This window comes from Muscardinus avellanarius (assembly GCF_963383645.1).
Source record: "Muscardinus avellanarius genome assembly, chromosome: 3".
NCBI classification, from domain to species: Eukaryota; Metazoa; Chordata; class Mammalia; order Rodentia; family Gliridae; genus Muscardinus; species Muscardinus avellanarius.
In genome coordinates this window covers 101,308,699-101,452,877 of record NC_137788.1, presented here as the reverse complement: position 1 = coordinate 101,452,877, position 144,179 = coordinate 101,308,699, and the positions used below count along the sequence as shown (strand labels likewise).

At 44.7% G+C, this 144,179-nt stretch overlaps 2 protein-coding genes across 2 annotated transcripts in view; both read right to left on the bottom strand.

Annotated features, from left to right (window-relative positions):
* Positions 1–9,444, bottom strand: part of WNT2B (Wnt family member 2B) — a gene marked incomplete at both ends in the record, with an annotated part of 17,917 nt that extends 8,473 nt beyond the window's left edge. The window contains 3 exons of the mRNA XM_080692578.1: positions 115–392; positions 1,387–1,607; positions 9,275–9,444. Of these exons, the coding sequence (XP_080548704.1) occupies positions 115–392; positions 1,387–1,607; positions 9,275–9,444 (669 nt within the window). The remainder of the gene's footprint in view (positions 1–114; positions 393–1,386; positions 1,608–9,274) is intronic.
* A 45,142-nt stretch (positions 9,445–54,586) lies between these two features.
* CTTNBP2NL (CTTNBP2 N-terminal like) lies at positions 54,587–121,251 on the bottom strand (the record flags this gene model as incomplete). The annotated part of the gene is made up of 5 exons (XM_080692364.1): positions 121,196–121,251; positions 101,564–101,671; positions 63,950–64,180; positions 58,844–58,951; positions 54,587–56,068 (listed from the first exon to the last, which is right to left on the bottom strand). The coding sequence occupies exons 1-5, from the start codon at positions 121,247–121,249 to the stop codon at positions 54,587–54,589; spliced, it is 1,983 nt and encodes a 660-aa protein (XP_080548490.1). The 5' UTR covers positions 121,250–121,251.
* Positions 121,252–144,179: the final 22,928 nt, after the last annotated feature.

The window sequence follows — 144,179 nt, the reverse complement described above, 5'->3', positions numbered from 1 at the left end:
CCAGGATGTTGGGGATTTGGGAAATGATCCAGAAACCTTCACATCTGGTTGATGGTCACACAAACTGCTCACACCCAGCAAATATAAATGTGCACAAGAGATATAAGTACTGACCGTGCGGCCACAGCGGTTGTTATGTAAGTTCATGAGGGCCCGGGCATCCTTAAGCCTCTTCTCCTTGGCATCCACAAAGGCCTTGGCAAAGCGGACACCATAGTGGATGTTGTCACTGCAGCCACCCCAGTCAAAGTCCCCACGCTGGTCATGGTGTCGACCACGGGTATATGGGTCACAGCTGCATACACTCAGCTCACCCTGGCTACAGGCACGGGTGATAGCGTGGACCACCCCTGCTGATGAGATGGCATATACAAATGCTGCCTCCCGGCTACCTAGAGAAACAGAGAGGTGTATTTCAGGGAAGAGGTCCATGTCTGTCCCCTTCCTCAGCCCACACAGCCTCAGAAACTTCTCTTCTTTCCCAGAGCCATGCCGTATATGGTTCCTTCTTTCCAAGAGCATTCCCCCAGAATATCCAACCTCTTCCCTCAGCCCTCACTAGTCTCCATCCACTTCACTGTGCAACTAACCTCTTGGGCTGGCCTATGTTCTTGTTTCCTCCCAACTTTCCTGGGTCCTTCCACTGGAAAGTTTCATGGTGAATCATCCCCTCTCACTGAGTGCAGCACTAGTGTAGCTAAGCCTGCCTAAGTCCACACGCCAGGCTCTTCAGGCCCACTGTGCTGGACAGTTCCCCTACAATGCAGACCCCAGCCCAGGTGCAGCCTACTTAAGGAGACTTGCTACATTCCCCTCTGTCCTCCTCCCTTCCCTAATCTCAAGGGCAGATGACTCATCACTCCCTGACACCTCCAATTCCCATCTCAGTCCCTTTCTCCTACTCCACTCTCTAGCTCTGCTTAGCTTTTTGGCTGTGCTTGGGCCAATCCACTGGCTCTCCAAATATTTACATATCACCTTTCTGTTTATCTTTTGTTCCCATTACTGTAGTGTTGGGAGTGTCAGGGTATGGTAATGATGGTGGTAATGGCAAGAACCAGAGGTGCTATTGCTAGTCCTCAGCCTTACAGTGCATGGGAGCCCACATGGGCTGGGGAACCAGAGGACAGAGAAAATGGGGGGAGGTGCTAGGGAATGCTCTTTGTCCCATCATCCCAAAGCACAGGGATTTAGAGGAGCCCCGCCTACAAATCCAAGTACTAAGGATCTGTTTCCAGCTATATCCTGAGCTCTTGCCACAGTCGTCTCTCTGATCATGAAGTCCTGTGTGGGAGAAAGGTGAGGGCATCCTGCCTACCCTTCCCACTTGCCCCTCCCCAAGCAAAGAAAGGGGAGGAGCTGGAGCAGGACAGAAGAGGCCCCTACTTCTGAGCATGACACGGCCAAAGACCGTGTGGTCCCGGTCCAACGTGGTGCAGTTCCAGCGGTGATGGCGGAACTGGTGCTGACACTCTCGGATCCATTCTCGAGCCCCCTCGCCCACCGAGCGCATGATGTCTGGGTAACGCTGGCACAGCTGCCGCTGCCGGCTCACCAAACCAGGGATATTGTCACAGATCACTCGGGCCCCCAGTGCCCCGATGTACCTGTAAGGTGGAGATGGCCCAGTCAAAGCATCCAGCTCTTTTCTACATCAGAAGGGGGAAACGAGGAAGGATGTTTGATATCTAGACCTTAGTCAGATTCCTTGCCCTTCCCCTCCCCCAAAGCCAAATTCTCTAAGGCTGATGGGTAGAACCATTCCCCACAAGCTCTGGAGAAATAGTTATACAGTTGCAGAAAGAGTAATTAAGTGGTCTCCCACCATTACTAGTTGCCCAGCCAAAGGCCAAAGTGACACACACTCCCAGAACATAGGCCAGGCATGTGTCATATACACAGAAGCTGTGGGTATGTCACACAAACCCACTGCCTGTTTATTTAATAAACATTAAAATCCTCACAGGAAAATAAACTAACAAAATGAGGGTCTGAGACAACACTCTTACACCCACATGTAAGAGGCCCATCCTGAGTGGTTGGTCCATGAAGGCAGGATTGGTGGCAGGGAGATGGAGACAGGGAGGGGCGGGCAGGAGGAGACATAGGGGACAAGTCTGAGTAATGTTTATGGCTCTAGTTAGACTCAAGCAGCTGAAAATAAATCCTCATTCCCAGTCCAAAGGGGGAGATCTCCTTTTTTTTTTTTTTTTTTTTTTTTGGTCCTGGGGGTTGACCCAGGGATATTCTACCTTTGAGCTGCTGTCCCTAGCCCTTTTTAATTTTTTATTTGGAAACAGGGTCTCACTAAATTGCCGAGGCTGGCCTTGAATCTGAGATCCTCCTTTCTAAACCTTCCAGAAGTACTGACTGACCACCAAGCCTGACCCCAGGGCCTCTTTTCTTTCTCTCTCTCTCTTTTTTTTTTTTTTTTTGTTTTGGTTTGGAGGGGGGGTACTTGGGATTTAACCCAGTAGCATTCCATCTCCAAGCTACACCCTGAGCCTTTTTGTTCTGCTTTGTTTTGTTTTGAAACAGGATCTCACTAGGCTGCTGCGGGTCTTCCTCAGTTGCTGAGGCTCTCCTTGAACCTGCGATCTTCCTGTCTCAGCCTCCCAAGTACTGGGATTGCAGGCGTGTGCCACCATATCCAACTCAAGGCAATATCTTCTCTTCTTTCAAACACTATTAGCCTTGGGCTTCACCACAAGGCTCAGGAAGAGTATGTTAGGGAGAAATAGGAGCATATTACCCTCTTTCCCTAAGAGGCTGCCAAAAGCCTACTTCCTCCAGCTCAGCAGCCCAGCTCTGCTTCTCACTCCTTTCTTTCTCCTACCCCATAACACCTTCCTTGATTTGCTGGGCATCTCTCTCCTTTTCTGAACCACTAGGAGCCATCGAAAGCAGTTGCTGCTGCAGACAGAAAAGCTTTGGTCTGAGCTGTGAATGAGCCAGTGGTTTGGGAACAGCCCCAAAATGGGCCTAGAAGTGGGTGAGAAGGGACGGCAGCAGGTGGGGGAAGGGCAAAGCTAGCCGGTCTGGGGCCTGTGTCCCCTCCCCCACGCATTCCCACAGCCAGCCCTCACCCACAGGCTGGATCACCAGTGGTGACACCCACTCACACAAACACTAGGAGGGCTGATGCTTGCCTCTTCGGGAACTCAGCAGGGCTGATGGGCCCCATCTGTCCCAAGGGAGGGGTGAGAGGGCTGGCCCTCGCTAACAAATCCCATGGAATCAGTGTCCCCGGCACTGTCCATCAGGGCAGCAGCTTCCAGGAACAAACAAAATAAACACCCAGGCTGGGCCAGGCCGGAAAGGGCTGCCTGACGCATAGCCTGGAGTTACACCCACTCGCCCTGGTGCTTTGTTTGGAGAATCAAGACTTTGGAGTTGGAGCTTGTCCCTGTCTCACCACCATTCTTCAATCCCAGAGTGTTGCTCTAGACAATGGGTGCGTGTGCGTGTGTGTGTGTGTGTGTGTGTGTGTGTGTGTGTGTGTGCGCGCATGCGTGTCCCAAAGCTTGGAGGAGGGGGGCTGGATGGGAATGGGAGACCAGTAATCTAGCCCTCATGAGACAGCCTGGAGCGGGGCAGGCCAAACTGGCAAAAAAGCCTTCCTGTGGTCTGACTTAAATCCATTTTGCTGCAGCCCACGTAGGTTCTTCTTATTACATCCTCCATGGGCGTGGGAACATCTGTTCAGTATCTAAGATTGAGAAGATAATTTTTTCTACCACCATGCTTATGGTAAATGCTTCCACACTGCGGAGCATGGAGTGTGCCTGCTCTCCAGTAGTTGGCCCTTACAGTCAGTGAGGGGGCCTCCGAGTGCTGAGCCTGAGCCCATCTCCCTCTCAATTCACCAAATGCTTGCAAAATACCTACCATGTGCCAAGCACTGAGTTCAGCTCTTAAGGGCACAAAGATGTTTGAAGCACCCCCCAGCTCATGGTCTGGAAGAAGGTGCCAGATGCCAGTGACTGCAGTTTAGTGCCCCCTTTCAGAAGTTACTTTACTTCCTTCCCAGCTTCCTGTACCAGATCGCTGTGTCTTCACCTGCTTTTGACCAATTCACATTCCTTCCTTTGACAAAGTGACTCATCCCTCCACTAGACCCCAGAACAGCAGTAGCCAATGCGCAGCTCTAGGTGCATCTGTTAGAAATGCAGAACCTCAACCTCAAGGCCAAGCCAGCTTAATCAGAATCTGCACATCACTAGGGTCCTAAGCGGACTCTGATACACTGTACCATGAAGGCAGGGATTTCTGTCTCCTGCTTTTGTCTTTTTTTCCCCCCTTTGGGAGAGGGAAGGGGGTAGTAGGAATAGAACCCAGAGCCTAGACAAGTACTCTCCCACCGAGCCCTGCCCCTAGCCCTATGTTTCTTTTCCTCACATCTGTATCCCCAGTACTGAAAACAGTGTCTGGCACATAGTACATACTCAATAGCTATTTGATGAATAAACACATAATTGCTCTGATTTATCCCCAGCTTCCATCTCCCCCTAACCAGCCATAAATTGTTTTGCAGTACTGGGGGTGGAACCCAGGGGTTTTCTACTTCTGAGCTATATCCCCGGCCCTATTTTTTATTCTTTATTTTGAAACAAGGTCTCATTAAGTTTCAAGGACCTCACTAAGTAGCTGAGGCTGTCTACATTCCTGATCCTCCTGTTTCAGCCTCCCAAGTACTAGGATTACAATCAAGAGTGCTACCAAGCCATAAACTTTTTAGTTATAGTTTTACTCCTTATCAACATTACCAGTGTATCTGCAGCTATTTTATCTTCTTTCGGTCCTTCCTTCATTTTTGGTACTGGGGATTGAACCCAGGAACAGTCTACCTCGGAGATACACTCCCAGCCCTATTTTATTTTTATTTGTAAACAGGGTCTCACTAACTTCCTGAGGGTTTCCCTAAGCTGCTGAGGCTGGCCTTGAATTTGCAATTCTCTTGTCTCAGCCTTCCAAGTAACGGGATCAGAGGTATGCGGCACTGCACCAGCTGTCTTTGTTATTTTAACGAGGCCAGGATCCTCTTTTCTTCCCCCCACCTTTGTGTACATCTCCTAGTATATATACATGGTTCATCACAGCACATACAGGACTTTTGGACATGGAAATGAAACTATTCACCTTTCTGAATTTATTCTTTCTTTTTTTCTTCATTCCTTTTATGTATTTATTTTTGTTGTTGGTGGTGGTTGTGGTGCTGGGGATTGAACCCAAGACTTCACACATGCAGAGGAATTGCTCTACCTCTAAGCCACATCTCCAGCCCCCAAATCTATTCCTACTACCAAAACATTCATAACATTCACAAAACATTTTTCTGCACATACACGCACACACACAGCAAGAGAAGGGGGGGGGGAGGAGGAAAGACAAGAGATTGAACCCAGGGGCATTCTATTTTGGTCTTTATTTTTGAAACAGGGTCTCACTGAATTGCAAAGGGCCTTGCTAAGTAGCTGAGGCTGTCGGGAACCGCGAGGTTCAGGAACTTTACGTGAGATTATAACACTATGTCCATCAAGGCAAGTCAGAGGAAAACTAGGATGAATAAAGTCACCTGACTCCAAAACCCAAGGTCATTCTTATTCCAAGGGTGAGAGGCATGCAGTGTTTTCTTAGTAGACTAATCTGGCTCCAAATCTTGTAAACTTGAGCAAGTTTTGTTGTTTCTTTTTCCTTTTTGGAGGTGCTGGGATTGAACCCAGAGCCTTACATGCTCCCCAAAAATGCACTACCAGTGAGGCACACCCCAGCTCTTTTTACTTAGAGTCATGGTCTTGCTAAGCTACCTAGGCTGACCTCAAACCTGTGAACCTACTGCAGCCTTGTATACCATCATGCCTGGTTTGAGCAAGTTTCTTAGCACTCTTCTCTTCTCCTTCACTTTCTTGTTTTTTTTGTTTTTTTTTGGTTTTTTTTGGTGGTACTGGGGGTGGAACCCAGGGGCCTTCTTCTACATCCAGGCTACACTCCCAGACCTATTTTATATTTTATTTGGAAACAGGGTCTCTTAAGCCAACTGAGGCTGGCTTTGAACCTGCACAATCCTCCTGTGTCAGCCTCCCAAGCGCGGGGATTACAAGTGTGTGCCACCATGCCCAGCCACTTTCTTCATTTTTAAAATAGGGATGATAGTACCTACATCACTAGGTTATTCTAGTAATTAAAGAATGTGCTCATGAGGTACTTGGCCATAGTGCCTAGAGCCTAGTAAGGGCTCATTAAATGTCAACTGCTAGCTGGTAGAGTGGTGCACACCTGTAATCCCACTACTTGGAAGGCTGAGACAGGAGAATTGCAGGCTCAAGGCCAGCCTTGGCAATTTAGGAAGGCCCTGAGCAACTTAGTGAGAACCCATTTCATAATTTAAAAAAAATAAATAAATAAATAGGACTGAGGTATAGCTCAGAGGTAGAATTCCCCTGGGTTCAATTCCTAGTACTGAGAGGGAGAGACAGACATTAAGAATGTCACCTGTCATTGGTGACAGTAGTCTAATAAGATACCATTCTCTCTCCCTGTGATCCCATAAAGAGTTTTGCTCCTGTGATTCCCCACATCCATCACCTGCAAAGTAGGACAGGAAAGCACAAAACAAATGTCCCCTATAGAAACAGGGTGTTTGTCATAGACTATGAAGAAACCTTCCTTTCCTCTGCGAGTTAAGGGGATAGAAAGAGGAAAGGAGTGGTTGGAGAGGAAGGTCAATGTCGGCTATGAGAAAGATCCCACTGTGAGCTGGTGATAGTACTGGCCTTCTACTCCCGGGTAGAACATGGGCACACACTAAGTCAGCAGCAGCTGTCTCCTTCAGGGGCTGAACAGTTGTCAATCTTGCTAGGGTTTTCCTTGAGGGCGACATAATCACACTGGGGGCCTGAGCTACCTTCAGGAATCAGCTTTCCATGTACCCTAGAAGCCTCGGGACAGTGAAAAGACCTCGGCCTCCACTGCCCACCTTGGCCTTGGTGCTGCCTTCATCCACTTCACAGGGAATGAGTGCTAAGCCCCTCTGTGCCACCTACCTCCCTTGCCAACTCTTACATCTAGAGAGTTTTTCCAAAACGTGTGTGTGTGTGTCTGTGTGTGTGACAGGAGACTGAACCTGGGGCATTCTACCTCCAAGCTACATCCCCAGCCCTATGTTTTTTTCTTTATTTTGAAATAGGGTCTCACTAAGTAGCCGAGGGGCCATGAACCTGCAATCCTCCTGACTTAGCCTCCCAAGTACTGGGATTACAAACATGCGCCACCACACCCGGCTCTTCCAAAATCTTTAATATGAACCACGTGGGGTGGGGAGGGTAATGTAAAAAGGAAATGAGGGAGGAGAGTAGCCAAGGGTAAGAAATGGGGGCTTATAAAGAACCTCACTTGGGTACTAGAACCTAAAGGAACTACTACAAAGATGCGGAAGTTACCAGGATGACAATTCCTCATCTAAACACCAACTGGTCGCTAAGACCCATCCCATACTGGTAAGAAGCAACCAAGAGAGCCTAAAAGCAAATTGCCATCTGGTCTAGTTAGAGGCAGGCAGCAGTCACTTATGGGGTTCTCTCATGCTCTCTCAGCAGAGACCCTGAAGAGGTAAGTCCCCAGACAAACGGAGCCATGAAGGTAAAGGGTGACTTTGATCTCACTCTGAATGTTGAAAGGCTTTTTTCCTGTCTCCCTTCTTCCCCTCTCCCTTCCTAAAGGAATGTTTCAAGCCAGATGTAAGATATAGGCCGCCTGCTCCCCCATCCAGAACCCCCCTCCTTGCTTTCCCCAACACTTCAGAGATAAAAAAGATCCAAAAGAGAGATTTTTCTTCAACAGGAAAACAGGGGTAGGGGGTGGGGATGGAGAGAGACGCATCTTGAAATGATAGGAATCTGCAGCCCAAGCTGGCTGGCCCCTCAGCCAGCTACCCCTCACCCTTCCAGCCAAGATTCCAAGTCAAGAGGAAAGCCACAGGGTGCAAGAGGAGAAAAGACCACACTTTGCGGGGGGTGGGGATGGGTGTTGATTGCAAGGGAGGAGTGACCAAGTAAGGAAAGGAAGGGGCACTGCATGGTAGAAAGGGCACTAACCCAGTCCAGGAGGTCAGTTTGATGGGGGGCAGATATAGAGAAGATGAAAATCTTAGTCCAACTCTTCCCCCTGCCCTGCCCCTCCCCAAGGTAGAGGAGGATGAAGGAGAGCAGCTTTTTCCTGGGATAAGAAGGGATGATGCCATCCAGGGCTGGGGAGCAATATGGGTGGCGGGGGTGGGGGGGATTTTGAAAGGAACACACAGCATACATCACTGGATCCAACACACACACACACACACACACACACACACACACACACACGGGATATGACACAGGGCCTTGCCTATTCTCCACTGAACTACACCTCCAGCCCTTTTTATTTCATATTGAGACAGGGTCTCCATAAACAGGAATTTGGGATCCTCCTGCCTCTGCTTCCCCAGTAACCAGGATTAAAGGTGTGCACCACTGTTTCCAGCCATAAAGTGGGTCTTAATGCCTCATCTGCCCTCTTGTGAGGTGTCTGTTGTCTGGCCTGGGAGAGATCTGAGGAGAGGGTCTCTTAGTGCTTAGGGACTCCAGAAGCCTCTGGCTCTTGGAGGGGAGAGACAGGATCTGGGGTCATCTAGAGGGGAAAAAAAAAGGGAGGGAGACATCAAAGTTCCAAGCGACCTCCACAGGGCTCTAGTCTGAAAACAGATGCCCAGACAGTGCACACCCAAGTTAAAACAAGTGTTTTGTTTTAATTGCGGGGGTTTAAATGGGGGTAGTCTTTGCCTCAGTTTCACTTGTAAAGCTCGAGCTGGGTGCTGCTGCCTCACCAAAGCCTTCCCGCAGTTTCGTAAGGGGCAGCCTAGCAGAGGCATGCAAGTTCTTGCCAGCAGCCCCTTCTCCACCTCCCCAAGGGGGGGGGGGTGGATGAAGACGCGCTCAACGGCCACCACAGACCCAGGAAGGGCGACTGGTTCCTTGAACTACCCTAAGGTAACTTCTGCCCTACGTGCGGGGCTTGAGGGGGAGTAAAGGGCACAGCATGTGGGCCTAGAGAGCCTCAACCACCGGGCGTCCTTACACTTGGCGACATCAGTGGGAGCCCTACCCCATCCCCTCTAACCCATCCAAGCAACAGCCTGGGCCCTGAGCAGCCCCGGCCGGGGCTGGAGGTTCCTTCCCCTCCCGGCGCCTCCAGCCTCTCGGACCCCGCGCCTCGCCCGCCCAACCCCGAGAGCCACACTCACCACCAGGACGTGTCTACGCGGGCCGGCAGAGTCAGCAGTAGCAGCAGCAAAAGGCAGGCAAGACCGAAGCGGGCCGAAGCCGGGGAGACGTCGGGGGGCGCGGGGGCCGGGGCGCGGGCGCGCCGATGGGCGAGCAGCGGGGCTTCCTCCGCACCCCCCGGCCTCAGCATAGCTCCCGGAGGGGCGTGGACGGGGCGCCGTCTGGGCTCACTCCGGCCGCTCCGGCCTCACCTCTGGGTGGCCATGGGGCTCGCGGGCGGCAGGGGACCCGGGGTCACGTGGAGTCCGGAGCCGGGCGCAGCGTCCCGAGGGCGCGGGTCGCGCGTGGGGAAACCCGGGCCGGGAGCCGAGGCGCCGCGTCGGGGTCCGGGGCGCGGAGTGGCGCCGCGGGCCGGGCGTGCGGACACCCCTCCAGCCGCCGGCGCTCATTGGACGGCGCGGGGCGGGGCCGGGGCCGGGACACGCGCGGCCTCCCGCGGCCCCGCCCGAGCCCGGCGGAGCGCCCGAGGTGTGGCCGGCGCCCCCGCCCCACCTGCCCCGCCGGCCGCCCGCGCCCCTCAGCCCCGGGGCGCCCCGTCCCTACCGACGCCGCCCGGGTCCTAGCGCCCTTCACTGGGCGCCCCCTGGAAGATGGCGAGGCGCACGGAGCAGAGGGGCTGCGGACACCGCCGGCGCCTCCCCGCCTGCAGAGGCGCCGGGGCCGAGCACGGGAGACGCCGGTTCCCTTGGGTCCTGTCCATTCCTGCGCTTCTGTGAAATGGGTCGAAAGGCCGCCTCCGGGAGCTGGGGGTCGGCACTCCCTTTTCAGCACCGCCTGCTGGGGAGCCGCGGGAAGCTGGCTTCAGAAGGGGGGCTTCCCTGACGGAGGGCGCAGCGCCCAGCTTCCCCCCGCCCGCTGCGCCGACCCTCACCCCCCACCGTGCTTAGACACAGCTCCCACCCCGGCCCGCGCGGCGCCGCCCAGCCCAGCGACCTGCAGTCGGCGGCCGCCGAGGAAGCACACCTGCGGCCCGGGCGGCTCGGCCGCCGGAGCCGAGTCTCCCGGCGCCCCCCCGAGTCTCGGCCCCCACCCCTCGGGCGGGGCTGCGAGCCCGGAAGAATCAGAAACAGCTGGGCGGTTTTCCCGCACCAGAGGCCAGGGTGGGGGTCCTGCTGAGAGAGTGGAGGCTCCAGAGCCCGTTCTCCCCTCCGCCTTAACGCCCGGCCTCCTGCCCGGCACCGCGCACCGCCCGGGGCGTGGGGAGCAGCCTCTGCCGCCAGCGACTCCCCAGGCCGCCGCCTGCATCCCGGCCCCCACCTACCAGCTCTCACTTACCAGGCTGCCAGGTAGAGCCCTGGGAGCAAAATACCCCTTACTGCAACATAAAGCCTTTCTTTTCTTCTTCTTTTTTAATTGGGGGAGTGGACCCAAGAGCGGTCTATCTCTGATCTACACCCCCAGCCCTTTTTGTTTGTTGTTTGTTTTGAAACAAGTGTTTCCAGGTTGCTGAGTCTCACTAAATTGATGAGGCTGGGAACCTGCGATCCTGTCTCAGCCGCCCAAGTACCGGGGTTACAGGTGTGCACCACTACTGTAAAAATCTTTTTAAAATACTTGTTTTTAGCCAAGAGTGGTGGCTCACGCTTGTAATCCCAGCATTTGGGAGGCTGAGCCCGGAGGATCGCAGTTCACGGCCAGTCTCAGCTACTTAGTGAGGCTCTCAGCAACTTAGTGAGACACTGTTTCCAAATAAAGTATAAAATTGGTCTGGGAGTATAGCCTGGAGGTAGAAAACCTCTGGGTTCCATCTCCAGAACCACAAAAAAAAAATTATTTTGCCATACTGGAGTCCAAACACCATGCATGCCCAAAGAGCTCTGCCACTGTGTCCCCCTTCCCTTGCTGCTTGCTGTTTTCTTTGAGACAGGAGCTCATTAAATTACTGCACAGGCTGGCCTCGGAACCTGGCCTTAGTCTCTTGTTCACCACCCCGCTTGGTGTAAAAAAAAAAGTTGTTTTTTGGATTTTTTTTTTTTTTAAGCCCTGGGCCTTTCGATTTCAAGACATCATCTGGAAACTAGCCCTGGCCTTAACCCCACCATCCACCCATCCTTTTTTTCTTTTGGTGGTATTAGGAATTGAACCCAGGGGCATTCTACCCCTGAGCTACACGTACCCTAGCCCCTACCACCATTTTTTTTAAACAGGGTCTCACTGAATTGCTGAGGGACTCACTAAATTGCTGGGGCTGGCCTTGAACCTGTGATCCTCCTGTCTCAGCTTCCCAAATCCTGGGATTATAGGCATGTTGCCACTACGCCTCTTGGTTTATTTAAACTATAAACTTCTGGTGTAAACAATGTGCTGGTAACTGTCAGTTGTCCTCTGAACTCCAGACTCACTCTCTCTCTTCTTTTGGGGGTGGGAGAGTGTGAGTGGACAGGGCACAGCTGGTTACAGTGAGGCTGCAAACATCTCTGAAGCAGTGATGGGGGAGGGGCCAAGGAGACCTTCCCCTCCCCTTACTTCCCTTTACCCCCTCTTTTGTGGTAAGGGGAGGAGTCCATTCACCTATTCAACAAATATGTATTTATTCTCAATCATGCATCAGGACTGTGCCAAATGCATAGTGTGTATCAGTGAGTAATGCAAAACAAAACAGTTCCTGCCCTCATGGAGTTTACATTCTACCAGGCAAAGATAGACAATAAGCATCAGAAGTGAAACATAGTATGGCGGGAGGTGGTTAAGTGCCTAGGGGAAAAAAAATGGAGCAAGGTAAGGGAGACAGTGGTTACCAGGTTGATCAGAGCAGGTCTCATTACTGTGACAGCCAAGCAAAAGCCTGAGGAGGAGAGGAAGCCAGCCTGGCAGAGTCTGCGAAGAGCATTCCATGCCAGGGAAGACATCCCTTAGGCAGAGTGGGCCAGGAAGGAGAGTTCAGCCCCGGGATGGAGTGGTCCGTGTCTGGGAGGGGAGAAGGTGCTCACCCCAATTGCGGAACGTGGATGGGAATGAGAGAGGGCTGAGTACAGAGATCATGCTGGATCCACATGCTGCCCAGAAACTAGGACCATAGCTCTTCCTGCCAGCCAGGACCCCCTCACCCCCTTCCCTTTATTTCAGTCTGGCCGGCTGTGGTTGGCCTGCTATGTCCTCCAAGAGGAGTTTCCCTGAGAGCCGAGAGCCGCCGGTGGGAGAGGAGTGAGCCCAGGCTCATTCCTGGCTGGGCCCCTTCCCCTTCCTTTGGACCAACTCTCACCTCCTCCAGGCCCAGCCCCACCCCTCTGCAGGGCAGCAGTTCCAGCTCCAGCAGCCTCTCCCAGGCTCCCCTGTGTGTTTAGACCTGGGTGTGACTCTGGCCCTGTGTTTATTTCTACATATGGGCCTGGGGTTGTGGGGTGGGAGCTGGAGATGATCACATCTAACCTTGGGTGGACTCACCCTTATGGGCCCCAAACTCACTTCTGAGACTTTCCTTTGGCTTCAGCTGTCTTCATAGTCAGTGGACGGTGTCTTGGCACAACATAGATGCTCAACTATTAAAGTATGTTTCTGAGCTGAAGGGGCCCAGAAGCATCAGCAGGTCTAGGTCTGAGAGGAAGAGAAGTGGACAAGCAGACAGGTCACCTCTGCCCTAGAGTGGGCAACCCAGGATGGGGCTCTGCTTCTCCTCCCCCCCTCCCATAGCCAGCCTCTCGGAGGAGCCCCATGCTGCAGGAGCCAGCTGACTGCAAGAGCTGCACTCAACCACTTAGCTGGAGAATAACTACGGAGCCAGAGAAGAGGTTTTCTGGGATTGGCCACTTTGGAGCCTCAAATCTCAAGATAAACTTCCAGTCTCAAGGTCCTGGATACTATTAGAAAGCTCAGCTCCTCACGCAAGGGCCTCTTGTGGGGCTTCCAGGCAGAGGGTCAAGGCCAGAGGCTCAAGCTAGCTCCTGACCTCCTTGGGCTTATCCTCCCTGCCCCGTCCTGATTACAGAAGCCAGAGGAGGGGTTATGGATTTGAGCATCAAGTATCGGTCTGGAGGGCCTGTGCGGAGTCAAGTCAGCACTGACTGAGCATCTACTGTGTGCCCACCACTAGCCAGGGCATTCTAAATGACCAGAAAGGGGGAAAAGCCTTAACTCCCAAGGCTTTTTCCTTCAAATACAACAAAACTGTCTGGAGAGTGAAACACTAGGCTGTGCTGGGTTCAAGGCTGAATGCCGCAAATACAACCTGCAGCAGTGTCAGCAAAGACTTGGGCAAGAATCCCAGGCCACCCCTACGGCCTCCAGCAGCCGGCTTCCACGGAGCCAGCAGAGCCAGGTCCTCACTCTTCCTCGTGGTGGCATTGCAGCCTCCTGCCCTTTCAAAAGTGAGTGGCCAAAAGAGATGGGTCCCCTCTTGCCCTCTGTACCTCACCTCGCGCTTCTGCTCCCCACTGAGACCACTTAGAGTTAAGACTCCTCTTCCAGCTCTGGGTAGCTGAAGGACTGAATTTTTACTGGCCCTTGGATGGGAGTGAAGATGAGCTGGGGGAGCTGGGCGTGGGTAAGCAGCCCTTACTCTGCCCTGGTCTATGCTCCAGAAGGCCCCCCTTCCCTGGGCCCCTTTGGCGATGACCTTCTCTTTCCCGGTGGGTGGGAGGTGGTGTGGATGGTAATGAGCAGAGAGAAAGGCCAAGAAGAGGCTTGGAGGGGGGGGGGGGGTTGGATGGAAGTCAAGGAATTCCTGAGCCTGCTACTTGCTCAAGGGGCCCTGAAACGCCTTTCCTGAAATTTCTTTGCAAAAAGAGGCAGGTCTCACTTGAGTTGGGGCCAGGTTCACACAGGCCCCAGCACCCCACCTCCTGCCCAGCTGCACCCTGCAGGGAAAGGGGTACTGGGAAGAGCCCAGGGGCTTTTAAGGTGGATGGTGTGAGGATCCATGCTTCGGACACAGCCTGGCCGGCCTCTCCTCCTCTCCTTGGTATTTATGAGCTCCCAGGCGAGACGTGGAACGTGTCTCAAAGAGGCCAGGCTGGCCGGGCTGTGGACAGGAGCACCCAGCCTCAAATCGGGGAAGGGGTTTGATGGGCAGCACCCCCTTCTTCCAGCTGGTGGCTAAACAAGGAGGGCAAACCGCTCTCCAGGGGCCCAGGAAGAAAGGGATTTAAGGGAGAAGGGGAAGGAGGAGGGGAGACTTGGGGAGGCGGGTCACCAGGGCCAGGCACGATGGGGGGGGGGCGCTGGAGCCTTTTAGCACTTTGGCTGTAATCAGACTGGAGCCAGGCGGTGGGCGGGCTGACAGCCAGCCTGAGCGGGTGGCCCGGTTCTGTGTGAGGCCGGTGGGTGTGCTGTTGGGATCCTGGGTGGTCACTGACCAGTCTCTTCCCAAGGGAGGATTCCCGTTTTGCCCCAGATCCCTTTCCCAATCTGCCTGTATAAAATAGGCTCTCCCTGCCACCTGTTGTGGGCCTCAGAACGATCTGGAAGTGAGATGTGCTTCCAGGGGATGAAAATCTGCAGAGCCCACAATTGGCCCCCCTTCCACACTCAGCCCTCCCGCTCCCTCCATCTCTCCTGTGTCCCTGTCCTGTGTCTTTCCCTGGCTCTCGGTGTCTGTCTGTCTGCCTGCCCCTCTCTTTCTGAACCCTGTCTCTCATGTCTCTGGTCTGTCTCTTCCTGTGTCTTTCTCTTTGTGTGACTGTACATCGGGTTGTTTTGTTCTTCTTTGACTCTCTCTATCCTTTTATCTCTCTTTTTTTAGTACTGGGTATTGAGCCCAAGTGCACTCTACCACTCAGCTACAGCCCGGCCACTTTCATTTGTTAGTTCTGAAAGAGGGTCTCACTAAGTTACCACATGCTGGCCTCCAACCTTGATCCTCCTGTCTTGGCCTCCCAAGTACAGGTGTGTGACTTTGTCTCTCTTTCTCTCTTTTCTTGGTCCCTATCTTCTGCCTTCCCCTTGTAGCTCCTGCAACACAGTGTAAAGTGCAGTGGACCAGAAAAAAAAAATCAGAAAGCCTTTCCTCCTTCAACTCAACTGTGCATTACTTGCCGTTAATTCATTTCCCATTTTAGGCCTCTGTTTCCCCACTAGTCAAACAAGTAGGAGATCTAGTTCTCCCTGTAGGAGCCTCTTCCTGTCTTTTTCTCTCCTTTCTTATAGCACAACCCACCCTATTCTCCCCTAAGGTCCCTGTTTCTCTGCTCCCTAAATTTGACCCTGAGGCCATACTCTAAATGTCTTAGGGACTCCTACTGAGGGGTCTCTGATCTGTCAAGTAGCAGACTCCCAAGAACGATCTGCGCTCCCTCACCCCCTCAAATTTCAGGGTAGACAAGGTCCCTTTCTGGGGCCATGTCTGGGATACAAACCAGATTAGCTCATCTCTCTAATCCTCTTTGTGCTGGGGCCTCTGCCAGGCAGGGACACCCACGGCGCGGGGAGAGAGCACAGAGAGAGCGGGAGCAGGAGTGAGCCGACACAGAGAGAAAACAGACTCTTGGAGAAAGCAGGACAGTCAAGGTCCTCCTCCCCTGCTACCCTTTCCTGCCTGAGAAGCACAAATCAGCAGCCTCACTAAGTGAGAGGCATCATCAGGCTTGAGGCAAGTCGGGTTTTACCTAATCCATCGTCCCCCGCCTGCGCTCGTCTCCACGGCCTCCCTAGCACTGGACTGCTCCTTCCCGCCATCCCCCTGTTCCCGAACAGCCCAGAGCCACCCCTCCTCCACACACAGCCCACGGCCAGTGTGCATTCTTCTCCAGTCGTCCCGCTGAAGGCCTTCCATCCCTTCCTGAGAAGCCGACGGCCGGCGGGACGCGGGAGGTGTGGGTGCCGCGGGCGGTCCCCGGTCCCTGGCTTCGCACTCCAAACTGGAAGCCTCCAGCCCTTCTCTGAAGTTTCATTTGGAGAGATCTCTGTTGGCTGATAAGATCAAAGCATTCCCTCTGCCAAATCATTACCTTATTTTCAAGGCAATTACAGAACTTATTGTATCAATTAGCCAGGTCTCCAGCTGCAGCCGATTACCTATCGCCGGCTGCCCCGCTCTGGCGGAGGGAAGGCGCTGCGGGCCCGGAGGGTGGGGAGGGCTCGGTCCAGGCTGCGCCCGGCCGGGAGCTGTCCGGCCGCGTTCAGCAGGAATGACCCCCGAGGGCAGCCTCGGCGCAGAGGACCCTGGGCTCCCGGAGCCTCGGGATCGCTCTGCACCGGGGCGCCACACCTCCGCGCCCGCCTGGCGTGGCCCACGAAAGCGAGCCAGTGGGACCTGGAGAGGTCGGCGCCGCCCCTGCCAGGCCCGGCCCGACTCAGCGGGGAGGATGCTGAGCGAGCCGAGGTGCCGCCGCCTCCGCAGCTAGCCAGGGCGCGACCGCGCTGCGGGCCCGGCGCCCCTCCGTGCCGCGTGCGGGAGAGGCCGACCGGGCCGGTGAGCTCGGCTTCCTCCTGGGGACCCCGGTATTTGAAACAGGGAGGAAACTTTAGAAATGGTCGTGGTGTTGTGGATTGAACCCAGGGCTTCGCACATGCTAACCAAGCGTGCTGCCGCTGAGCTGCGCTCCCAGCCCCAGCAGACAGCTATGCTACCAGGTGTCCCAAGAGTGCCCAAGAGCAGAGAGTGGCTTCTGCTGCCGAGACCACAGTCGCTCCCTCACAGGTTTTTGTTTTTGTTTTTGTTTTTCCCCCGGAGCTAGGGGTTGAACCCTGGGGCAGTCTACCTCCAAACTACACCCCCAGTCTTACTTTTTTTATTCTTAATTTTGAAACAGTCTCACTAAATTGCAGAGGGCTTTGCTAAGTAGCTGTAGCTGGCGCGAACCTGCAATCCTCCTGTCTCAGCCTCCCAAGTACTGGGATTATAAACCAAATGTACAGCCGGCTGGTACTGGGGTTTGAACCTGATAAGTAAAATAAAAAATTAAATGCGAGTAAAATAAAAATAAGTGAGTACGGCGGAGTGTGAAAAACACGAGAGAGGTCCGGTACACATGGCATGTAAAGTTTTAATGGCACGGCTCTCCCGGGGATCAGGGCGAGGCACCGTGGGGCCCGCGCGCCTGTCCGAAGCTTGAGGACGCGGGCTCTCCTTTTAAAGGCATGCATCTCGCGAGATGAGGGTTTACTCGCGGGAATGCCCAATTCTCGCGGGGGTTTCAGCCCCTCCCTTGCCCTGCAGAGGTCATGTGACACAAAGTCACATGAGTGCAGGACCCAACTTAACATTCCGGCCTTTTGATGGTAGGGATAATGGATGACGATTGGACCCTCTAGCTTCTTCCTGCTGTCAAGGGGCGTCGTCAGGGGCCCCAGGCCGGGAGGAGTCGGGAGTTCAGTCCCCCAGAAGGGGGTGCAGGTGGGTGCATAGCTGCAGTGCGAATTGGAGGTTACCCTGGACAGCTTAGTGATGTGCGCTTGAGGAGGCTTGAACAGGCAAGGGCTATTAAAGAAAAAAACAAATCATGAGATTGAGCAGGCGACCAAAAAGGAGACTGGCTTACTCAGTACCTGGAGAGCTACCCTGAGCTGGCAAAGAAGATGGAGGTTGAGGGATCCAGGAGCCATCAGTCTTCAGCCAGGCTGAGTAGGGCCAGCGGCGGGGCCTGGTCTGGAAAGGTGCTCCCCCTGTGTTGAGGCACCTGGGGCTCACCCTTTTCCAAGGGCACTGCTCCAGTGGCCCTCCTGGCCACACGCCGAGCAGTCTGATTGGTAGGCGTGGCTTTGCCCCACTTGAGGCAGGCTCCTGGAGGTAGTTGTTGCTGCAGTCCTCCACACGTAGGTGGCGCTCCAGGGGGCTGAGCCGCCACCGCCAGCCAAAGGGCAGCTACCAGGGATCTGCTTTTTGGCAAAGTCGGAGTGTATGCTCCATTTCCGCCTGTTTCTCTCTGGAATTAAAACTTAGATGCTATGTTAAGGTTCTGTCAGCTGTGACGGACCTATACTCACAAAGAGCGCGTCCCAGGGCTGGTGTCTGGCAAGAATGGCAACGCAGACTCTCCACGGGCAGAGGGTGTCGCCCCAGCCCCGGCGTTTCCCACAGCACCTAGGGCGCGCCCACGCGGGCCGCCCAGCAAAATTGCAGTCTGGCGCGGGCCAAGATGGCGACTGTGACATCACCAGGCAGTGACTACGCGCCATCACAAAATGGCAGCTGGCGGGAAAATAAATGGAAGCTGATGGGGGAGAGCATTTGGAGGGATACCAGACCGCTTATAAAAGTTCCTAACTATTCCTGGGCCACCGCAACCTATTTCCCAACTCGTATCAAGGCAGACAGGCTCTCAGGGCATCTGCTAGTATAAAGGTTCGACTCCCCATAATTGGTTCGCGGGTGGAAACGAAGAACAGGAAATGGGCGTCCCCGATTTCCCTGCTCAATCGTTCGGAAACAGAGGTTAAGAGATAGGGAAGAACGTCTTCATTCCTTCTCAAAACCGGAGGATGACCTGGTCATCCGCAGGGTGGTCCCAGTGGACCGGGGGACAATGGGTCACCAAGCGCTTGGATTTTAAGGTCCCAGTGGACCGGAAGACCCAAGTCCAGAACCCGCTAACCAAGGGAAGGAGGCAGTTTACCGGAGTGAAGTGTTGCCAGCCAGCGCTGGCTGCGACAGAAGCGCTGAGAAGCTGCTGGGGGCGTGGTGGAGCCAGGGCGCGCGGATGCCGGTGGCTGGTGTGGACGGCACTGGTGGCTGGCGGGATCAGTGGGGGCGCGCAGGCGGCGTGGCGACAAAATGGCTTCCAGGCACGCGCCAGACGCTGAGGCTGGGCCCCGAGGAGCACTGCCATTGAGCCTGGCTCGGGGCGGGTGGGGCAAACCGGCCAGAGGTCCCGGCGGTGACCGGAGAACCAAGCTGGAACGGTGCTTTAGGAGGTCCAAGCGGCAGGCAGAGGTCCTGGCCCGCGCAGGCGGTTGGCAGGCAGAGCAAGTGCCAAGCTGCCTGGCTCGGGCCGGAAAGATGGCCGCCGACTCCTAGGATTGGTTAGGAGTGGAAAGTGGGAGGGATTAAAGATTGTGAGGCCTCCAGTGAGGCCATGAGGTGGGAGGGGTTAAAGATGACGAGGCCTCCAGTGAGGCCATGAGGTGGGAGGGGTTAAAGATGGTGAGGCCTCCAGTGAGGCCATGAGGTGGGAGGGGTTAAGGATGGCAAGGCCTCCAGTGAGGCCATGAGGTGGGAGGGGTTAAAGATGGCGAGGCCTCCAGTGAGGCCATGAGGTGGGAGGGGTTAAGGATGGCGAGGCCTCCAGTGAGGCCATGAGGTGGGAGGGGTTAAAGATGGCGAGGCCTCCAGTGAGGCCATGAGGTGGGAGGGGTTAAAGATGGCGAGGCCTCCAGTGAGGCCATGAGATGGGAGGGGTTAAGGATGGCGAGGCCTCCAGTGAGGCCATGAGGTGGGAGGGGTTAAAGATGGTGGGGCCAAGATGGCGGCCCCCCAGTGATTCCACGTGTCCAAGATGGCGGGCCAAAGCTGGCGACCCCATCCCCCAGTAATTCCATGTGGCTGCTTACCGGAATGGCCAGGCCCAGGCAGCGGGGGTGGGTGGGCAAAGGGTGAAGGGCGCCAGGGCGCGAGTCCGAGTGGAGGAACCAGCTGGAGCGCAGGCTGGGGGCTGTTTAGCAGAGTGGCGGCCACCTAGATGGAGGAGGCAGGCGGCCCCGGCAGGCGGGTCTAAGCAACGCCAGGCGCGGAGAAGACATAGGCGCACGGCGTGGCGCAGTCCGCGGGCGGTGCGGTCCCATTCCAGCGGCGGGCGGCGTGGGCAGGCGGGAACGGTGGTTTTAGGAGGTCCAAGCGGCAGGCAGAGGTCCTGGCCCGTGCAGGAGGTAGTCCACGCAGGCATGGGGCGTAAGCGGCGGCAGTGGTGGGAGCAACGCCTGCAAGCGGAGCGCTGGTGTGGGACCTCACAGGCGAGCTGCTGGCGGGTCGGAGAGTCCGGGGCTCAAAAAGAGAGTAAAAATAAAAAGAGAAAACAGAAAAAAAAAAAAAAAGGAAAAAAAATGCGGAGGGACCCAAGAGTTCTCCCGGTTCGGCACCAAATGATAAGTAAAATAAAAAATTAAATGCGAGTAAAATAAAAATAATGTGCATATGGCGGAGTGTGAAAAACACGAGAGAGGTCCGGTACACGTGGCATGTAAAGTTTTAATGGCACGGCTCTCCCGGGGATCAGGGCGAGGCACCGTGGGGCCCGCGCGCCTGTCCGAAGCTTGAGGACGCGGGCTCTCCTTTTAAAGGCATGCATCTCGCGAGATGAGGGTTTACTCGCGGGAATGCCCAATTCTCGCGGGGGTTTCAGCCCCTCCCTTGCCCTGCAGAGGTCATGTGACACAAAGTCACATGAGTGCAGGACCCAACTTAACAGAACCCAGGGATAGTCTACCTCTGATCTACACCCCCAGCCCTTTTTAATTTCAAAACAGGGTCTTGCTAAATTTTTGAGGCTGGCCACCTTGTCTCAGCCTCCAGAGTACTGGGATTACAGATGGGCAACCCCTTGCCTTTCTTGAGGGAAAACCACACACACCTGGGGTTGGGGGCTGGTCAGGCATGGGGAAGGGGTTTGAGCAGCGATTCTCAAACCTTCTGGTCTCAGAAGCCTCTTAACACTCTTAAATATTATTGAGGTCTGCAAAAGAGATTTTGTTTATGTGGGTTACACCTATCTATGCATATTAAAATTAACAGGAACACAAGTTCCCAATAGCCAAAGCTAGACTATCTGAACAACAAAATAAAATAGTTTGGGATTATAATCCAAAGTATTCATGAATTCATATAGATAAATAAACAGTTGAGTAAATTATTTATGGGGAAGAGATCTCTTATAAAGAAGACTCCCAAGTAATTTATGTAGATTCTCTGCCCTGAAAGAGTTTAGCTGGGTGTGGTCCCGCCCCCCTGTAATCCCAGTAAATAATTTGGAGGTAGACTGCCCCAGGGTTCAATCCCTAGCTCCGGGGGGGGGGGGGGGGGGGGGGGGGACTGAGGAGCGACTGTGGTCTCGGCAGCAGAAGCCACTCTCCGCTCTTGGGCACTCTTGGGACACCTGGTAGCATAGCCGTCTGCTGGGGCTGGGAGCGCAGCTCAGCGGCAGCACGCTTGGTTAGCATGTGTGAGGCCCTGGGTTCAATCCACAACACCACGACCATTTCTAAAGTTTCCTCCCTGTTTCAAATACCGGGGTCCCCAGGAGGAAGCCGAGCTCACCGGCCCGGTGAGCAGGGGGTATGGCTCGGAGGTCAAATGCCCCTGGGTTCCATCCCCAAACCCACACACACACAAAAAAAAAAAAAATAAATAAATAAAATAAAAATAGGGCTGGGGGTGTAACTCCGAAATAGCATGGCCCTGGATTCAATCCCTAACACTAAAACAAACAACAGCAAAACAATTTAACTCCCTACTCCTTAAGAGTGGGCTATGCCTGTGACTTCCTTCTAAAGAGTACAGTACAGAAAGGGAGTGTGGAGAGAAAGAGCAGCTTTAAGTGGAGAAACCTCACAGCGGCCCCAGGCAGGGGATCAAGGTCAACATCACCAGTGTCCAGTGACAGTGTGTGCCCTTGGTATGAGGTGATGACAGTGACACTGTTCTCCTGTTGCTAAGGAGCAAGAGGAACTCCCATTCACTGTGAGAATGCAAGAGGCCACAGCCACTCTAGAAGACACTTTGGAAGTTTCTTAAAGTACACATACCTTTACCATGTGATCCAGTAACTATACTTCTTGGTGTTTGCCCAAAAGACTTGAAATTTTATGTCCACACAAAAAAAAACTGCATGCAAATGTTTATAGCTGTTCTAGTCATAATTGCTGAAATTTGGAAGCAACTAATTCTTCAGTAATGTGAATGGCAAAATAAACTCTGTTGCGTCCAGAGAATGTAGTATTATTCATTGCTGAGCAATCAAGCCATGGAAAGACCTGGAGGAACCGGGAGTGGGGGTGCCCGCCTATGATTCCAGTAGGCTGAGACAGGAGGATCACATGTTCGAAGCTAGCCTCAGCAACTTAGACCCTGTTTCCAAAAAATTAAAATAGGCTGGGAGTGTATTTCAGAGGTAGAATGCTCTAGTGTGCACACGCACATGCATGCACACACATACAACATGGAGATGACTTTGATTGCATAAGGCTAAGTGAGAAAAATATCAATCTGAAAAGTCTGTGATTTCCAATTATATGACATTCTAGAAAAGGCAAAACTATGCAAACACTTAAAAGGGTCAGTAATTGCCAGGGTTCCTTCCTCTGTGGTTTTCCTCCCTCTAAGCCCCGTGTAATCATGCGGAAAAACATCAGGCAAATTCCATCAGAGGGACTTTTTTTTTTTTCTTGTGGTTCTGGGGATTGAACCCATGGCCTTGCACATGCTAAGCAAGCATTCTACCACTGAATTACATCCCCAGCCTCTTCAGATAGAGAGCCATTCTACAAAATGCCTTCCCAGTACTCCTCAAAACTGTCAAGGTCATCAAAAACAAGGAAATTCTGAGAAACTCTCACAGCCAAGAAGCATCTGAAGAGATATGACAGCTAAATGTGCTGTTGCATCCTGGGTGAGATCCTGGAAAAGAAAAATGACAGGAGGGGAAACTCAGGGAATTTGATCAGGTACAGAATTGACTTTATGACCACGATGTCTCTTAGCTCGTAGCTTGTTTTGTTGTTTTTAATAACACAATATTACAGATGGAATAAATTGTAAAGAGCAGAGGCTGACTTGGCTCAGTTCCGAGGTCGAAGGGCCACACCTGGTGATGCCTTCTTGCTGGCAGTCCCATGCTCCATAGGGCTCTGTGCTGAGGACTGAACCCAGGAGCATTCTGCCTCCAAGCCACATTCCCAGCTCCTTAAAAAAATTTTGAGCTGGGTGAGATCATGTCTGCTTGTAACCCCTGTATTTGGGGAGGCTGAGAGAGGAGGATAGCAAGTTTGAGACCAGCCTCAGAAGCCTAGCAAGACCCTGTTCCCCACAAAAATAAAATAAAATAAAAAGGACTGGGGATATAGCTTAGAGATAGAATGCCTCTTGGCTCAGTCCCCAGCACCAAAACAAAACAAACAAACAAAACAAGATTTTTTTCATTTCTTTTCTTTTTACTTAATTTTGAAACAGTCTCACCAAGTTGCTGAAGGTTTCACTTGGTTCCTGAGGCTGGCCTAAAACCTGTCATCTTCCTGTTTCAACCTCCTAAATACTGGGATTATAGGCATGCATCACCATACCTGGATACCATACACTTTTTTTAATGTAAGTAACATGTTAATAATAGAAACTATTCTAAAAAGTAAAATCATTTTAAATTATTAAAATGAAGAAATTTAACCAGGCATGGTGGCGCACACCTGTAATCCCAGCATTTTGGAGGCTAAGACAGGAAGATCGCAGTTTACGGACAGCCTCAACTACTTAGTGAGGCCCTTTGCAACTCAGTGAGACCCTGTTTCAAAATAAAGAATAAAAGATAGAGCTGGGGGTGTAGCTTGGAGGTAGAATGTCCCTGGGTTCCATCCCAGAAGAAATTTTTTTTTTCCTGTACCAGGAATGGAAACCAGGGGCATTCTACCTCTGAGGTATACCCTCAGCCCTATTTTTTTATTCTTTATTTTGAAACAAGGTTTCGAAATAAATTCCTCACTAAATTATGGAGGACCTCACTAAGTACCCAAGGCTGGCAATGAACCTGCTGCAATCCTCCTGTTTCAACCTCCCAAGTACTGGGATTACAAGTGTATGCCACCACTCCTGGCTTCAAAATATTTAAATTCAGTGCCGGGTGTGGTGGCACACGCTTGTAATCCCCGTGCTTGTTCAAAGCCAGCCTTGCTGGCTGAAGAGACCCTGTTTCCAAATAAAAATATATATAAAAAATAAGTCTGGGAGTATAGCCCAGAGGTAGAAGGGTTTCCAAGAACCCCAGTACCACCAAAATAAATAAGTAAATATAAATAAATTTTAATTTGTTCAAAATCTTCAATAATAAACTTAAACTTGTTAATCTTAGTGCTTTATTTTTATGAACGATAACAAAGTTCCAAAACAAAAATAGAAGAGTGGTATTATTAATATTTTGTAAATATCTCTAGAGTCACAATTTTTTTTTTTTGTATTGGAATAGAACCCAAGGGTGCTTTTTTTTTTTTTTTTTTGAGACAGGATCTCACTAAACTGCCCAATTTAAGCTTGAATTTGTGATTCTTCTACCTCAGTCTCTTGAGAAACTGGAATGACAGGCTTGTACCACCATGCCTGGTTTAGTTGCAGAATTCTTATCCATACATCTATAGATCCAGTGGGTTGTGGTATTACTCCTCATGTAGCTTCTGAGAGAATGCAGGTAGGAAGGGCAAATAGCATCTTAATATTACTATGAACCTCTTTGAGAACCATTGCCTTAGCTACCTCATCTGTTACTATAATTCTAGATCCCCAGTTCCATGTTTGTTGTTGTTGTTGTTGTGTGTGTGTGTGTGTGTGTGTGTGTGTGTGTGTGTGTGTGTGTGTGGTACTGGGGTTCCTGGAAACCCTTCTACCTCTGGGCTACACTCCCAGACCTTTTTTTTTTTTTTTGTATTTTTAAATTTGGAAACAGGGTCTCCTAAGCCGGCGAGGCCAGCTTTAAACCTGCGTGATCCTCCTGTCTCTGCCTCCCAAGCGCAGGGATTACAAGCGGGCACCACCACACCCTGCCCAAGTTTTTTTTTTTTTTAATAAACTTTTATTGGTGCATTGTCGTCATGCATCTTAATGGGATTAAAAAAAAAAACTCGTGGAGATATACATGCACATATCACCCAATCAGCCCCTACCTAAGCCCTAACCCTTCCCTCCCCCTCCCTCCTTCCCATGCTCGGCTTTCTGATGGACTTTAATATGTTTAAGTACATCATGTGCTTTAAAGGGTTTCCCTCTTCCCCCTCCCATCCCCTCGGATAGGTCACCATAATTGCTCCTCTATACAATCCCTTCTTCATCTAGAGTTCCTCCTGTTACCCATTTCTCCCTAGTTTTTGCACATTAGGAAAAGCATCTGATTTCTTATTTTTTGTGACATTTCACTGTAAATGTCATAATTTTGTTCTCCCTTATGGCTGGGCAAAATACCATTGTGTACACATCCCATAGTTGTGTAATCCACTCATCCGTTGAAGGACATCTTGGCTGGTTCCACAGTTTGGCAATGATGAACTGTGCAGCTGTGAACATGGTTGCTCATGCATTAGTTTGGTATTTGGTTTTCATTTTTTCTGGTAGATACCCAGAGGTGGTATTGCTGGACCATATGGTAAGTTCAAGTTCTTACCCAACGTCTTTCCTGAGGTCTCTGCTTATGTCTTTCACATTTCCGCGTTTCCCCCAGTCACTGCCCTTTCAAGACTTAAGACTTCCCGCTCCTGTCAAAGGGACCATCATGCCTCCATTCATAGCAGCCTTACAGAATGAATGACCATAGAATAAAATAATTTAGGAATGGGAAGTTGCTCCTCTCTTTTTTCCTAAATATACAGAGAAGTGTCATAACCCCTAGACTAGTGAATGTGTGATAAGTGCTTGTTCGATGACTAGAGATAATTCCCAAGTCAGAACTCTTTTTCTTTCTGATGAAATCTTCTTGCCCTTCCATGGCAGCCTGAGATTCCACCATGCAATGATAATGTTCTGAGATTTAGTATGTTTCACATTTGCTTTGCTTTAACACATTATTTTATCTCATGGCCATTAGTTTATCTCATGGTCATAGCCAGGTAAACCCAGTTTAACCGAGGGATGTACCTTTAGGGAAGCCTCCTGATTCCTTCAGAAACGGTGTGTAGGGCCGAGTGTGGTGGTGCACGCTTGTAATCCCAGCATTCGGGAGGCTGAGACGGGAGGATCGCGGTTCGCGGACGGCCTCAGCTACTTAGTGAGGTCCACAACTCAGTGAGACTCTGTTTCAAAATAAAGAAAAAAAAAATTGGGCAGGGGGTGTAGCTTGGAGGTTGAATGCCCCTGGGTTCCATCCCCAGACCCGCAAAAAATAATAATAGAAAGAAAGAAAGAAAGAAAGAAAGAGAAGAATAGGGCTGGCAGTGTAGCTCAGAGGTAGAATACCCCTAGGTTCCATCCCCAGTACCGCAAAAAAAAAAAAAAAAAGAAAAAAGAAAGAAAGAAAAAAGAAATGGGATGTGGGGGCTTTCAGTTTCAACAGAAAATTCCCCATCCACAGAATGCTATTCACAAACCATAGCTGTTCTGTCAATAAAAGAACCAATGTTGGCCAGCCTGGGCTGGCACCTCTCCGAGCAGCAGTCTCCTGAAGGACCCAGCTGACGCTGCTACTTCTGCGTCGTCCTGGGTGCCTCCTCTCTTATGCTCACGTCCTGTCATTTCTTTCGCAGTTTCTCTCCTGTCTGCTTTTCCATTTCCAAGGTCCCCGCCCTCACCCAGTCCTTAAACTTGTACCAGGTGTCCGCCGTTATCACAGTTTCCCCTTAGACACCTTCAGTGGTTCCCAGCTGCCTGTATGTTGAAGTGGAAACTACTCAGCCATCTCTCAAGACCTCAGAGAATCAGGGCCTGCCCGGCCCAGTGTTCCCCTGTGGCATCACCCGCTCTGCAGGCCTCGGCTTCACCCAGAGGCTTCATCGATCCTCTGAATGCACTCTAGGCTTTCTCAACTCTTACAAGATTGTATCTTTTTTTTTTCTTTTGGTACTAGAGGTTGAACCCCAGAGGCATTCTACCTCTGAGCTACACCCTAGACCTATTTTATTTTTTATTTTGAAACCATGTCTCACTAAGTTGCTGAGGCTGGCCTTGAACTTATGATCCTCCTGTCTCAGCACCCCCCCTCTAAGTACTGAGATTATGGGCATATACCACCATGCCTGGCTAGAAGATTTTTTTCCTTAATCATTTTATCATTTTATTACTTTTTTTCTTTTTTTTTCTTTTCCTTTCTTTCTTTCTTTTTTTTTTTTTTTTTACTAATAGAAGTATAACTGTGCATGTGTGGTACTGGGGATTGAACCCAGGAACATTCTACTTCTGAGCTATACTCCCAGCCCTGTGTATATATGTATGTATGTATTTATTATGTGCATTATATTATGGGCATTATACCTCTGAGCTATATTCCCAGCCATATATAAATAAATATATTTATATACATATTTTGTTTATACATTTATATATACATATTTTTATTTTATTTTATTTTATTGTGGTACTGGGGGTGGAACCCAGGGGCTTTTCTACCTCCGGGCTATACTCCCAGACCTATTTTATACTTTATTTGGAAGCAGGGTCTCACTAAGTAGCTGAGGCTGGCTTTGATACTCCCAGACCTATTTTATACTTTATTTGGAAGCAGGGTCTCACTAAGTAGCTGAGGCTGGCTTTGAACCTGCACGATCCTCCTGTCTCAGCCTCGCAAGCGCTGGGATTACAAGCATGCGCCACCACACCTGGCTTATTTTTTATTTTTAAACAGGGTCTCATTAGGTCACTGAGAGTATCACCACATTGCTGAGGCTGGCAGTGAACCTGTGATCCTCCTATCTCAGTCTCCTAAATACTGAGATTACAGGCATGCACCACCATGCCTGGCTTGGAATTATGTTTTAAATTTCATATTCCAGTTGTTCATTGCTAGTGTATAAGAAGGCACAGGGCACTGGGTATGATGGCGCACACCTGTAATCCCAGCTTCTTGGGAGGCAGAAGGACCCCAAGTTCAAAAGGCTAGATACAGCACAACATTAAAGCATTTGCCTGAGTTCAATCCCCAGTACTAAAGGAGAAAGAAAGAAAGAAAGAAAGAAAGAAAGAAAGAAAGAAAGAAAGAAAGAGAAGAAAGAAAGAAAGAAAGAAAGACAGACAAAATACACTTGGCTTTTGTGTAATAACTGCATATCCTGTAGATTTACTATAATTGCTTATTATATTTTGGGGAGTTTTTTCATAGATGATCATTACACCTATGAGCAAAAACAGTTTTATTTCTTTCTTCCCAATTTTTTATGGTTTGGATGTCTCCCAAGGGTCCATGTGTTGGAAGCTTGGCCCTCAGTATGGCACTGTGGAGGTAGTGAGACATTTAAGAGGTGGGCCTATTTGAAAGCCACTGGGGGCTGCCCTTAGAAGGTGTTGTATAATTCATTTAAGACCCTTGAGTTCTCAAAAAAGGTTGTTACAGAAAGAGCAAGCCTGGCTTCTCTCTCTCTCTCTCTCTCTCTCTCTCTCTCTCTCTCTCTCTCTCTCTCTGCTCCCTGGTTTAAGATGTGACTGCTTGCTCCTACCCATACTCTCCACCATGATGTGATGCCACCCACTCCCCTCAACAGAGACCAAACCAACGAGGGGTCTCTTGATTTTGAACTTTGGGCCTCCAAAACTGTGAGTGAAATAAACTTCTTTTCTTCATAAGTGAGCTGTTTCAGGTATTTTGTTGCAATCATGGAAAGCTGACCAATACAGAAATTGGTACCGAGGAGTGGGGACATTACTTATAACTATACCTAAACATGTGAAGGATCCTTTGAAACTAGTTTATAGGCAGAAACTGAAAGACTTAGGAAAAGCAGGCTAGAAAAAGTGTAGAATTATGTAAGCATAGTATTATTGCTAATTCTGGTGAGGGCTTAGAAGACTAGGAAACTAGTCTTAGATGAAAATTAGAAGCCGGGTGTGGTGGCACATGCTTGTAATCCCAGCATTTGGGAGGCTGAGACCAGAGGATCGCAGTTCGCGGACAGCCTCAGCTATTTAGCGAGGCCCTCCGCAACTCAGTGAGACACTGTTTCAAAATAAAGAATAAAAAATTGGGCAGGGCGCGTAGCTCGGAGGTCAAATGCCTCTGGGTTCATCCTCAGACCCGCAAAAAAAAAAGAAAAAAGAAAATTAGGACCTAACTGGAATTAGACTAAAGTCCATCCTTGTTACACCATGTCAACAAACCTGGATATGTTCAATCCACACTCTTACACTGTGTGGAAGGCTAAACTTTGAACCTCCAAAGCTGTGAGCCAAATAAACCTCTTTTCTTTAAAAGTTATCTGCCTCGGTATTTTGTTATAGTAATACAAAGCCATTGAATACTTTTATTTATGTATTCTGTCTTACCACATTCCTTAGGACTTCCAGTGTTGTTTTGAAACGGAGTGAAGAGAGAAGACATCTTTGCCTTATTCCTACTCTTAATGGAAAAACTTCTCATCATTAAGTATGATATTGGCTATAGCTATTGTAGGTGTTGAGGAAGTTCCCCTCTGTTCCTACTTGTTAAGAGGATTTACCACAGATGGGTGTTGTTTTGTCAAAGGTCTTTTCTGCATCAAGTTTCTTTCTTTCTTTCTTTCTTTCTTTCTTTCTTTCTTTCTTTCTTTCTTTCTTCTTCTCTTTTTTCTTCCTTTTTAAAAAATATATGATCTCACTATATTGCACAGGATAGTGTCAAACTTTTACAGTCAAGCAATCATCCTGCCTCAGCCTCCCAAGTAGCCGGGATTACAAATGTATGTCAACATGCCCAACCTCTGCATCTATTGATATCTGTTGATATGATCATGTAATTTTTCTTCTTTAGTTTATGTGTTTAAGTATTTTTTTATGTGTGTATAGTACTGAGGATTGAACACAATGGCATTCTACACCCCCAGCCCTATTTTTTATTCTTTTTTTTTTTTTTTTTTTTCGGGTCTGGGGCATTGTGAAGGATCCTTTGAAACTGGTTTATAGGCGGAAACTGGAAGAACCTAGTGGCATTCGACCTCTGAGCTACACCCCCTGCCCTATTTTTATTATTCTTTATTTTGAATCCGGGTCTCACTGAGTTGAGGAGGGCCTCAGTAAGTAGCTGTGGCTGTCCGCGAACCATGATCCTCCATTCTCAACCTCCAGAATGCTGGGATTACAAGCGTGCGCCACCACGCCCGGCTCTTTTATTTTCATTTTGAAGCAGGTCACTAGGTTAATGAGAGTCTCACTACTTGCTGAGGCTCTCCTCAAACCTGCAATTCTCCTGTCTCAGCCCTCCCAAGCACTGGGATTACAGTGTACATTATTCTTTTTATACATTGGCAGATTCAACTTGCTTTATGTGAAGGATTTGGGAATCAATGTCCATGAGAGATACTGTTCTATAGTTTTACTTTCTTGTGATATTTTTGTCTGGTTTTGGGACTATGATAATCCTGGCCTCATAGAATAATTGTTCTATTCTCTGGAAGATATTACGGAGATTTAGGATTTTTTTTTTCTATTTTTTGTGTGTGGTACTGGAGATTGAACCCAGGGGCATATTAACTCTGAGCTACACTCCCAGCCCAATTTTATTCTTTATTTTGAAACAGAGTCTCACTGAGTTGCAAAGGACCACACTAAGTAGCTGAGGCTATCCATGAACCACAATCCTCCTGTCTCAGCTAAATGTTGGGGTTACAAGCGTGCACCATGAAACCTGGACTCCCTCATTTTATTTTGAGATGGGATCTCACTAAATTGCCCAGGCTGGTCTCAAACTTATAGTAGTCTTGTTTCAGACTCTTAAAACCTGGGATTATGAGCATGTGCCACTGTGCCTGGCTTTGTTTTTTTAATATCATTAATTTATGCCTTATATATTTATTTATTTATTTATTTATTTTGTGGTACTGGGGGTGAAATCCAGGGGCATTCTACATCTGAGCTACACCCAGCCCTATTTTTTATTCTTTATTTTGAAACACAGTCTCACTGAGTTGCAAAGGGCCTCATTAAGTAGCTGAGGCTGTCTGCAAACCATGATCCTCCTGTCTCAGCCTCCCAAATGCTGGGATTACAAGTGTGTGCCACCATGCCTGGCTCTTTTCTCTTTTTTCTTAGCCTGGCTTATTTATTTTGTTGTATTTTATTTGGTACTGAAGGTTGAACCTAGGGATATTCTGTCTCTGAGCTATGTTCCCTGTTTATTTATTTATTATATAAATATTATTTGAAATATTTATTAAAATAAAAATTATTGAAATATTATATATATATATTATATATATATATATTTTTTTTTTTGAAACAGGGTCTCTGAAGCCAGCACGGCTGACTTCCAACCTGCATGATCCCCCTGTCTCCGCCTCCCAAGCATGGGGATTACAAGCATGCGCCACCACGCCCGGCGGTCATTTTTATTTTTTATTTTGAAATAAGATCTTGTAAAGTTGCTGAGGCCAGGCTCAAACTTGATCCTTCTGTCTCAGCCTCCCAAGTACTGAGGTTACAGGTGTGTGCCTCTGCTCCTGGTTCTTTTATAACTTTTAATTTTTAAATTTCTGTGGTACGAGCTGGGTGTGGTGGTGCACACTTGTAATCCCAGCATTCAAGAGGCTGAGACTGGAGGATCGTGGTTCACGGACAGCCTCAGCTACTTAGCGAGGCCTTTTGCAATTCACTGAGACCCTGTTTCAAAATAAAAAGACTAAGCCAGACATGGTGGCGAATGCTTGTAATCTCAGCATTTGAGAGGCTGAGACTAGAGGATTGCTGTTGAAGGACAGCCTCAACTACTTAGGCCCTTTGCAACTCAGTGAAATCCAGTTTCAAAATAAAGAATAAAAAATAGGACTGGGGGTGTAGCTCGGAAGTAGAATGCCCCTGGGTTCCATCCCCAGTACCGCAAATAATAATAATAATAATAATAATAATAATAATAATAATAATAATAGGCTGGGGGTGTTGATCAGAGGTACAATGTCCCTGGGTTCCATTCCCAGTACTGCAAAACAAACAAACAAAAAAATTCTGTGGTACTGCCAGGCATGGTGGTACACACTTATAATCCCAGTATTTGGGAAGCTGAGACAGGAGGACTGCCAATTCAAGGACAACCTCAGCAAGTAGTAACACTCTCAACGTAGCAAGACCGTGTTTGAAAACAAAAATAAAAAATAGGGTTGGGGATGTAACTCAGAGGAGAATGCTCCTAGATTTGATCCTTAGTACAAAAAAAAAATTGTGATTGAAACCTGGGGCACTGAACCATTCAGATGCACCCCACCCCTCTCTATTTTTTATTTTGAAACAGGATCTCACTAAGTTTTACTGGAGCTTTAAACAAATATTTTTTTTGTGTGTGTGTGTGGTACTGGAGATGGAACCTAGAGGCCTTCTACCTCTGAGCTACACTCCCAGCCCTATTGTTTATTCTTTATTTTGAAACAGGGTCTCACTGAGTTGTGGAGGACCTCACTAAGTAGCTGAGGCCATCCGCAAACCGTGGCCTCAGCCTCTGGAATGCTGGGATTACAAGTGTGTGCCACCACACTCGCCCCTACACACCGTTTCTGAAGAAATCAGGAGGCTTCTAAACAAGCATTCTTGCAATCTCAATCTTTTAAGTACTGGGATTATGGGTTTGCACCACTCTATCTGGTTTAAATGATTTATTTGAGTACTGAGGATTGAATCAAGGGATCTTGTATCTCTGAACTACACCCCAGCCCTATTTTTTTCTTATTCTTTATTTTGAAACAGGAACTCACTAAGTTGCAGAGCGCCTCACTAAGTAGCTGAGGCTGGCCACAAAGCTGCATTCCTCCTGTCTCAGCCTCCCAAGCGCGGGGATTACAAGCGTGCGCCACCATGCCCAGCTTCTTTTTTATATTTTATTTGGAAGCAGAGTCTCACTACGTTGGCTGGGAGCCTCCCTCACTAAGTAGGTGAGGCTGGCTTCGAACCTGAGCGATCCTCCTTTCTCAGCCTCCCATTACAAGCGTGCACCACTGCACCCAGCTCTTTTGTTGAACTTTTAAAGAACAAGTTTTTGGTTTTGTTGATTTCCCGTTTCCAGTTTTGTTGACTACTGTTCTAATTTTTATTCCTTCTTATGCTTACTTTGGAATTAATTTGATCTTTTTCAGTTTCTTAAAGTAGAAGCTTGGATTATTTATTGTAGATCTTTTTTCTTTTCTAATATGTGTGCCCAATGCTATAAATTTTCCATTAAGCATGGCTTTCATTGCCTACCACAATTTTGGTAAATTGTATTATTTTACTATTCTTGCTTTTTTTTGTGTGTGGTACCGGGGATGAAACCCAGGGGCTTCCTACCTCTGGGCTACACTTCCAGACCTATTTTATATTTTATTTGGAAGCAGATTCTCACTAAGTAGCTGGCTTGGAACCTGCATGATCTATCTCAGCCTCCCATGTACTGGGATTAACAAGCATGTGCCAGCACGTCCAGCTATGTTGCTTTTTTTTTTTTTTTTTTTTGGTGGTGGTGGTACTGGGGCTCCTGGAAACCCTTCTACCTCCAGGATACACTCCCAGACACCTATTTTTTATTTTATTTTAATTTGAAAACAGGGTCTCTTAAGCCAGCGCGGCTGGCTTCGAACCTCTTGTCTCTACCTCTCAAGCGCGGGGATTACAAGCGTGAGCCACCACGCCCAGCCTATGCTGCTTTTTGGATACAGGATCTTACTATGTTGTCCGGGCTAGCCTTAAACTCCTGGGCTCAAGTGATCTTTTTACCTCAGTCTCCCAAGTAGCTGGAACTATACAGGTGCATATCACTGTACATGGTGATAAGTTGTATTTTAATTTTTATTTAGTTCAAACTATTTTTTAAAATTTCTCTTAAAATTCTGTTTATGACCCATGTGTTATTTAGAACTACATTTACAGCTGGGCGTGATGGCACATGCATGTAATCCCAGTACTTGGGAGGCTGAGACAGGAGGATCGTGCAGGTTCGAAGCCAGCCTCAGCTACTTAGTGAGGCTCTCAGCAACTTAGTGAGACCCTGTTTCCAAATAAAATATAAAATAGGTCTGGGAGTATAGCCCGGAAGTAAAAAGCCTCTGGGTTCCATCCCCAGTACCACAAAAAAAAAAAAAAAAAAAAAAGCAAAGGGCTGGGGGTATAGCTTAGTGGTAGACACCCTAGGCTTCAATCCCCAAGTACCATGCACAAAACAACCAAATGATCCTATAATTGAGGGTCATCTCTGGACACTCTGTTTTGCTCCAGTGATATAAGTGCTTTTTTTATTTTTTTTGGTGGTACTGGGGTTCCTGGAAGCCCTTCTACCTCCGGGCTACACTCCCAGACCTAATTTTACATTTTTTAAAATTTGGAAACAGGGTCTCCTAAGCCAGCGCATGCTGCTGGCTTCGAACCTGCGATCCTCCTGTCTCTGCCTCCCAAGTGCGGGGATTACAAGCGTGCACCACCATGCCTGGCTTAAGTGCTTATTTTTATGCCAATCCCACATGGTCTTGATTGCTATAACTTTATGAGAAGTTTTGAAATCAGGTGGTGACATTCTCCAATTTTGTTTTTTATTATTTAAACGTAATTTTGCTTATGTTAGGCCCTTTATATTTCTGTACAAATTTTAGAATTAACTTGTCAAATTCTACCCCAAAAAGCCTGTTGATATTTTCATTGTATTGAATTGAATCCATAGATCATTTTGAAGAGAATTGACATCTAAACCCTATTACTCTCTGATCTATGAACACAGTATATTTCTCTATCTAGTTAGTGATAAGTTGGGTCCTGCACTCGTGTGACTTTGTGTCACATGACCTCTGCACGGGCGGCCGGGGGGGGGGGGGGCAAAACCCCCTGGAGAATTGGGCGTTCCCGCGAGTAAACCCCCATCTCGCAAGATGCATACCTTGAAAAGGAGAGCCCGGGTCCTCTAGCTTCGGATAGGGCGTGCCCCACGGTGCCTCGCCCTGATCCCCAGGAGAGCCGTGCCATTAAAACTTTACATGCCACGTGTGCTGGACACTCCACCGTACTAACATATTTTATTTTTTTATTTTACTTCACATTTTTATTTTACTTAACAGTTAGATCCTCAGTTTGTTTCAGCCTATTGTTTTGTAGTCCCACTGAACAAATCTTGTACACTTTTCATCAGCTATTCCTAAATTTCATATACTTGATGCTATTACAAGTAGTAGTATTGCAGCCAGGTATAGTCTCTCATGCTTATAGTCCTAGGACTTGGGAGGCTGAGGCAGGAGGTTCACAGGTTCATGGCCAACCTCAGCAGCTTAGGCCCTCCACAACTTAGTTAGACCCTGTTTCAAAAATAAAAGTAATATAGGGCTGGGCGTGTAGCTCAGAGGCAGAAGCCCCTATATTCAATCCCCAGTACAATATATATACATATACCCCAAAACATCTAAGAAATTGGTTTCTTTTATAGGTATAATGCATTTCAATTACTTTTCTTGAGTAAGCTTTGGTTGTTTGTGTCTTTTAAGGAATTTATTGGCATAAAATTGTTTATTATATTTTCTTATTTCCCTTTAAGTATCCATACAATTTATAGTGAGGACATCTACTATATTATTATTGTTGTTATTATTATTATTAATAATTTGTGGTGCTGGGGGTTGAAATCAGGGGCATTCTACCTTTGAACTATGCCCCCAGCCATTTCTATATTTTCTTTTGAAGCAGATCCTGCTAGCTGGGTATGGTGGTACACACTCGCAATACCAGTAGATGAAAGGGTGGGACAGGATGATGACAGTTTCAAGGCCTCAGCAAATAGTGAAAATCTCCTCAATTTACCTAGACCCTGTTTCAAAATAAAAATAAAATAGGACTACAGGTGTAGATCAGAGGTAAAATGCTCCCTGAGCTCAATCCCTAGTACCACACAAAAGAAAGAAAGAAAGAAAGAAAGAAAGAAAGAAAGAAAGAAAGAAAGAAAGAAAGAAAGAAGGAAAGAAAGGGAAAGAAAGAAAAGACTAAGCTGATGACAGCCTGACAGCCTCAATGAGTAGCTGAGGCTGGCTGGGAACCTGAGATCCTCCTGTCTCAGCCTCCCAAGTACTAGTATTACAGGCTTTGTATTATTTTTTATTTGGAAACAGGGGCTCACTAAGTTGCTGAAAGCCTTGCTAAATTGCTGAGGCTGACTGCAAATTTGTGATCCTCCTGTCTTAGCCTCCCAAATACTGCGATTACCAGTGTGCACCACCATGCCTGGCTCCCATTCTTCGTCTTTTTTTTTTTTTTTATACTGGGGATTGAACCCAGAGGCACTCACCTCCAAGTTATACCCCCCGCCTGATTTTATTTTTTATTTGGAAACAGTCTGGGCCTTGCTAAGTAGCTGAGGCTGGCTGGGAACCTGAGCTCCTCCTTACTCAGCCTCTCATGTACTGAGATTACAAGTGCACACCACCATGGCCACCTGCTCCCGTTCTTGATATTGACAAGTTTTATTTTTTTAATTCTGGTCAAGCCGGGCACGGTAGTGCATGCTTGTAACCCTAGTATTTGGGAGGCTGATAAAGGAGGATCTCAGGTTCCCAGCCAGCCTCAGCTACTTAGCAAGGCCCTCTGCAACTTAGACTCTGCTTAAAAAAAAAAAAAAAAAAAGAATAAAAAATAGGGCCTGTTCAATTGTCTAGAGACTTACCAGTTTTATTAATCTCAAAGGAACATATTTTGAAGTTGGGCTTGGTAGCACACACTTGTAATCCTAGTACTTGGGAGGCGGGGACAGGAGGATCTGGGTTCCAGGACAGTCTGTTATTTAAGCCCTCTGCAATTTAGTAAGACTTTGTTTCAAGTGGTTTGCAGACAGCCTCAGCTATTTAGTGAGGCCCTCTGCAACTTGGTAAGACCCTGTTTCAAAATAAAGAATAAAAAATAGGGCAGTAGTTATAGCTTGGAGGTTGAATGCCCCTGGGTTCCATCCTCAGACCTGAAAAAAAAATTTTTTTAAGTCGGGCTAGGGGTGTAGCTCTGAGGTAGAATGCCCTGGGTTCTATCCCCAGCACCACACACACACACACACACACACACACACACACACGAACATATTTTGAGTTCACTGATTTTTTTTTATTGCTGTTCTGTCCTTCATTTTCCTGATTTATGCTCTGATTCTTATTCCCTTGTGCTTACTTTGCTCTTTTCTATTTTCTTTTCCCTGCATCTGCAGCTTTATTGAGATATAGTTAACAACTAAAACTTGTATGTATATATTAGCTGGGTGTGGTGGTATACACCTGTAATCCCAGTACTTGGGAGGTTGAGACAGGATGATTACAGGTTCAAAGCCAGCCTCAGCAACTTTGCAAGGCCATTTCTAAAAAGAAAAGAAAAGAAAAGAAAAGAAAGAGAGAGAAAAGACTGGAGGTATAACTCCAAGGTAGAATGCCCCTGGGTCAAATGTGTTCTCTTTCATTCTTATTTCATTATTTTATTCTCTCACATAAATAAGATATTAGTTAATATTTCCACGATGTATTTCTGTGTTATTATTATTTCCTTCCTCTGTTAACTTTGGACTTAGTTTGTTTTCTTTTCCTAGTTCCCTGAGATGCAAACTTAGATTACTTACTTGAGATTCTCTTCCTCCTCTTCCTTTCTCTCTCTCTCTCTCTCTCTCTCTCTCTCTCTCTCTCTCTCTCTCTCTCTCTCTCTCAATGGGATCTCACTATACTGCCGAGGCTACCCTCAAAGTCTTGGGCTCAAGTGATACACTTGCCCCCCCCCATCCTGTATCTGAGACTAAGTCTGAGACTAAGGGCGTGCACCACCATGCCTGCCTTTTTAAAATTTTTATTTATTTATTTATTTGTTTATTTGTCTATTTGTTTATTTGTTTATTTATTTATTTATTTTGTGGTACTGGGAGTTGAAGCCAGGAGCATTCTACTCCAATCTACATCTCCAGTCCTATTTTATTTTATTTTTTTATTGTGAAACAGGGTCTTGCTAGGTTGATGAGTCTCACTGTTTGCTGAGGCTGTTCCTGAACCTGTGATCCTCCATCTTAGACTCCCAAGTACTGGGATAACAAGTGTGTGCCACCACATCCAGCTGAGTCTCGTCTTTTTTTTTTTCCTGTGGTACTGGGGTCCCTGGAAACTCTTCTATCTCCGGGCTACATTCCCAGACCTATATTTTTTATTTGGAAACAGGGTCTCTTAAGCCAGCAAGGCTGGCTTTGAACCTGTGCGATCCTCCTGTCTCCACCTCCCAAGTGTGGGGATTATAAGCGTGCGCCACCACGCCCGGCCTAGTGTCATCTTTTTTAATGTTGGGATTTATCACTAAAAACTTTTCCTCTTATTACTGCCTTTGCTATATCATGTAGATTTTAAAATTTTGTGTGTGTGTGTGTGTGTGTGTGTGTGTGTGCATGTGTGTGTGTGTGTGTGTGTGTGTGTGTGTGTGTGTGGTACAGGGGATGGAACCCAGGGACATTCTACCTTCAAGCTATACCCCAGCCCTATTTTTTATTCCTTTTATTTTTTTAATTAATTAATTTATTTATTTTTTGGTGGTACTAAGGGTGGAACCCAGGGGCTTTCTACCTCTGGGCTATACTCCCAGACCTATTTTATATTTTTTATTTGGAAACAGGGTCTCACTAAGTTGCTGAGAGCCTCACTAAGTAGCTGAGGCTGGCTTCGAACCTGTGTGATCCTCCTGTCTCAGCCTCCCAAGCGTGGGGATTACAAGCGTGCGCCACCACACATGGCTATTCCTTTTATTTTGAAACAGGGTCTCACTGACTTGCAAAGGGCTGAGGCAGTCCGCAAACCCGGATCCTCCCGTCTCAGCCTCCCAAATGCCAGGATTATAAGCATGTGCTATCATGCCTGGCATGTAAGTTTGGTATTTAATATTTTCATTTCATGATAATTTAAAATTTTTTGAGCCGAGCATGATGGTGCATTCTTGTAATCCCAGCATTTGGGAGGTTGAGACAGGAGCATCCGGGTGTGCGGGCAGTCTCAGCTCCTTAGTGAGGCCCTCCACAACTCAGACCCTGTTTCAAAATAAACAACAACAACAACAACAACAACAACAACAACAACAACAACAAAAGGGCCGGGGGTGTAGCTCAGGGGTAGAATGTCCGGGTTCAATCACTACAAAAAAAAATTTTTTTCTTTTGCCAGACCCAGTGACACATTTGTGTGACAGGAGCACAGGATCAAGGCCAGCCTCAAAAACTTAATGAGACTTTGTTCCAAAATAAAAAATAAAATAAGGCTGGAGGTCTAGCTCAGAGGTTGAATTCCCCTGTATTCAATCAATCCTCAGTACTAAAAACATTTATTTTAACTATATATATATATATTGTGCAGTGTTTTCTCAGACATTTATCATTTGTTTATGGTTAAAACATTAAAAAATCCTTTCTTCTAGCTTTGAAATGTTCAGTACATTATTATTATATATAGTCACTTTACTGTATAATAGCATGTCAGAATTTCTTATTTTTTAATTATTATATTGGTGCATTGTAACCATACATCTGAATGGAGTACACGACGGTAGAGGCACGCATGCGCACATCACCCAATTAGCCCTTCCCCACTTCCCGCCCCCTCCCTCCCCCTCCCTCCTCCTCAGGTTTGGCTTAGTGACTGACTCTGATGTTTGTGAATGTGCATCATGTACACTAGGGAATTTCCCTCCCCCCTCCCATCCCCTCTTTAGGCCTCCTTATTTGCTCATCTATGGTTTCTCCTTTTTCATCCAGAGTTCCTCCTATGACCCATTTTCTCCCCAGCTTCGACATACTAGGGAGAACATACGATTTCTTACTTTTTGTGACTAATCTCACTTGGCATAATTTTTATTTCTTATTATTTGCAGTACTGGGAATTGAACCCAGGGCCATTCTTCCTCTGAGCTACACTCCTAGCCCTATTTTTTATTCTTTATTTTGAATAAAGCATGACTCACACTTGTAATCCCAGCATTTGGGAGGCTGAGACGGGAAGATCGCGGTTCGCCGACAGCCTCAGCTACTTAGTGAGGCCATATTGCAGAACTGGGGATTGAACCCAGGGACATTCTACCGCTGAGTGACACTCCCAGCATTTTCATTTGTTATTTTAAAACAAGATCTTATTAAATTACCATGTATGGGCCTCCATCCTCCTGTCTCAGTCTCCTAAGTACTGAGATTACAGGCTTCAACCACTGAGCCCACCCCATACTTCTTAACTGAAACGCATGTTTGTTGGTAACTTATTATTACATTATATAGGCAACTTTTTTTTTTTTTTTTTTTGGTATTGAGGATGGAACCCAGAGGTTCCTACCTCTGACCTCTACCCCCTATCCCTATTTAATTTTTATTTTGAAACAGGGAGGTTGCTGAAAGTCTCAATACCTGCAAGTCTCCTGTCTCAGCCTCCCAAGTATTGGGATTACAGGTGTATGTAATCATGTCTGGCTGTTTTTCTTTTTTCTTTTTTTTCTTTTTTGTGGTGCTGGGGTGGAACCCAGGGGCCTTCTACCTTTGGGCTACACTCCTAGACCTATTTTGTATTTTATTTAGAAACAGTGTCTCACTAAGTTGCTGAGAGCCTCACTAAGTAGCTGAGGCTGGCTTCGAACCCGTGCCATCCTCCTGTCTCAGCCTCCCATGCGCTTGGATTACAAGCGTGCGCCACCACGCCCGGCTATGCCTGCCTTTTATTATTTTTTTTTATTTTTTTATTTTTTTGTAGGTCTGGGGATGGAACCCAGGGGCATTTGACCTCCGAGCTGCACCCCCTGCCCTATTTTTTCTTCTTTATTTTGAAACCGGGTCTCACTGAGTTGCAGAGGGCCTCACTAAGTAGCTGAGGCTGTCAGCGAACCGCGATCCTCCAGGTCTCAGCCTCCTGAATGCTGGGATTACAAGCGTGCGCCACCATGCCCGGCTATGCCTGGCTTTTTAAAAAAAATTTGTTTTTTGTGATGCTGGGAATAGAACCCAGGGCCTTGCACAAGCTAGGCAAGCCATCTACCACTAAGCCACACCCTTAACCCTGTAGGAGCTATTTTTGTGTTTGGTTTTGTGCTAGGAATTGAACCAGGGGCTTCACCGTATCTGCTCTCCTCACTGCCTGCAGTGCTCTCCTCTATGCTCTTCCTGTCTTTTTCACCTGGAGCATCTACCCCTCCTGCATGACCAGGGCAGTGTTACTTCCTGCGTGAGACATCTGCTGACTCCACTGGGGGGTGCCATAGTCTGTCCCTGTTTTCATCGTCCAAGCAGCAGCGTCTTTTCACCTTTGTGTCTCTGCCAACATCTAAAGGCCTTAAGTGACTGCAGTTTACTTATTTCTCCTTTGCAGCACCTAGGATGGTGCCCCATATGAAGAAGGAGTGCTGGCTTGGGTGTGCTGATCAAAGAACTCTTGTTTTAGCCGGGCGTGGTGGCGCACGCTTGTAATTCCTGTGCTTGGGAGGCTGAGACAGGAGGATCGCACAGGTTCGAAGCCAGCCTCAGCTACTGAGTGAGGCTCTCAGCAATTTAGTGAGACCCTGTTTCCAAATAAGTATAAAATAGGTCTGGAAATATAGCCCGGAGGTAGAAAAGCCCCTGGGTTCCACCCCAGTACCACACACACACACACAAAAAGAACTCTTGTTTTCCTCCCAGAGGGCTGGCTCTTGCTTATTTTGGAACATAAAGGGTTTGTTTGTTTGTTTGTTTGTTTGTTTTTGCATGTCGGGATGGAACCCAGAGTCATTCGACTCCAAGCTACACCCCCTGCCCTAATTTTTGTTCTTTATTATTATTTTTTAAATTTTTTTGTTTTTTTGTGGGTTTGGGGATGGAACCCAGGGGCATCTGACCTCCGAGATACACCCTCTGCCCTGTTTTTTTATTCTTTGTTTTGTAACAGGGTCTCACTAAGTTACGGAGGGCCTCACTAAGTAGCTGAGGCTGTGTCCGTGAACCGTGAACTGCGATCCTCCAGTCTCAGCCTCCCGAATACTGGGATTACAAGCGTGGGCCACCACGCCCCGCTAAGGGTTTTGTATTTTATAGCATTGATAGTATAGCAGGAGCAAGGCATTTTGAAACATAATTAGGTAGATGAATAAATAATCTTTCTTCTTTTTTTCTTTCTTTCATACTGGAGATTGAACCCAGAGGCATTCTACCTTCAAGCTACACCCCCAAACTTATTTATTTATGTATTTATTTATGGTACTAAGGATGGAACTCAGGGCTTTCTACCTCTAGGCTACACTCCCAGACCTATTTTTTTTTTTAATTTGGAAACGGGGTCTCACTAAGTTGCTGAGAGCCTCACTAAGTAGCGGAGGCTGGCTTCGAACCTGTGTGATCCTCCTGTTTCCGCCTCCCAAGCGCGGGGGTTACAAGCGTGCGCCACCACGCCCAGCTTTTTTTTTATTTTTAAGCAGGGTCTCACTAGGCTGATGAGCTGTCCTCGCACCTGCGATCCTCCTGTCTCAGTGTCCCGAGTATTGGGATAACAGGCGTGCGCGGTTTAACATAACTGAGCACCTGCGGTCATTGCTCTGGGAGCTACGTAATATAACAGCGGTCACTTGTTGAGTGCTGACTTGTGCCGGAGACTAGTTTTAAGTCAAATTTGCTCATTTAAGGCTTCAAACAACCCGGTGAGACGGTCGCTGTGACTCTCCCTTCCTCTGCGTAGCTGGGCTCCTTTCTGGCCCTGGTCTGCGGTGCTCGGGGCTCAGCGTCCTGGGAGGAGGCCGAGCGCCGCTCCCTGGCCGAGCGCAGACCGGGTCCGTCCCTGCGCTCGGAGGGCGAGTTCTGGGCGCGGGCACCAGGGGGCGCCAGCCTCCAGCTTTCGGGAGGAGGGCGGGCTGCCGGCCGGGAGGAGCCCCGGCCTCGGCCGGCCCGGCGTCCAGCCGCGCAGCCTCCAGCCGCCCTCCCCGCGGCCACCGTGGTCGAAGGGACAGGCGACCCCAAGGTCCTCACTGTGTGCTGGGCGCGAAACCCCGACGGGAGGTTCGCACGCCGTCTTTATTTCACTGAGGCTGGTAGAAGTTAATTCACTTGCCCAGGACTACACAGGGTGACAAAGCCCTGTTCTTGTGCAAACTCTGTGCATCCCCTTGCTGTATACAGAGTGTGGACAGACTGATGATGCAACCCAAGATCCTTCTCCCTTTTACTTAAACCAGGTGGGGTTTGTTGTTGTTCTGGGGATTGAACCCAGGCACATTCTCCCTCTGAGCTACAACTCAGCCCTTTTGGGGTTTTCTTTTGAAACAGTCTCACTGGATTCCTGAGAGTCTCACTAAGTTGCTGAAGCTGGCCTCGAACCTGTAATTTTCCTGTCTCAGCCTTCCTAGAACTACTAGGTCAGGTGCCTCTTAAGTCTCTAAGCGGCAGAGTTCCTTGTGCTCCACCACCCATTTGGGACACCTGCTGCCTCGCCCTGTGCTACTCTGAGAGGTGTGACTTCATCAAGACTTCCCCTGCCGCCAGTGTGTAAATCCCCCCCATCCGACCCGGCCCCACTGCTCCCCCAAGGACACCACTGAGTTCCCCAAACGCCCAGCTCCAGCTAGGGCCTCCCCCGCCCACCTGATCTAACCTGCCCCACCTAAGTGCTGACTGTGTGATGCTTGAACCTCGGTCAGCACTTAATAACCTGGTGCTGAGCTGGGGGTGGCAGTGCACACCTGCAATACTAGTACTTGGGAGGCTGAGACAGGAGGATCACAGGTTTGAGATCAGCCTTAGCAACATAGTAAGACTCTCATCAACTTAGCAAAACACTGCTTCCAAATAAAAAAATAAAAAGGAAGCCAGGCGTGGTGGCACACACTTGTAATCCCAGCATTTGGGAGGCTGAGACAGGAGGCCCTGGGTTCGCGGCCAGCCTCAGCTACTTAGTGAGGCCCTGTTTCAAAATAAAGAATAAAAAAATGGGCTGGGGGTGTAGCTTGGAGGTAGAATGCCCCTGGGTTCCATCTCCAGCCCTGCAATAAATAAATAAATAATAAATAAATAGGGCTGGGGTGTAGCTCAGAGGTAGAATGCCCCTGGGTTCAATCCCCAGTACTACATACAGCAACAAAGCAAAATAACACCCCAACCAACCCTGTGCTGAATAAATTAGGGGCAGGGGCAGTGTGTGTGTGTGTGTGTGTGTGTGTGTGTGTGTGTGTGTGTGTATCCTTCTCAATCTAGCTGGGGGTTGCCTAGCAACAACAAACACTTGTCAGATATGCAACTGAGGATTTGATTGTGTAATGTCTATTTTATTTCTCATCCTATATGCTTGTAGCCAGCTGGGCCTGCCAACCCCCGGAGGCAAGGATGAGGAATGTGGGTGTATGTGTGGGGTGCGGGGGAAGAGAGGAGGCGCTGGGCAGGGAGTAGAGTTTTCCCATGGCGAGAATAAGGCCCACATAGAGAACGAGGAGTGAGCGATGCCAAGATCCGAGTTAGAGCAGAAGGAGACAGAGCCCTGAATGGGAGCCTTGTGTGTGGCCGTGGCACTGACTCACCGCCATGTAGGAGTGGGGAGCGCGCAGGGGTGAAGGAGGGCCTGTGTGTCCTCACCACCCTCAAGGGCCCGGGGCTCCTGAGGACGCCCTGTCCGCTCTGAGGCAGCGCAGTCAAGACGGCTGTGGTTTGGGTTAGGTGGGTGGGCTGACACTGGCTGGAGGTGGGGGAGTTTGGGGAACACAGAGGCCCCCCTGGAGAACTGTGGGGCGGGTTCAGGGGGAGGGGGAGGACAGGCAGGAGGAGCAGGGGGGGCAGCCGCTGTAGCTCCTGTGGCTTCTTGGCTCCACCTGAGGAGCCGGCCATGCCTTATGAGTAAGAGCTCCCCAGAGCCCAGGCCAGACAGATGGGGGCAGAGCCTGGGAGTGGAGCGCCACCCTCGCCCCAGCCGTCAGGCCTGTTCAGAGACATGGGGACGGTATTTTTGTGGCAACCAGAGTGACAGGAAGCCCCAGGCCTGGGCAGAGAGCGAGGCCTGGGGTTACAGGGCAGGCTGGAGAACAAGACCAAAGGCCGACAGAGTGGCCATCAGCTGTGGGAGCCGCCAGGGCCAGGCTAACAACTGCTGTGCCCAGGTGGGACCGGAGGCAGGAGGAGCTGGACTGTGTTTACAGCCTGCTTCTGCCATGAGCTTGAGCTAGGCATGGAAGCCTGAGCGAATCACTTGACTTTTTTTTTTTTTTTTTGGTGGTACTGGGTTCCTGGAAGCCCTTCTACCTCCAGGCTACACTCCCAGACCTATTTTATATTTTTATTTGGAAACAGGGTCTCTTAAGCCAGTGAATCTGGCGTCGAAGCTGCGTGATCCTCCTGTCTCTGCCTCCCAAGCGCAGGGATTACAAGCGTGCGCCACCACGCCCGGCATCACTTAACTTTTTAAGGCTCACTCTCCTCTCTTCAACATGAAGGAGCAGCCAGGCACAATGGCACACACTGTAATCCCAGTACTTGGGTGGCTGAGGCTGAGATAGGAGGAACACAGGTTTGAGGCCAGCTTCAGCAACTTAGTGAGACCCTGTTTCCACATATAAAGGGCTTGGAGTAAAATGTTACGGGGTTCAATCCCTAGTCAAAAAGAAAAAAGAGCCAAGCATGGTGGCACACGCTTGTAACAACCCCCACACTTGGGAGGCTGAGACAGGAGGATCGCACAGGTTCGAAGCCAGCCTCAGCTACTTAGTGAGACCCTGTTTCCAAATAAAATATAAAATAGGTCTGGGAGTATAGCCCGGAGGTAGAAAGCCCTTGGGCTCCACCCCCAGAACCACCAAAAAAAAAAAAAAAAAAAAAAAAAAGAAAGAAAAAGAAAAAGAAATCTAGAATTAGGCATTTCTAAGCTGGTCTCTAGCTCTAACACTTGATGACTGTGTGAGACAAGCCATCCTTGCCTTTCTCCTTAGTAAAACCAGTTCCTTCAGTGCCCTGTTCCTAGCTGGTCTCAAAAGAAAGCTAGCAAAGCAGTAGATTCATTCTGTGTGTGTGCACGCTGTGTCTTGTCAAGTTGGGATGACCTGTCTCTTTCTCGTTTCTGTTTTCTTAAAGTGCTGGGCCTTGAACCAGGGTTTCGTGCATGTTCAGCAAACTACACCCCCAGCCCCACCCGCTGCTTCTAGTAGCTAGGTAAATGAAGTAACACACGTGAAACAATCTACTGAGAGTGCGGCACATCTACTCAGAAAGTGCGCCCTTCGGAAGTCTTAAGAAGTCTTCAGAGGTCACGTGGTTGTGGCCCAGAGGCGCAGAGGAGATGGACAGAAGGGAGACGAGGCAGCAGGTGCCTCCTGGGGAGCGTGTGGGTCTGCACCTTGGGGTGAAGCGGCGACACCGCCTCAGCCCCCCGAGGGAAGCTGTGAAGATGGGGAGGCCCTTCAGCGTCCTCCCTACTTGGGACAAGAGGGGCCAATATAAACATCACATTAATCAGTCTTTGCATATTAGCTGCCTGTGGATTATGTGACTTTGGTCACATTAAAAAAAATATTTTTCCATTGGGTGTGGTGGCACACGATTGTAATCCCCGCGCTTGGGAGGCTGAGACAGGAGGATCGCACAGGTTCAAGGCCAGCCTCGGCTACTTAGTGAGGCTCTCGGCAACTTAGTGAGACCCTGTTTCCAAATAAAATATAAAATGGGTCTGGGAGTATAGCCTGGAGGTAGAAAGCCTCTGGGTTCCACCCCCAGTACCACTTTTCTAGTTCAGGCAGCTCTGGTAAGGGGCTCTAGCTGAGGATCATATACTGTCAGTAGTTCCTGCACCTAGTGAAATACATCCTTCGTTTCTGAAGGGAACCTGTATTGCACATCCACATTGAATTAATTGAGTTAATCAGTAGGATTTTTTTTCAGTGCTATGGACTGAACCCACGGCCTTGTAGGTTAGGCAAGCCCTCTAACCACCGAGACACCTTATGTGTTTTAAAATCTTAGACAGGGTCTCCCTAAGTTGCCAAGGCTGGTCTCAAACTTGCGATCCTCCTGCTTCAGCCTCCAGAGTGGCTGAGATTACAGCCTTGGGCCACTGCACCCAGCTGCTCAAGTGGGATCCTTGTCAGATTAAGTAGGTGACTCCCTAGGATAAGAACCAAGTAGGGTTGTCAGATCAGCTGTGACTCCCAGGGTAAGGTCTATCCTGTTTACACACTTCCCAGTGACCTCTCAGGCCAGCCATCTCATGGTGGTGTGGACAGCGCCACAGGGTACTTGGTCCCCTCCAGGTTCAATGACACAGACACTGATGATTTGGGGAGTGCAGGAGAAGTTGCTTTCAGATCTCTCCTGGGAGGCCAGCCGCTTGCAGGTGTCCCAGGACTCACTGGATTCTATTCCAAGCCCAATGTCCATCTCTCTCATTTGCTTCTAAGGAGTTAGAGGGTGTGATGGGCACAGCTGCATGTGCCTGTAATCCCGGCTCCAGGCAAAGGAGGCTGAGGCAGAGGAGTCCAGGTTCAAGGCCAGCCTGGGCAATTTAGCAAGACCTTGTCTCAAAATAACAATAGAAAGGGCTGCAGATGAAGCTGGGGAGAGTGTCCCTCTCCGGAGCCAGGGTATTTTGGCAACAAGGCCCTTTCTCAGCCTGTTTTCGCATGTTTCCAGAACTTCTCTACAAGTCACCAGACTGTGTTCTGTGGGGTGCTACAGCCTTGGAATTCCTTCTAAGGCCAGCACCAGCCCTTGCAAAACACCACACATTGGTGCCTGTCAGTCTCCCTCAACGGAGTCAGCTCCCGGGGACTTCTTGTACCTCTGTCTCTGATCTCATCCTCAAATCAAGGCAAGTCAAGTGGCAGGCAGAGCCAGCCAGCAGGGCGATACTGCAGCGCCCAGGCCAGTGCTGCCCGGGAGAGGGAAGGTACCTCCCTCTGGTCCTGGTCATTTTTCCCTTGCACCCTAAGAACTCTACCGCCTCTGATCTACACAGTATTTCGCCAGGACCACTTTCAATAGCTACATGACTTTTAAAACTCCCATTAATTCTAGCCAGCTGTATTCTCTGGAATCAGGCAACTTTTTGTGTCAATGTTTTATTTCTTCAAATAAATTGAGAGTACCCTGAGGGCAGGGAACAGGTTTAAACTTGTATCTTCCTAAATAGCTACCTTGGTTTCTGGCTCATCATAAGATACTTAAGAAAGCATTCCATTGTTTGAGGGGAATTAATGAGAAAGATGTTTGCTTTTGTTTATCTGACCTGATGAAGGAATTCATGTGAATTTCAGGAATTGATTAGGTCTGAATGCGCTCCAGGGGTGAGTAAGGCAGTTTTCTAAACTTGCTGTATTTTTATTTTTTTCTTCTTTTGGTGGTAGTAGTGGAGATTGAACCCAGAGGCTTTCTACCACTGACCTACACCTTTTTTAAAAAACTTGGAGACAAGGTACCTAAGTTGCTGTGTGCTGGCCTCAAACCCGTGATCCTCCTGTCTCAGCCTTCCAAGTACTGGGATTACAGGTGTGCAAAACAGCACCTGGCCAACTTGCTGTTTAGAATCACCCAGGCACTTATCTAGAGCCCCATCTTGGTCTACTAATTAGAACCCAGGGGATTGGGTCTGGGAATCTACTTTTTTTGTGTGTGTGGTACTAGGGGTAGAACCCAGGGGCTTTCTACCTCCGGGCTATCTTCCAGACCTATTTTATACTTATTTGGAAACAGGGTCTCATTAAGTTGCTGAGAGCCTCACTAAGTAGCTGAGGCTGACTTCGAACCTGTGCGATCCTCCTGTCTCAGCCTCCCAATCCCTGGGGTTACAGGAGCATCACCATGCCCAGCTGAGAATCTACATTTAACAAATACCCCAGTAGATTGTCATCCGAAAACACAATAGCAAAACGGTGACTTGAAGCAGTTTAAAAATTACGATAGGCCAGCCGGGCGTGGTGGCGCACGCTTGTAATCCTCGCGCTTGGGAGGCTGAGACAGGAGGATCATACAGGCTTGAAGCCAGCCTCAGCTACTGAGTGAGGCTCTCAGCAACTTAGTGAGACCCTGTTTCCAAATAAAATAGAAAAAAGATCTAGGAGTATAGCCCGGAGGTAGAAAGCCCCTGGGTTCCACCCCCAGTGCCCCCCCCAAAAAAAAAATTACGATAGGCCAAAAAGCTATGTGAGTGAGTGTGTGTGTTTTACTGAGAATTGAAGGACAGTCTACCTCTGGAGCTACATCTCCAGCCCTTCTTTTTTGTTTGTAAACAGGGTCTTGCTAAGTTGCTGAGGCTGTTCTTGAACCTGCAATTCTCCAGTCTCTGCCTAAGAAATACTGAACTTACAGGTGTGCCCCAGCACACCCAGCTACAAGGGGCTCTTTTGGTGGTACTGGGGGTGGAACCCAGAGGCTTTCTACCTCTGGGCTATACTCCCGGACCTTTTAAAAAATATTTTATTTGGAAACAGGGTCTCACTAAGTTGCTGAGAGCCTCACTAAGTAGCTGAGTCTGGCTTTGAACCCATGCGATCCTCCCGTCTCAGCCTCCCAAGCATGGGGATTACAAGCGTGTGCCACCACACCTGGCTTACAAGGGGCTCTTTTGGACGACGTTTATACACCAACTCCCAAAAGAGCAGAGTAAAAAATCAGACTGGAGTTCCAGGTCATCAAACTGACTTTATCTGACCTAGAAAGCACTTGTAATTCCAAGAGGCTAAGGCAGGATTAAAAATTTGAGGCCAACCTTCACAACTTAGTGAAATTGTTTCTAACTAAAAAATTAAAAAAGGGCTGGGGATGTATGTTAGTGGTATAGCCCCCCCCCCCCCCCCCCGTGTTCAATCTCCAGTACCTGGCACTGAAAAAAATAGTAGACTTTTGTTCTTTTACAGCCTGTGGATCTTTTACTGATTAACCTCCTATAACCTCTATCCTGCCACCCTCTGGCCTTTTGTAATCAAGTTTAGGACATCCCTGTTTTTCTTTTAGCAACAGGTCTAAAATCTTTTATCAACAGGCTGCTGTCACTCTCATCTCGGCAGCCTCCTCCGTGCTCTTGGGATGATACACTTCACAGCAGCCTCGTGAGGATCAGTAAGGCGGTATGTATGTGAAATCGCTAGCATGGTGTTTGGCACCCAAGTGGGCACTCTTGACTTTGAATGTGCTGTAAAGCAGCACTAATCAAGGTGCGACCCTGCGCTGCGGGTGCTCGGCCTGCGGCAGGTTCAGAGGCGGGCTTGGTGGCGATGATGGATCGCGGGCTCCGGCCTCCCTAGTGGAGTCCAGTGGTAGCCGAGGTGAGGCCTAGGTGGGAGGTCATACGGGTGTGCCCTGCAAGCCTGTACCTTGTCTCAAGCCCCTTCCCCGGGCCATGAGCTGAGCAGCTTCCTTCTGCCACTTCCTTCTGTCCTGGAGCCAGTGACCACAACCGAGAGCCAAAATGAATCTTGTCTTCTAAGCTGTTCTTGTCAAGTTGTGTCACAGCAATGCAACGCTAACCACTGGCCCTAGACCTAGAGTTTTGGCAGGCTACCCCAGGTTATCCTTGAGCACAATGAAGTTTGAGAACCACTTACCCCAGTCTTCTTTCTTTTTTTGCTTTAAGATTTTTACATTGATATGTGAAATGGATGAATAGGCTCTCATATTTTCATTAGTTTAGTGAGGCTCTTTGCAACTCAGTGAGACCCTGTTTCAAAATAAAGAATTAAAAATAGGGCAGGGGGTGTATCGCGGAGGTTGAATACTCCTGGGTTCCATCCCCAGATCCGGGGGGGGGGGGACGGGCAGGGGGTGTATCTCAGAGGTCAAATGCCTCTGGGTTCTATCCCCAGACCCGCAAAATAAATAAATAAAAATTACTCCAGTGGAACAATGCTCACTGTTCACCTCTACCTCAATTAAGAAAACACCAGCTCCAACCCCCAGCGCTGGCGATGGAACCCGGGCCTGATGTGCTAGGCCAGAGCTATACCTTTTGTTTAGAAGGTTCAGCTATTTTACCAATACTGTTCGTTTTGGCTACGCAGTGGGAATGAAGTTCAGTGCAGGATTACTTTGGACAGTTTAAGATACCCCTGGCATCATTTTAGTGGACAAAATGAGGCTGAGCTACACCCCCAGCCCCACACATCCTATTTTGAATCTAGCGGTTAGAGACATTTGAAGTTGTGTTTCAAGGCCCAGGCATCAGAAGCACTCTATATTCTCTCTCCTCTCACACACACGTTTGACAAGGCAGCATTGAGGCTGTCATGGGAAACAATATAGCTAGTGTTTGTTGAAACAGATCATTAATTGGCTTAAATGCTGGAAACCTAAGATATGTAAACATCCATGCCGTTTGACCATCTTTTGTACATCAAAGAATTCTGAAGTGTTTTTGTCTGGCTACAACTTGCACTGCAAACAGCACAGCAGCAGTGGGCTGGACTGGGAATCAAGGAACGTATTAGTCATCGGTGGAATGACAGCTAGGGCAGAACAAGACCAGGCCTTCTCAGGCTGAGTGCATGAGTCACTGATGGCTTCAGGTCCTCGTTCCTGGGATGCCATCAACCACACTTTGCACAGAGGCTTATCTGTTTTCCTGGGAATAGAGTCTAGAACTTTTCAAAAGTTTTAAAAAAGTCTAGTACCCCCAGATGGTTTTTAAAAACAGACTGGATTATTAGTGAGCTTTTCCCAGCTGTACGGTTCTAAAGTAAGCCCATGTCTCAGCTCCTGACGGGTCTAACCTGGATGGGTCTGTTAACTTCACTTGCTTTTTCTTTTTTTTTTCTTTTCAGTATTGGGGATTGAACCCAGGGGCATTCTACCTCTGAGCTACATCCCTAGCTTTATTTTTTATTCTTAGTTTTGAAACAAGATCTGACTCAGTTGCAGAGGGCCTCACTAAGTAGCTGCGGCTGGCCACAGACCTGCGATCCTCCTGTCTCGTCTTCCAAGTGCTGGGCTGACAAGCATGCGCCACCACGCCTGGCTTCTTCAATTGGTTTTTCAAGTGCTTCCTCTACACCACCCACTCCTTCCCCAACAAAATATGCCCGAATTGTGCAACATTCTTCACTTTGTACAAACAAAGCATTTCCCCTCAGACAGTGTTTTATCTTGTTTTAATACAGTCTGCTATAAAAATGAATGAAGACTTCTGCATGGTACATTTGGCTTTACAAATGTTAATGACTAGTAATGCTCGTATTATATGCTGCACATCGTTATAATCTGTTGACCAGTAACATAGCTTTTTCAATCTGGGTTAATACGAAAATTGTGAATCATGGAACTTTTACTTAGCGCGCGCACACACACACACAGTCTACAGCAAACTTAAATACTAATCTATAATATCTAACTGAATTATTGGATCCATCGCAGGATTGTGCTTATTTATCTCAGAAGATAGGCAACTAGCAAAAATACACCATTTCTTTTGTGTATCCCCACCCCCATATTACACTGTAAAAGAAATACATTTTCAGTGCACTTCCTAAGAAATAAACTTCCTTATAGTAGCTCTATCTATATCCCCAAGCCAAGGAAGAGCACAACGCAACTTTTAAGATTACCATTTAAAGCAAGAGGGCAATAGACTCTGGCACCGCGGCTTCCCCTCTGCATAGCAGGTCCAGCTATTTTAGCAACACTGATCGTTTTGGCTATGCAATGGAGTAAATTTCAATACATGACTGCTCTGGACAGTTTAAGATACCCCTGGGATCATTTTGGTAGACATCCCAGGACATCAGTAGCTTTTAAATTTTTATTATTTGCCATAATTAAGCTGTGGAGGCATCAGTATACTTTGTTGTTGTGATTTATACTTATTTTCATCACCTGTCTTCCCCCTCAACTCATCAGATTAAGAAACAGAATGAAATCATAGTAGGCCAGGGGCTGTCGGGCAGAGGTTGGCTGGGAGAACACCAAGGCCTCTTTCTCCCCGTGGATGTAGAATCACAACCACCATGTCTGAGCAAGGTTGTGGAGAGTACTGTCTGGGAGAAGGAAATAGTCATATTCTACGGGCTCGGTCGGGTGTATGAGCCTGTACTGCTGGGAAGTTTGAAGGCTTCTGTTTACAAAAACACAATGACGCCCGCAGTTTCTAGAATTAAAGAGGTTACAACCAAGCAGCTTGCAGGCTAAATCCAGCTACAGAGGTGTTTGTTTAACCAGCGGCATTTAAAAACTTTCTGAGTTAGTTCTTGATATTTAAAATGGGACTCTCACATTAAAATTTGGACTTCATGACCATTTTAAGAGTTGGTCTAGCATTCTTGCCTGGCAGCAGGCAGCTGGAGCTGAACAGGGTGGCCCTTTAGACGGGCTGGCACTTCAGTTTGTTACCATCCACCACTCGAAGCTGTCTGACATGACTCGAGGTGATATGTTTTGCTCACTTATGTAACCTGTCCAGTTTTCCAACAATAGGGCTAATTTAGCTGTGCCTTTTTATGATACTGAAGACAGGCCTCATTTGGAATCTCCCCACTTCCCTGTGGATGACATTCCTCCTTTGGTTGGGTCCCAGCCACATGTGGTTGCTTTGGTAGGTAATCTTAATGTGCAATTCTACTTGTCCTTTATGCTATACTGCAAACTCCAAAGATACAATCACACTGATATTTGTGTTTAAGTGTGTGTATGTTAAACATGTACAGGGTATGTATCTATACAGATATATGTATACTTTCATTTAGGCAAAGGTAATTTGGTTCCACAGATACAGACAAGTGCTGGCAGCTTGGAGAATAAATGTAACAATCTGGTACAATCAGTATCATTCTGACTTATAATATTACAAAGAGTAAATTTTAAGTTATTGCTTTTTGATTACAGAATAGATATTACTCTTTTGCATAACTTTTATACAGAATGAGTAGCCATTTCCTATTCAAGTAAAAGTGATCAGAATCAGAAGTTCCTTACACAACAGTAGATGCCTGAAGACATTTTTGAATGGAGATGCAATTTCATTCTGTTCAAGAATTTATGCAGGGAACTGGGAGTGACTAAATTTTTCAGAAGCAGAAGAAATCAGCACCCTAACTCCTCAGTGCTCAGAAGAATTTTCAAGGGGTCTATAAAGCTCAGCTTCAGGGTGAGTTCACACCCCCCTTTCGAGGGATTCCCATTCCACACAGCCTGGTTTTCAAAACACAAAGCTTGTATTAAAAACAGTAAAAGAGGATTAAAAGCAGTGTTGGTTTTTTAACATTCAGAATTCACAGAGGATCTTATTTTCTGCAATTAAATGATCCATTTTGTGTTTTTGCTGCAGAATCACATTCATATGGCAGTCTTATTTCAGGCACTTTTAAAACATGGTCATCTGGAATAAAAATCTGCACGAACCACTTCTGCATAATCAAAATGAGTGTTGAGTTATTCTAGTCCCCAAACAGACAGCAGGTCACCACCTGGTCCTCAATGAGCTTTCTCCATCACACGACGACACTGAGCTGTCTCTGAGGCGTCCTATCTTGCTTCCATACAAAGATGTGAGCCATACAAATCCAAACTACTCACTTTCTACTTACAAAAAGGCAAAATACACTTAAATGTACTATACAGATGGTTTCAGCTACTATCAAAATAAATAACATGGTCTGACTCAATGGTCTCACTGAGTGCTTGGACGGAGTCTGCTGGAATGTCGGATGCGGGTGCTCACTCCAGGGACTAGCTGCTGGTGGGCAGAAGGATCTCAACATCCTTGCCGTTGGCAACCACTGCACTGGAGGAGCAGCCGCCGGCGAGGTCTTCGGCGGAGGTCAAAGAGGATGCCTGGGAGTGAGTTTTGGTCAGTGGAGTTGCAGCAGATGGAGAAGGGGTGAGGCCAGGTTTCTTGGGTGGGATGGGTGGAGGGTTTCCTCTCTCAGCTCTGGGGATTGTGGGGGACTTGATTCCTGGAGACAGGGGGCTCAGAGGACTGGACACTTTTCCTGGCGTGGGCGAGTGGCTGGTGTCACTTCTTGGGTTGGCAGTGCTGGCCAGACTTCGATAGTCTGTGCCAAAGGGAGAGCTGTTGGGAGAGACAGGCTTGATTGGCCCCTGCTGGCTGGTGAATCTGGAGAGCACCTGAGTGACCGTGTTTCGGGCTAGCTGCTTGGCGGCAGAATTATCTAAGAGGGTGGGAGATAGATCCCGGGATGGAGGGCTCTGCAGACCACTGGCCTGCTGGTCCTGATCTGCTTGGGACTGAAATTTGTGCCGAGCTGCGTGGAACCTCTGGTTGATCCCTACCTGGTAGGAAGACTGGTAGCCAGGGCTGCTAGCTGATGACCCCAGTAAGCGCTTAGTGAGCACTGGTGAAGAGCAAGGGGAGGAGGTGAGCGAGGAGGAGGCAGTGCTGCTGGGGGACAGTGAGCTCCCACTGGAAGGGAGGTGACTGGCCGCCAGGGCTGGAGTCTCGGTCCCCACAGCACACCCACCATTCTCCACTGGCTTCTCCTGGGCGAATGCCGCAGGTTTCTCTCGTGGAGGCACCTGGTTGTCCGCGCTGCTGCCTGCAGTCAACTCCCTGGTGGCTTGTCCCTCTAGGTCATAATGGCCATTAGTTTTTGCATAAGAGTAGGCAGGGGTGGGGGGACCCGGCAGCCCGGTGTTTGCCCCCTTGGCTGTGTGGCTCCCATGGATTCTTTCTGCCTGGACACGCTCTGTTTGGCAGGACACCGACACCAGCACGGGAGGCTCGGTCGCTGTGCCTTTGGTCGTGGTCACTGGCCCCTCGAGCGGCTCGTCAGTGCTCCTGTGCCGGTGGGAGGCCTCGAGGTCCTTCACGATCTTCCTCAAGCTTTCCATTTCTTCTTTCAGGGTTTTGGTCCGGTTCTCTTCTCGGTTCAGTTTGGCTCTGAGCTGTTCCCTTTCAATATCAAACTCAGACAACTGCTTCTCCACCTGGGCCTCCGTCTGCAGGCCTCGCTTCCTCTCGGCGGCCAGCTCTTCCTCCAGCTTACTCACGCGGCTCTTCTCCTTCTCCAGCCGCAGGCTCAGCTCGCCTGCCTTCTGCCCTTCCTCGGCCGCCTTGCTGGCAGCCTTCTTGCACTCCAGCACCAGCATGGATGAGAGCTGCTTGTGGCGGGAGCGCTCCTCTTCCAGCTGATTTGAGAGCTTTTTTTGCTCTTTTTCAAACTTTTTCACTTGGGACTTTTCAAATTCCAACTAGAAAAAAAAGTCACATGTTGATTATAGAGTTGAGAAAGCAAAGGTATATACTGAAAACTTAAGACCAAGTGTCTGGGCTGGCTGTTTTTTGGCATATGGGATTACCGTGTATGCCATGGTGCTTAGGTTAGTATTGCTAACAGAAAACCGCTGTGACAGCCGGGCATGGTGGTGCACACCTGTAATCCCAGTACTTGGGAGGCTGAGACAGGAGGATTGCAGGTTCATGGCCAGCCTCAACTTAGGCCAGCAGCAACTTAGTGAGACTCTGTTTTAAAATAAAATAGGGTTGGAGATGTAGCTCGGAGGTAGAATGCCCCTGGGTTCCATCCACAGTACCACAAATAAATAAATAGAAAAAAACACAGTGGCAATCTTTCTTTGATGATTTAGGAAGCACTTCTGGCTCTTTAAAAATTTTTTTTTGTCGTATTGGCAATTAACTCAGGGGCATTCTACCTCTGAGCGACACCCCCAGCCTATTTTTTTATGCTTTATTTTGAAACAGGGTCTCACTAAGTAGCTGAGGCTGGCCATGAACCTGGATCCTCCTGTCTAAGTCTCCCAAGTGCTGAGATCACAAGCCTGTGCCACCAGGCTCGGCTATTTCAGCTCTCAACTCTTTCAGGGATATCAGTGGGGATCTGATGCATCATTGTGTTTCAGGTATGTGGAAAGCACACAGAACCAATCAAAACAAGGAACAGAAAACTAAGCTAGATTTTGTGATAAATGCTGAAAATACAATTTTCAAAGTTTCAACAAGCTGGGTGTGGTGGTGTATGCTTGTAATCCCAGCATTTGGGAGGCTAAGACAGGAGGATTGCAGTTCACAGCCAACCTCAGCTATTTAGTGAGGCACTCTGCAACCTAGTGAGACCTTGTTTCAAAATAAAGAATAAAAAAAAAGTTGGGGTTGTAGCTTGGAGACAGAATGCCCTTGGGTTCCATTCCCGGTACCACAAAAGAAAAATAAAATTTCAGTAATAATTTTCTCTGGTCTTAAAAATGAACAAACATGCCGGGTGTGGTGGCGCACGCTTGTAATCCCTGCGCTTGGGAGGTAGAGACAGGAGGATCGCAAAGGTTCGAAGCCAGCAGCGCTGGTTTAGGAGACCCTATTTCCAAAACTAAAATAGGTCTGGGAGTGTAGCCCGGAGGTAGAAGGGCTTCCAGGAACCCCAGTACCACCAAAAAACAAACAAACAAACAACAACAACAAAAAACCAAACACAGCCAGGCGTGGTGACACACACTTGTAATCCCAGCATTTGGGAGGCTGAGACAGGAGGATCGTGGTTCACAGACAGCCTCAGCTATTTAGTGAGGCCCCCTGCAACTCAGTGAGACCCGGTTTCAAAATAAAGAATAAAAAATAGGGCTGGGTTCCATTCCCAGTAAGGGGGAAAAAAAAGTTTCAGTAATAATTTTCTCTGGTCTTACAAATGAACAAACATAAATACAGCTGCATTTGAATCACAGTCTACACAAATGTATTGCTTTGTCTTGCCAACACTATTTACCACAGAGATGCTAAACGGGAGGAAAGGGCTGAAGAGCCCTTTCAGACACTGTTTTTCAAACTTTTAAGACCCACAAATGCATGGGGAAGCCAATTTGGTGAGCTATGAACAGCATTAAAAAAGAAAAGATTAAAAAAAATCCAAGTGTACTTCTGTAGGCAGTAAGGGTTATGTATCATTCATTTTCTGAGATTTTTGTTTCACGTATATGTACATACTATGTTGTGATAATGCAATGTATTTCTTTTTCTTTTCTTTTTTGTAGTCTGGGGATTGAACTCAGGACCTCAAGCATGCTAGGCGAGAGTTCTACCACTGAACTATACTCCTAGACCCAGCCCCTTTTATTTTATTTTGAGACAGGTCCTGGCTAAATTGCCCAAACTTGCTTTAAATATGTGATACTCCTGCCTCAGTGTCCTGAGTACTTGGGATTATGGACATGGGCCACTGTTCCTGACACTGCAATGTATTTCCCATTTTTATTTATTTCTTGGCACTGGAGATTGAACTCATGGGCATTCTACATTGGAGCCACACCGCCCTCTATCTTATTTTGAAACAAGGTCTTGCTAAATTGCTGAGGCTGGCCTCCAACCTCTGATCATCCTGTCTCAGCCTCCCAAATACTAGGATTATAGGTGTGCGCCACCACACCCAGCTACACAATGTATTTCTTACCGGGGGTCCTAAATGTTAAAAAGTTTTGCAAACTATGGCTCTAAGTTAGCCTTCCCCAAAAGTGTGCTCTGAGTAGGGATAGTCCCACAGTGAATGATCTATTTCAAAAAAAACAATAAATAACAACAAAAAAGATTTAATAACACAGATTTTCCCCCCATGGTATTGGGGATGGAACCCAGGGGCACTGTATCCCAAGTTACACCCCCAGGCCCAGTTTTTAGTTTATTTGTGAAACAGGGTCTGAGTTGTGAAGGGCCTTGCTTAGTAGCTGAGGCTGTCTGTGAATTGCGATCCTCCGGTCTCAGCCTCCCGAATGCTGGGATTACAAGTGTGTGCCACCATGCCTGGCTCCATAGATTTGTGAAACATGTAATAGTCTATTTTGTGTTTAAAGACTCACAATGTAATTTTACATACTAAGGGTTCTAACAAATTTAAAGTTGGAAACCTATTTAACTTTGTTTAATATAGTAGCTTCCAGACTTGTTTGACCACAAAGCCCCCTTTTGAACAACACCAGTTTTACCCTGAGAGATGCCAGCCTAGGCGATCCCCCCTCACGGACCTGCTGCGTGAGCCGCTCTCGCTCCTTCTCCAGCATGTAGGTGACGTCATCTCCTTCAGCCGTGTCCTGAGCATGCCTTTGCCTTTCTTCCTCCAGATCTAGGATCACCTTTAAGGAATGTAAAAATGTTCATTTCCAAACATCCAGGAATCACACCTAAGTGCATAACTAAACACCTGAGATAGGTCCAGAGATTAAAAAAAAAAAAAAAAAAAATTCCAGTGCCATCAAGCAGCACATTGTTCCAGTGGGTGAAAGAAGGGTATGTAAACAGAGAGAGCAACTAAGTTAGCTATAGGAGGAGCTGAGGGGGTTCCGGAGGACGAACAGACGGTCCAGGAAACTGAAGGCAGCTGGTGTGACAGGGCCAGCATGAGTGACGGAGCAATGACAACACAGGACAGGATCACAGCAAGTGAGAGCTGAGCTCTGAATGCTCGAATCACGGAGGCACCAGAAGCAGCCTGAAGCTAAACCTTCTAACACGCAGCATCCTGCCCGGCGTGGTGGCGCACGCTTGTAATCCCCGCGTTTGGGAGACTGAGACAGCAGGAGGATCGCACAGGTTCAAAGCCAGCCTCAGCTACTGAGTGAGACCCTGTTTCTGAATAATTATAAAATAGGTGTGGGAGTATAGCCCGGAGGTAGTTCTACCCTCAGTAACACACACACACACACACACACACACACACACACACACACACACACACATGTAGCATCCTAAAGGTGTCTTGCTTAACTAACAACATACTTCCCCCCACCCCAGTACTGGGGATTGAACTCAAGGGAGTTGTACCTCCGAGCTATACCCCCAGCCCTATTTTTTATCCTTTAATTTGGAAACAGAGTCTCACTAAGTTGCAGAGGGCCTCACTAAATAGTTGAGGCTGGCCATGAACCTGTGCTCTTCCTGTCTCAGCCTCCCAAGTACAGAGAGCCTCACTAAGTAGCCGAGGGGTCATGAACCTGCGATCCTCCTGTCTCAGCCTCCCAAGTACTGGGATTACAAGTGTGTGTCACCATGCCTGGCAAGAACATACATTTTTTATGTAGTTAGAGAAGAGGTAAAAAGACTTCTTGACTTCATCTTGCATATAAAATGACTCAATTATTCAAACCATAGTGGAGATTTTTCACAAGGCTTTTACCCCTCTTCCACATATCCTGGTGCCAAAGCATTAAGTCCAATTTTAAGGAAAATATTTTAAAAACTTAGGGAGGTGCTGAGGATTTAACCTGGGGATATTCTACCTCCAAGCTATACCCTCAGCCCTTCATTTTTTAAATTTGGAAACAGAGTTTTGTCAAGTTGCTGAAGCTATCCTCAAACCTGCAATAATCCTGTCTCAGCCTCCCAGGTACCGGGATTACAGGCATGTGCCACCATGCATGGCTGAGAATACATATTTAAGTGGACGTTTCCCCACATAATCCTGCCTGTAAGTACTTAAAATGAAAACATTTGTGTACGTTTTCTTCTGGTTTCAAAATATTAAAATTGTAAGTTTAATAGGTAGACTTTGGCCAAATAAGCCAGTTTCTCTTCCCTTTGAGAGTTGAAATTACAGAAGTGAAATGGAAAGATTAAAAATCCCAGAAGAGACTTAGACCAGAAATTGAAAGGAAAGAGGTTAGAGGAGTTGTAACTACTTTAGTGTGGGAGGGAGTCATTTTGCCCTCCAAGGCCCCCAAAAATTGAGATCTGGAGGTGGCAGGTGCTTGCGTGGACAGGTGAGATGGGGGTAGACAGCAGGAAGGCTGGCTCGAAGCCTGTCATTCCAGAGAGTTATTTGTTCCCGCAGCCTGCTTCTTGCACACAGAAAGCGAGCCGCTAGGCATCTACTTCCCAGGCACAGAGCAGACACTGTTCCTCTGAAGACAGAGACTGTGCAGCTCAGGACTTGGGAATACCAGATGGGACTGAGAATGGAGTGAGGAAGGGGATTAAATGTGTCTGAGGGCTTGAGGGGCAGCTTGGTGCTGGACCACTGGCCAAGCATGTGTGAGGCCTCAGGTTTTACCCCACACTGAAAAAAGAACAAGCCTGGGGGAAAAGGTGAGGGGTTGGGAGGAAAGGAAAGTGAAGTGTAAGATAACTAAATCTCTATCTTTCAAAAAAGTAGTATAGCTGGGCGTGGTGGCGCACGCTTGTAATCCCAGCATTCGGGAGGCTGAGAGCGGAGGATCGCGGTTCGCGGACAGCCTCAGCTACTTAGTGAGGCCCCCTGCAACTCAGTGAGACCCTGTTTCGAAATAAAGAATAAAAAATTGGGCAGGGGGTATAGCTCGGAGGTCAAATGTCTTTGGGCTCCATTCCCAGACCCGCAAAAAAAAAAAAAAAAAAAAAAAAGTCATTTACAAATATGTTGGTTGGCCACCAAAATAAATAATTTAAAGACAGAAGTTGCCCTCTCAATACTAGGGAGCATGGGGAATGGAAGGAGGTAGACGAGGGAACTGTCATTATAAACTGGTTGATCATGTGGTTTTCTGTTGGTCTCAGAACATTCTCAGTTGTTAACTGCTCTGCCGTGGGGACAGGCATAAGCCGGGATTCTCCTGGGCAAACTGGTACTCTTACGAGCACTCTTACGACAAGCCTCTAGGCACTATTTTATTTCTAACAAAGCCAGTGTTCTACTTTGGTAAAACACTTAAGAATAGATAGGCATTTAGTTTCTAATATTTAATATTCGCTTAAAGCATTTTACATTGAAATATAGTAATAAGGAATTTTGAATTATTTTTAACTTTTTCCTCTACCCTATCACTTAGACCTGCAAATTATTCCCAACATTACATCTTCCATGGGCATGACCTCACCAGCCTTTTCAGTAAATGCAATTACCTCACATAGGAAGTAGAAATGAGGCTTGTCAATCAATAAAGGACATGGTGAAGTTTGGTACTCGGAATTGAACCTGGGGGATTCTACCTCTGAACTATACCACTAGCCCTATTTTTATTTTTATTTTAATTAATTAATTTTTTTGTGGTACTGCGGATGGAACCCAGGGGCACTGTACCTCCGAGCTATACCCCCAGCCCTATTTGTTTCATTCTTTATTTTGAAACAGGGTCTCACTGATTTGCAGAGGGCCTCACTAAATAGCTGAGGCTGTCCACAAACCACGATCCTCCTGTCTCAGCCTCTCAAATGCTGGGATTACAAGCATGTGCCATCATGCCCAGCTATCTTTATTTTTTTGAAACAGGGCCTCACTATTTGATGAGGCTGTTCTCGAACTTGTGATCCTCCTGTCTCAGCCTCCCAAGTACTAGGATTATAGATGTGCACCACAATGTCTGGCTGAGGATTCTATATAAGCTCCTGAAATATAGGCAACTTATTCCAACCCAAGATAGTTTATGAAACTGGCTGAGAACTTGATATCCTCCTGTCTCAGCCTCCCAAGTACTGGGATTATAAACATGTATCACCATGCCTGGCTACATTACTTCATTCTAGAGCAGAGGTTAAACTTTTCTGGGTCGTGGGCAATTTTGAGAATTTGATTACAGCTTTGAAGAAAATACATTTTCCACAAAAATGCATAAACGTTTTACATTCTGTATATTTTCTGGTAGACTGGGGAACGTGAGATCCAGCCATAGTTGAGGGCCTTTCATGTGTATCGTGAAGGGAAAGAAAAGATCACAGGCAAGACCAGAGCATGGGCAATTTATTAGTTATGATCTAGGCAGATGATTCCAATACAGGTAAGTCATAAAAGTAAACAAAGGTTCACCAAATTTTGCAGCTGTTAACCTAATTTTTCCAACTGAAATGTTTCCTATTAAAAAATGCACCAATACCTTCCTTGTTGGTATAAATCTAAACTGATAGTTTTAAAATATGCAGATTCTAGCCAAGCATCTTTTCCATGCCAAATTTTAGAAATAAATGACAAACTGGGGAATAAATTCATAAGCATTATAATTCCAGTAAGATGAGATAGAGGAAAGTCCAGGTTTGCCTTCCTCACTTAGGAGCTGTCAGACATGGAACCGTGTGTGCGTGTGTGCCTCTCTCTCTCTCTCTCTCTCTCTCTCTCTCTCTCTCTCTCTCTCTCTCTCTCTCTCTCTCCTCTCCTCTCCTCTCCTCTCTCTCTCCTCTCCTCCCTCCTTCCCTCCCTCCCTCTCCTATTAGGACAGAGGAGCTTTATGGCAACAACTCAAGGGATTGGTCATGATTTCATGAGCTATTAACATGCTATGAAACTCAAGACTAGGAATAAATGAAAATAACCTACTGGCTTGTGTGTTTATAAATCAGGTAAAGTCTCTCTCTCCCGAGGGCATAGCATTCCCAAATACCTATTAATCTTTGTATTTATCACTTAAGTAAGCAAAGAGAGAACACTCCGTTCAGCTACAAGCTTGGTTAAATCCCAGTGTGTTGCCAAAGTTTGGATGAGCTGAGCTGAAAAAGATATACCAAGGGTTCTGGGGTAACATATGAAGAAGGAATGCTCTCGTGCGCGCGCGCTCTCTCTCTCTCTCTCCTCTTTTTTTCTCTTTCACTCTCTTTTGTGAGACTAGGTCTGAGCTATAATACTTCCAGCCTTTTTTTTTCTGGTACAGTGGATGGAACCCATGGGCATCCTACTTCTGAGTTACACTCCCAGCCCTGCTTTTTTATTATTTACTTTGAAACAGAGTCTCACTGAGTTTCAAGGGACCTCACACTAAGTAGCTGAGGCTGGCCGTGAACCACAATCCTCTTGTCTTGCCTTCCAAGTGCTGGGATTACAAACATGTGCCACCATGCCTGGCCCTTTTTACATTTTAATTTTGAGACAGGGTCTCCCTAAGTTACTGTGTACTGGCCTTGAATTTGTGATCTTCCTGTCTCAGCCTCCCAAGTACTGAGGTGAGAGGTGTGCGCCACCATACCCAGCCGGGAATGTTATCTTAAATAAGGTGTCTGGCACATTTCTGTAACTTGTTTGTGTCTCTTGGCTCCTGTATAAGCTAAGGGGCCTGTGCTACCCATGATACTATCCACTTTCACTGGATTATGTGAGAACTGGCAGCAGACAAGGCGACGTCAGGGGCCATCAGTCGTCACAGGGACCACAGGGCATGTGTGCCAGCTGGACCCACCTTCCGGTGCCGGCTCTCGGCGGCAGCCAGCTGGGATAGCATGCGCTCCTGCATGCTCTTGCACTGCTTCATCACCACCTTGAGGATGGAGAGTGGGTTTGTGCACACTGGCTGCTTCTCGCTGTCATTCTTCTCTTTCAGTGTTTCAAAATCTCTCTGTAGAGCCATCAAAGGGTCACTGATGTTATATTTTCCATAGCGTTCTTCAATAAAAGTATCTCTGTGTTGGGCCTGGGAAAGAGGAAAAAATGTAAGTATTTTTTTTTTTTAAATCTATTGAGGAGAATTTTGCTACCTAGCAATTATATATTAAAAGTGTTAGTGTTGCCGGGTGTGGTGGCGCATGCTTGTAATCCCCGCGCTTGGGAGGCTGAGACAGGAGGATTGTACAGGTTCGAAGCCAGCCTTGCTGGCTTAAGAGACCCTGTTTCCAAATTTAAAAAATATATAATATAGCCCGGAGGTAGAAGGCCCCTGAGTTCCATCCCCAGTACCACCAAAACAAAACAAAACAAAAACAGTGCTAGTGTTAGTATTAATGTTAAGCTGCTACCAGGCGTGGCAGCATACACCTGCAATCTCAGTATTTGGGAGGCTGACACAGGAGGATTGTAGGTTCGAGGCTAGCCTCAGCAGTTTAGCAAGGTGCTCAGCAACTTGGTGAGAACCTGTTTCAAAATATAAAATAAGGGTCAGGTGTGGTGGTGCATGCTTGTAATCCCAGTACTTGGGGGCTGAGACAAGGAGGATGCAGTTTGCTGCTAGCCTCAGCTACTTAGTGAGGGCTTCTACAATTTAGTGAGACTATGTTTCAAAATAAAGAATAAAAAATAGGGCTGGGGTGTAGCTTGGAGGTAGAATGCCCCTGGGTTCCATCCCAGTACTGCAAAAAGTGGGGTGGTGGTGGTGCTGGGAGTGTAGCTTGGAGGTAGAATGTTGCTGGGTTCAAACGCCAGTAACCACAGGTGGGGGCAGGGGAATTTACATGCTAATACAAATGAGAGCCATCCAAATATAGAAACCACATCAGAAAGGTGGCATGCTATAATAATAGTAACAAGCACAAATACTTAACTATGTATTGGATATTGTTTTAAGCATTTATAGTCACATTAACTTATTTAATTTTTATAACACTATAAGGTAGTTCTAATCACCTACATTTTGCAGAACGAGAAAACTATCGCAGAGAGGTTAAGTAACTTGTTCCAGGTTACTTATCCTGCAAGCAGTAAGGAATGGGGCTGAAAACCCAGGCAGGCATGTTGTGGTGGCAGATGCCTGTAATCTCAGTACTTGGGAGGCTGAGACAGGAGGTGCCAAGGTTTAGTGAGGCCCTCAGCAACTTAGTGAGATGCTGTTTCCAAACAAAAATAAAACAGGGCCAGGCATGGTGGCTCACACCTGTACTTCTAGTACTTGGGAAGCTGAGACAGGAGGATCGCAGGTTTGTGGCCAGCCTCAGCAACTTAGTGAGACCCTGCTTCAAAACAAAAAATGAAATAGGGCTGGGGGTATAACTCAGAGGTAGAATGCCCCTGGGTTCAATCCCCAGTAACATAATACATACACATATACATATACACATACATACAATCATACGAAAAAACCAGGCAGCCTGGCTCCAAAGTCTATGTCCTCAACGACCATGGCTTGTTTTTATGCAACCAATAAGTCTACATTTATTGTCTGTGGTATGGCATTTGTATTTCTGTAATGATAAACATGATAATTTTGAGTTTACAAACTTAGAGACCTAACAAGGTACCAGACATGTACAGGATGATCATGTTACAACCAGGACTGCTTGTGCTTTGTACGTACGGATCTTTACTTTGCTGGTGATGGGTCAAGAGGGTGGAAGCGCTCACAAGCAGAGGCACAGGCAGAGATCCCTTCCACCACTGCCACGTTCCCTCCCCTTTTAGTGTCCGTCCCCTGCTATCTTCTATCCTCCTCTTGGGCCCAGTGAACTTCTGGAGGTGAGAGGGGCTGCAGGCTGGTGCTTGGACCTGGCTCAGGGTGTGGGTCTGGGGCCATGTCAGAGTCTAAGGGGCAGGCGGTGGCTGGGAAGAGAAGTGCTACTTCATATGAGCACCATGCGCTACGTGCAGGTGAACAGAGTGGTACTAACGATTACTACATAGAAAAGTTTGAGCTATTTAACAACAAAAAAATGGTTAACACAGGGTTGAGAAAACTTCCTTAAAAAAATTAGACTTCCGGGAAGATGGCGACAGAGAAAAGCAGGGCTTACGAGCCCCGCTAACAACCAATCTCTATTACCACAAAATCAGCGCCTTTCATAGCCAGAAAACACCATCAGCAGAGAAACAAAAAATGTAATTACGAGGGACAGAGAAAAAGAGGGCTGGAAAAACGAAACACCAGAAAGAAACCAGACCGCAGTGCTGTGGCCGGAGCTGCGGCGTGAAGCGGCAGGCACCATCTTCCCTTGCAGCACCAGGCCCCAGAGAGGAGGGACACTCAGAACGGAGCTCAGAGCCACAGAGGAGATACGCAGGCCTCACGCCCGAGGACGCAGCAGCAGCGCCTTACGGCCAGCGGCAGCGGCAAATTCACCAGATGGCCCCAGACCAACACACTCAACAGCCCACCAGGCTCCAGAAAGGAGCGTCGGACAGCGAGCCAAGGTGAGCCGCTGCGGAACAGCCGGGAGGAATTTGGCAGATTTCTCAGTGCAGGGAGCATCTAAAGCTCCCAGAGGCTGGGCTCAGCACACCCTGCAGGGACTCAGAGCGGAGCTCAAAAACAGAGAAGAAATACGCCAGTCTCATGGCCGAGGGCATGGCAGTGGCGCCATATTGCCACCGGCAGCAGCAGCAGTGAATTCACCGAGTCCACTACAGCTCCATCTGCACTCTCAACAACAGTGAGTCAAATTGCGGCCCCGAGAGGAGAAATCCCAGTACTGTACTCCCAGGGACTTGACCCAATGGGGGAGTGGCGGTGGCAGAGATATCACTCCATAGGAGAACGCCCAACCTAGCACCCACCATGGTCTAAAGCAGCCTCGATTGACTCCCTGGATCTGAGACTCTGCGATACAATCCAGTAAAGGAGTAGTGGGGACTGAGATACCACAGACTCGAGATCCAGAGAACCTTAAGTGAAGTCGTAGTGACCCAAGGGAAGAACCCAGAGAAGGCACAAACTTCCGAAATCATGGGAAAGAGGAATAACAATGGAGCAATGAATGCCCACAACCCCACAACATCAGAACCCGATAAAACAGAAATTCAGGGATTTCTAGAAGATCAAATCAGGAAAATAACTGTAGAAATAATAGAGGTGCTTCAAAAAGAATTCAGAGAGAGCCAAAAAGAGATAAAGGATGCAATTAATGAAGTAAAGGCCTCAATTCAAAGCATGAACAACTGATTAGACCACATGGAGAACAGAATTTCGCTCTTAGAAGATGATCATTCCAAAAATGAACGCATAGTGTCTAATCTAGGAAAAAATATCCGACAGCAGGAATCTGACATTGAAGAAATATGGGCCCATTTTAAGAGAGCTAACCTAAGAATAATTGGAATAGAGGAGGGAAAAGAAAGTGAAACCAAAGGGATCAACAATCTCTTCAAGGAAGTAATAGCAGAAAATTTTCCAAACATAGAGCAAGAGGTTGATACACAGGTCCAGGAAACTTATAGAACTCCCTTTAGACAGGATCAGAGAAGAGGATTCCCACGCCACATAATTGTCAAAATGACCAATGTGGAAGCCAAGCAGAGAATCTTAAAGGCAACAAAAACAAAGGGCCAAGTGACATTCAGAGGCAAACCAATTAGAATCACTCCAGACTTCCCAAACCAAGTCATGAGAGCCAGAAGGGCTTGGAGTAACATATTCCAAACTCTGAAAGAAAACAACTTCCAGCCAAAAATTTCCTACCCAGCAAAACTTTCTATCAAATTAGATGGAGAAATAAGAAGCTTCCATGACAAACAGAAACTGAAGGAATTTATGTCTTCAAAACCAGCGCTAGAGAAAATACTCAAAGAGATTAACTACAAAGAAGAAATAGGTAACACACACCAGAAACAGAGAAACAAGATTTTCCATCCAACAGACAACTAAGATTGGTTATCTGTGGAGATTCATTATTTATGTTAGTCTTTTACTTATCTCTAAATTGTATTGTTTGCTTTTATTGTTGCTAAATTTTAGGATTTCTAATTGGAATATTAATATACCTTCAGATAAAGCATTTGGAAATATTTTATCCCATTCTGCCAGTAACTTTTAACTCTGTTTACATTGTCTTTTGGATATACAATATTTTTTTATTTTTTAGGGAGTTTGTTTACCCTTTTGTTGCCTGTGCCATTGAAATCATATCCAAGAAATCACTGCCAATTTCATTGTTGTGAGGTTTTATGACCCAGATTTTCTTCTAAAAGATTATAGTCTTAAGATTTATATTTAGGTCTTTTATCTATTTTGAGTCAATATTTGTATATGGTGTTAGGCAAGGGTCCAATTTTATTCTTTTCCATGTAAGTATTATTTTTCAACAATATTTAGTTAAAAGATTATTATTTCCTCCACCAAATGTTTGTGGAAACCTTGTCAAAATTAACTTGACAATATATGGAAGAATTTATCTCTAGGCTTTTATTTAACTCCAATGGTTTATATATCTGCCTTTAGAACAGTACTACACTGTTTCAATTATTGTAGCTTTATATGGTTTGAAATCAGAAAATATACATCTTCTAGCTTTGTTCTTTTTCGAGATTGTTTTGGGTATCTAGAGTCCATATTCCATATTAGGATAGATTTTTTTCTGAAAAATAAATAAATAAATGTATGATAGTTTCACCTAAAAAAAAAAAAGAAAAAAAATTCTGATAAGAAAGAAAGCAAAAAGAAATATTGAAATGTTATCTTTAAGTCATCAAAAGCTTGGTATCAGACAAATGAAACTGTTATGTGAGATTATCATTGTTAATTTTGGATAAATTGCTATAATATTAGATGTCAACCACTAAGCCAAGCATGGGAAGGAGGGATGGGGAGGGAATGGGGTGGGGATCGGGTAGGGGCTAACTGGGCGATGTGTGCATGTATGTCTACAAAAGTATTTTTTATCCCATTATGATGTATGAATACAGTGCATCAATAAAAATTTTTTTTTCAAAAAAATTGCAGCAACATACTATATAATTTAAGCTTTTAGGTGAAACCTAGTTATGAAAACTGCCATTTATCATTTTTCTTTTTTTCATAGAGGACTGAACACAGGGGCATTCTGCCTCTGAGCTATACCCCAGCCCTATTTGTTTATTTATTTATTGAAATAGGATCTCACTACTGAGGCTGGTCTTAAACCTGCAACCCTCCTGTCTTCACCTCCCGAGTACTGAGATTACCACCACACCTGGCCTCATCTATCTATCTATCTATCTATCTATCTATCTATCTATCTATATTTTGGGGTTACTCGGGATTGAACCCAGGGTCATTCTGCTTCTGAGCTACACCCCTATCTTTTTTGAATTTTGAAATAGAGTTTAAGTTGCTGAGACTGGCCTCAAACCTGTGATCCTCCTGTCTCAGCCTCCCAAGTACAGGGATTACAGGTATGTACCACCATACCTGGCCCGTTTATGTAGTTTAAAACCAAGTGTGGTGGCTTAGGCCTATAATCCCAGTAGCTGGGAGGCTGAGACAAGAGGATTGCAGGAAGCCAGTCTCAACAACTTAGCAAGATCCTGTTTCAAAATAAAAAAGGGCTTGGAGAGGTGAGTAGCTCACAGGTAGAATGCCTCTGGATGCAATCCAAAACAAAATAAACAAAACCAACTCATTACATCAGTATTTATTAGATCTCAGTGGTGCAATCCACAAATAAGAGTTTATTTTTTAAAAAAGGGTAGTGTCACAATTCAATGGTTGTGGTTTGTTTAAAAGAACTCTCAATAGCCGGGCGTGGTGGCGCACGCTTGTAATCCCAGCATTCGGGAGGCTGAGACCAGAGGATCGTGGTTTGCAGACAGCCTCAGCTACTTAGTGAGGTCCTCTGCAACTCAGTGAGACCCGGTTTCAAAATAAAGAATAAAAAATAGGGCAGGGGGTGTAGCTTGGAGGTCAAGTGCCCCTGGGTTCCATCCCCAGACCCGCAAAATAATTAATAATAATAATAATAATAATAATAATAATAATAATAAATAAAATCAAAGAACTCTGAAGAGACTCAAAGAGTTTCTCAAAGAGTGTGGTTTCAGTGACAAAATATCTAATGCTTTCTTCTTTGCTGACTGCCCAAGTTTATGTCCCAGGGATCACTTCACCTTATATACAAATGTGTGCTCCTATCAGTTGGCTTCTGATAAAGCAGAATCAGAAGCCCTGGGTTTTATTTCTGGCTTGACTACAACCATCTTAGGTTACACTGGTTATATTATTGGAGTATTTGGGTGATATTTGTATACTAGAAATACAGAGAAATCTGTTTCTCTTTTCTCTCTCCTTTGGGGCTGAGCAGTGCTGGGGCTGGACCCCAGGGCCCTGCAAGTGCTGGGCAAGCACTCTGTTACTGAGCTACATCCCCAGCCCTTGCTCTTTCTGTCCCTCTCCTCTCCTCTCCTCTCTTGTCTTCTCCTCTTCTCTCCTTTTCTTTCTTTTCTGGCACTGGGGATTGAACCCAGGGACTTCACCCAGGGACATTCTACCTCAGCCACATCCCCAGCCCCTTCTATTTTTTACTTTGAAACAAAGTCTCACTAAGCTGCTGAGAGTCTTAGTACATTGCTGAGGCTGTCCTCCTCCTCCCATCTGCAATCCTCCTGCTTCAGCTTCAAGTACTGGACTTCAGGTGTAAATCACCATGTCTGGCTCTTGCTTTACTTATAACCATCTTTCTAACCTTATATGAGTGAGTGAGTGAGTGAGAGAGAGAGAGAGAGAGAGAGAGAGAGAGAGAGAGAGAAGGAATGAGAATGAATATAAAGTGGGAAAGAGATTCAAGAGCCCATGGCAATTCTATGACTTATTTTAGGTCCAAAATTAAAAAGGAAATTTCAAGGTGACCTCTAGTCCCTTAGGGATGGAGGAACAAAAGATCAATTCCCGAGGGAGCCATTTTTATTACTAGTTTATATCACAGTGAAAACAAAACTGAAGGGCAGTTACATTGTTAAAAGCAACTATGCCAAACAACATGAGACTCATCAATGTTTCCCTTTTCCTGGGAATATCTGTGTCTTTAATTTGGGTATAAACACATTAGGTTGATAACCTAGGATTCAACAAAAGCAATCTATTTGTAGCTATTAATATCCTAAGGTGAAATTTATGTCCAGAAGAAAGCTTTGATGGCAGGTACAGTGGTACAAGCCTGCAACCCCAGCCACTCAGGTGTCTGAAGCAGGAGGATCACAAGTTCCAAGCCAACCTGGGCAACTTAGTGAGACTCTGTCTCAAAACAAAAATACAAAGAGCTAGGGATGTAGCTCAGTGGCAGAACACCCATGGGTTTGCTCCCCAGTTTTGCAAACAAACAAAAAAGAAAAAGAAAACTGCTTTGATAAAGGAAGCAAGAGAAAAAAAATCTCTTTGAGCAGCTGAAATGCTACTTTTCTAAACAAGACATTTCTTACTTATGACAATCATTTTTGTATGGTTAGTATTGGTGAATGAATGACTGTTAGTACTAAAATTGGTTTAGTAGGGCAAAAAGAAAATAATAAGAAAAAAACCCACATATTTTATGACTTGTTTTCATAACCCTATGGAGGAAGTAGGAGCTGGGATGACAACTCATGACCTCCACATTAGATCTGCTGAGAGGCCGCCTCTCAGGTCTGAGTATAGAGTAAACTAATCCTGAAAATATGACTCCTTAAAACCCACACTGTGATTACCCTGTTTAATTAATAAGCATCAGAGCCACAGGACGAGTGCGAGTACTACAGAGGAGCTTCTTGGGTGAGGGCTCAGCTGAGAACAGTGGTTAGGCTGTCTGTTTTCTCTTGAAGTACTTCATAATAATTCATAGTCACTTCTGCAGTAATTACAAGTTATGTAAAATAGATGGCTTCACCTATAAATGAAAAGGATCCAGGAAGTCATTTTTAAAAGGCTTTTTGTCACACAAAGCAATTCTTTTAAGTACATTTGACTAAGGGCCAAATATAGGAAATATGAGTTCAATCTGTATTTATTATACAAACATCTGGAAAATGGGAGATGGAATATGACATTTTTCAAGCAACTCAATGACTCAGTCAGGTGAACTGTAGAAATTATAGGTTCAACAGTGCAAACAACAACAAAAAAAACCCAGATGTTAAGATTTGAAGCATAGAGCCAGGCATGATGGTACACACCTATAATCCCAGTACTTGGGAGGTAAAACAGGAGGGTTGCAGGTTTGAGGACAGCCTAACAAGCAGTGTGACTCTTAAGCTAGGGAGATCCTGTTTTCAAAATAAAAATAGGGCTATCGATAGAGCTTGGAGGTAGAATGCCTCCGGGTTTAATCTCTAGTACTCCCCCAATTTTTTGGAAAACTAAAAAGAGCTTTAATTGAGGTGTGAGTTGGATACCTATTACTGCATAACATATCACCCCCAAACTTAGAAGTTTAAATAAGAATTTTTTTTTTTTTTTTGGTGGTACTGGGGTTCCTGGAAGCCCTTCTTCCTCCGGGCTACACTCCCAGACCTATTTTATATTTTTGAAACAGGGTCTCTTACGCCAGCGCGGCTGGCTTCGAACCTGCACGATCCTCCTGTCTCCGCCTCCCAAGCGCGGGGATTACAAGCGTGCGCCACCACGCCCGGCGAAATAAGAAATGTTTTTGTGTCATAGTTTCTGAGGGTCACAAATCTGGGTGGGCTTCGCTGGGTGGTTTTGGCTCAGGGCCTCACAGGGGCTGCAGTCAATTGAAGCCACGACTGGGGTTCACAGGTCCATTTCTTTGTTTACTCATGTGGCTGCTGGCACAGGGCCTGATTCCTTGCAAGTGCCAGCTTCCCCAGAGCAAGTAACCCAAGAGACAGGCCAGAGAGCAAGTGTGCAAACCACCAGGGTGGGTATCTCTGTGACTTTCAAAACCCAGTGACATACCATCACCTCTAACGCAGTCTGCTGATGATACAGACCAACCCTGTTATCCATGGAGGGAGCTCCATGGGGTGTAAAGATCAGAAGGTAGGGCTCCTTGGGGCTGGCCTGGAGCCTGGCCACCACCACTATCATATTTATTCATTAGGTTAAAATTTAAAGACTATACTCAAAACTGGCAAGGATGAGTTTTAGTATTTTAATGATGTTTCAGCTATGTTATAAGAAATTTACATGATCTGGGGTTTGAATTTTGGGGGGAATTTAGTAATAAACTTAAAACCGATCAATTTCATTATTTTTACTTCAATGACAATGTACACTCTAACTGAAAAGAAATTCTAACGCTGTCAGAAAACATGATGGTCTTCAATTTTAGAGAAGAGGAAAATAATTGGTTGGCTAGACAGATCTATGATAGAGAGGGTATTATTACAGCCCACAAAACACACTAGTCATTTATTACTCATTTAGTTTTACTGTCAGAGGCTGAATGAAACACACCACTACTGAAAGCTTAAAATCACATAATATCTTTGGAATCTCTCATGCTTGCTCTCTAAAATTTTCAGCTGTATTAATACTAAGTTATAAAAAGAAATATAATATAAAGTATTACAGTAACTCTTCCACACTTCCCTATATAATGTATACATGGTACATGTACATATGCATTCCAGATTTTGGGGTTTTTTTCTATTTTGTTGTTGTTGGTACTGCAGATGGAACCCAGTGACATTCTACCTCTGAGTCATATTCCCAGCCCTTTTTTATTTTTGAAAAAGGCTCTCACTAAGTCACTGTATGCTGTCCTCGAACTTGTAGTCCTCCTGTCTCAGCCTCCCCAAGTACTGGGATTATAGGCTTACAGCTACTGTGCCCAGCTTCTGTTTTTTTTGTGTGTGTGTGTGTGTGGTACTGGGGATTGAACCCAGGGGCATTCTACCTCCAAGGTACACCCCTATCCCTAACTTTTATTCTTTATTTTGAAATAGGGTCTCTAACTTGTGGAGGGCCTCACTAAGTAGGTGAGGCTGGCCGTGAACCTACAATCCTTCCTGTAATACCTCATCCTTGCTGGGTGTGGTGGCGCACGATTGTAATCCCCGCGCTTGGGAGGTGGAGACAGGAGGATTGCGAAGGTTCGAAGCCCCGCGCTGGCTTAAGAGACCCTGTTTCCAAATAAAAATATAAAAATTAGGTCTGGGAGTGTAACCTGGAGGTAGACATCCCCAGTACCACCCCCCACCCAAAAAAAAAAAAAAAAAATCTCGTCCTAATCTAAAGGTGAAAACTATGTGGATATGGTGGCCCACACTTGTAATCCCAGCATCTGGGAGGCTGAAACAGGAGGATCACAGTTCAAAGACAGTCTCAGCTACTTAGTGAGGCCCTTTGCAACTAAGTGAGACCTTGTTTCAAAATAAAGAATAAAAATTAGGGCTGGGGTGGTAGCTCAAAGGTAGGATACCCCTGGGTTCCATCCCCAGTACTGCCAAAAAAAAAAAAAAAGAAAGAAAATTATGCTATGTGCATATGTGAATATATCATTATGAATCCCGCTATTTTGTATAATTAGCATGCAACAATAAAAAATTAAAAATTCTTGCCGGGCGTGGTGGCGCACACTTGTAATCCCCGCGCTTGGGAGGCGGAGACAGGAGGATCGCGCAGGTTCGAAGCCAGCTGCGCGCGCTGGCTTAAGAGACCCTGTTTCTAAATAAAAATATAAAAATAGGTCTGGGAGTGTAGCCCAGAGGTAGAAGGGCTTCCAGGAACCCCAGTACCACAAAAAAAAAAAAAAAAAAAATTAAAAATTCAAAGGTAAAGAAGTAAGGCCCACTTTATTGGGAATTTATGTAGAACTACAAGGTTTTATTCAAGACTCAGGCCAGTACCAGAAGTGGATTAGGGTGTTTCTTTGCTATTTATTAGGAAATTACAAAGTGATGCTTCTGAAAGTCAAACAATGTTAACACTAAGGGCCTTTAAAAACCGGAATGCTGTGTGCCGAGGTTCAGACAGACCAGCACAATTCCAAGATGATTTTTACTGATGCTCCCAAAGGCATGGTAAAAGGGACCATTTTTACATAAAAGTTGAATTTGTTAATTGTCAGATCAGTCACACCCTGAAGTTCCCGATACACTATAAAAAGGTCTGGAACAAATGGAAATAAAGATAATTATATTACATGAATGTCCTCATTCTGGAGTTTTTAAACTTGTTGAAAGAGAACTTGATTTTAATGTTTAATGATATTATTAAGAGATTAACCTCATCTAAAATCTGAATTAAACAACATTTTTGGAAAATTATACCTTTTTTTTTTTTAGTGGTGGAGATTGAATACCGGTTTTCCACACTGAGTTATATCCTCAGCCTAGAAAATGGTACAAAATTTAACATAAGGGAAAAGGGAAAATTTTCATAATTAAAAATATTTCAAGCCAGGTGTGATGTACACATGCCTATGATCTCTGTACTCATGAGGCTGAAACAGGAAGTCACAAGTTTGAGACCATCTCAACAATTTAAATGAGGCCCTCAGCATCAAAGACTCTGTTTCAAAGTAAAAAAATAAAACAGTGTTGGAGGTGTAGTTTAGAGGTAAAAATGCCCTGGTTCAGTCCCCAGTACTAAATCAACCAACCAATCAATCAATCAATCATTTAGGTGAGTGTGGTGGCACAGGGCTATAATCTCAGTATGTGGGAGGATCGAAGGGTTGAGGCCAACATCAGCAATTTAGTGAGGCTCTCAGCAATGTTGTGAGACCCTGTTTCCAAATAAAATAGGCTGGGGTATAACTAAGCAGTAGAATGTCCTGGGTTCAGCTAGGCATGGTGGTGCACACTTGTAATCCCGGTACTTGGGAAGCCGAGACAGGAGGATCACAGGTTCAAAGCCACGCTCTGCAATGTAGGGAGGCTCTGAGGCCCTCTGCAACTTAGTGAGACCCTGATTCAAAATAAAGGAAAAAAAAAAAAAAAAAAAAAAAGCCAGGCATGGTGGCACACACTTGTAATCCCAGCATTCAGGAGGCAGAGACCGGAGGATCGCGGTTCACGGACTGCCTCAGCTACTTAGTGAGGCCCTCTGCAACTCAGTGAGACCCGGTTTCAAAATAAAGAATAAAAAATAGGGCTGGGGGTGTAGCTCGGAGGTCGAATGCCCCTGGGTTCCATCCCTAGACCCGAAAAAAATTTTTTATTTATTTATTTATTTATTTATTTTTGGTGGTACTGGGATTCCTGGAAACCTTCCTATCTCAGAGCTACACTCCCAGACCCATTTTATATTTTTAAATTGGAAACAGAGTCTCTTAAGTCAGCGCGGCTGGCTTCAAACCAGCGCAATCCTCCTGTCTCCGCCTCTCAAGCGCGGGGATTGCAAGCGTGTGCCACCACGCCGGGCTAAAAACAATTATTTATATAGAGTCAGGTGATCATGGAGTTTTGACTAAAGTGTCCTAAATTCTATTCAAGACTAAATAGTTAAGTTTAACAAATAACTCGTAGTATTGCACTTGTATTTAGTAGGCTGCTTGTTGACAGCCTAAGAATTTGGGTAATTACTGTAATATAGTTGCTTCAACATTCAAATTCCAGAATGCTATGAAGAGTTCTAATGAAAGTAGAATAAAGCCGGGCGTGGTGGCACATGCTTGTAATCCCAGCATTCGGGAGGCCGAGACCCGAGGATTGTGGTTCGCAGACAGCGTCAGCTACTTAGTGAGGCCCTCTGCAGCTCAGTGAGACCAGGTTTCAAAATAAAGAATAAAAAATAGGGCAGGGGGTGTAGCTCAGAGGTCAAATGCCCCTTGGTTCCATCCTCAGACCCGCAAAAAAAAAAAAAAAAAAAAATAGAAAGTAGAATATAGTTATTCTGTTTTTTGTTTTGTTTTACTAATTAGGAATGTGGTTGAAATAAGAGTTGCTTTATACATTCTGGACTGAGTCCACATAAATACCTTTCTGAGGTGGGGAAGAAAATTTGTATAGGAATTCAACAGTACTGAACAAGTAAATCAACTGATAAAAAGAGAAAGCTCTCAGCATAAATTAAGTATCTTAAAGTATAATTTTTAAAATACTTTATTTTTTAGAGTAGTTTCAGGTTGTCAACAAAACTGAGCAAAGGTAGAGACTTCCCATACACCACCTGCCCCACAAGCAGAGCCTCGCTCCTTATCATCTCCCGCCAGACTGTACATTTGTTCAAGTGAAAGAAATAGAACTCTACCAATTCTAATCTCTTTCTTTCAGGAGGCCATAATCTCTTAAAATATCCCAGCTACTTGGGAGGCTGATGTAGGAAAATCCTAAGTTTGAGGCCAGTCTGGATCACTTAGTGAGCCCCTGTCTCAAAATCTCAAAATAAACACACACACACACACACACACACACACACACACACACACACACGTAGTGGTACTGGGGACTGAACCCAGGGACATTCTACCTCTGAGCTACATCTCCAGCCCAAGTGTTAATTTTTTTTATTTAGAAACAGGGTCTCAATACCTTGTGGACTGCCTCACTAAGTAGCTGAGGCTAGCTTGCAAACCTGCAATCCTCCTGCCTCAGCCTTCCAAGTACTAGGATTCAAGCATGCACCACCACGCCTGGCTAAAATAAAAAAAGTATTAAAAAGGTTGGGGATGTAGTTCAGTGGTAGAGTGTCACTGGATACAATCCTCAGTATAAATAAATAAATAAAATTTAAAAAGCCAGGTATGGTGATGAACACCTGTAATCCCACCACTTGGGAGGCTGAGACAGAAGAACCACAGGTTCAGGGCCAGCCTCAGCAATTTAGCTAGACACTGTTTCAAAATGAAAAATAAGCCGGGCGTGGTGGCACATGCTTGTAATCCCTGCTCTTGGAAGGCTGAGACAGGAGGATCGTGTAGGTTCGAAGTCAGTCTCAGCTGCCTTAAGAGACCCTGTTTCCAAATAAAATATACAATAGGTCTGGGAGTGTAGCCCGGAGGTAGAAGGCCCCTGGGTTCCATCCCTAGTACCACAAAAAAAAAAAAAAAAAGATAGGGGGTAGGGGTGTAGCTTGGAGGTAGAACATCCCTGGGTACAATCCCTAGTACTACCATACCAAAAAAAAGAGAGAGAGAGAGAGAGAGAGAGAGAGAGAGAGTCAATGCCTACCTTATACTACAAATAAACAAATGGCAAAAAAACCCCCAACAACATGAAAAAGTGCTCACTAGTGATCATAGAGGTAAAAATCATAATGAGATAGCACTACACAGCCACAAGAATGGCTGAAGTTATGACTAATCATATCAGATACTGGAAAGGATGAAGAAAAACTAAACACTCATACGTTGCTGGTGAGAATACAAAGGTACAACTACTTTTTAAGCTGAGCTGGAAATTTCTCATAAAGGTAGATAAATAACTAGCTGCAACTCCACTTCTTGGTATTAATCTACAAGAAATGAAGACTTTAATACAATATCCAGAGCAGCTTTATTCAAAATAAACCCCACACTGGAAATAACCATATATTAATCAACAGGAGAAGAGAGAATGTGGTACATTCATATAATAGAATACTCCACAGAAATAAAAGGAACAAATTACTGATACAAAGACACCAATGAACCCGAACATTATACTAACAACAAAAAAGACAAATATAAATGAATATATTGTGTCATTATGTTTAGATAAAATCGTGAAATAGAGAAATTTAAACTACACCGAAAAAGAAATCTAAATAGTAATCACTGTTCTCTGAGGATAGGGAGATGACAGACTGGGAAGGGGGCATGAGGTAATTTTCTGTTGTAGGAAGAATGTGCTGGGCATGGTGGGATAAGTCCTGGGGATGGAACCTAGGGGCATTCTTCCTCTGGAGCTACATCCCCAGCCCTATTTTTTTTTTTTTTTAATTCTTTATTTTGAAACAGGGTCTCACTTAGTTGCAAAGGGCCTCACTAAGTAGCTGAGGCTGCCCGTGAACCATGATCCTCCTGTCTCAGCCTCCCAAATGCTGGGTGGGATTACAAGCGTGTGCCACCACGCCCGGCTTGTTTTACTTTAAACTAACAAAGGAGCTGGGCATAGTGGCACACACCTGTAATCCCAGTACTTGGGAGGTTGTGACAGGAGGACCACAGGTTCAAGGACAGCCTCAGCATTAGTGAGACTCTCAAAAACCTAGTGAGACCCTATTTCAAAAGAAAAATAAAAATTAGGGATGTAGTCCCCTAATGCCACAAAAAGCAAACAAATATATAAATTAACAAATATTAGTCTATAAACCAGAAGCAATCTGGTCTAATAGCAACATGTAAGAAAAACCCCAAACAATGACAACAGCAACAAAATCATATGACTTTGTTTTCAAGGTTAGATAACAAAAATACCAGTGGAGAAACCTGGGAAAATTTTCTGGATAGGTGGATGGTTTGTGTGTGAACATGCTTACTGTTTTTACTGAATATTTAGTGTTTGCTGTGTGTGCCATATGTAAAGTAATGGGGGAGTGATAATGGGAATACGTATATTTGAATACGTAGATCCCCTGTCTTCAAGGAGCTCAACATCTGCCAGAGAGATACAGGCCTAACAGCAACAATGAATAAGCAGACTCTACTTTTTCAAATGTTTTCTAAACACCCAGGCGTGGTGGTGTACGCCGTAATCCCAGCACTTGAGAGGCTGAGACAGGAGGATCGCAGGTTCGCAGACAGCCTCATCTAACTCATGAGGCCCTCTGCAATTTAGTGAGACCCTGTTTCAAAATAAAGAATCAAAAACAAGGCTGGAGGTGTAGCTCAGAGGTAGAATGCCCCTGGGTTCAATCCCTGGTACAGCAAAAGAAAAGTTTTCTAAACAATATCATCAATGTTTAGAGGAACATCAAGTACGATCTATTTGATCAGAACTTTCTATAACCCAGACTTTAAGGAACAGGAAGGAAAAGGCCAACCCTGGAAGTGGGTGGGTCTGGCAGATAAACAGGACTCTCAGCAGTTTAATGAATCACAGGAAACACCATGAGGCTGGGGGAAGGCACAGAACCCAAACTGTCTCTCAAGTATTACAGTGAGCCCCAGCCCACAGACGGTAACTGTGTGATACTTTAACCCTATAAACTTAACACTTCTTCATCAGAGATGTGCTTAGGCTCTTTGACTCCCAACATATTTACAGACAGTAAGAAACTAACTCCAGGGTTAAAATACTTAAAAAGAGCTTACTGGCTGGGGATGCAGCTCAGTGGAAGAGCACATGCTTATTAGCATGCGTGAGGTCCTGGGTTTAATAGTCAGCACCGAAAAAAGAAGAAAAAAGAGTTTTCTAAATAAGATGTGAAAGGCTATTTTCCTCTTCCTCTAGTTAGGGGATTCTGTGAAGGGGACAGAAGCTGTGTAATTGTGAGATGGGTCTTAACTGTCATTTGTTTGAAGTAAGGTTCTTAAATTACAGACTTCAAGGTAACACGGCAAGAAACAAGCTGCTTACATAGGAGGTCTTACAAAAAGGCCCTTGGCTGTGACTAGAAAGCGTTCATATTCACAAGTTTACTAAGTAACAAGATTAGGAAGTTTTGGGGGAAGGAGGGGCTGGGGGGGAATATAGGGTAGAATAAAAACGAGGCCTAGAAATAGTTTGAGGGCCTCACCATGGCAACAGCTGGACGTCAGGGCAGGGGACAGAAAAGGGTGGTAACGACGGGAGGTAGAACAGACTGTCTCTGACATGTTAAGAGAAAGAGCAGACCCCGAACCACATGAGGACAGAAGTGCGGCACTTTCTGTTGTCATTGGGCCACCAGCACAGGGCGGTAACCAGCTATTCAAGTTTCAGCTCAGGTGGACTGGGACTCAGTGTTAGGGAAGGGAAGGCGCATTCTTCATTAGAGAACAAGACAGAGAGAGAGAGGTTAAAAGGTTAGAAACTAAAAGGGGGCTGCAGAAGCACTGTGGGGTGTTTCCTGACAATTTAAAGTGTGACTGGCAGCAGTCATCACCTACAAAGAGGCACCAAATATATGAAGAAATCAAGCAAGCTAAAGGTGACCACTAACTTAGTGAGACTCTGTTTTAAAATAAAAAATAGAGATGGGGCCCGGGTCGCGGGACTTCTGGGCCCCAGGCCGAACTGCGTGTAGCACGCCAGACCCCTGGAGAAACCGGGCCCAGTAAGACGCTGGGTTCTGGGCGGGGGTCGGCGCACACCAACCGGGGCCCCGGGCCTCGGGCCAAACTGCGCGTAGCACGCCAGACCCCTGGAGAAACCAGGCCCAGTAAGACGCTGGGTTCTGGGCGGGGGTCGCGCGCGGGGCACGCCAGCTGGGGCCCGGGTCGCGGGGCTCTGGGCCCCGGCCGAACTGCGAGTAGCACGCCAGACCCCTGGAGAAACCGGGCCCAGAACAGAAAAAGATAAAAAAAAATATCGGAGAGGAGGTAAGAAAGCCGTTATGGATGCCAGGACACTGGAGATGCAGACAAAACTTATCTAAATGCACTGGAACTTATGGAAAAATTCGCCGTGAAAGAGGACTGCTATTTCTCTATATTGTTAAGAATCTCAGACATCACCTGTAAGGAGAGAGTTTAGCGGAGACCAAGGAGAAATGCGGTGTTGAAAGAGTTCTCCGCGATGGTGGTGGAGACTTGTATTCAGGAGAAGCAGAAACCGGATCTTACCAACTTTATTTTTTTGGAGAAATTACACCAAATGTCGAATGCTACCATCACGCATGCTTAGGAACACTGGACAACATTCAGAGTGGAAAAAGAGCCTGGGAAGGATTTGAAACGGTGGAGGCAGTGGCAATGCCAGTGGCCAATACTCAGGGGAGGCAGAGATCTGATACATTACACCTGGAACCTTTGAAATAATAACCACAGAGACAGTGATCGGAACCTGCTGAGGGGTTAGGCGGGCGCCGGGGCCAGTGGCCGACATCGGAGCTTGCTGTGAGGCAAGGCCACTACTGAGGCCTCCGTGGCCGGGATTGGAACCTGCTGAGGGGTTAGACCGATGCTGGGGCCAGCAAGGCCGGCATTGGAGCCTGCCATGAGGCAAGGCTTATGCTGGGGCCTCCGAGGTTGGGTCCAGAACCTGCTGAGGGGTTAGGCCGGTGCTGGGGCCAGCAAGGCTGGCATCGGAGCCTGCCGTGAGGCAAGGCTGGTACTGGGGCCTTCGAGGCCAGGATAATAGCCTGCCGAGGGGTTAGGCCAGTGCTGGGGTCAGCGAGGCCGGCATCGGAGCCTGCCGTGAAGGCAAGGCCAGTGCTGGGGCCTCGAGGCCAGGATAAGAGCCTGCCGAGGGGTTAGGCCGGTGCTGGGGCCAGTGAGGCCAGCATCGGAGCCTGCCTTGAGGCAAGGCCGGTACTGGGTCCTCCGAGGCCAGGATAAGAGCCTGCTGAGGGGTTAGGTCGGTGCTGGGGCCAGTGAGGCCGGCATTGGAGCCTGCCATGAGGCAAGGCCGGTACTGGGGCCTCCGAGGCCAGGATAACAACCTGCCGAAGGGCTAGACCGGTGCTGGGGCCAGCAAGGCTGGCATTGGAGCCTGCCGTGAGGCGAGGCCAGCATCGGAGCCTGCTGTGAGACATGGCCAGTGCTGGGGCCTCCTAACCCGGGAACGGAACCTGCCGAGGGGTTAGGCCGGTGCTGGGGCCAACGAGGCCGGCATTGGAGCCTGCCGTGAGGCTAGGCCGGAGCTGGGGCCTCCGAGGCCAGGATTGGAATCCTGCCAAGGGGTTAGGCCGGTGCAGGGGCCAATGGCCAGCATCGGAGCCTGGCGTGAGGCAAGTTCACTCCTGCGGCCTCCAAGGCCGGGACCAAAGCCAGCTTAGGGGTTAGACCAGTGCAGGGGTCAGCGAGACCAGAACTGGGGCCTCCCATGAGGCAAGGCCGCTGCTTGAGCCAGCGAGGTCTGGATCAGTCCACTGAGTAGCCAGGCCACTACTGGGACCATCAAGAGTGGGATCGGTACTTGCAACGCAGCATGCACAGAGAAATATCGCAGAAAATATAAATCAGACGCTTCTCTTAATCAGCAATAACTAGGAGGAAAAGGGCAACAGGAAGAGGTTGAGCTATAGAAAGGGCCCTATAGTGAAGCAACTAATGTGACCAATCAGAGGGTATGTAATACTGGAGGATGGAGCTTCTTTAAAACGCAGGAGGTACATAAACAAATGTATCAAAGTAAATCACCAAAGAGGCGTGGGATGGAGGGAGGGGGAGGGAATGGGATGGGGGCTGGAGGAGGGCTAATTGGATGGTGTGTGCTTGTATATCCTCTCAAGTCTTGTACTCCAATGTGATTGATATATGACTACAATGCACCAATTTAAAAAATAAATTAAAAAAAAAAAAGGGCTGGGGGTGTAGTTGGGAGGTAGAATGCCCCTAGGTTCAATTCCAAGTACCGCAAAAAATAAGAAACAAATAAAAGACTTGGTTTCAACACTCCCTTCCTTTAGTGATTTTTTTAGGTCTGGTTCAGCTGAAAATTAAAATAGAAAAGGATTAACTTCTTTTTCTTTTTGGTGTGTGTGTATGGTGGTGAGAACAACTAGCACTATAATCTGTGATGCTTATCAGAATGAATGTATAAATCATCTTATTATCACTAATCTAAGACACATAAAAAGCAAAATTACATCAAGCATTATTCAATTTTACAAAAATTTATGGGGTGTTATTTATGTGAGGGGTTGTATGAGGGAGAAGAAAAGGAAAACGGTATTCCAAATAAAGGGAACAATTCCAACAGGGCACTGGAGAACTGAAAGTGCAGCCTTTGGTCTAGAGGTTAGACTACAGCTGGGAGCCTGGCAGGAAACGAGGCCAGGACCAGGCCATTCTGCTAATGCCTGAAATACAATGCCTTTAAACTTAACTCTTCTAGGCAGCATGTAGCCACAGAAGTTTTTTAAAGAGGAAAAGGACAAAATTCAATTGATACTAACGATAGGTTACAAATCTAACGTACAAAACCAGAAACAGAGGCTATATTAAGAGGCTAAATCCATTAACTCGTGGAGAAGCAATTAGGACCTAATGTCAACATGAAGGAGAGAGAGACTATCTTTAAGGGGTATTTTGGAGGGAGAGCCAATAGGGTTTGACTTTTTTTTGTTTTGTTTTTGAGGTACTGGGGGTGGAACCCAGGGGCTTTTCTACTTCCAGGCTATACTCCCAGACCTATTTTATACTTTATTTTGGAAACAGGGTCTCACTAAGTTGCTGCGAGCCTCACTCAGTAGCTGAGGCTGGCTTTGAACCTGTGTGATCCTCCTGTCTCAGCCTCCCAAGCGCTGGGATTATAAGAGTGTGCCACCACGCGCAGCTCAGGGTTTGACGTTTGATTAGGTATGAGAGATAAAGAGAGAAGACACAAAGACACTTTGAGTACTTATCTTGAGTGAGTAGATGGTTGGTGATGTCATTTAATAAAATAGAAAACATAGGCAGACCAAACAGGCTTTTTGAGATTATGATATGGTATATTTTGGTATATATGTCAAAAAGATACTTGGATATATTACAATAGGTATATGAGAAAAATAAAATTTGGGTGTCAACCACATGTTGAAACCAATGGAACTGATGAAATTAGCCAGAAAGAATGGGTGGATGAGTTAAGAGGAGACTGGGCTAAGAACAAAATCCCAGAGAATATCTGTTTATGCATGACTCATTCAGCTACCATGTTCAGTACTAGTGTTGCAATGTGCTAGGTGTAGACACAAGGCTGCCTAAGAGGCCCAGCTGAAATATATGTACAGCATAGCGTAAGACCCAGACCAAAGCACAAGATGACGTGTACACATGGCAACATGTTGGACCTCACGGGCACAGAATGCGCTGCATAACACAACACAGCTTTTACAAATTCACATACACAAAGCAATGTACACTTTTTTTATAAGAACACATACAAATCTGGGCCTTCGTGGCACACCCCTACACTCCCAGGAACTTGGGAGGCTGAGGCAAAAAGATTATAAATTCAAGGCCAGCCTGGGCAACTTAGCATGACCCTCTCTCAAAATAAGAAAATAGCCGGTGTGGTGGCACATGCTTGTAATCCCAGCATTCAGGAGGTGGAGACCGGAAGATCATGGTCCGTGGACAGCCTCAGCTACTTAGTGAGGCCCTTTACAACTCAGCGAGACCCTTTTCCGGACCAAAAAAAAGAGAGAGACTAAAAAATAGGGCTGGGGATGTAGCTCGTAGGTTTCATCCCTAGTACTGCAAAACAAAAAACAAAACAAAACTAAAAGAGCTAGGAATATAGCTCAGAGGCAGAAAGTTCCTGTGTTCAATCCCCAGTCCCAAAAAACAAAACAAGCCAGGTGTGGTGGAACATGCTTGTAATCCAGGCTATGACAGGAGGATTGCAGGTTCATGGTCAACCTCAGCTACTTAGTGAGGCTCTCTGCAATTTAGTGAGACCTTGTTTCAAAAATAAAAAAATATAAAAAGGGCTGGGGGTATAGCTTGGAGGTAGAATGCCCCTGGGTTCCATCTCTAATACCGCAATAAATAAATAAATAAATAATAAATAAATAAAGTAAGAAAGTAAGAAAGAAAGAAAGAAAGAAAGAAAGAAAGAAAGAAAGAAAGAAAGAAAGATGGTCAAGTGTCAACTGCCTAAGAAAGGCTAAGTAATCAAATGAAAATAAGCCCTTTGAGGTTCTGGATGTAGCTCAGTGGTAAAGCACTGTAAAACAAACAAACAAACAAACAAACAAACCCCCAAAACCAAAGACCCCCCCAAAACCAACAACAACAAAAAAAACCAGCCATTCAATTTACAAAAGGCACTTTAAATATTTCTCTGGTGGTACACCTCCAGTCGTATTTTATATTTATTTTGAAACAGAGTCTCACTACTTGCTGACCTGTGATCCTCCTGTCTTAGCCTCCCAAGTACTGGGGATACAGGCATGGGCCACCACGCCCAGCTTCACACTGAAACATGAGTGTCAAGAGAGCAGAGAGGTGGAGTAGCTTGGAACAAAGGCAAGCTGGAGAGAAGTCATTTTTTAGAGAACACAATGGAGACACAGGTCCAAATGGGTTTTCAGCTGAGGACAAGAGGTATATTGTAAGGAAAGAAACCGGAACAGTAAGAGAAGGCAGGGAGTAACTAGTGAGGTAAGGCCGTGAAGAAATGGAGGACAGGTAGGACTGCATTAACTAATCTTGAACAGGGTAAAACAGAAAAAGAATGTCTCATTAGGTGAATGAAAAATTTCTAAAAGTTTCCAATCAGTAAGAACAGAGACTTCTAATTTAGTAGTAACACAGCTGCATATATATTTCTACCAGTGAATTAAGTTTCTTACTGAACAAATGGTATATAAGGTATTGGATTAAATTTAGATTTTTTTCCTTCTTTTTTTGTATTGCTAGGGATTGAACCCTGAGTCTCTCTTTCTAAAAGAGCTACACACCCTGGTCTCCCTTTTTATTTTATTTTTTGTGTGTGGTATTAGGGATTAAACTCACGGGCATTCTATCTCTGAGCTATACCTGCTACTCATTTTATTTTTTGTTTAGGAAACAGAGTCTCACTAGGTTGCTATGTTGCTGAGGGTGCCCTCAAACCTGTGATCCTTCTGTCTCAGCCTCCCAAGTACTAAGATTACAGGTGTGTGCCACTATGCTTGCCTAAAAAATATTTTTGAAACAGGGCCTAAGTTGTCCAAGATGGCCTCAAATTTGTGATTCTGTCTCAAGTTCCCAAGTAATAGGATTACAGGTTTGCAGCACTATACCCTGCTGAAAGAGAGATTTTTTGGAAGTGATACATATCTTATGATTCATAATGTGGAACTGATTTCTGAGGCAGAAAATATGTTTACTTTGTTGTTAAGCAATAGAATATCATGAACCGCACAGTGAAGATAGGCAAAGTCCTTTGAAAGGTTATAGATTTCCTATAACAAAGTTTCATTAATCATGCTCATAAATTTATTTTCAGTATGTATATGGGGGGTACTGGTGATGGAAACCAAGGGCATATACCTCTGAGTTACACTCCTAGCCTTATTTTGTTTTGTTTTTTGTTTTATATTCTTAGGAAGTTTATTTTTTCATCTTTAACCTTTATTGGTGCATTACGGTCTCACATCATAATGTAAATCATAGTGATAATGACAGGCACACATTCTCCACCATCCCCATACAGGGTAGTGAGACTGGCATTGGTGTCCTCACATATATCCATGGAAGTGATTCCTATACTGATCCTCACTCTCCTTCCTCCTTCACCTAGACCACCTCTCTGGCCCTGCTGGAGTGTCTCCTCCTTTATCTGGAGTCCCTCTGGTATCTCCATTACTCCCTAGCTTCTGCATATTAGAGAAAACATATGGCCCATCACTTTCTGTGGCTGGTTAATCTCACTTAGCATAATGTTCTCCGGGTCCATCTATTTTCCTGCAAATAACATTACTTTGTTCTTCTTAATTGCTGAGTAGAATTCCATTGTGTGTATATCTCGTCATTTTGTAATCCACACATCTGTTGATGGACACCTGGCTTGGTTCTACAATTTGGCTATTGTGAATTGTGCTCCTATGAACATTGATATGCACATATTACTCTAATTCTCTTATTTCAGTCCCTTTGGATAGAGTCCCAGAAGTGGTATAGCTGGATTATTTATTTATTTATTTATTTATTTATTTATTTATTTATTTATTTATTTATTGTGGTGCTGGGGAATGGAACCCAGGGACTTTCTACCTCCGGGTTGTACTCCCAGTCCTATTTTATATCTTGTCTGGAAACACTAAGTTGCTGAGAGCCTCACTAAGTAGATGAGGCTGGCTTCGAACCTGTGTGATCCTCCTGTCTCAGCCTCCCAAGTGCTGGGATTACGAGTGTGCACTACCGTGCCCAGCTATCTTTTCTTTTCTTTTCTTTCTTTCTTTCTTTTTTTTTTTTTTTTAATTTTGAAACAGTCTCACTAAGTTGCTGAGGGCCCTGTTAAATTGCTGAGTGTGGTGGCGCACGCTTGTAATTCTACTAATTGGGAGGCTGAGGCAGGAAGATCACAGGTTCACAGCCTGCCTCAGCTACTTAGGCCTTCCGCAACTTAGTGAGACCCTGTTTCAAACTAAAGATTAAAAAATCAGGTGGGGGATGTAGCTGGGAGGTAGATTGTCCCTGTGTTCATCCCAGGACCGCAAAGAAAAAAAAAAAAAATTGCTGAGGCTGGCTGTGAACCTGCAATCCTCCTGTCTCACTCTCCCAAGTACAGGCTTGTGCCACCATGCCTGGCTTATTTTTGGTTTTATTTAGTTTGAGTTCATGACCTGTGAAAGAATCTGCTTTGAGAGAATAACTTCAGTTACAATATACAAAAGCAGAATTTGAAAATCTCTGAGAACTATATTCTTTGCTCTTTGGGAAAATAATCTGGGATATGGAGGAAATTAACTCAAGTATCCCCCTGGCATGTTATGCCATCTTCACCCCCTTAACTGTACTTAAAAAACAAAGTACAGATTGAGGTGAGAAGTATAAACCACATAAAGTGTAAGTGTTTCCCCCAAATCTTTGCCATTATACTGCTCATACTTTCTTACAGATGGAATTTTTAAAATTTCATCAGTAAGCCAGGCGTGGTGGCGCACGCTTGTAATCCCAACATTCGGGAGGCTGAGACAGGAGGATGGCAGTTCACGGACAGCCTCAGCTACTACTTAGCAAGGCCCTTTGCAACTCAGTGAGACCCTGTTTCAAAATAAAGAATAAAAAATAGGGCTGGGGGTGTAGCTCGGAGGTAGAATGCCCCTGGGTTCCGTTCCACCCCCAGTACCACAAACTATATAGATAAAACTGAAGTCCTTCCTGAGCACAACCCAATCTATTCTTTTAGGAGTTTTTATTTTTTATTATTATTATTATTATTATTATTATTATTATTATTATTATTATTTTGCAGAATTGGGGGTTGAACCCTGGGGCATTCTACTCTGAGCTATACCCCAACCTTATATTTTATTCTTAATTTTTGAGACAGGGTCTCACTAAGTTGTGGAGGGCCTCACTGAGTAGCTGAGGCTGTAGGCGAACCTTTGATCCTCCAATCTCAGCCTCCCAAATACTGGAATTATCCCTGTGCATCGCCACGCCTGGGTAAAAGTTTTTAATATGATAACTTATCCTCCCAGAGCATTTCAAAGCATATACATATGTTTAAATGTGTGTATAAAATCCAATTACATATATATTACACAAAATTCTCTGCCACTTGTTTTCACTTATTGTCTTAGAGATCTTCCTATGTCAGTACACATTTATTTCTCCTTAAAAAAGTTACACATGCCAGGCATGGTGGCGCACGCTTGTAATTCCAGTACTTAAGAGGCTGAGACAGGAGAATGGCAGGTTTGTGGCCAGGCTTAGCTACTTAGTGAGCTCCTTTACAACTCAGTGAGACCCTGTTTCAAAATAAAGAATAAAAATAGGGCCGAGGTGTAGCTCGAAGGTAGAATGCCCCTAGATTCCATCCCTAGTAACACATGATAAAAGAAAAAGAAAAAAACATATTTCCAAGAATATTCATATCATAAAATCCCCAATTAATTCTACAAATACCTCCTTTCTATCAAGATGCTCAGCAAACATACAAATGTCTTCCTCCTCTCAAAAATTTCCTACAACTGGCTGACAGACCACAGGTTTTATTTTTAAATGACAGACCATAGATTTTGTTTTAGGAGCAACCTTTTTGTGTTTTCTTCCTTTGTTCCTCTTCTTTTTTAGGGGCAACTAGAAATAACCTCTGATTAGTCCCAAATCAGAAGGTCAACACATGCAAGGAAGACACAATAAGAGGAAGTCAAAATAACAGGAATAAGCTGTTTCCCCTTTTTATTTGTTTTAGTTTCAGGCTGAATAAATGCAATGAAATTGCTCACTGCTGTAATCTTTTCTGAAGCTCCTCCAAGCTGCTAGAGAACTGTGTGTTCTCTAAATAAGTACTGCTTTACAGGCTCAATTTCCCTATCTTTCCTTAAAGGCTAAAAACCAACAAAATAGCAAAACACAAAACAAAAAAGCTACACCAAAAACGGCACTCACAGGAAGACGTCAGCTAAATGAGAAATTGCTTTTCTTCTGGCAGCTTTACTCTTGAACCCTAAATGTCACAATTTATAATATGAACACAGAAAAAAGGTTGTACTGCAAATAGCTGATACCAAATGGTTATTTTTAAGATCATTTTATTGTTATAGATGAGATTCAGTGTCTTTATGAATGGAACAAAGATGCTAATCACTTAAGAATACAATCTTCTTTTTATAAATGCTCAATTTAAGCCAGGCACAGTGGTGCATGCTTATAATCCCAGTACTTGGGAGGCAAGACAAGAGGATCACAAATTTGTGGCTAGCCTCAACTACTTAGTGAGGCCCTCCTCAAATTAGAATGAGGCAGAATGTCCCTGGGTTCAATCCGCAGTACTGCAAAAACAAAAGAGAAAACACACAAAATCCCCCTCAAATTAGCTGGGAGTGGTAGCGCACCCTTATAATCCCAGTACTTGGGATGCTGAGACTGGAGGATGCAGCATTCGGGAAGCTCAGACCCAGAGGATCGCGGTTCGCAGACAGCCTTGGATACTTAGTGAGGCCCTCTGCAACTTAGTGAGACCTGGTTTAAAATAAAAAAGGATAAAAAACAGGACAGGGGGTGTAGCTCAGAGGTCGAATGCCCCTGGGCTCCATCCCCAGACCTGCAACAAACAAACAAACAAAACAAAATAAGGAATAAAAAATAGGGCTGGGGGTGTAGCTCGGGGTAGAATGCCCCTGCCCCCCCATCTCTCTCTCTCTCTCTCTCTCTCTCTCTCTCTCTCTCTCTCTCTCTCTCTCACACACACACACACACACACACACACACACACACACACACACACACACAGAACCCTCAATTTATGAACAGCCTCTATGTAGGAACAGCCTTTCCTGCTTCTTTTGGCTGTTTTCTGGTAGAGTACTTCCCTTTCTAACTTCATGCCTTGGCCAGAGAAGACCATTTTGGAAGCTCTTACCATTCTCAGAAACCAAGTTGAGGAGGGGAAGAGGCTCTGTGAGATGCATTTCTGTATTCACCAGTTGCAAATTAATATCTTTTTTTCTATGCACACTGTTCTAAAAACTTTTTTTTTTACCTATTATATCTTCGAAAATGTTTCTTATTACACATAAAAGTTTTTTTTTTTTTTGTACTGAGGATTGAATCCAGGGGTATTTTTTTTTTTATCTCTGAGCTCCACCCTAGCCTTATTTTTTTTTTTTTGAAACAGGGTCTCACTAAGTTGCTGAGGGTCTTTCTAAGTTGCTGAGGCTGGCCTTGAGCCTGCAATTCTCTAGTCTCAGCTTCACAAGTACTGGAATTACAGGTGTGCACCTCTCTGGTTGGCTAGTTCTTATTTTCTTTAATGGGTCCATAGTTTTTGATTGTACAATTAAACCATAATTTAGTTGACCAGAATCCTAAGTACTAAAGTTGAGTCTCTAGCATTTTGTTTTAATGAATAATGCTGTAATGAGGAGCCTTATTCATATACTTTACTGCATAGCTCTAACAATATATAGCATATTTCTAGAAGTAGAGTTACTTCTAGATATGTACATTTTTATTTGATAAATATTGCCAAATTCACCTTAATGAATCGATGGCAACAATATGAGGGCAGTTTCTCCTCACCTTTACTGGTAGATTTGTAAAAAAACATTTTTTCTTTATAGTAGGATCCTATAGCTAATTTAGCTGAGCACTTTATCTGAAAGATATTTGGTACTGAAAAACCTGAGATTTAGAACCTGCATGTAAAATGGTCATTATAGTAAAATCTCCTTCTCAAGGGTTTAAAGAGAATTTAAAAAAGATATCACATGTGGAATCATCTTTAAAACTGGATAGCTATACAAAATGTTATTTCTTCTTGGAAGAATAAACTTTTGGGACCACTTATGACTCCCTAGCTTAGCAAAATTCTTCTGAAATTGTATAAGGAACACATTTAAATAAATCTTTTTTCTAGCCATGCATGGTGACACATACCTGTAATCCCAGAGCATAGGAGGCTGAGACAGGAGGCTTGTAGGTTAAACGTCAGCCTCAGCAATTTAGCAAGGGTTTCAACAACTTAGTGAGACCCTGTTTCAAAATAAAAATAAAATAGGGCTGGGGGTATAAGTCAGAGGCAGAACACCCCTGGGTTCAAACCCCAGTACCACAAAAAAATAAAAACAAAAACAATCTTGTTTCTAATTTTAGGATTTGGTAAAATGAAAGAAACTATGTAACAAATTAGGGATTTTTTTTTTTTTTTTTTTGGTTGGTACTGGGGGTGGAACCCAGAGGCTTTCTACCTCCAGGCTATACTCCCAGACCTATTTTATATTTTATTTGGAAACAGGGTCTCACTAAGTTGCTGAGAGCCTCACAAAGTAGCTGAGGCTGGCTTTGAGCCTCCTGTCTCAGCCTCCCAAGCGCGGGGATTACAAGTGTGCAGCACCACGCCCGGCCAAATTAGGGAATTAGACCAGTGCTTTTCAAACTTATCAGTAGGTCATGAAACTAATTATTAAGTTCATAATCAGCATTCAAAGCTATTCAGGAAGCTGAGGCAAGAGGATCACAAGTTGAAAGCCAGCCTGGATAACTTTAGCAAAACTCTGTCTCACCAGAGTTGACTGGGTATGGTGATGCACACTTGTAATCCCAGTGCTTTGGAGGCCGAGACAGGAGAATTGCTGATCTGAGGCCAGACTCAGTAACTCAGTGAGATCCTGCTTCAAAATTAAAAAATTAAAAAAGCAAATGGGCTATAGCTCAGAGGTAAAGTGCCTGGGGATCAATCCCCAGTACTGGTTTGGGTAGGGGGAGAACATATACATTGTTACTAACTATAGCAGGTATCTAAACTGTAAAAATGATATAGTTGAGGGAATGAAATAAAATTACATACTGGGAAAAATATTTGCAAGGCATATGTCTGATAAAGACTTGTTTCCAGACATATAAGAAGATCTCAGAACCAATAATGGGAGAAAAATTCAATTTAAGAAATACGGGCAAAAAACTTTTGAGGCCAGCCTGGGCAACTTGATGAGGCCTGGGGACACAGCTGAGTGGCACAGTGCCCCAGGACAGATTCTCAGTGCCACAAAAACCAAACAAAAAACAAAGGCAAAAGATCTGAACAAATACTTCACCAAAGAAAACAAGATGACAAACCATGAAAAGATATTCAGTGTCATTACTCAACAGGGAAACTGTTGAAGTGAGATACCGCATAGCCAGAATGGCTGAAAGTAAAAAGACTGGCTATATTGTGAGTAGGATGGAGAGTGACTGGAACTCTTGTATATGCTGGGGAATATAAGATGGTAATTTGGAAAACACGTCGGCAACTTTTTAAAAAGTTAAACATACACCTCTCATATAATAGACATCGCATTCTTAGGTTTTTATCCAAAAGAAATAAAAAGCCTTTTATCCATACAAAGCCTTGTATATGAATGTTTATTGTAGTTTTATTTGTAAAAGCATTAAAACTAAAAACAATGTAAATGTTCAATAGATAATGGATAAAACAAATCTGTATATATAAAGAATGGAGCACTATTTAGTAATAAAAATAAGTGCCCCACCAATATATACGACGACACGGATGAATCTCAAAGGGCTTCCACATTATGCCTGTGTTTCCTGTTTTCATTAAACTGTGGACTACGACATGACATCCTGCTCTGTGCCTCAGAGTATCCGCTTAATCTTTGCTGGCTGTCTCAAAATATATGCTTTTGGTTGTCAGGATTTCAATTAATCGATTAAAAATCAATTTCTGAGAAAAAGGCTTAAGTGCAAACACTACTAATAACAACAAAGAAAACAAAAAAGTACTTGCTTGGACAGACTTTGAAAACTTACATTCTAATAATAATAACTAATAGTAAATGAGCAGTGAGCACCTGGCTTAGTATTTGCTTTCATTTAATCCTCACAATATATACCATTTTACAGATAAAACGTATGGGGTAAAATAACTTGTCTAAGAGCACACAAAAATTAGTAGCAGAATTCAAACCTAAGTCTGTCTGACTTGAAAGCTCATACTTTTTTTTTGAAACGGGGTCTCACTGAGATGCAAAGGGCCTAAGTAGCCGAGGCTGTTGGAGAACCACAATTCTCCTGTCTCAGCCTCCCAATGCTGGGAATTCAAATGTGCGCCACCACACTGGCCAAAGTTCATACTCTTAACAGCTACATTTAATTGAATTTTCTAGTTGGGAGTTTAGTTGAACGCCATCTCAAAAACTAGAATTTCAGCCAGTATGGTGGCACATGCTTGTAATCCCAGTACTTGGAAGGCTGAGACAGAGAGGATCACAGGTCTGCAGCCAGCCTCAGCTACTTAGTGAGGCCCTCTGCAACTTAGTGAGATGCTATTTCAAAATGAATTTAAAAAAAGGGACTGGGGATGTAGCTCGGTGGTAGAATATCCTTGGGTTCAATCGTCTGTCTGTCTGTCTGTCTGTCTCTCTCTCTCACACACACACCACACACACCCCTAGAATTTCATGTATGGATTTTACTTAGAGACAGTAGTAAAAAAAAAAAAGTATCCACCACAACAAAAACACATTAAAAGCCAGGTGTGGTGACACAGCCTTATAATCCCAGTACTTGGGAAGCTGAGACAGGAGGATCACATTTTCGTGGTCAGCCTCAGCTAGAGCGAGGCCCTCTGCAACTTGGACCCTGTTTCAAAAAAAAAAAAAAAAAAAAGTCTGGGGGTGTGGCTCAGAAGTGGAATGACCTGGGTTCAATCCCCAATACTGAAAACAAACAAACAAAAAAAGGTGAACAATAAATGGTCACTAATCAATTCATTAATTAATGTTTCATAATAAGGACTGGGAATGTTAGTCTACCTCATCAATTCAATTCAATATTTACTTATTCGAACTAAGTTCTGTTTGTTTCTTAGTATCTCAGTTTTTATCCAGGCAGAAATTGGAACTTTTATTCATTATAGCATATGTTTATGTGATCTTTATCAAAGATTTAAACTACCCACCTCAATCCTAAAAGCTCTTCCTAAAAGTATTCTAATAAAATGAAACCATTTTTGGCCAAAGAATTATTAGGTCCAGGCTTATGGGTATGGAAGAATACTAAAGCTTAAGTCTACTTAAGACATTCAGGTTTATTATTAATCAAGCTAATATCTGATTTTTTTTCTTTTTCTTTTTTTGGTGGTACTGGGGATGGAACCCAGAGACTTTCTACCTCCGGGCTATATTCCCAGACCTATTTTCTATTTTATTTGGAAACAGGGTCTCACTAAGTTGCCAAGAGCCTCATTATGTAGCTGAGGCTGACTTCGAACCTGTGCGATCCTCCTGTTTCAGCCTCCCAAGCATGGAGATTACAAGTATGGGCCACCACGCCCAGCTAATATCTGATTTTAAAAAAAAAAAAAATGCAAACACCCAAGCTAGGTGTGGTGACACATGCTTGTAATCCCAGTGCTTGGGAGGCTGAGATAGGAGGACTGCAGGTTTACAGTCAGCCTCAGCTACTTAGTGAGGCCCTCCACAACTTAGTGAGACCTTATTTAAAAATAAAGAATAAAATATAGGGCGGGGAGTATAGCTTGGAGGTAGAATACTCCTGGGTTCAATCCCCAGTACTGCAATAACAACAACAAGAACAACAAAATAGCACACAAGCAAACACCCTTGCAGACTTATTAATATAGGAAAATGTAAGGTGATTGCTAGGTTCCAATGTACCTTCATCATTTCAGACTAGCCTTTAGAATAATCAGCTCACATAACAGGTACAAGGATATGACCAAAAACAGATGTCAGACTCTGGACTTCCAGTGAACTTGTATGTGCAATATTCTTTAGCCACAGTTATTTTCTATGATAATTTTTACTCTGTTATCTATGTTTGGTATAATTATGAGATCCTTATTATTTAAGGAATATTTTCTGCAAAAGTAAATTAGTATCAACAGAGATGTATATATACCATTAAGACTTTTAATTTTTAAACCTTAGTTGCTGAAAAAATTCACAATATTATACCCATACAGTGACATATTACGTAGTCTCATACTCCAAATATATTTCTAATTTTGTCATGTCTACAACATTTTGCCTATAAATCTTTTTGCTTGGGGAATTTTGCAGCAGCTTTGGCCAAAAACCACAGAGTTCTATTTTATGCTTCAAAAGAGTTATACCTGTTTTATGATTGAGGCATCAGTGGAAAGGAATTCAAGACTCCTTAAGTTAATTGTACACGAAAGTTGCAATACTATTCCTATTTATTTTTGTACAAGAAGTTTAAAGAATGCTTCAAAGACAGCCTTGCTGACTTAAGAGACCCTGTTTCCAAAAAAAAAAAAAAAAAAGACTTCTGGGAAGATGGCGACCGAGAAAAGCGGGGCTTAAGAGCCCCGCTAACAACCAATCTCCATTACCATAAAATCAGCGCCTTTCATAGCCAGAAAACACCATCACCAGAGAAACAAAAAAAATCACCAGGCTCCAGAGAGAAAGCGGACTGAGAACAGAGCTCAGAGCCACAGAGGAGATACACCGGCCTCACGCCCGAGGACACGGCAGTACCGCCATACTGCCGGGGGCAGTGGCGAATTCACCGGACGGCTACAGCAAGCTGAGGTGAGCCGCTGCGGAACAGCCAGGCGGGATCTTTCGGCGCAGGAAGCATCTAAAGCTCCCAGTGGCTGAGCTCAGCACACACTGCAGGGACTCAGAGTGGAACTCAAAACCAGAGAAGAAAAAATACGCCAGCCTCACAGCCGAGGGCGTGGCAGTGGCGCCATATTGCCACCGGCGGCAGCAGCAGTGAATTCACTGAGTCCAGTACAGCTACATCTGCGTACTCAAGAACAGTGAGTCAAATTGCGGGCGACAGAGAAATCCCAGTACTGTACTCCCTGGGACTTGACCCAGTGGGGGAGTGGTGGTGGCAGAGATATCACACCATAGGAGAACGCCCAACCTGGAACCCCCCCATAGTCTAAAGCAGCCTCTATCGACTCTCTGGGTCGGATTCCTATAGTATTCTCATTCGTGAAAATAACGTTTTTAATGAAAAAGACTTTTATAAAGAAGTTTTTTTTCTCTGACATGATACCTTCTAAAACAGAAAATTACTTTACATAAAATTCTATTGGAACCAAATACAGTATAAATGATCTCTAAACTTCAAATACAGGAGTCTGAATATTATATTATTTTCTACTGGCTTCCTTGGTTCTAAGCCAAATATGTGCTGACTGCAATAGAAGAGAAGCTTTGGGGGAGAAAAAAGAACATAACTTGGGGACTCTAGAAGGGTGTAGCTGCAATCTGGCCCTTTGCATTCTGTTAAATGAATGGAGCTCTTTTACAACGCTAATTCTGTAGATGGGAACCACTTATAAACTTTATAATAAATCCCTGAAAGAACTCAACCTTTGCCAGTGTGTCCTTCTATTCACTGAGAAGCAAGAGTTAGCTATATGGCTTTATTCAGAGATGCAGTTGAAGGATGCATTTTATGCCCAGAAAACAAAACTACTTTAAAGGTAAGGAGAGAACAAAGAGATAAGCAAAATACATATGAAAACCCAACTGTAGCAATTTCAGACAAAGAGCAAAACCTTTCAACCCACTAAATATAAATTAATATTAATGCCAGGTGTGTGGGTGTGTGTGCCTGTAATCCCAGTATTTAGGAGGCTAAGACAGGATTCAAGGCCAGAGCATGAAAACTTAGATCCTGTTTCAAAATAAAATAAAATAGGGCTAGGAGAGCCGGGCGTGGTGGCACACGCTTGTAATCCCTGCGCTTGGGAGACTAAGACAGGAGGATTGCACGGGTTCTAAGCCAGCCTCAGTTCCTTAGTGAGGCTTTCAGCAACTTAGTGAGACCCTGTTTCCAAATAAAATATAAAAAAGGTCTGGGAGTATAGCCTGGAGGTAGAAAGCCTCTGGGCTCCACCCCCAGTACCACCAAAAAAAAAAAAAAAAAAAAGAAAAAAAAATAGGGCTAGGGGTATAACTAAATGGTAGAAAGTCCTTGGGTTCAATCCTTAGCACCACCAAAACAAACACAAAAAACCACTTAATATTAAAAGGAAGAAAATAAAGGTAACTTAGTGAGACCCTGTTTCAAAATAAAAAATAGGGCTGGGGATTGAACACAGTGGTAGAAACCCACTGTGTTCAATCCTCTGTCTGTCTGTCTGTCTGTCTGTCTGTCTGTCTTCTCTCTCTCTCTCTCACACACACACACACACACACACACACACACGAGAAAATCAATAAAATGCCATATTAATCCAAAAAGTCCAATAGGTGTCGACTGTTAATCAAAAGCTATGAGAAAGCAAAATCTTGATATTTTACAGAACCCAAACAAACAAAAGAACCAAGAATTACCCCACAACTGAGACTTTATTTTAACTTAAAGAATCTGATACGACAGTTGCTTTTCTCAAACAACGGAAACAACTTTAACCCCAGCTGCCAACAATTTCATTTAACAATAGAGTGTTTGAAGATGCATCACCCCTGGTACAGCTATTCATTTCACCCCAACTGCACAGAGGGCAGCCTCCTGATACTCTACCACCTACACACCACGTGCAGACTAAAGACAACACTTGTGCCTGACTTGGAACGGTATCTTATGTCAAAAGGCTCCCTCACTTACAGCTCTTGCTTCTTTAGCTGTTCTTTCAACGTGTCAGAAGCTGCCTATAGTAACGAAAACTGGATTCATGCAGAAATAAATGTCTTTTAGGAAAACACGCGCAACAAGAACCTAGGCATCTGTTAATATTAAAATAAAAAAGTAGTATGTTGCAAAGCATTTTAACAATATTCTTGCTGGGTGTGGTGGTACGTGCTGGTAATTTATTATTATTTGGAATGTTGAGACAGAAGGATCCCCGGTTCGAGACCAGCCTCAGCAATTTAGTGAGACTTCAGCAACCCGGTGAGACCCTGTTTCAAAACAAAACAAAACAAAAATATAAATAAATAAATAAATAAATAAATAAATAGGGCTGGGAATGTACCTTAGAGGTATAACACCCCTGGGCTCAATCCCCAATACTACCACAACAAAAAAGAACATTTAAAAAAATTTAGCAATGATGATATTGATCTAAAATATTGAGTCTTTTATCATTTATTTATTTATATTTATTTATTTATTTATTTATTTATTTATTTATTTATTTATTTGTGGTACTGGGGTTCCTGGAAACCCTTCTACCTCCAGGCTACACTCCCAGACTTATTTTATACTTTTATTTGGAAACAGGGTCTCTTAAGCCAGCGGGTCTGGCTTTAAACCTGCGCCATCCTCCTCTCTCCGCCTCCCAAGTGCGGGGATTTCAAGTGTGCGCCACCACGCCCCACGCAGTCTTTTATTTTTTTAAGGCAGTCTTTTAAAGCAGCATATTACAATGGCAAAACTGTTTTATTGTTCAACAAACAGTTGGGGCTGAGGATGTAGCTCAGTGGTAGAGCATGTGTTTATCAACATGTGCAAGGTCCTAGGTTCAATACCAAGCACCAGAAATAACAACAGCAAATATTTAGGATTATACTGCTTCTAGGGCTGCAAAACAGAGAAGTTATATTGGTAAAACAAGCAAAAATAAGGACAGGCATGGTGGAGCGCACCTGCAATCCCAGCATTTGGGAGGCTGAGACAGGAGGATCACAAGTTCACAGCCAGCCTCAGCTACTTAGTGAGACCCTGTCTAAACATAAAGAATACAATATAGGGCTGGGGGTGTAGCACGGAGGTAGAATGACCCTGGGTTCAATCCCCAGTACTGAAAAAAAAGCCCCCCAAAATTAGTTTTATTACAAGCAAGGAAGCTTTACTCCAGACAGACTGAATAACTTGACCAAGGTCACACAGTTATGCTTAATGGCACAACAGGCAAAAACTCCAGCAGTGAACTTGAACATAAGCACCGAGGCATGCGTCAAAGCCATGAACGTGGTTCCCAAGGAAACCACAGGCCGACTCTATTCCCCAGACCAGAAGGAACTGCCATGTGCACTAGAGAAATGAAACCACTAGGAGTACTTGTCACATATTAGAGAGCTCCAAGGGAAAACAAGAAGAGTTGTAGTTTCAGTGATTAAGTACCTTGAAGCATATCTAATTAGAAATGTCAGTTTTTTCAGTTGGCCTTAAGAAACATAAACAGCTATAGAAATAAATAATAGGTTTAGGCTTTATTTTTATTCCATTTATAATCTCAGGGTAATCTAAAAAATACTAATCAATAACTAAAGGAGTACACATTCATCAGTGTGGAAAGGGAAAAAAAGAGAAAAAAGAAAAGACAGCTCTTTGTATGAACTCTACTGCACTGCAACTGTTGGCTACCCAGGAAATCGCTGATTCTCTTAGCCTTTAAGCATGGCGATGGAAAAATGATCTCTGTTGTTAAAAAACCTTCAGTAAAGCAGCTTCACATGAACATACATGAAATATTAAAATTAATATTTATCCCTTTTGTTAAATTAGAGCTAGGATAATTTTGAGAGGTATAGAAGAATACTTCATAAACTTTTGATTAAATAAACTCTAAGATGAACATCAAAAAAAAAAACTTATTTTATAAAAATCTTGACTATTTACCCAGTTGCATTTGCAGAGACTAATCTTTCCTCAGCATGCTCAAGCCTCAGCTTTGGCCATTTTTCCTAGCCTTTTGGGGGTATCATCAGCTACTACTCAAAACCCTTAAAGCTTTTCTCTTTCTTTCTGAATATGCTCTCAAGATCTTTTGAACATGTAAAGAACAAGGGAGTTGGGCTCCCTTGTATTTTTTAAATAGACATTATAGAGTTTCCATAAACCTCTTGTCCACACTAATGTACAACCTCCCTGTTCCTTGCATTTTTAACAGATATTAACTATTTACAAATTCTTTGAGCTAGGGATGGAGCTCAGTAGTATTTTCCTTGTATGTATGAGGTCCTGGATCCAAACCCACAATTTTGGGTGTGTTGGGGGGTGGAGGGAAGAGTAAAAATTCTTAATCTGGGGTCTAGGGAATCCATATGTCCTCATGAGGCTGTTGATCTCCCAGATAGTATATCCTAAATTTTAGTATATAAATATATATAAAATAAAAATTTTCAGGAAATATTTTTCATTAAGTACTCAGCATTCAAAAACAGGTAAGGTACACTAGATTAAAAGAATGTAAGTTCAAGGTCCAGAAACCAGGACAGAAACTAAGGCAACTATTCTGAGGATAGAAAGGCTTTAAGACTCTCCTTAAAATCACAACCATATATGTGACAGCGTATAGCAAGTATCAGTATATCTCCTCTTCCACTTCAGTGAGGACTGTTGCAATACTCTAGGTAAATAAATTACAACCAGTGTAACTGTAATTGAAAAAAGAATGACCTCTCTGTTTAACATACCTTTAAAGCTTCTATAACAAGATCTCTTGCTTCAAGCTCTCCTTCAAGAATACTGAATAGCGTGAGGAGTTCAGGCTTGCTGAGATTTTCTAGATTCATCTTGAAAGCCTAAAACAAAGACATCAATCATGCAATCTCCAGGAGATAGATCTAATTTGATACAATCAACAACAAAAAAGTGAGAGTCAGGTGTGGTGACACAGGGTTGTAATCTCAACATTCGGGAGGCTCAGACAGGAGGATTGCAGTTTGAGGCAAGCCTCAACTACTTAATGAAGTCTTTTGCAACTCAGTGAGACCCGGTTTCAAAATAAAGAGGGCTATGGGTGTAGCTCGGAGGTAGAATAACCCTGGGTTTCATTCTAGTACCCAAAAAAAAAAAAAAAAAAAAAAGTGAGCCAGGCATGGTGGCATACGCTTGTCATTCCAGGCTGAGACAAGAGGATCACACAGGTTCTTGGCCAACCTCAGCTATTTAGTGAGACCCTCCTCAACTTAGTGAGACCCTGTTTCAAAATAAAGAATAAAAAGTAGGGCTGGGGGTATAGCTCAGAAGTACAATGTCCCTGGATTTAGCCCAGAGGTAGAGTGCCCTGGATTCAATCCCCAGCACCACACACTAAATAAAATACATAAATAAATAAGTGAGTAAGTGAGTAGGTAAGTAAGTAAAGGATATGGTCACAATTACATAGATACACAAGAGCTTTCTAATTTCAATTATAAATTGAGCAGTAAGAAAAAATAAAATTCACTATTCACTTTAAATTGATTTCATCATAAAGATCAACTTTTTACCATCTTTCCTTCAGGCATATTTAAAAACAATGTAGGGCCCAGAAAAAATAATAAATAAATTTATTTAGCAGAATTCAGGAAGAATTGTATTGGCTGGGCACTTGGGAGAATAAGAACTCAGTGAGACCTTATCTCAAAATTAAAAATAAAAAGGGCTGGGAATGTAGCTCAGCGGTAGAGTGCTTGTCTGGCATGCGTGAGTCCCTGGGTTTGATCATAGTATTGCAAAAGAAGAAGAACATGTGCACAAAGCATGTATCAATGTGTTAGTAGACTGTGCTCCAGGACAGGCTGTACACATCTTTTTTTCCCTTTTTTTATACTGGGGATTGAACTTAAGGACATTCTATCTCCAAGCTATACTCCTAGCTCTTCTTATTTTTTGTTTTGAAACAGGGTCTCACAAGGTCGCCGAGAATTTCATTAAATCGCTGAGGCTGGTCTTGAACTTGTAATCTTCCAGTCTCAGCCTCCCAAGTCCTGCGATTACAGGCAATGCACCACCACGCCTGGCTTTTTGCTGTATACATCTTTTACCACATAGTAAAATATCTTCAATGTAACTTCACCTTTAACTGCTAACTTTCTAACTAATGAATTTTAGTAACTAGTTGATTCTCACTTTAGTATCTGAGCTGTCTCATAAAAGTTATTGTAAAAATAAAAATTAAAGCTGGGCGTGGTGGTGCACGCTTGTAATCCCTGCGCTTGGGAGGTGGAGACAGGAGGATCGCGTAGGTTCAAATCCAGCCGCGCTGGCTCTCTGGAGACCGTTTCCAAATAAAAATATAAAAATGGGTCTGGGAGTGTAGCCCGGAGGTAGAAGGGTTTCCAGAAACCCCAGTACCACTAAACAAAGCAAAACAAAATAAAAACAAACAAAAAATTAAAAATAAAGTTCCAAACACCACCCTCACACCAGCAAGCTTAATAAAGCTACCCTTAGTATGAGACACTTGCTGTAAAGAACACAAGGCTTTGCAGTCCATGCCAGGTCTCCATCTTGCTAGCTATGACTAGACAGCTTCCCTTTTGACACCATAATTAGGGAAGATGGGGCTTTGGACATCTTTTCTCACTTGAAGATATGAAGTGCATCTTCAAGGACTACCTTTTGACTGCTTTCTCTTATGCTGAAAGGGAGATGATGACACCTAACTCATAAGGTTGCTGTGAAGATTAAATTAATAAATGTAAAAACATCTCACAAAGTTCCTGATACCACCTAAATAAAGGTTTAATGATGAAGAACTACTTAGTCCTCTAATTTTTTAAAAGAATTCTAAAAAGAGGCATTACCAAAATTGAGGGCAGCCAAGATCAATGACTTCAAAAATAACTTTAGTTGTCGTTTTGTAGTTGGAAACTAGACTTGAAGAATGTTGATAGTACCCAGGAGTGGAGAATGGCAAGGACTGACTGACTGTCTGTCTGTCTGTCTGTCTGTCTGTCTGTCTGTCTGTCTATCTATCTATCTATCTATCTATCATCTATTGTGGTGCTGGGGAGTGAACCTAGGGGCATTCTACCTCTGTTCTATGCCACCTAGCTCTTTTTATTTTTATTTTTAATTCTGAAACGGTCACTAAGTTACTGTACACGGATCTTGAATGCGCAATCTTCCTTTCTTAGCCTCCCAAATACTAGGATGACAAGTGTGTACCACTATTCCCAGCAATGGTTAGGAATTTAAATTACCAGTTGAATCACACCAATTTTTTAGATGAGCCCCCACAGTTTCATGTTTTTACTTCTCTCTAAAGGAGATAATAAGGCAGAAAAAATACCCTATCATCTAAAGCTGCTGCCCACCTCACATGATGTTAGGCAGAATAATGGGCACATGGCAAAATCCCATAAATATCAACTGTACAGAGTAAATCAACTGGCTACCTAAGCACCAAGGCAGGAAGGAAGAGAGCTAAAGATGAGTGTTCACACACACTGCTCCTTTTTCTTCAGTATCATTTTAGTCTGTAAACATTCTTATTTAAAGATCCAAAATTATGGTTTGAAGGAATAATGTGATACCAGTAAAACATCACATATGGAGAGCAAGCAGTGCAGAACTTAAGGTTGAGCATTGCTACTGGACAGCCACATGGCCTAAAGAGAAAGAAAATTACCTATGTGCTCTGGCCTTGACCCTCCTACTAGGTAAGATAAAACAAACTGGATGATCTCTAAAGTCCTTCTTAGTTTCATTTTACACTTCTAGGTAAAAATCAAGTATTGTTAGAAATACAATCAAATAAGACTAAGAGGTAAATATATAAATAAATCAGATTGTACCTAAATTGTAGTCTTTCATATATTATTACAAAATTAAATCCTCAGCTGGGCATGGTGGTTTATGCCTGTAATCCCAGTACTTGGGAGGCTGAGACAGGAGGAGCGGAGGTTCATGATTAGCCTCAGCAACTCAGTGAAGCTCTCAGCAACCTAGTGAGACCCTGTTTCATAACAAAAATAAAAAGGGCTGGGGGTATAGCTCAGAGGTAGAATGCTCCTTGGTTCAATCCTCAGTATCATGAATAAATAAACAGAAAATAAATCTTCCTAAGAGAATAAAATCAATATAATTTTCAGAGAGAGAGAGAGAGAGAGAGAGAGAGAGAGAGAGAGAGAGTGTGTGTGTGTGTGTGTGTGTGTGTGTGTGTGTGTGTATTATGAGGGACTGAACCCAGAAGCATACCATCTTTGAGCTATACCCCCAGCCCTAATTTTTTTTAATTTTGAAACAGGGTCTCACTAAGTTGCAGAGGGCCTCCCCAAGTTGTTAAGGCTGGTTGCAAACCTGCAATCTTCCTGTCTCAGCCTCCCAAGTAATAGGATTACAGGCCTGTACCACCATGCTCGGCAAGTCATTTTATAATTTAAAACAGTCCAACCTAGCAAGAAAAAACGAATTCTATTCTTTGTTAATGATATAAAGAGCAGTTATCTTCTATGTTTATAAATCACTTCTGCATACAAATTTCTTTTTTGTTTTGAAGTACAAGGACTTGAACCCAGAGAGTCCTACCCCTGAGTTAATTCTCAACCTTTGTTTTTCAAATTTTATTTTTAGACAGTGTTACTAAGTGGCTGAGGCTGGTCTTGAACTTGTGATCCTGCCTCAGCCTAAGGAACTGAGATTATAGGCATATACTACCACACCCAGCTTACAAATTTTAATATCTGGAACACATTACTAACACATACCAACTCACTGAGTATTTACAAAAGGTGAATACAATACAAATACTATACAGGAGGGAAAAAAAGGGCCACAGCTATGAAATTCAAGAACTAAAGAGCCAGGTGTGGTGGCACATGAAAATAATCTCAGTAGTTGGGAGGCTAAGAATGGAGAACTGCAGGTTGAGGACAGCCTCAGCAAGTAGTGAAATCTCATCAACATAGCAAGACCCTGTTTCAAAATAAACAGGTTCTAAACATTTTACAAATAATACTTAAAATATACTTAAAATATATATTTTGGGGGTGTTGCCTGGAGGTAGAATACCTCTGGGTTCAATCCCCAGTACCAAGGGGGAAAAAAAAAAACCCAAGAATTTCCAGTAGCCTTTCTTTACAAATACTGAAACGTTGCAATTCTATTTTTTTTTTTTTTTTCAGTACTAGTGATGGAACCCAGGGGCATTCCACCTCTGAGTGACACTCTCAGTTTTGAAACAGGGTCTCAATGAGTTGCAAAGCCGTACTAATTAACTGAGGCTGTCTGTGAATTGGGATCCTGTCTCAACCTCCTGAATGCTGGAATTACAAATGTATACCACCACACCCAGCTTCTCTGCTATTCTGTTTGAATCTAGTTTCTATTTACTGAATGTTGTGATAATTTTTGTCTCAAGTATAAAGAAACAAAACTGCACTGTGTTTTAGGATGGGTACAATATGCCTGTGGATGGAAGTAACACTGACCTGATAATTGGCAGAGCTGTACTTTAGTCTTCAAGTATAAACTCTTGGAGTTTTCTTCAGTTAAAATTTGGGAAAATTGACAAATATACTTAAAATGTCATCAGCATGGTGGCTGAAAATGTCCAATGCTGCAAAACAATAAGAAATTTATTTTCCATGTGACTATACTATAAACAATTTGGCAAATTCCACTGTAATGTCAACTGTCATTACAACTGATGAGACCTGACAACTGTAGGCTAATACTGCCAAAAAAGAAGAAAATAGCCAGTTCTTCAAGTCGAAGCTGAATGATATATGAAGAATATCAGGAATCTGACTTCCCTTTTCAACTATAATTAGAAAAAATAGGAGCTTCTGAAATATTTTTCACTTTAAGCTATCCAATGCCATTTTAAGGATTAACTTCTGAATGTCACTGGAGACTGGCTTTTTCTCTCTGAACTGACAAAAGAATACTTGCTTGAATCACTACAACTTATTAACAATGAACTCAGAAACACATCATAATTACAACTGAAATGTTCAGTCTACTAAACTCATGTGAGGAAAATTCTCACCTCCTCAATTTCTGATAATCATAAACAAACCAATCTGTGACTGTCTCCACTTTTGTCTGTAAGGCTTACTAGGTATCTCCAGAAGCTGGAGATATCTTTATGTCCAAATATTTCCAAATATTAAATGCTGAGTTATATGTAAGTTTATGTTTCCCAACCTGTAATTAAACCCTGTGTGTGGGGGGGAGCAGAGAGAATAGCTTAATGATGGAGTGCTTGCATATTGTGTGCAAGGCCATGAGTTCAATCCTCAGCACTAAAAAAATAAAAATAAAAAAGGCTCTAAATTTACTTGATAAAATGTAATTCTGTCTTGAGTGTTAAGGTACCAAGTCTGAAAGCCTATTTGAGCTGCTGAAACCTCAGAGTCACATAAGCAGAGTGTCAAAGGAGGAAAAAGCCACAGCAGTGAATTCCTGGTTGTTTTGTTCAATGGAGAATCAGTCATTTAATGAATTATTAATCTTGCAATTTAGGAGTAGTGTGGGCTTATTGTACAGTCAAGACTGTAGAACCAACAACCTATAGGCAAACCAGTGAACAAGCCTATTCCAGCAAATTTGCCTAATATATGGGCTTAATTATGTGGCCCAGTGTTTTCAGAAAAGAGCTGTTTCTAACTCCCATTCATTATCAGAAATATGACTGCCAGATTTTTGGCATGCCACACTGTAGTTTCATTCCTTACTTATTCTCTAAATGAGTGGTTAGTCATCATTGTCATCATCCATTAAGTGACTTTGAAAGACATCTCAACCAACAACGCTCAGCTTGTTCTTTCCATTAAAGTCTCTCCAAGTCTCAACTTCCCTTAGGTTTTACATGCAGATATTTCTGTCTATGGAATGCTATAGTCTATAAATTTAAAATAAAAACCACTTGTGGACAAGTTGTCTGAATATATTATCATACTCTGTGGTTCAGCCAGCTTTAGAGTTTTCTCAATAAAAAAATGTACATATGTAAACAAAAAGTAACAATAAGGTGTTTTTTCAATACCCTTGAAAAATAAGCCCAATTAAAGGTTAAGTCTGAAACATTTTTATGTGACTAGCCCTGCACACCATTTAGTTTATTAACAGGCTAGATCTTCACCATATCAGAGCCAATAACCAGGAGCTCCTGAGTTTTTTCTTAATGACTTTCCTGTGCCAACAGTCCGAAGAATTATGCTTATCAACAAGGACACATGCAGAGCCAGGTGTGTGGCCCATGCCTGTAATCTCAGTACTTGGGAGGATAAGACAGGTGAATCACATGTTTGAGTTCAAGCCTCAGCAATTTAGTGAGACCCTCAACAACTCAACATAATCCTGTTTAAAACATTTTAAAAAATTAAAAAGGTTAGAGGTGTAGCTCAGAGTCAGAATGTCCCTGGGTTCAATTCCCAGTACCAAGGAGAAAAAAAAAAAAAAAAAAAAAAAGGACAGGTACATGCATTTGCATGCACACTGACAGACACACTCCGTAACTACAGTGCTGCTTGGGCCTAGGAAATCTGCTGCTTGGGCCTAGCTCTTGTCATTTTACTCTGACTTTTCCCATTCTATGATTAACACCAAAGTTCCACTCATTCTGATTCCAGCTGTGCTTCTTCCTTCCTGGAGAAGTCCCAGCTTCTGCTCTGGATTCTGAATTAATTCTATAGGACAGCAGGCATGGTTACCTTTTACCAGATACTGAGTGGCAGAAAAAGAAACTCAAACAGTATGTATAGCTATGCCAGTAATAGGGCAAGGCAGGGTGGAGTACAAGGAAAATGTCTGTCTAGTATCTGGGTGTGAGTACATCTTTATGTGGAACTGAAGGCTTTATTTCTTCTCAAGTACTGGTGATATGGGACACAGAAAGGGAAAAACAACATTTTTAGATGAGTCTTAGTTCCTGACAAAGAAATACCTAAAAAAAAAAAAAATCTACATAGATTTATTTTAAAGAGAATTAACTTAGCTAGTATTAAAAAGTCAGTTATTTTAGTTAAAAGATCACTCTCGCAAAACTAGTTAAAAATCATTTTCATATGCCGGGCGTGGTGGCACACGCTTGTAATCCCTGCACTTGGGAGGCTGAGACAGGAATATTGCATAGGTTCGAAGCCACCCTGTTTCCAAATAAAAATATAAAAAATAGTCCTGGGAGTGTAGCCCAGAGGTAGAAGGGCTTCCAAGAACCTCAATATCACCAAAAGAAAAGAAAAAAAATCACTTTCATACTCAGATGTCAAATCTAAGCACTTGGCAAAAACTGACTAATATTCAGGCCATTCAATAAGTCTCTAGCATTTATAATTAGACATTAGCAAAGATGAAAAGAAAATTTGCTTCAAATATATAAAGACTTTCACATACAGAGAAGCAAAACTAAATTATGGGCTAGTTAATTCTTATAACTCAAATGCCTAGGACTGAAACACAAGATGGTTATTTCTGAAAGCTTTCCAGTAAATGATGTACTTTCTTTAAAATCCAGTATACATGAAATAATGATAAAAGAAACTTATCACATTTATAAATGCTAAATCTAAATAAAGACAAACATGCACCGCTATTTTTAAAAAATGTATCCAGGCTGGGCATGGTGATGCAGGCCTGTAATTCCAGTACTTCAGAGGTTGAGACAGGAGGATCTCAGCTTTGAGGACAGCCTCAGCAATGCAGTTAGACTCTTAGTAACCTAGTAAGACACAGGTTCAAAGCTGGGCATGGTGTCACATGCTTGTAATCCCAGCATTTGGGAGGTCAAGATCGGGAGGATCGCGGTTCGCAGACAGCTTCAGTTACTTAAGATCGGGAGGATCGCGGTTCGCAGACAGCCTCAGTTACTTAGTGAGACCCTCCGCAACTTAGTGAGACCCTGTTTCAAAAAGATAAAGAACAAAAATTAGGGCAGGGGGTGTAGCTTGGAGGTAGAATGCTCCTGGGTTCCATCCTCAGTATCACAAAAAACAAACAAAAAAGGACTGAAGGTACAGCTCAGAGGTAGAATGCCCCTGGGTCCAATCCAATCCCTAGTACTAAAAAAATAGTATTTATTCTTGAAACAAAAAATTAAAAGGGCTAGGGGTGTAGCTCAGAGGTAGAATGCCCCCTAGGTTCAATCCTTAGTCACACAAACACACACACACACACACACACACACACACACACACAGAGAATATCCAACCTCATAACCTGACTATCTCAAAAGATTTTAGATTCCTCATTTTGGCACTTCTGGTTTTCAAAAGTTATTTATGCTCTTGGGATAATAAAATGACAATTCTCTAAACAGTTCCTTCCTTCTTTCCTCCTTCCTCTGTGTGTGGGGCTGGGGGTGGGGGAAGATATATAGAGGATTGAACCCGGGAGCTCTCTACCATTGAGTTATACCCATTTTTAACTGTAGTGTGTGTGTGTGTGTGTGTGTGTGTGTGTGTGTGTTTCAGTCACTGGGGAATAAACCCAGGAGCATTCTACTTCTGAATTACACCCCAGCCCTTTTTAATTTTAATTTATTTATTTTTGTTGGTACTGGGGGTGGAACCCAAGGGCTTTCTACCTCTGGGCTATACTTCCAGACCTATTTTATATTTTATTTGAAAACAGGGTCTCACTAAGTTGCTGAGAGCCTCACTAAGTAGCTGAGGCTGGCTTTGAACCTGTGTGATCCTCCTGTCTCAGCCTCCCAAGCAGGGGGATTACAAGCGTTTGCCACCATGCCCGGCATTTATTTTTGTTTTTGAGTTGGAGTTTTGCTAGTTTGTTAAATTTTGCTAAGTTACTAAGGTTGGCCTTGAACCTACAATCCTTCCATTTCAGCCAAGTACTGAGATTACAAAGGTATGCCACCATGCCAGGCTATTTAAATTTTGAGATAGGGTCTTGATAAGTTGCCCAGGTTGGCCTCAAACTTGCTATCTTCCTGCTTCAGGGTCTGAGTGGCTGAGATTACAGATATGTGCCACCATACCAGGCTCCCACTACTACTTTTAAGGACTATGAGACTCAGCCAGTCTCAACAACTTCGGGAGATCCTGTTTCCAAATAAAAAGTTAAATAGAGCCAGGTGTGGTGGCACATGCTTGTAATCCCAGTACTTGGGAGAATGAGACAAGAGGACTGCAGTTTTGGGGCCAGCCTCAGCTACTCTGTGAGGCCCTGTTTCAAAATAAAGGATAAAAAAATCAGGCTGGGGGTGTAGCTCAGAGGTAGAATGCCCCTGGAATTGTCAATCCCCAGTACTGGGGGAAAAAAAAAAAAAAAAAAGAAAACAAAACAAAAAAGCAAAGAAATAGGGTTGAGGGTATGTACAGCTCAGAGGTAGAATGCCCCTGGTTCAATCCCCAGCAACACACACACACACACACACACACACACACACACACACACACACTCCAAACAACTAGATTTAATCATTTCCCTAGGTTCAATCCCCAGCAACTCACTCTCTCTCTCTCTCTCTCTCTCTCTCTCTCGCTCTCTCTCTCTCCAAACAACTAGATTTAATCATTTCCCTAGTATGAGAGCAACATAACATACTATTTCTCAGAATGCCTTGTCTTCTCTGCCTTTTTTCTAAGCACACCATAGTTACCATTATAAAAAACATAATAGTGTAGGAACATTTTTAGAGATTGTAAATTTCAGAATCCTTTGAAGAATGATGTGAATTATCTTAAAGTATAGTAATACAAACAGTACACTTACAAAGAAATGACAATGGTGCTAAAGGCTCAGGATGCTGATTTATCCAATACTGTCAAAATAGGCTTTGAAGTAGGCTTGAGACTAGCTCTGCAGTTAAGCTAGTACTTTTCAAGGTCAACACTTACAACACTGTAGTATCCTATTCAAATATACAGTACTCTATTCAAAGCAGATTCTAGGATATTACTGTTACAGATTGGGAGAATATGGTTTGAGGAAACTGTTTCCCGGGAACCCCTGCAAGGGTCCCGGACACACTTTCCCCCAACCCATAACATAATCCAAAACGACCAAAACCAGAAATAAACCGTGGGTTCTTGTCCTTAGCTAAGAATAAATATGCATAGCTTGGACAGTTGCTGAAGATTTAAAGAAGTTTATTAGAAAGATAGAAATACAGAAAATAGAAATACAGCCCCATGCTGGGGTTGGGGGGGTGACTCGAAATGAATACACCCAAGGGATTACACGGGACCGGACTTTTTATACCCATGACCTCCATCTTGTTTACATAATTCTGATGTAGTGAACATCCCTGTAAGGTACCTCCCTCAGCAAGGTGTGGCAAGGTGTCTCCTTTCATGAAAGTCGACCCCTCCTACCATCTTAGCTAGCTTATCCAATCATGTAGATCTGTCTTTAGATAAAGGCCTAGTTCTCCTCAACTAAGATCTGTCTTTAGATAGAGACAGGCCTAGTCCTCCTCTCCTATTGACTGGTTAATTGCTTTTAGTTAGGTTAATTTACATTGGAATAGTTGCCTGCTTTTAGGCAGAAACCAAGTCCTTGCACAGATTTGCCCTTCACCCAAGTTTTGAAATATATTAATAATCAGAGCTTTCTCAAATTTTCCTAGGCCATTCCCAATACTGGTACATAGACTTTCTGGATTTATGTTTACTACAAACATGAATAATGTAACAGTAATTGCCACCACTTGAGTTCTATAGCATCAAATTCTATAAAGAATTCAAGCAGTAATGGTAATAATAAAAAAAATACATATATTGACCCTGTTTCCAAATAAAATATAAAATGGGTCTGGGAGTATAGCTCGAAGGTAGAAAGCCTCTGGGTTCCACCCCCAGTACTACCAAAAAAAAACCCAAAAAACAATCATATATTGAGCTAGACATTAATGTCTGCCAGACAGTGTTTTTGTTTTGCTTTTTGTGTGTATGTATATGTGTATGTGGTACTGGGGATTGAACCCAGGGGCATTCTACATCTGAGCTACATCTTTGGGCCTTTTTAGTTTTTCTTTTCTTTTTTTTTTTTTTTTTTTTTTTTGCGGGTCTGGGTATGGAACCCAGAGGCATTTGACCTCCAAGCTACACCCCTTGCTCTATTTTTTATTTTTTATTTTGAAACAGAGTCTCACTAAGTTGCAGAGGGTCTCACTAAGTAGCTGAGGCAGGCTGTCCTGGAACTGTGATCCTCAGGTCTCAGCCTCCCGAATGCTGGGATTACAAGTGTGCGCCACCACACCCGGCTTAGTTTTTCTTTTGAAATAGGGTCTCACTAGGTTGCTGAAGCTGGCCTTGAACTTGCAATCCTTCTTTTTCATCCTCCTAAGTACTGGGATTACAGGCAACTGCCACCACACCCCACCAGACAGTGTTCTTAAGTCCTTGACCTGTATTAACTAGTTCAACCTTCAGAACAACCTTAGGTGACAGAAGCCAAAACCATCAAGACAAATTCATCTTCCTCACTATGACCTCCATTTAAAAGACAGCAAAGCTGAGGGATAGAGGCTAAATAATTTGCTCTAAGTTGAGCTAGTATGCAGCAGAAATGGGATTTGAACTCAAGTAATTTGACTCCAAAGGCTTCCTTGGTAACCACTGTTCACATCTGATCTCATTTTATCATCATTCAGAATGATGTAGTGAAACAACACCAGCTAAAATGGAATTAACAAACCTGGAAGGGACCTAAGAAACAATCTAATTCAGCACTCTCATTTTACAGATGAGCACTGAGCATGTGGATATAGTTAAACAAGACTAGGTTTAGCACTGGTGTGTTAAGATCCAGTCTAATCTCTTTTCTGGGACACAATATAGGTATCAGGTTTTTGTTTTGCCTAGTTCTGTCTAAAGACTCATGCAGCATCTGTGTGTGCATGCATCTGTCTCTTATTGTCTCTCTTAGGCGTTGCCAGCAAAATTTATATGTATCCTGAAAAAAAGGAGGAAGTTGTTGTAGGCCAATAAACAAACCTTTAAACATCTCTCCCTTTACATAGTACAGTAGCACAAAGCTATTAAAACTGGTCTGTCTACCTGAATATCTGTTTACACCCATTTAAGTACTCCCATTAAGGTAAGTCCAAACCAGAAGAACCACATTAGTTAAACTACTGGAATGGATGTTAACAAAAATGAATAATAGTTTTACATTAAAAATTTGTAATTAGAAATTAAAGATGTGTCTCCTAACATCAGAATATCATCAGAAGTTTGAGCTGTTACAGTATTTGTTAGGTGGCTTAACTGAGCTTAGATGAGCTTATAATATGATTTCAATCAGATATGTGTATATATATCAATCATCTATCATTCCCCTAAGTTTTTGTTTTTCTGAAATAAAGCCACGACAGGGGACAATAACATGTAGGCTGACTGTATTTTTAGTAAAATGATTTGTGGGCCACATATACCAGAGGCAGCCTGGAATGTAAAAACCTTTTCATTAATGTAGGATGATGTCATTGAGTCCACTGGGATTCCAAACCAGGAAGAAACTCCAAAGTATGGTTCCGGTATCTGTATTTTAGCTATGTTCATAACTTGACTCCCTGCAAAAAAAATTCACACAAGCCTCTAACAGAAAAACAACTGATGCTATTGCTTTGCAAAACAATGATTTAAAATAAAAGTTTAAAAATTTGGTATTAGTTGAATATCAACAACATCAAACCTAGCAATTAGTTCTGTTCCAGGATTCTTCAGAGACATTAATTCTCCTGGGGAGAGAATGTGCTATAAAGCACACAGATTTTTGAGCTCGACAGAGCAGGATTTGCGTCCTGACTCTGCCACTTCATAGTTATCACGATCCATTTATTTAACCTGAGAGCTTTATTTGTTCTTCACCTATAAAATGGGGACAGCAATATATACTCTAACAGGAATTAATTCGTTTAAATGAGTTAGTTTAAATGAGTTAGTCAGATCTTTCATTTCTCACACTTGAAGAACATTCATTTGATTTCTTCTACAAGGATAATGAAGTATTTCTGTGTCTAATTTCTGTGTCTAATTTTACAAATCAAAACAAATTTCTTCTTTTGACTTGGCCAGCTGATCTGCTCCAAGGAGGAGTTGGTCTGGCCAGGGAAAGCTGGCTGAAGGACTTATTTAACCCATGTGTAGGCCAATGATATCTGCACACTATGTGGTTTTTTTTTTTTTTTTTTTTTGCGGGTCTGGGGATGGAACTAGGGGCATTTGACCTCTGAGCTACACCCCCTGCCCTATTTTTTATTCTTTATTTTAAAACCGGGTCTCACTGAGTTGCAGAGGGCCTCACTAAGTAGCTGAGGCTGTCCGCGAACCGCGATCCTCCAGGTCTCAGCCTCCCGAATGCTGGGATTACAAGCGTGCATCACCATGCCCAGCTCACTAAGTGGTTTAAAAACACATTCTAAGCTGGGCATGGATGGCACCACATGTATGTAATCCCAGTAGTTGGGAGCCTGAGACATGGGAATCCCAGTTCAAAGCCAGCCTTGGCAACTTAGGGAGGCTCTCAGCAACTTTTAAGACCATTTCCAAATAAAAAATCGAGTAAGACTGGGGGTATAGCTCGAAAATAGAATACCCTGGGTTCTATCCCCAGCACTATAAAAAAGAAAATAAACAAACAAATAGACATTCCACCTGGTTGTGGTGGTACATGTTTGTAATCTCAGTACTTGAGGCTGAGACAGGAGGACAGCAGGTTCACGTTCAGCCTCAGCAATTTAGGGAGGTCCTCTGCAATTTAGTGAGACCTATTTCAAAATGAAAAATAAAATAGGGCTGGGACTGTAGCTCAGAGGTAGAATGCTCCTGACTTCAGTCCTCAGTAACACACACACACACACACACAACACACACACACACACACACACACACACACACACACACACACAAGGACAGTCTTCTGCCTAATAGTTTTTTGCGCCTTTAAGAATATGAGTAAAAGGCATGCCTTTACTCAAACTGAACTTTTACAGCATTAAATTCACAATTTTAATTTGCAATGACTAAGAAATGGGGTTATATATTATTTTTTTATTTTTGGTGGTATTGAGGATGGAACCCAGGGGCCTTCTACCTCCAGGCTACACTCCCAGACCTATTTTATATTTTTTAAATTTAGAAACAGGGTCTCTTAAGCCAGCACGGCTGGCTTCGAACCTGCGTGATCCTCCTGTCTCTGCCTTCCAAACGCGGGGATTACAAGCGTGTGCCACCACGTCAGGCTAGAAATGGGGTTTTAAAAAATATAACAGGTATTTTTTATATTAAATGCATAATGGATATGTATCTACCTTCTATTTTATCAATTCATCTGTTTTCTGACTCACAAATCTCTGAACTCTAGTGGGTAATTACTGCCTATTCAACCTAATGAACTTAGCACTTAGCAATCTTTCATTCAAAGGGATACTCAAAGGCTGGCTGGAATGAAAGGTACAGCACTTTAAATCACAGTCTACATTTTAGGAAGTGAGCAGGAACTAAACATTTCTGTTTTTCTTTCTTCTTTCTTTCTTTCTTTTTTTTTTTGTGGTACTGGGGATGGAACCCTGGGGCATTCTACCTCTGATCTATACCCCAAACCCTATTTTTTTTAGTGTTTTTATTTTTGAAACAGGGTCTCACTGAGTTGCAAAGGGCCTTGTAACTAAGTAGCTGAGGCTGTCCACAAAGCTCCTCCTGTCTCAGCCTCCCAAATGCTGGGATTACAAGTGTGTGCCACCACTCCTGGCTGGCAATAAACTTTTTTTGGCAGGTCTGGCGATGGAACCCAGGGGCATTTGACCTCCGAGCTACACCCCCTGCCCTATTTTTTATTCTTAATTTTGAAACCAAGTCTCACTGAGTTGCGGAGGGCCTCACTAAGTAGCTGAGGCTGTCCACAAACCGCGATCCTCTAGTCTCAGCCTCCCGAATGCTGGGATTACAAGTGTGTACCACCATGCCCGGCTGGCAATAAACATTTTTAACCTGATAACTATCACAGAAAAGCATAGTTTTAGGAAGGTTAAGGCTTAAGGTACAGAGATGACCTGGCTGAAAGGAAACCAATCACAGTGCAGTTTGTAGAAAAATTTAGCAATATAGAAATGGGACAAAAATGAACTAGAATGGTGGCAGTAAGAATGGAGAAGACTCATACAAGATACATTATAAAGACAACTTACAGAAACTTAGTGACTGATTCCATTTATGAAGGCTAAGAGGGGAAATCACCCCAGATCAGCTGAGGTTTTGAGACTGGGTGACTGAAATGATGACAGCATTAGAAGAAACAGGGATGTTAGAAAAGGAACTGGTTTTAGGGGGGAAATGATGACTGTGATGTGAGACATGCTGAAAAAGAAGTATTGAGACCCCCCCCCCAATGAGGAACATACTGAGCGTCAGCTAGTGTGGTAAGCTAGTGTGGTAAGGGCCAAGGCTTAGAAGTGAAGACATTCCGGAGATGGAGCCTTTTAAGAAAATTTCTTCTATGTCCTTAGTTTAAGGACAAGAAACAACAGGAAGAAAGTTGATAGGTAGGACTAGACCAATCATATTTATGCCCTCAAATATTAAGCCATTCAAGAACCGGGTTGGTTCTGTTATTTGTGGACCACTTGCTGTAACAGAAAGGACGAGTTGGCACAACCCAAGTAATGGATACCCACAAAAGAAGTCAAGGGTTGTTTCTTTTTCCTGCCACTTACCCATTAATCATTCTTCACCTTTCTCTCCTTGATGGGTTGTAATTCTTACTTTTTGTTAAAACAACTCATCTTGCTTATCTTATTCTTTCCTGGGAGACCCTGGGGGGGGGGCACAATTCAGCCTAGCCCTTCCCATTAGCTCTGCACACAGGATCTATGCAGATGCTCCCAAGGTTCAGAGTCAGGAGCCTTTTTATTTATTTTTAATCTGTAAGCCCCATCATCTTGTGCTCCCGTATTCTCTCTTCTAGTTTCTATTAGAATCAGTAATAGTTATGGGATATTGTCTTTAAGCTCAGTAACAATTAAGGTTTATATTCTTTGTGACTCCTGAAGACAGAAAGGATTCATTCAATAGCAAAAGACATTCTGATTGTAAGTTTTAGTGCGCCAGGTGGCACACACCTGTAATCTCAGTACTTGGGAGGCTGAGCAGAAGATTAATAGGCTCGAAGCTAGCATGCAGTAACTTAGATCCTGTTTCGAAAAAGGAAAAGAAAAGAAAAAAAAAGAAAAGGGCTGGAGGTATAGCTCGAAGGTAGAACGCCCCTGGTTTCAATCTTCAGTATACTCCCCCACAAAAAAAAGATTTCCAAGTGTTGGTTTTATACCTGAAAATACAGCTTGGAAATGCTCAGTGCCATATCTTAGCATTCCTTACTTCAATGCCTGCTTATAGTCCTGTTTTCAATCTACAATCCCAACCCCTTCAATAACTATGCCATTTCTTCACAGAAAGGAGCTGAACTGAAACTTGGAAGACTTGATACTGCTTCTCATCTCATGCCGCCAAACACCAATTCAATAGTAACCTGAGAAACACCAGTCTGCTCCACTAAGAAAAGCCAAGATTTCAAATCCTGGTTTGCAAATTAACAGGTATCACTACAAATGAGATTCTAACAAGACATAAATGCATAGTAGAATGAGCATAATATGCCTCCCATAACTGGTTTGTATGATTACTGTTGGAAACCCAATTAATATATTTAGTATTAGTTTAAAAGGACAAAATTAAAACCAAGTGTGGTGGCGCACTCTTGTAATCCCAATACCTGGAAGGTCAAGACAGAAGGATTGTAGGTTTGAGAATGGCCTCAGCAAGTAGTGAGACTCTCATCAAACTATCGAGATGCTGTTTCAAAATAAAAATAAAATAGGGGTCAGGGTATACCTCAGAGGGAGAATGTCCCTGGGTTCAATCACTAGTACCACACACAGGCACACACAAAGCACAAAATTAGGGTTAGGGGTGTAGCCCAGGAGTAGAGTGTGAGCCCATGAGTTCAATCTCAAACACACACACACACACACACACCTCTCACAAAATAAATTAAAAGTCCATTTAGTGAATTTTAAAGTGGATCAGTGACATGTCAAAACCACTCAGAAAATGTTAAACAAAAATTAGAACAAGTTCCTAGTGTGCTCTTTAAAAGACATGTACTATTTATACTAACAAGATGTACATATTGTATTCATATTAATATTTTATATTATCTTTCTAGTCTACCTTAAGGTCAGCTTCAAACTAAATCCAACAAACACTTGTTAAGTCATTATATACTAGGCACTGAGAAAGATACAAAGATGGAAAAAAATACTGACTGTCCTCAATTTTTGATTTGAGGAAATGCTTTAGACATTTAAATGAAAATCTTCTGCATCCAATGTTTTTCATCCAACATGATAAAAAAGATGTTCAAAAAACTAGAAGGTTTCTAAGACCCAAAGGTGTATCAAACAGATCCTGTTTATTATGCTGAATAATCAAAGAATATTATTCTTTTCTCTTATTAAGGCAATGGCAATCACTATTTGGTTTCCTTAGTCTCTTACCTTAGTTTATTTTTTTGTTCTCCAGTCATGTAATAAGATACATCTTTTGGGGATTTCCTGTTCTGCTTTTAGTTTTTTCTGCTGCTATTGCTGGGGGCCCATGTCTTACCCTCCTATGGCAGTACACTTTGTTAGAGAGAGCCTCCAGTTTATTCTTTGTGTTTTCTCACTAGAGATCTGGAAACAATCACTGAGCAGAGCTGTGAGCACCAAGAGTGGCTCTCAAATCTTGGAACCTAACTATTAAAAAAGTTTATCCTCAGGAGTCTAATCAGGAAGGCAAAGGACAATGGCCATTACAACTACCCTCTGGAATTCCAACTCCCTGCATCTCACTGCCATCATCAGCTTTGACTATAGATAACGGTAGTGAGATGAGCTTGAGATTAAAAGCAAAAAAGGAAAAAAAATTGGCAAATTTTAATATATGGAAGTGCTAGCCATAGATGATTACTGGAAATTCAATTAACATTAGACCAAAATCACCAACACTTTGAACCTGATGAAACGAAGGTCAACTTGACAAAACCTTTACGGGCACACTACAGAAACACTTTCTCATAGTTATATATATGAATAGTTAAGAGTTTACCAAGCCTTTATTTTCCCTTATCTCTGAGACTTAAAACTTGCTCTTATTTTCAAACTCTTAATTTTTATATATGATATTGATACTGTAAAGCCAACCAACATCATATATGTATTAGTTTCCCCTAAGGACAAAATACTAACTATAAAAGAGGAGCTAGAGGGTAATCAAAGGCCACAGGATCAGATTAATCATAAACCTGGCCAACTGAACCTGAATTTTCTCAAACACTTCCTGCCTTTTGTTTCAACCTGCAGTACACCTTCAAGGTTAACTGCAGTCTCCCTGAGCAACAGACCAACCCACCCCAAGCTGGGAGATACAGATTCTTAATGGAATGCTATTTACTTACTTTACTTTTACTGTTTCATTAGAACGCATACTGTTATTGACTATCAAACAATATACACTGCATTCCTGCCCACACAAGGCCGACTCTGCAGAGCCCTAACACACCCACCTCACCGTGAAATTCAAGAGGATGTTTTTTCATCCAATTCCCAGGGAGGAGATAGGGTAAAATGCAAAAATGAATCGCAACCAAATCTAAAAAACCCTCAGAACCTGGGCTCTCCCACAAGGAATAGAGAGTTAAGGGAAGGTACAAAGGATGAGGGGGAGGAGGTGGTTTGCTATTTCTCCTTCTTCCAGAGTCTATAAAAGTCCTGAAGCAGGGCGGCTCTCGGCTCCTCGCAGACCAGGCCATCCGAGGGGCTGCAGGAGGAAGGCTGGGCATCAGGGAGTGGGGGATGGGAAGACGAGTGGGGGGAAGGCCGCTGTCTGTGGAGTTGGCTGTCGAGATCGGGTCTTTGATTTTTTGCTTCGACCCATCCCTCTTTTTTGGAAAACACTGATTTTCTCTTTCGAAGAAAACTAGCTCGGTTCCACCTTCGCAAACAGGGAGAGGAGGAGGGCGGGATGCCTGGCTTCCCGGAGAGGTACAAAAAGGAGATGGGGGCGGCAGCCCGGAGAATGGGAACACGTGAGTCCTCCGTCAAGGTGGAGGCAAGGGGCGGGAGGCGGCCTCAGATGAGGGGTGTCAGGAAGGAAGCACCTGGTAAGGCGCTGGAACTACGAGGGATAATAAGTCTCGGCGAGGACCCCCGAAGGATGAGGAGCCGCCTCCTCGGGGAATACCGGGAGGTGAGGCGGCGGCCCCGCCCCCTCAGGGGATGGGCCGGGCGGCGGTCGGGACGGTGAGGGAGGCTCCCGGGGCTCCCACCCTGGCTTTTCCTCCCTGAGAACCCGGCCACCCAGCCGCCGCCACGTCCCAGCGCCCGCGGCTCCTACCTTTCGCGGCGCTCGGGGATCCGCTCCCAGCCGCCTCCGCCACCCGCTCCCCATCCACAGCCTCCGAGGCCCCGCCCCTCAGCCACCGGCCGGGGCATTGGCACTCGCCCGGACCAATCACCGCTCCGCCTCTCCCGCGCAGCCACCAATCCGCGCCGGCAGGAGGCGGAGCTTCTCTCGTGTCATTCAGGCTCCTCCCGGGGCTCCAAGATCCCTTTTGTTTGGGGAGAGCCGGACTGGGATTGAGCGCGCGTCACTTCCGGGAGGAAGCGCCCGTCCGGCGCGGGGCTGGAGGGTGGGCTCCGCGGCGCCCAACTTTCCGCGTCCTGTGAGGCTGCTTGGCGGAGCTGTGGCGAGTGCTTCGTGTTTTACCCCACTAAGCGGGAAGCTTGCGAATGGCAGGTTTCTGGTGGCCTGACTGGGATTCTATTTTTAAAATGTTAATAAATGAAGTGAGTTCTGGTATGTGCTTTAGAATTGTTAAAAGCCCGGTAACGTGGCTTTCTAGCGCCCTCTTTTCCTGGACCCGCCTAAGGGTGTGGTGCTAGAAGCCGGGGCGCAGGGCTGCGGCACCCGGAGACCTCTCTTCTCACGGTGTGTCCTGGGGCGCAGAAACTGGACACAGCCCTGGAGGGCGCAAACCCCTGCTCACCTGTCTGTCTGGCAGAAGTCAAATAATCTACACTATGCTTGCCAGTCTAGGGTACTTTTTTGTGTCTTTGGGCCATACCATTTGTAGTGAAGTTGAAACAAAAGACAACTGGATGCGAGGCATGTCTGTCCTTGTGATCACAGGTATGCAGATCTTGTAGATAGCAAGCCCTAGACGGACAAATAACCCCTAGGAAACGAGATGCTTTCTTAGATGTTTCCTTACCTGAGAGAAATATTAATGGGTTTTTTTTTGTTTGTTTGTTTTGTGTGTATGGGTTGAACTTCAGTTTGAGATAGTATAAAAAACATGAAAGGAGATATAAAAGATGACACAAATTTAACATGAACGCACCTTTACTCTCCGAGCTAGGTCCATCACTCCCAACTTTCTGAGAAATCTACAAATTTTCACTCATAATCTTCAAGTTACTGGAAATTCGCGCACTCATAATTACCTTGAGCACTGTTAATTATTCCACCAATAGACAACATGGTGTCTAATTTACAGATTAGAAGATAGATTCAGAGAACTCAGACCTATGCCATATTCTGCTGACTACACACTGGTTTTCCCAAGAACTGATCCAAGACATGGGCATGAGTGGTTATAAAGCTACCATTAGAGCCCGAAAAACAGCTTCCTGCCTCCCCCTATCGATTATAGTCTGGGGAGGGTTAAGAAAGACAGCAAAACTATGCGTCCAGGTGCTCACTAGCAGCCCCGTGCTTTTGAAGTAAGGATGACGGGCACACAGAATGTCAAGATTTATGCCCTGTGTTTAGAAGGACAACCTGAAGGGTAAGGTGAAGGGCCAGCCTCATAATAGGTATTCATGAAATACTGACTTAACTTAAATGTTTGAGATGGTTAGAAACACAAGAGTATTGGGTGCTGGATTAGGCCTAGAAGATTGAAAAATCCCATTTCCGCCTCCTCCCTTTTTGCTTTGCCTATGGCGCACAATAAGGAAGTGCCTCACCGCCTGACAATGAAGCAGATGTGGGGCAGCAGGCTATTTTCTCTCCTGGCTTCTGAGTCACTCTAAGAGTTATCCCAGTGATTCAGCTCCTGGCTCCTCCCATTCCCTCCATTCCTTTGTAGTAACCCACCCATTCTCCAAAGCTGACTGGGTGGGGCCAGTGCCTTGGGACTTACTTCGTTTACAGTCATGGACATCTATTCTGACTCCTGGGTTCCCTTCTGTGGATTCCGGGTAAATATGAAACCACTCAGTAAGAACGAAATCATCTCTGCCTGGTAGGCTTCGAAGTCTTGAGGGTATACAGATGGCTTTCCTTTTAATTTGTCGTCCCTGGAGGTGATAGGCAGAGCTTGTGACCCTCATGGAAACTTCAGGTTGTTGCATCAGTGTGAGTGAGTTCTGGAGTCTTGTGATTCTTCAGCATATTAAACTTGCAAATAAATTTAGTGTCTGTTGCAAAGGTGTACACAGAGAAAATGGGCTCATCATGATATACTGAATTTGTATAATATAAATTGATATAAACACATTTATATCTATTATCAACTTGTCAGTAAATATTTATTAAATGCCTTTGTGTGACAGATAACTTTTTTTTTTTCTTTTTGGTGGTACTGGGGTCCCTGGAAACCCTTCTATCTCTGGGTTACACCCCCAGATCTATTATATATATATATATATATATTTTTTTTTTTTTGAAACAGGGTCTCTTAAGCCAGAGAGGCTGGCTTCAAACCAGCGCAATCCTCCAGTCTCTGCCTCACAAGCGGGGATTACAAGCGTGCCACCACGCCTGGCTCAGATAACAACTTTTTAAAGAAGTGTTAAAGCCGGGCATAGTGGCGCACACTTGTAATCCCAGCATTCGGGAGGCTAAGACAAGAGAATTGTGGTTCGCGGTCAGCCTCAGCTACTTAGTGAGGCCCTCTGCAACTTAGTGAGACCCTGTTTCAAACAAAGAATAAAAAAATAGGGCAGGGGGTGTAGGTAGAATGCCCCTGGGTTCCATCTTCAGACCCACATGAAAATAATACTAATAATACTACTAATAATAATGAAGTGTTAAAAGATTGGGTCAATTTTTTTTTTCTCCAAATAGGTAATCTTTCTAGGTAAATGTTCTATAAATTTTTGTTGTTGGCTAGGGGAGGCAATGAGGGAGCAAAAGAGGTTAGACTGGAAGTAAAAAAAAAATATATTCAATTTGGTTCCTGCTCTGTCATAAACTGTATTAATTTCCTGGGGTTGTCAAAACAAATCAGGACAAAGTGGGTGGCTTAAAACAACAGAAATTATTATTTTTTTCTGTCTGGAGGCTAGAGGTGGAAGATCAAGGTGTTGACAGGCTGGGTTCTTCTGGGGGCTTGAAGAGAATCGATTCATGCCTCTCCTAGCTTCTGGTGATTCCAGCAGCCTCTGGCTGTGGTTACACCTCTCCAGTCTCTATGTCCACGGTCACCTCACCTCCCTCCTTGTTGTCTTTGTGTTTCTACCTTTCCTCTTTTATAAGGACACCAGTCCACTCTAATACACTGTAATCTCATTTCATCTCATTACATCTGCAAAGACCCTATTTTTTCCAATTTAGTTCACTTTCTGAGTTTCTGGATGGACATAAATTTTGAGGAAACACCATTCAACACAGTACACAAACCTACTTGGCAAAGTAATCTCCCCATGTAATTCTTTTTTGATTTTTCTTTTCTGTGGTACTGGGGGTGGAACTCAGGTGCTTTCCACCTCCAGGCTACACTCCCAGACCTATTTTATATTTTATTTGGAAACAGGGTCTCACTAAGTTGTTGAGAGCCTCACTAAGTAGCTGAGGCTGGCTTCAAAACTGTGTAATCCTCCTGTCTCAGCCTCCCAAGTACTGAGATTACAATCATGCACCCACCACACCTGGTTCCCCATGTAATTTTATTTAACTTCATTGGTAAATGATATGAACATAAGGAACTAATTTCTAAAGATGATTTCAGTCTATGGTTGTAATAAAATTATATATTATATACATTTATCAAGATATTAAATTAGCTGGACATTATGGCACATGCCTTTAATTTCAGTATTTGGGAGGCTGAGATAGAATGATTGCAGGTTTAAGGCCAGAACTCAGTAACTTAATCAGATCCTATTCCAAAATAAAAAATAAAAAGGACTAGGGGTTGCCAGATGTGGTGGTGCACACCTGTAATTCCAGTACTTGGGAGGCTGAGACAGGAGGATTTCAGGTTAGAGACCAACTTTAGTAATAATAATAATAATAATAATAATAATAATAATAATAATAAGCCGGGCGTGGTGGCGCATGCTTTTAATCCCAGCATTTGGGAAGCTGAGACCAGATGGAGGATCACAGTACCCGGACAGCCTCAACTACTTAGTGAGGCCCTCCACAACTCAGTGAGACCTTGTTTCAAAATAAAGAATAAAAAAATTAGGCAGGGAGTGTAGCTCAGAGGTCAAATGCCTCTGGATTCCATCCCCAGACTTGAAAAAAAAAATAATGCTGAGGATATAGTTTAGAGGTAGATGCCTCTGGGTTCAATCCCATAGGATTGAACAACAACAACAACAACAATAACAACAACAACAACAACAACAACAACAACAACAAAATGGTGTGGGGCTGGGCTTGTAGCTCTGTAACATTCCCTTGAGATAAATGTTAATATTCCTATTTTACAGATTTGGAAATTGAAGCACAAAGGAGTGCATGGTTATGGAATTTATAAGTGATGAGCATGGATTTACTCAGATCTGATTCCTAAGTATACCCTCATAATTCCTATGCTATCATTATTCCAAAATTTGGTTTATGGAATACTTGGAGTTGAGTGACAATTTTCCTGTAGTTAGTGTGTCATTTGAACAGATTTTAAAACCAAGGAAGGCTGGAGTGCAATTCAGTTGTACAGTGCTTGCTTAGGCCTTTGCACCACATAAACAAAACAAACAACGTGAATGTGCTGTTGCAAGCATGTAATCTCATCAACTCAGGAGGCTGAGGCAGGAGGATCACAAATTCTATGCTGCCTGGGCAACTTAGCAAGACCCAGATAAAAAGGGCTGAGAATGCCAGGTTATGGAGGCTCATGCTTGTAATCCCAGCATTTCGGAGGCTGACCCCCGAGGATTGTGGTTCTCAAACAGCCTCAGCTGCTTAGTGAGGCCCTTTGCAACTCAGTGAGACCCTGTTTCAAAAACAAAAAAGAGGCCCTGGGCGTGGTGGCACATGCTTGTAATCCCCGCACTTGGCAGGCGGAGACAGGAGGATAGTGCAGGGTTCGAGCCAGCCTCTCTGGCTTAAGAGACCCTGTTTCCAAATAAAAATATAAAAAAATAGGTGTCTGGGAGTGTAAGCCCGGAGGTAGAAGGGGTTCCAGGAACCCCAGTACCACCAAAAAAGACAAAAAAAAAAAAAAATTGGGCTGGGGGTGTCACTGGGAGGTATAATGCCCTTGGGTTCCATCCCCAGTACCACACACACACACACTGAGGGTTTATTATCCCAGTACCCACCCACCCCCACACACAGGGTTTATTATCCCAGTACCCCCCCCCCCCACACACACACATTAAGGGTTTATTATAAACCACCTGAGAGATACTTGCTCAAGCTTTCTCCCTGTGGCTCCTCGCCTTCCAACTATAAACATCGGGGGCTCTACAAGGCTCCTCCTAGCCGTGAACCATCTTCCTAAGATGCAGGGTGAGCTAGATGAAGAAGCTGGAGAGAGCTGAAAAGTGAAGTGTCCAGCGGGTCTCCCCTTCTTAGGTGCCCACGCCCCTCTTTCCACCAGCGCATCCGCATCCCGGCGCCCAGCCCTGGGACAGGCCGAAGCCGAGGAAGGCGCGCTGCTCACGGCCCCTGTGCTTCCCGCACGGGTTGCCCCTCGAAGGCATTTCGGGGCAGACCCCTAAGGTTCTCTTCCGGCCGGGATCTGGGCCTGGGCCCGGGACTCCGAGGTTTCTGGGCGCGGCTCTAACTGCGTGCCCTATCTTATCGCCCCCCCTAGTGTTGATCAGCGAGCCTGCAACTGGCGGCTCCCACCTTGGCCATCTCCCCGCCTGAGAGTTTCTCCTTTTATGGTTGTGGGCTGAAAGCCCAGCAGGTAGGGAATTCCAAGGACAGGCAGTTCAAAAGTCAATTTCAGGGACGGATTCTTTTGCCTTTTAGCTAAATGTTGGGGCCGGCTTGGCTATGATGGGGCCGAGAAGCCCATTATCGTCCTCTATGAAAAGCCGAAGTATATGGTTTCCTACCTGACCTTAGTTTCCTGGTTCTCAGGATGGACCACCAAGCAGTCCTAATAACGGAAAGAATCCTGAGTCACACTGGTTTGGGCTAGGGTCCCACCTTCCAAGAGGCAGTCCTCATCCTGGATTGTGATGCGGAGGTTCTGGAGGAAGAGGGGAAGAATCTAGCATTAAGCACCTATGCCCACTGTGTATCAGGCACCATGCCCGTGCTTTACAGAACTCATTGCCTCTATAGTCCTTGTAATCATGTGATCATGTGTGTGTGTGTGTGTGTGTGTGTGTGTGTGTCCACATGTGCATGTGCGTGTGTGTGTGTTAATGAAGATTGAACACAGGTGGGGCACTCTACCTCTGAGCTATACTCCTAGCCATTATTTTGAAACAGGGTCTTGCTAGGTTGCTGAGAATCTCACTAAGTTGCTGAGGCGGGTCTGGAACTGCGATCTTCCTGTCTCAGCCTCCCAAGTACTGAGAATACAGATGTGCGGCACCATGCACTGATTCCTTGTAATCTTTACATGTATAATTCCTATAACCATCCAGAGAGGTCATTATTATTACCTTTAGTTTTTTCAGAAGAGAAAGCAAATTCAGGGCTGCCTAGTGTCTTGCTCAAGGTCACATAAAGGTGAAAATGATACCACCAACCAATTATTTAGTGCCTACTGTGAGCCAGGCACATTATTTCTTTTAATTCTTAAAGCAACGTATTAAAGTCCAATTTGCTGATGAGGTTTCTGTGATCTTTATAGTTTAAGAAAGAAATAGCTGGGTATGGTAACACACATCTGTAATTCCAGCTTCTGGGGAGGCTGAGGCAGAAGGACTGTGAGTTTGAGGCCGGCCTGTGCAAGTTAGCTAGAAACACACTCAAAATAAAACAGTGTACAGGCCTGGTGATATATCTGAGTGCTAGAGCATCCCTAGGTTACAGCCCCAGTACTGGGGTAGAAGGAGAATAAGAAGCTTGCCTGAAGTCACAGAGCTAGGTCGGCTGTTCTAATCACATGGTTCCTGTTCCGCCAGCCCCTCATGGAGCTGCTGAGTAGTGAAGATGGGACCCTAGCCCAAGCCAGTGTGACTCAGGGTTCTTTCCATCCTGGCGGTTTGTCCTGAGAACCAGGAAACTAAGCTCATGCAGGAAACCAAATCCTTTGCTTTCGGGACCTGAGATAGGATGGCCACGAGGAGGCCGAGGCAGAAGTCCAGGGGATCCTGGGGACAGTTTGCTCAGGAACACGTGTAACCAGAGTAGCACCCCTGGGGATTGCACAGTGTTTCTGCCAGGGAGCGCAGAGAGAGCATCCACATCTTGGTCTCTGTGGAATCATTCTGTGAAGCTCACATGCTCCCCTGAAACTGGAGGGCCAGGATGAGGAATGCAGAGCTCACAGGAGCCTGTAAATATTGGTACCTGGAAAATTCCTGGAAGTACATGAGATAAACCATGGAGTTCTCAAACCACCCAGCAGAGTTCCCAAGGATTTGGGTTATTTTTATATTTATTTATTTATTTATTGGTGGTACTGTATATAAAACCCAGGGGCCTTCTACCTCCAGGCTATACCCTCAGACCTACTTCTTATATTTTTATTTGGAAGCAGGGTCTCACTAAGTTGCTGAGAGCCTCACTAAGTTGCCAAGGCTGGTTTCAAACCTGCGATCCTCCTGCCTCCCAAGCTCTGGGATCACAAAAGTGCACCACCACACTCAGCTTCAAGGATTTGGGTTATTTTTAACTTCTTCCCTCACCCCCAAAATACAGATTATTTATAAGTCCCTGTAATAATGCTTTTTGGCTTTTGGGGAAGTCACAAATTTTCCTTTTCATATTAATCTTTGAAATTACTAAATAATTATTAAATTATTATCACATATACCAGATAATGAATTAGTAAACTTTGATATTTTGTTTATTTATTTATTTTTATTTTATTTTATTTTTTTGTGGGTCTGGGGATGGAACCCAGGGGCATTTGACCTCTGAGCTACACCCCCTGCCCTATTTTTTGTTCTTTATTTTGAAACCGGGTCTCACTGAATTGCAGAAGGCCTCACTAAGTAGCTGAGGCTGTACGCGAACCGCGATCCTCCGGTCTCAGCCTCCCGAATGCTGGGATTACAAGCGTGCGCCACCATGCCCGGCCTGATATTATGTTTATTTCCAACAAACTTTTTTTTTTTGTGTGTGTGTGTGGTACTGGGGATTGAACCCAGGGGCATTCTACCTCTGAGCTACACCCCAGTCCTATTATTTAGTCTTCTTTTTTTTTTTTTTTGGTGGTACTGGGGTTGGAACCCAGAGGCTTTTCTACCTCCAGGCTATACTCCCAGACCTATTTTATATTTTATTTGGAAATAGGGTCTCACTAAGTTGCGGAGAGCCTCACAAAGTAGCTGAGGCTGGCTTCGAACATGTGCGATCCTCCTTTCTCAGACTCCCAAACTCTGGGATTACAAGCATGCACCACCACTCCCGGCTTTTTTTAGTTTTTTTATTGTTTGAAACAGGGTCTCACCGAGTTGCGAAGGGCCTCGCTAAGTAGCTGAGGCTGTCCTTGAACTGCGAGCCTCCTGTTTCAGCCTCCCAATGCTGGGATTACAAGTGTGTACCACCATGCCTGGCTCTTTAAAAACAACTTTGTATAGGCAGACAGGTAGGAAAAGATATTAGTTGGTGATATATATATATATATATATATATATATATATATATATATTTGGTACTGGGGGTTGGACTTAAAGACATTCTGCCTCAGAGCTACACTCCAGCCCTTTTTATTTTGAAACAGGGTCTTACTAAGTTGCTGAGACTGGCCTTAAACCTGTGATCCCCCCCATCTCAGCCTCCCAAATATTGGGATTATAGGTATGTCCTCCTATGCCTGGCTGGCTATAAGCTCTTTTATTTTTTATTTTTTGCAGCACTGGCAATTCAACCCAGGGCATGTTACCTCTGAGATATACCCTCAGCCCTATTTTTTATTCTTTATTTTAAAACAGGGTTTCACTAAGTTTGGAGGGCCTCACTAAGTAGCTGAGGCTGGCTTTGAACCAGTGACCCTCCCATCTCAACCTCTCAAGTACTGGAATTATAAGAGCATGCATCATCACACCCGGCTCTAGGTTATTTTGTTTCATTAGCAATGAACTCTCATCTCTTCCAGAACCTTCCCTCGCTGTCTCTTTCCCTCTTGTTCTGCCTTCTTTCCACGTGGAGCCAAATGCCTTTCTGTGGTTCTTGGCTGTTCAGAGAGAAGTCTCTGGGCTGAGTAGCCTTGCTGGAGGGCTGAAGAGGCCCTAAAGGCTGGTCCTCTTTTTCCTCTCATCCCTTCTTCCCCACACATGCCTGCCGTTAAGCAGAAAATAATTTCTTTGTTAGGGCCAGACACAGAGCCTTGGCCGGGCCAGCCTGCCCCACAGTTTTAATTTGATGAAAGCCAATTACACATTTCCTTGGGTCTGTTATTTCAGCTGAAGCACCACACTTGGCTGAATGGGGCCTTGCTGCTCACAAAAGGGAGAAATATTTGTAGGGAAAGTAATGACGTGGTTATGGCTGCAAGATCATTTCTAGGCAATTTCCTGGTAAGTGGCCCTTTGAAAGAGGCTGGTGCTGGAAGCTTCTATGCCCTCATTTCTTGCTTCATGGCTCCTGGAAGGCCCCACAGGGGCTGAGTCTACCCTGAACAAAGTAAACAGGCAACCCAGGATTTGGAGTTTGGGGCAGGAGTCTGGACGTTTCGTATCGTCTTTTCTTTCTGCCTCCTTGCCTTTCTCCTGTCCTTCTCTTAGTCCTAAAACAATCACGGGATGCCCGTGACTGTGAGAAGTAGCACACGGTTCCAGACCTTGAGGGAGGTAAACTTACAGGACTCTCTGACCCATGTGCTCCTGCATTCTTGCAGCTAAGTGTTCAAAAACAAAACAAACCCCCAAAGACAAAACAAGCCCCAAAAAAGCCTACCTCAAACCACTATCTGGCTTCATGATCAGGACGTATGCTTTCCAAATAAAATAACTCACATCACTATCTGAGATCACAATCGGCATTCCTCCAGATGCAAGTGACAGAAAACTCTATCCAAACTGGCCAAAAGCAAAAACTTTCTGTTGTTGTTGTTGTAATTTTTTTTAGAAAGAGTTTTTATTGGCTCGTGCAACGGAAAAAGTACAGGAGTAGTCTGACTTCAGAGGAGGCTTGATCCGTCATCTCAGCAATGTTACCAGGACTTTCTCTCTCTGTATCTCTCAATTCTAAGTCCTCTGTGTTGGTTCAGTTTTCAGACTCGCTTTCCCTCTCAGCTGGCAGTAAGCACAGCTTCACGACCTTGCATCATCAAGAGGAAAAGCACCTGTCTCCTTCCCAGGAGGCCAACAACCCCATGGTGTCTCTTTGATTACACTTAGTCCTTGTTCATTCTTGTTTATTTCCTTGTTTTGGTGGTGCTTGGGATGGAACCCAGGGCCTTGTACGTTCCAGGTAAGTGTCTACATCTGAGCTGAGACCTTAAAAAAAAAGTGCTTTTTTTTTTTTAAATTTTGAGATAGGGTCTCACTAAGTTGCCCAGGCTGATCTCAAATTTGCCATCCCACTGCCCCAGCCCCCCCAGTACCTGGGGTTACAGGCTTGCGCTACCATGCATGGCCATGTTCATCCCTGAATTGGAATGACCAGTGGTCACCTTGTCCCTAACCTTGAGACCCTCAGACTGCCTTGGCCTGGATTTTCCTTGCTGCTGATCATTGTCAGGAACTTTAGGATGCCTGGTCCTTATCCTTTGTGACCACCTCACTAAAACTGAAACTGGCCACAAATCTAAGATCTTCCTGTCTCAGCCTCCCAAGTACTGGGATTATATATAAGAGTGCACCACCATGTCTGTCTGTCTTTCTTTCTTCTTTCTTTCTTTCTCTTTCTTTCTTTCTTTCTCTCTCTCTCTTCTTTCTTTCTTTCTTTCTTTCTTTCTTTCTTTCTTTCTTTCTTTCTTTCTTTCTTTTCTTTTCCTCTTTGTTGTGGTACTGGGGATGAAACCCAGCTGGTCTCACTAAGTTGCTGAGGCTGGCTGTGAACTTGTGATCTTCCTGACTCAGCTTCCTAAATACTGGGATTACAAGCATGCACCAACACACCTAGCGAGATCCTATTTCAAAATAAAATAATAAAATAGGACTGGAGAGTAGCTCAGAGGTAGAATGTCCTCAGCTCAGAGGTAGAATGTGCATCTTGAGTGCCACGCACACACGAAAGAGTTCTCACCACAATTTAAAAAGAAATAAAAATGCCAGGCAGGGTGATGCACACCCTTAACCCCAGCAATCCAGGAAGATTTCAAGTTCCAGAGTAACCCTGTTTAAACTAGACCCAGTTTTAAAACAAACAAACAAACAAAATCTGGGCATGGTGGCTCATACTTAAATATATTCTTAGTATTTGGGAGGCTGAGACAGGAGGATTGCAGGTTCAAGGACAGCCTTGGCAAGTAGTAAGACTGTCATCAACCTAGTGAAACCTGTTTCAAAATAAAAATAATAATGAAAATAGACTGGGGTGTAGCTTGGAGGTATAATGCCCCCTGGGCTCAATTCCTAGTTCAACTCAACACACACACACACACACACACACACACACACCAATTAAATAAAAATAACAGCAACAAAAACAAAGAAAAGAAAGACGACAGGGAGCTGGGTGTCTGTTTCTGGGACCTGACCTCTACTTCTGCCTTTTCCCAACCTCTCTCTTCCCTTACCACCATCGTCCTCCTGCTCCTCCTTCTGCTCCTTCTGCTGCTGCTCCTCCTCCTCCTCTTCCTCCTTCTTGCAACACTGGGTATTGAACCCAGAAAGGCTCTGTCATTGAGCTTCATTCTTGCCCTTTTATTTTTTATTTTAAGATGAGCTTGCTATGTTGCCCTGGCTGTCCTTGAACTTGTGATCCTCCTGCTTCAGCCTCCTGCATAGCTAGGATTGCAGGCATGTGCCACTATGCCTGGCTTCCACTCATATTTATTTATTTATTTATTTATTTATTTATTTATTTATTTATTTATTGGATCTGGGGATGGAACTCAGGGGCATTTGATCTCCAAGCTACACCCTCTGCCCTATTTTTTATTCTTTATTTTTGAAACAGGGTCTCACTAAGTTGCGGAGGGCCTCACTAAGTAGCAGAGGTCCTCTGGTCTCAGCCTTCCAAATACTGGGATTACAAGCGTGTGCCACCATGCCCGGCTTCCCTTTATTTATTTTTAATTTTATTTATTTAAATTTTTTCTTTTTGTGGTACTGGGGGTGGAACCCAGAGGCTTTTCTACCTCCAGACTATACTCCCAGACCTATTTTTATACTTTGGTTGGAAATAGGGTCTCACTAAGTTGCTGAGAGCCTCACTAAGTAGCTGAGGCTGGCTTCGGACCTGTGCGAACCTCCTGTCTCAGCCTCTCAAGCACGGGGATTACGAGTGTGCACCACCATGCCTGGCTTCTGCTCCTCTTGAGACTGATGTCCACGAGACCACTCCCTGTATTTGCTCCCTGTCCTCATCTGCCAGTCTTTCCTCACCCCTATGGAGTCTCACTCAGGCCTGCACTGTGAAACTGCTCCCTGAGACTTTAGAAAGCACCTTACTGGTAAGCCACGTGGCTGTGTGTGGCTCCGGATGCTGCATCCTGCAGCATATGCCCTGTTTTCCTTTTCCTCTTCTCTTGGTTGCTCTCCTGCCTCTCTGCTCCTTTCCATTCTTTGCGCCCAGTTCTTTCGTTCCCCACTCTACATTTCCCTGAGTGAGCCAGCTAATTAGATGGCTGAGTTTCCCATCTCTACCTGGATGACTCCCAAATCCATGCCTTTGCCCTGGCCTGTCTCTTGATCTCCAGACTCCGACAGGACATCTCCATGGTCTATGTGACCCTTCCCCAAGCCCGCCACATCCTGCCAACCCCAAGTCCTGCTGGTCCTACCCCCTTCTCCATCGGCTTCCTCACACCCCGGAGGGCAACTCGGTTCCAGCCTGTCTCCCCACCCCCATGGATCCTGGCAGCAGCTGTCCATCAGGTTTCCCATGTCTGCTCCCGCTCTTTCCTCTTCAGACCATTTCCCCCTGGCAACCATTGTGATTTTTTTCTTCCCCCTCCCTCTCCTCCTCCCCCTCCCCTCCCCCTCCTTCCTCTTCCCCTTCCCCTTCTTCTTCTTCTTCTTCTTCTTCTTCTTCTTCTTCTTCTTCTTCTTCTTCTTCTTCTTCTTCTGGTGGTACTGGGGTTCCTGGAAGCCCTTCTACCTCCGGGCTACACTCCCAGACCTATTTTTACATTTTTATTTGGAAACAGGGTCTCCTAAGCCAGCGTGCGCGGCTGGCTTCGAACCTGCGCGATCCTCCTGTCTCTGCCTCCCAAGCGCGGGGATTACAAGCATGCGCCACCACGCCTGGCTAACCATCGTGATTTTTTCCAAAGTGAGAATTTGATCCGGCCACTGCTCTGCTTGCTTCCCAGAATGCCATGGGCTTCCCACTAACTTTAGGATAAGGGCACACATGAGCGTGTTAGGCACATCCCTCCGAGGTCTGGCCCTTCCCTCCCTTCCTGCTCTGGTGCTGGGTGTGAAGCCAGGGCCTCACTCGGGCTGGGCAGAGCTTTACTGCTGAGCCTCAACTTTTGTTTCTAGTCTCAACTTTCCCAGTCCCAGGCAACACTACGCCCTATTAAACTACTTATATTCTCTTACTTCATTGTGATCTTTGGCTTCAAGACCCTTTGGTTTTCTTTCTGCCTGAACCACCTTTTCTTGGCTCTTGCAATCCAGCTGAGGACTCTCCTCAGATGTCACTTCCTCCAGGAAACTTCCTGGGGTCTCTTATGACCTGAGTCGATGCCATCCCCACCCCCCGTGTGTTCCCAGGACACCCTGTATTCTGTCCTGTATTGTATTTGAGCTCCTCGAGGCCTAGTGGTATTCTTAGTTTGTAGCATGGTGTCTGGCATGTGGTGCACATGAGTAATAGTTATTAAATGCAAGAACAAATGATTTTCTAAAAGCTTTGTCAAATCCTAATATAGTAATTAACAGTTATTCCAGTACTTGGGAGGCTGAAATGGGAGGATCACAGGGTTGGGGCCATTGCATAGTAACTTAGTAAGGCCCCGTTTCAAGATAAAAAAATAAAAGAAAGAAAGAAGGAAAGAAAGAAAGAAGGAAGGGAGGAAGGAAGGAAAGGAAAGAAAGGAAGGAAAGGAAGGAAAGAAAGAACAAATGAAAGAAAGAAAGACATGGTGGCACATGTCGGGGCCCACTCGGCTGGACCGAGATGGCACCCAGGCTTGTTGCCAGCCTGGATTCAAGATGGCGCCTAGGCTTGCAGCCAAGTCATGAGACTCACAAGATGGACGTCTCCTTGAGCATGCGCAGTGTGCCATGCTATGTGCCTGCAGAATGATCAGTGACGCCTACCACCAGCCTGCCTATTAGAAAGTCAGAAATGTGCATGCCCTAGCTGTGGAAGCTTGGGGTTGGTAGGGAATAGAAGGAGGGATTATGATGCTGATATATATTGTGCTTGTTGTACGCATTGTCAGACATATTAAGAGACATATTAGAAGAAGGAAGAAGAGACATATTAAGGATCCATTAAAGAAGAATTCATATTTGAGCTGAAGAGGTGTCTGTGTCGTTCTCTAAGCCCCTGTGGGTCAGAGTCTTAGGGGACGATAAGTGGCGCCGAAACCCGGGAAGAAAAACAACGTAACAAAAAAGTTCGCAGGTAAGCGACAAATAAGATAAGGCTCGCAGATAAGCGAGGCTCGCGGATAAGCGAGGGACAGCTGTCAAAAGTTCGCAGGTTAATTGCGACAATAAGTTCGCAGGTTAATTGCGACGATAAGCTCGCAGGTGTTGCGACGATAAGGGGTGTAGGAGTTTATAACAAAGTAAAACTTATCATGGGGTCTAAGGTTGCTACCATGAAGGTCAAAGAGGCTCTTTGTAACATTCTGTCTAAGGGAGGAGTGAAAGTGAAAGCAGCCACTTTAGAAAATTTTCTTAGCACAGTTAAAGAGATATCTCCATGGTTTTTGGAGGAAGGATATGTTAATATTTCTCAATTGAAGCGTCTCGGTCAGGATCTTCTTAAGGCCGATGCTGAAGGGGCTCTCCCACCTGGGACATTGGCTATCTGGAGTTTAATTAAAGCATGCCTGGCAGATAAAACAGGAAGGTATAGTCAAGTTCTGGCTGAAGGCTCTAATGCTTTAGAGGAAGTAAAAGAAGAGATTTCAGAGCAAGGTCGACAGGCAGATTCTCACAGGGACGAGGAGTCCTCTGAAAGCGACTCCCCCGATTCCTCTGAGGAACAAGAGATATGGCCTGTTCCACCAGAAAGAGATAAGGAGGAAGAAGCCTTGTTAGAATCTTGGCGCAGGTTCCAAATGTCTTGTCACAGTAAAAAGAAACATCCTGAACCTTCTACTCCTCCCCCTCCCTCTCCTAGTCCGCCACCATATCTTACTGAGAAAGGAAAGTCTGATAGGCGGAAGACATCTGAGGCTAGTCCATGGGCAGAGATTTTGCCTACGCCAGGGGCATTTCCTGTGTTTCTTGACCAGAATCAGCAAAGGTATCATGAGCCATTAGATTGGAAGGTTGTTCAAAGATTAAAAGAAGCTGTGTCCACATATGGAGTGCAGGCTTCATTTACCTTGTCACTGGTAGAATCCTTTGAAAGATACTCCATGACTCCAAGTGATTGGACAAATTTGTGCAGGGCTGTATTGTCTGGTGGAGCCTATCTTAATTGGAAGTCAGCCTATATAGAATATTGCTCTGATCAAGCTCATGTTAATGCTCAGACAGGGCAACCTGCTTGGAATCTGGATATGCTTATGGGACAAGGACCATTTGCTAATAATCAAAATGGGTACCCACAGCAGGTGTATGGGCAGATTAATCAAGCAGCATTAAAGGCATGGAGGATGTTATCAGGGACAGGTAATTTAGGAGCCAGTCTGTCAAAAGTTACTCAAGGACCCAATGAGCCTTTTGCTGATTTTTTATCACGGCTTGTGGAAACTGCTTCTCGGGTTTTCCCTGATGTGGACGCTGCCATGCCATTGATTAAACAGCTAGCTTATGAGCAAGCCAATAAGCCTTGTTGGGATGCAATACGTCCCTATAAAAATAAGGGCCTAGAAATATGGCTCAAGGTATGCAGAGACATAACTGATTCTGTCGTACAAGGACAAGCCATAGCTGCTGCCATTGTTGCTGGGTTGCAGGGTAAGCCTTATAATCAAAAGCAGAGAGGCAGTTCAGGGAATTGTTTCCGATGTGGTCAACCAGGACACTTAAAAAGAGATTGTATACAGACTAATTCTGCAGCATCTTATTCTGGAGCATCTTATAACCAGGCCCAGAAGATTCCCAATTTGTGTCCTCGATGTAGAAAAGGCAACCATTGGGCTGTAAAATGCAGATCTCGATGGGATGTAGATGGAAAGCCTCTTCCTCCACCACAATCAAATGCTAGGCCAAAAAATGGGCAGAGGGGCCCTGTGCCTCAGGGCCCTCAAATGTATGGGGCAATTCAACAGGAGACAGGGACCGCAGGACCACAGATGAGGCAGGTGCCTCGATTTCAGCAGCCTCTCCTACCATATGGAGAGCAACCCCAGGGAGTGCAGGATTGGACGTCTGTGCCACCGCCCAACTCATATTAACCCCTGAAATGGGAGTTCAAAAAGTAGATTCAGATTTTCATGGACCCCTTCCTTCTAATACTGTAGGACTGCTTCTAGGCCGAAGTTCCACTACCTTATCGGGTCTAGTGGTGCATCCAGGAGTTATTGACCAGGATTATACAGGCAATGTGTTTCTTCCCCTCGTGGAATTTCTGTTATAAATAATGGAGACCGAATTGCTCAGATAATTCTGTTGCCTAGTAAACACTCTCTTTTTCCTAGCCAAAGACAGACAAGAAAAGATAAGGGCTTTGGTTCTACAGGTCCTCCTGGAGCATGGCTCACTATGGACATGGGGTCACGTCCCATGTGTCAACTCATCATACAGGGAGTCTCTTTTTGGGGTCTCTTGGACTCAGGTGCAGACCGTAGTATCATTAGGTTATCTGAATGGCCAAAAGATTGGGGATTACAACAGACAGATCAGTTACTTAAGGGGTTAGGATATGCAAATAGTCCAAGCTGCAGTGCTGTTCACCTTAATTGGGCAGATCAAGAAGGTCATTCAGGGACATTCCAACCTTTTGTTCTGGAGCTTCCTGTATCCTTGTGGGGACGAGATGTACTGCAACAAATGGGGGTAAAATTGACTACTGAATCTGTATATAGCCATCAAAGTCAACAACTTATGCACAATGCAGGCTATTCAGGGACAGGTGGGCTTGGCCGATTTGAACAAGGTCGAAAGTCCCCTATTCCTATAATGGGAAGAAATAATCCCAAAGATAAAAGAGGACTGGGTTTTTCTATGGGGCCACTGAACAATTAAAGATTAAATGGAAAACAAATGTGCCAGTGTGGGTCTCTCAGTGGCCCCTTCCTAAAGAAAAAGTTAAAGCAGCCCACGAACTGGTACAGGAGCAGTTATTGGCAGGACATTTACAGTCCTCCACATCTCCATGGAATACACCTATTTTTGTTATCAAAAAGAAATCAGGTAAATGGAGATTATTACATGATCTCCGAGCAGTAAATAATAGTATGGAGATCATGGGACCAGTGCAATTGGGGCTACCAGTTATATTGGCCCTCCCTGCCAATTGGCCCACTGTTGTGTTGGACATCAAAGACTGCTTCTTCTCTATTCCACTGCATCCTGCAGATACCCCTCGATTTGCTTTTACTATACCGTCCATTAATCATCAGCAGGTGGATCAAAGATATGAATGGACAGTACTACCACAGGGTATGGCTAATAGTCCCACGTTGTGCCAAATATATGTAGATAAAGCTCTACAATCTATTAGAAGAGAATTTGCTTCTTCCATGATTTATCATTATATGGATGATATTTTATTATGTGCTAAACCCCAGAAATTTTGGATGATATGCTTATAAAAACTATACTATGTCTTAAACAATGGAATTTAATTATAGCTCCAGAGAAAATACAACAAAGAAATGTTAAACAATACCTTGGCACCAAATTAGAAGATGCTATTATTCGTCCTCTTAAGGTTAGCTTAAGGGTCGACAATCTACAAACTTTAAACGATTTCCAAAAACTTTTAGGAGATATAAATTGGATTCGACCATATTGCAGGCTTAGTAATGCTGACCTTAAACCTTTGTTTGATTTGCTAAAAGGGGATTCAGATTTATTTTCTTTACGATCTTTAACACCTGAGGCGCGAACATGTATTCAACTTGTAGAGGAAAGATTATCTGAAGCACAAGTAGATTGTATAGATTATCAGAAAAAATTGCTGTTATGCATTCTTACCACAGATCTCACACCACCTGGAGTGTTGTGGCAAGAGGGTCCCATAATGTGGGTACACCTCCCTCATTCTCCCAAAAAAGTATTGCCATGGTATCCAGCCTGTGTTGCACAAATAATTATTAAGGCACTAAAGGCAACTTTGACTGCATTTGGGATGCAGCCTGATCTTATCATCACTCCATATAGTAAAGAATAGCTTGCCACCCTAGCTGCCACCAATTCTGACTCGGCCATTGTTCATGTAATGGCCACAGGACAATTTGATAATCATTATCCACAACATCCATGGCTCAGGTTTGTTTTGGCTCATCCTATTATTTTTCCTAAAATAATTCGATCTGCACCGATTGCTGGAGCGCCAAATATTTTTACAGATGGATCCAAAGGAGGTATGGGAGTGATATTCAAAGAAGGCTCAGATCCACAAACTTTTCTTTTTCCCCATTCATCAGCACAGGCAGTAGAGATTTTAACAGTGATTCAAGTATTTATGCTCTATGATTCCACTCCATTCAATTTAATTTCAGATAGCTTATATGTGATACAGGCACTTAATAGCCTTGAATGTGTAGGACATATTAAGGGACAATCTACTATTCTTTTATTATTGGCTAAGTTACAACAATATATTTGGAACCGAAAATGTTCCTTCTATGCAACCCACATACGAGCTCATTCAGGACTTCCTGGACCGCTTGCTGAAGGCAATGCTATTGCAAATTTTCATACTCGAACTGTACTTATTTTTTCAAATGAAGGCAAAGTTTTACAGGCTCAAAAATTTCACAATAAATTTCATGTAAATTCCCAAACGCTGAGACTAAAATTTAAAATCACTAAAGAACAAGCTCGACGCATTGTATTGCAATGCAAAAATTGTTTGACATTGTTGCCACAGCCTACTACAGGAGTAAATCCTCAAAGTTTGCGACCTCTTCACCTATGGCAAATGGATGTCACGCATGTTCTTGAATTTGGCTCTCTTAAATATGTACATGTTTCCGTGGATACATGTTCTGGAGTCATCTTTGCCTCTGCTCATACTGGAGAAAAGGCCCAACATGTAATTTCCCATTGTCTGCAAGCTTTTGCTGCCTGGGGCATCCCTCACCAAATTAAAACTGATAATGGACCTGCTTATGTTTCTCAAAGATTTTCTCATTTTTGTGCCCAAATGGCTATACAATTAAATCATGGATTACCATATAATCCACAGGGCCAAGGCATAGTAGAACGAGCCCATGCCACTATTAAGTCTGCTTTAATAAAACAAAAAGGGGGAATAGGGGATCAATGGACCACACCAAAAGATAAACTAAATCTTATATTATTTATTCTAAATTTTTTAACGCTGGACGCCAATGGACGAACAGCAGCAGAAATACATTACAGGCCTCATGAGCGCTATGAAGGGCAAGCAATGTGGAAAGATATTCTTACAGGAGCATGGAATGGTCTGGATCCAGTGCTAACGTGGGCTCGAGGGTCGGTGTGTGTTTTCCCACAGGACAAAGACTCGCCAATTTGGGTTCCTGAAAGATTGGTGCGCCATGTACAGGAACCAATGGAAGATGCCAAGCAACAAATGGATATGGCTAACTCTGTTGGTAATGTTCAACATTGGAGTGAGTGAAAAAGATCTTTGGGGAATTATTTCTGCTTTCCCTCTTCCTTTACCTGTGTCCACCACTGCCACCATTTTTCCTCGGTTCTTTACGACCAATAGTTCCTTAAATTTGCCCTGGATTCCCTTTGATGAAGAAATTAGGCCTTATGCATTCTTCAATATAACTTTAAGTGGTAGTTTATGTTTTTATGCTAATAAAATTTTGAATGATACCTATAATAGTCCTAATCCATGTGTGCAGTTATATAATCAAACTATGGGAAAATTTCAGCCATTTAATGATTCCAGTCCCATAGGAAATGTTACTGCCTTAGAAGGATATGCTCCTTTAGCATTTTCTAGATATGAGCATCCCAAAAATAAAACAGCTCCTTTGCAGCCGCGGTGGGCTCCAAAATGTTATAGCCCACGTAGCTGGCCATTTAAATGGACTGATTGCCAAGACTCTAAGGTAGTCTGGGCCTCTTCAGGCTATGATTTAAGTTTTTCTCCAGGCATATCTACTATGCGCAATCATACTTGGGCAGAATATAATTATGCATATCAAAATCCTATACAGTATAAGCCGCCCAATCCTTTTAATATTTGGCTTCTCTGTGGGATAGCAGGAGGCTGTACTGATATAACAGCTATGTCTATGATTTTAGGGGGAATTGCAAAAAATTGCAGCTATTCTCAAATTTTTTCTGATACTTTTGAGGATAGCGTCAAAGTAAATTGTTCAATGGGACCACAACTCCCATTTGGACCCACTCCTGTTTGTGTAACTACTCCATTTTTTTGGCTTGTTTCTAATAGTTCCTTAGTTAATGATAGTCTAAGTTGTTTTATTGATACCTGTTTTCTAACTTTCTGCTGGAATGCTTCTATGCACCCTTGGGCAGTAGTAATGCGACTGCCTATAGCAGTTCCTTGGCCAGTAAGAGTGGATGTAAATTCCCTTCCAGTTTTGCTGAACCGAAAAAAGAGAGATTTTGGAATTTCTGCTCTTATTGCTGTAATTGTGGCCTCTGTGACCACAGCAGTTATAGCTGCTGCCGCTTTGGCAACGTCTATAAATACTGCAGCCACTATGAATGCCCTATCCTCACATGCGGCTACTGCCATGGCTCAGCAAGCTCAAATAAATGGACAACTTAAAGCTGGCATATTAATGGTAAATCAAAGAGTAGACCTGTTACAAGAACAGGTTGACATTTTAGGGCAAATGGCCATGGTACCATGTATTCATAAATTATCTGGATTATGTATAACGTATGTGCAGTATCAGAATTTCTCCCATGCAGGTAATTTGTCTCGGCAATTAAGCAAGATGCTTCTAGGGACTTGGAGCTGTGAATTTGAACACACCATGATTGAGCTTCGAGCGTCCATCGTTGCAATTAATTCTACCCGTGTGGAAGTCGCCACAGTACAACAATGGATGGACTTGATACATGGAACACTGGGTTTCTTAAAAGATTGGGGTGGCATGGCATTCTGGACATTCTTGCTGGTGGTAGCGTGCTGTTTCCTGGTTGGATATATCAGACAAACTCGACAACGCACACTGCAACAACAGCGCATATTGGTGCAAGCTATGGCAGCCCTTGAAGCTGGCTCATCTCCCCACGTATGGCTCAGTATGCTGGATCGGTAGTCAGTGACGGGTAAGATCGTCCCCGGGACCTTTCAACCTAAGACAGGGAAACAATCATGCTATTGTTCTCCCAATGACGGGTAAGAATGGTCCTTGAGGGTCGGCAACCTAAGACAGGCACGATCCCGAGCCTTATTTTAATAAAACAAAAAGGGGGAGATGTCGGGGCCCACTCGGCTGGACCGAGATGGCACCCAGGCTTGTTGCCAGCGTGGATTCAAGATGGCGCCTAGGCTTGCAGCCAAGTCATGAGACTCACAAGATGGACGTCTCCTTGAGCATGTGCAGTGTGCCATGCTACGTGCCTGTAGAATGATCAGTGACGCAAAGCCTCATGCTACCACCAGCCTGCCTATGAGAGAGTCAGAAATGTGCATGCCCTAGCTGTGGAAGCTTGGGGTTGGTAGGGAATAGAAGGAGGGATTATGATGCTGATATATATTGTGCTTGTTGTACGCATTGTCAGACATATTAAGAGACATATTAGAAGAAGGAAGAAGAGACATATTAAGGATCCATTAAAGAAGAATTCATATTTCAGCTGAAGAGGTGTCTGTGTCGTTCTCTAAGCCCCTGCGGGTTGGAGTCTTAGGGGACGATAGGCACACTCTTATATATAATCCCAGTACTTGGGAGGCTGAGACAGGAAGATCTTAGATTTGTAGCCAGTTTCAGTTTTAGTGAGGTGCTCTGCAACTTAGTGAGACTGTGTTTCAAAATAAAGACTAAAAACTAGGGCTGGGGATGTGGCTTGGAGGTAGAATGCACCTGGGTTTCATCCCCAGTACTGCAAAGAGAGAGAGAGAGAGAGAGAGAGAGAGAGAGAGAGAGAGAGAGGAAAAAAGGGAAGAAGAAAGAAAGAAAGAAAGAAAGAAAGAAAGAGCTTAATAAAGTGCCAGGATCCAGGTGTGGTAGCACACGCTTGTAATCCCAGCGCTTGAGAGGCTGAGACAGGAGGATCGCACAGGTCCGAAGCCAGCCTCAGCTGCCTAGTGAGGCCTGGGAGTATAACCTGGAGATAGAAAAGCCCCCAGGTTCCACCCCCAGTAACACACACACACACACACACACACACACACACACACACACACACTATGCCAGGAGAACAGGTGTAAGCCAAGATTGTCCTGGTTAAAGAGAGACATTTGGTCATCCTCCATATAAGGGCTCATTGGGTAAATAAATGTCTGCGTCGTTTTTGGTCTTGTTGTTCCCTCTTTTCCTCTAGTGATTAGCAGTGAACTATCCCAACTGTGAAAGTCCCTGTGTTTGTCGTTAGGGACCACAGAGAAAGGAAGAACTGAGGACAGAGTGTCCCAAGGTACAGAGTCGGTAGGACAGCATTAATGTAGTAGAGCGGAA